Source organism: Cibotium barometz, chromosome 46, assembly GCF_041138505.1.
Source record: "Cibotium barometz isolate CiBa-2024 chromosome 46, ASM4113850v1, whole genome shotgun sequence".
Lineage (NCBI taxonomy): Eukaryota > Viridiplantae > Streptophyta > Polypodiopsida > Cyatheales > Cibotiaceae > Cibotium > Cibotium barometz.
The window spans coordinates 39,401,443-39,545,621 of record NC_141091.1 but is presented as its reverse complement, the minus strand read 5'-3'; the positions used below and the strand labels follow the sequence as shown (position 1 = coordinate 39,545,621).

General features: G+C 43.3%; 2 protein-coding genes across 2 annotated transcripts; one reads left to right on the top strand and one right to left on the bottom strand.

Annotated features, from left to right (window-relative positions):
* Positions 1-51,903: 51,903 nt before the first annotated feature.
* LOC147612206 (uncharacterized) lies at positions 51,904-56,391 on the top strand. Its single transcript, XM_086784275.1, has 12 exons — positions 51,904-51,971; positions 52,061-52,702; positions 52,786-52,891; positions 52,975-53,179; positions 53,273-53,547; positions 53,633-53,959; positions 54,056-54,261; positions 54,826-55,167; positions 55,252-55,315; positions 55,396-55,738; positions 55,827-56,035; positions 56,120-56,391. The coding sequence occupies exons 1-12, from the start codon at positions 51,926-51,928 to the stop codon at positions 56,295-56,297; spliced, it is 2,943 nt and encodes a 980-aa protein (XP_086640401.1). The 5' UTR covers positions 51,904-51,925; the 3' UTR covers positions 56,298-56,391.
* A 25,553-nt stretch (positions 56,392-81,944) lies between these two features.
* On the bottom strand, positions 81,945-126,863 carry LOC147612205 (ABC transporter B family member 29, chloroplastic-like). Its single transcript, XM_086784098.1, has 10 exons — positions 126,064-126,863; positions 84,642-84,728; positions 84,421-84,528; positions 84,062-84,331; positions 83,840-83,923; positions 83,489-83,705; positions 83,316-83,401; positions 82,960-83,147; positions 82,592-82,721; positions 81,945-82,442 (listed from the first exon to the last, which is right to left on the bottom strand). The coding sequence occupies exons 1-10, from the start codon at positions 126,760-126,762 to the stop codon at positions 82,281-82,283; spliced, it is 2,031 nt and encodes a 676-aa protein (XP_086640224.1). The 5' UTR covers positions 126,763-126,863; the 3' UTR covers positions 81,945-82,280.
* Positions 126,864-144,179: the final 17,316 nt, after the last annotated feature.

Sequence of the window (144,179 nt, the reverse complement as noted above, 5' to 3'; positions counted from 1 at the left end):
CCCATAATACACGATTCATCTCTACATCCCAATTTTTGACATGGCTTTCTTTCATTTTAGTCATCATCAGCTTAAATTCACCATTGAACCTTTCATTCAAGCCATTGCATTGAGGGTGATAAGGAGTGGTATACTTGTGGTTGATGTTTAATTTTTTGCATAAGTGTTCAACTACCTCTCCTCAAAATTCAGGACCATTATCTGTTCATACACAAAATCAGCCACTTCCTTACTATCTACTCTCTTCACTGCCTTCACTTTTGCCCATTTTGATAGGTAATCCACCCCGTAGTAAGCATATAACACTTTCCTCTGGCCGTTTTGGGAAGTGGTCCAACTGCATCCACTCCCCAGCTCTCAAAAATGTCATATACCAGCATAATATTTCTCGGCTCCATTTTTAAGATTCTTTTCCCCATTCTCTGGCACTCATGGCAAGACATGCACCAGTGCTGAATATCCTTCTGGATGGACGGCCATACATAACCCTCCAGTAATATCTTCTGCAAGGTGATCTTAAATGCATAATGACCTCCACACGCTCCCTCATGATTTGAAGATAGAATATGATATATTTCTTCCCTCCAGGGAATTCTTCTCAATACCTGATCAGCTTCTTGCATGTATAATTCATCCCCAATCATGACATAATGCTTACTCTTCCTGCTGATAAAATGATACTTTTGGCCTTTTTTGAGCTCTTCAGGCAAGTGACCTGAGAGTAAGTAATCCACCACCTTAGACAGGTATTCCCTCCCTCTGTATAATGGCTCTTCACTTTTTGCAATTACTGGATCCTGATCAATTACCTCCTAGGCTAACTCATGTACAATATGATTGTCCTCCCACCGCACATGTTGAATACTCCATGCTATAAATTGATGCAGCAGCCTCCTAACATCAGCCAGACATCTTTTTAATCTCGGATTCTTACTACTACTAACAGGGAATCTCCTTTTATGTTTAGCTTCTGAATTTTCTGTTTTAGAGCAGTTGTGCAGCCCCTGAAACAATGTTGTGTACTCAACCTCATTATTACTTTCGGCTTCCAGATGTATCCCATTTTTTAGAATCAGCCCGCCTTCCGAATACTGGATTATATAACCCCCAGTAGCCTGATGTATACTCCTCTTATACGAACCATCAAAGAATAAAACATGAGCTCCGGGAATGATAATTTGTTCCTCTTTTTCTATTTTTGAATCCACTTCCTTCACCAGGATCAGGCCTTCCTTATATGTTAGAAGATCTACCAGAGTTGCCTTGTATCTTCTATCAAAAATGAGAAATCATATTCTTGAAGCTCCACTAACCATCGCATCATACCTTTTGAGAGCGAAGTACCATTCATCAGTTGAGGGAGAAGAGTATAGTTTGTCAGAATCACAAATGGTCTCATCAGGAGATATGACCTGAACTTCCTGCAAAGCATACACCAGACTTGACAAAACTAATTCAGCCTCTGTATATTTCCTTTCTACTTCTGTCTTCACCCTACTTGCATAATATACAGGTTTCATATATCTGGACTCATCTCCTCTCTGCATTAAGATTGCTCCAACCACATCCGGACCAAAAGAAGGATTCACATAAAAGACCTAAGAGAAATCTGGGACTTTTACACTGGAAATACCTCCCAATACCTCTTTCACTTTCTCAAACACTTCCTCGCATTTTCTCCATTCCATTGCAATGGTTCTTTCTTCATGGCTTGTTGAAGAGGATAAAGCAATTAAGATATTAAATGAATAAATCTTGTCATATACTTTACCTTCTGGACAAAAGTCTGCAAATAATTACCTGGATGTTGATGGTGCAGATAATAAGATAAGAGCTTTTATTTTCTCTGGATCAGGTTCAATTCCATTTTGAGATATCATATGTCCCAACAGCTTCACTTTTGAACATCCTAAATGACACTTTTTAGGATTCAGCTGTCCACCTGCATCATCCATTTTAGAAAATACTTGCTCCAATTTATTACCATGCTCCTTTTGAGAACTATATACACATATATCATCCAAAAAAGCTCTCACAAAATCATCTGTAAGGTGCAAGTACTCTATCAGTATTCTTCTGATACCATGAAGGTGCATTTTTCAAAACAAATGGTATTACTCGGTAACAAAAGCAACCCCACAGTGTAATGATAGTGGTTTTAGCCTGATCCTTCTCAGCAATTGAGATCTAAAAATACCCAGAGAAGCCATCACATACACTATACCTCTCATACCCAGCCACCCTGTCCAAAATATCATCAATGAATGGCAGAGGATAGTGATTGCTTTTTGTTGCAGCATTTAGAGGTTTGTAATCAATACAGACTCTCCACCCACCTGTATGCTTTGGAGTAATGACCACTGGATTTGCCCAATCTGAGTGATCTACTTGATAAATTAACCCTGCTTTTAATAACTTACTCAACTCCTCTCTCAATACAGGCAATAGCTCTCTATTTATTCTTCTCAGCTTCTGAAACACTGGCTTCACACCCTCTTTCAATACTATAGGCATTGGTTCACATTTGAATCCTCGGATCTCTTCATATGAGGTAATGAACAAATTTGGAAATTTATGTATTACCTTCATATACTCCTCTTTTTCCACTGGTTGTAATCTGGGATTCAGCATACCCTATAGTAACAGCTTCTCTTTCTTTGCACTGGGTGATGGAGGCTACATCAAACTGTCCATATCTTCAAGTCTGCTCTCTTCTTCCTCCTTTAACATCTCTTCAACTTGCATTACATGCTCATTTTCTTCTTTCACTAAAAAATGATACCTGACCCTCATCATCAGAAGTAGAACTTTCTTTCTCAGTTTCACTATCTGTATACTCATCAGCACTTGTTTCTTCAAGCTCACTCTTTATTTCCAGCTTGCTATTCATATTGAACTTCCTGGCTCTTCCTCTCTTATTATGTACAGTTATAGTCTCCCTTCTCCAATTTTGGATGGCACCCACCTGTCTGAGCCAAGGCTTGCCTAAAATCAGTGGATAAGCTCCCAAACTAGCCGGCATAATATGGCAATTTATGCTGCAAATCACACCAAAAGCAGTCACTCACTGGTATAGTTCACAGATGAGAATACAAAATAATGAGGGTCCATTTATAGGTGAGGGAGGTCACTAACTGAGTCCAACTAAGTTCTAGATTTTTTAAGCTTCAGTTTGACTGAATTTGGACAAGATTTGGACCAGTTTGGACAAGATTTTGATTGAATTTGGACAAGATTTGGACTAGTTTAGCTCTCATTTTGATCCAGTTTGATTCAGGAGCATTATCTATTGGTGTACATGCATTTCCCCTTGGCATCATATGGCCATTTTCCTTCCTGCTCTTGGTTTCTAAAACTTGCTCTTTTGACATCTACGATGGCTAGGTGTGTGACCATCTATTGTTCACAGATGGGAATAAAGCTTGTTATACGTTCAAGCTACAGATATAATGAGATATCTCAGTCAAAAATACAAGAACACTTTACACTATGTAGCAAGAGGTTCACTCTACACCCAATAACTTTGGGTGCAGGAACGTATTAAGATTGTATCTCAAACTCTTGTTGATGGGAGCAAGGGATATGTGTTGGATGCAAATGTTCAAGCATTTTATAAGTTTAGGTTGCATATTGTCAACTTGGTAATGCTTGATGAGGAGGAAACTATGAAGAAAGATAACGTGGTGGATTAGGCATCCTCTTTGCATTACACGAGTGTTTTTAATCTTATTCGTGTTCAACCTAGAGGGAGTAGTCTACATGTTACCTTTAAAAGTGTGCATCAAATAGTATCTATTGATGAACTGCATGTGTCCTATGATGGATATATTGCTTTTAAGCTCCCTCCTTTTGGGCGAAATTCTTCAATGCTGGGAATGCAGCATAAACATGATGGTCATGTATGGATAGACTATGTAACTTATAGTAGTGATTGCTTTCTAGGTATAGTATGACTAAGTAGGTGTGCTGGTCACCTATGTTGCTACAATCTAGAGTGCCCGCACATTATGGCCACTTTAGTTGTGAATAAGCCTCACTAGGCTGGGAGAGTGCGGAAGTTTCCTCTAATTGGGAGACTGGGAATAGAGACTGTAACTCTTGTATGTAGACTGGGAATAGAGACTGTAACTCTTGTATGTAGTCAATGTAGACTTCCACCTGAGTGTGTAAAAGCAGTGTCCTGTGGTCATATATTATTGTGTTCCAAAAGATCAAGAGAATTCTACTAGATACGCAATGCATTTGGGTTACCATGACCATCCATGTGCATATCCATGTGCATAGGGAATTAGTAGGGAGTAAAAGAGAATAATTGAAGATAAAGTGTACTCAAATGCAAAGGGGACTCCGCATGCAACACCTAAACAGGTCGAGGTGAGTGTGGCCCAAGAGATGGTCCTTGACATTTTGATTAAAGAACGTGAGGAAAAAGAAGGATATTTTGGTGACAAGGAGCTAAATGACCTACTTAAGGTTGTCACTCAATTGTCGGATAAGAAGAGAATTGAGAGATGTATTCAAGAAGCTAAAGGGAGCAATACCTGAAAGGACTCGAAGCCATTCTGGATTCGAAAAGCAAGATTGGTTACTTATTTTTGCATAGCATTCTTTTCCTAGGGCAGTTGGGTTTCGAACATGCAACCACATGTTTTCAAAATGTCACTCTTGGTCCTGGGAGGTGTAGATTTAGTAAACAGAATGAGACCGGGTGGTAACTTGTAGGAAATGTGGGTGCATTTTGATCACGTGCATCATGGTTGGTCTACAATGGGTGCATTTTGATCACGTGCATCATGTTCATGGTTGGTCTACAATGGGGGCTTTTGTTTACAATCCTTTTCTCAAGGAACTTCTGACCATTGCTACATGTGAATTTAAGGTTGAGGATAGATATGCTCAGAAAGAGTTTTGGAAAAAGTTAAATGGTGTTGTGTGCAAGAATGTGGTTATGGTAAACCTAAGTTCAGGGGTTTTATAATAACTGATGAGGCCGGTGCAAATTGGATTGCAATGCGCTCTATTTATTTTTGTGGGAAGCATAACACAGAAAAAGAATGATCATGTGCTTTCCATTGGGAGCAGAGAATGGTGAATCATACAAAAAAGTGTATCAGACCACCTTTCCATGAGGAACACAAGGTCTTGTGTAGAAAGTGGAAGAATGCAAGCTCAGATGTTGCAGTAGCAAATTGTAAACATGCTTTACAGCAGTGGGGGAGAAATGGATATGTTGTGGAGAGTGAGTTTCCATCGATGGAAACATGGATTGCATGGTGGGAAGTGTGTGCAATGCATTGGAGTTCTTGGTTTTTAACACAAGAGAATGATGGTTTTTTCTTGCCAACCACAAACCTTGCTGAAAATAAGCACTCTAGCATGAGAGAAGATGTTGGTTATAAGAAATAATTATCTTTGTGTATGAGGCTATTGCTATTGCAGAGTGCATATAGTAATGCATACTTGGTGGGTGGTTATACTAGGGCTGGCTTGGGACTGCAAGAAATCAAGGAGTGTTTCCCTTCAAGGAATGGTGGGGCGTCAACAAGGAAAAGGCTAATTGACTTGACCCATAGTGTAATGGCAGAGGCTAATTTGGATTGCCCAAAAGTGGAGCAAGAGAAAAAATCTGTGCAACATAAACGACTTATCGCTGGCATCTCGAGGTGTTGTTCTTGAGAATGATAGCCATAGGCCAGGGCCCAGAGTACATGACTATGATAGTTAATAAAAAAGGACCAGCTATTTCGACTCCTCCAAAATCCATGTTGCCCTCCATTCAAGAGAAGACACTAGTGAAAACACTATGGGGGATAAGACGAACAGAACCTAAGTCTAAAGTTACATGCTTCGGATTTATGCAAGATACAAAGTAGCACTACGGTGCCTTGATTAATCCACAGGGTGGAACATAGCAAGCTCGTGTGCCTGCACCTTGTTTTTGGGGATGACGTACTTACCCGAGACATGATGGTTGTTGAAATGAGTGATGCTAGAGTGCCAAGTCACCTAGCCAAGTTATCCCACATGAGTTATCATAGCTTTGTTGTACTCTCCTAATATAAAAGGGGACCATTTCAAGTAATGCAAAATGTAGCAAGCTCTCAAGCCTCTCTATGAGTACAAGCCTCTCTATGAGTAGGGAGCTTGATCCATGAATTTCAACATGGTATCAGAGCTTCATTTAAGCTCCCCATTAGCTTAGTTTTTACTCATATTAGTATAATGTCTTCATTAATCACTTAATTAGTCACTAATCTTAATCTTATCTTCATTTCCCTTCTTGTGGCCAAACTTGCTCAAGATTTTTCTCCTCAATCTCTCCATCTTTGGCTAAGTCTTTCAAGAGGCATCTCCACAAGCCTAGGAAAACCTACAGCTTAGAGGCCATTCATGCTAATTCGACGTCAGCATCCTGAAAATCATGAATCTGCACTGGTTTTCTACATCATTCTCCGCGTGTAATTCAAATTGGGGCAAGCCCCTTTAGGAGCTTGTTAGAAATAGAAAGAGGAGTCTAAAACTTGAATTTGGTAGCATATTATCCATTGAGTTGGTCACGACAAGTAGAAAACCAGTCATCGTTTTTAGGGCAAATGAGCTTGTTTGTTGGAGTTTGAGCTAAGTTTTTCTACATAGGCCTCTTCTACACTTCAAGCACAATATCCTCATGCAAAAGCCCCCTCAATGGTTGCTTCATTCTCCACTTTTCAGCTTTGTTAATCACACTGATTAACACTTAATCACTGTCCTCACTAGTAGCCATTTTGCAGAAATTGAGTTCAATCAAGGTCAAAATTAAAAAAACTCGAGTGCTATTCCACTGTCTGTGGGAAACTCTTTGTTGCATCAAAATTCATCTCAACCACTTGCATTGCTCAAAATTAAGTGAATTTTCATCGCATTGGGTTTATCTCTAGTTTGCAAATCACTTGTAGAAGGGTTAGACACTGCTTGAGCACTAAAATCAAGGCTCAAGGTAAGACCCCCTTCTAATAGAAGTAGTCTCAAGATTTAATGGTGATGGTTTTTTCACATGGCAAAGCAAGACACTGTACTTGCTTATGCATAAGGGGCTTTGGCACCTTATTGATGAGGATGAAGAAGTGGAGGCTGAGTCACTTCAAAACAACAAAGCATTGGGCCTCATCGCTCAAAATCTTGATGATGATGTGATTAGTCACATTACTGGCATCAAGGATGCCAAGTTGGCATGGTAGGAACTCAACAAGATTTTCGACACCGACTCAAAGAGCTCAAAAGATCAACCTTCTCATGCAGTTCTACAAGCTCGACAAGAAGGAGACCGAGACCATGGCACAACATATTAGTAAATTCAAAGGTATCAAACAACAACTTAGTGCATTAAAAAAAGTCATTGAGGAAGATGAATCTATTGTTGTATTGCTAAAAAGTGTTGACAAAGAACCTGATGAATCAACTGTTGCTACACTTAAAAATGTGTCCAACACTAAACTTCAAGATGTAGAATCATCTCTCCTTGAACAAGAATCCAAATTCAAAGATAAAGAATCATTCAAATCACATTCAAGTGAGCAAGCACTGTATACAAAGGGTGGGAGATTTCAAAGGACAAATCAATCAACATCTCAACTTCCAAGATGCTATCACTGTGGAAAACTTGGCCGCTACCATGCAAATGTAGCAATGCCATGAGGCATTGTGGAGTGTCTGAATATGCATTCATAGATTTTGGGTTGCTATCTACAAACGCATGGAAAATGTTTTTGGTCGCTTGTATTTTGGTCTTGGGAGGAGAATATGTGCAGATTTAACTATTGGAGTTATGTTTTTGGGTTTTTGGTTGGGGTCACACTTTCCGTATCTGCGTAAAATACATGTATATTTGATCTTGTGTTGCTCAATACTATTTTTTGTAGGCCAGTATGTTAAAAATTCATTGTTGGGGGTTTCCTAGTTTTAGGTTTCTTGTTGTCGTCAAGTTTTTTTCTTCAATAGAAGTTAAGATTCACCATTTGAGGTTTCTTGTTGGTCGAGTTTTTTTTCCTATAAAAATTATGGTTGTGGTTAGACAATCCAAAGATGATATATTCATAAAAAAATACTATAAGTGTCTTCATGTTCATTACAAATCATTGCCCCTCCACTCGAAACGTTCTCTCGCTCATTCTCCCTCGCTCGTGAAATGGAGATCCTCCTTCAAGCACTACTATTGGCAATTTTCTCAACCCACACATAACTATGCCATTTCTAAAATGATTTCTTATCTTCTAATAAATCATCAAGTCTAATAAAGATGTTAACATTAAGCAAGATTATCACTAGGGACAAAATTTGATGGGTGTTTTGCTTGTCAAAGGCATTTTTGCCTATCAAAAAAGGTAGAAATTTTATAAGCATGTTAAAAAATATGAAATGTATCAGAATTTGCTTTTCACTATAAAATATAGTGCTCTATACTACGTTTCATTTGATGTAGCATTTCTAAAAAAATTATTTTCATATTTTCTTGTTATATATGCATATGCATATATATTGATACATGTATTACAAAATTATTACATACATTCTTATACTAATATAAATTGTGATCTTATACAGACACACGCACACACGCAACACACACATTATAATAAAATTAAAATGGAGTCTCATTAATTGCGCGTCCATCATAAAAAACTACTACCACCTAATCCCTCTTGCTCGTTTCTCCTCTCCCCTTTATCTCTGCCACTTGTGAGGCTTCTTTATGTTGAGAACCTAGCCCTAACCAAGTCTCCTCACCCTCCCTCCCCTTGCCCAGGTAACCCACTTATTGCTTCCCTTCCACACTCCCTCTTGTTGTCACCCTACAACCTAAGTGGGGGTGCATGGTTGATGTCGTGTGGTGGTGGGTCATGTCGTGTAATAATACATGGGTGGTTCTAGATGTAGGGCTAGGCAAAGCCCCGATATTATGAAAGGCAAGTTCATAAAGCCCCTATATTGTGAAAGGAAAGGTCATAAAGGGTGTTGGTGGTGTAAGCCATAGCAAGGCAGAAAAAAGAGGCTATAATCATGAAAATAATTGGAGTAATTCATGGTGGTTTCATAGGATTTTGTGGGGATATAAGAGTGTGCTAGAAGTGCATGCAAGGGGCTTGAGTTGTGAATAATTGTGAGTGAGCAAAGTTTGTAGAGTAGAAGGGAGGGTCCTGTTTGAAGATTGAGGGTTGTGTTGCAAAGATGGGTTTAGGTGTGTTATTGAGGAGCCCTAATGTAATGTAGAGATCTAGGTGCACATGGGGAATGGGCCTGGGCACTTGGACTTAGGATCATTTACATATATGGGTTAATAGGGTCTTGGGAGATAAAAGGTAGAGGGAACATGGATATTGTACCTTGTTAACCTATGACCTTTACATGTTTTTGGAGCTCTCATGCCCATGCTTCCATGGTGGTACTCCCTTAGAGTGCACATGTGGTACTTCATGTGATGAGTGCATCTTTCTCTTCACTATCCTCATCTTCTTTCCTACATTGGTATATCAGAGCTCTTGAGTTTTGATCTAATTGCATGATTCTCTAATTTTTCCCAAAACTTTTTGACATTTTCATGGATCTATGGCTACAAATTTCTAACCCTAATTGTCAGGCCTTCTCTTGAAGATTCCTATCAATTTCTTTAGAAATACTTGAGAGCTTAGGTAGCTTGAGATATGTCCTAAGATTTCCCCAAATTTTCTACATACTTCTTCATAATTTTTGAATTTTCTTGAATTTCCCTCTTCTTGCACATGAGAAACCCTAGAAATATTGATCAAATGGCTTGATTCTCTTTACATTAGCTATCTAGGGCTTTAGATGCTTGACATTAGGCATGGTAGGCATGCTTTGCACCTTCTAAAAACCCTAAAAATGGGTAGCAATCACTCTACAGGCAATCGGTAAAAAAATTAGATCTCCATGTGTGGAAAGCTCAAAAATTAGATGTCCACCACTGATGTAGAGTATGCCTTCTTTAGAGTATAGAATGGAGTAAACAAGCTATTTTTAGCATCTCCAACACTTCAAATACCTAAAATGCATGTGGCGAAACCCACAACAGCCTGGCAACAAAAATAAGCTTGGGGATCTTTTAAAGATCACCATTATATGCTACCAAGGCTCTCTTTGAAGTGTTTGAAGGCTTCTATCTCATTTTTGGTGGTCATTTCTTGCATTTTCATGGTGAGTAGGGGGCTACAAAGCTGGAAATGGCTATCCACATTGTGTGGACAAAATAGGAGTTGGTAATGTGTACATACGTGTGCATGGCGTGTGTGAAGGTTTTGCTTTTGAGAGCATTGCCAGGTGTACAGAGTAGATGGTTTTGATGTGAGCATGTATAGGCCTGTCCGGACGTGGTCTACTGGAGGTCCACTGGAGATGAAATCAGCTGCTTGGTTGCCTTGGTTGTGTGCGCGTCCCCTTAAATAAGTGGGCACTGAAGGTTGCAATTTAAGAATACGTGGAAGTATAGGGCCAATGTAGACCTTAACATGGTGTGAAAAGGACAGTAGGATTGTGGCCATTTTCCAAGCCCAAAATAAAGAAATAAAATGATAATCAACGTGGCCATAAATAAGAAAGGTTGACGTGGAGGCCTTATGGGCTGCCAGCTGAATATTTGGAAGGTGGCGAAGGCGTGAAGGAAGGGGAGATGGTCACTTCGAGAGAGGACCCGGGGTTAAAAAAAAAGAAAATCGCCTTGCACAGGTGCTGGAGCAGCTTCGAAGATTCGAGGTGTGGCCGCCACCGCCGGGTAGAGTGAAGAGTCCGCCTTGCAAAAGAAGGCTACAGCAGACGGGCGTGTGTGGAGAGTAGCTGGCTGGTGCTCACAAAGACGCCTTGGGTTGAGCTGCAGGGCTCTGGGGAGCAGAGGCATGGAGCCGCCTAGTAAGAGGAGGCCGAGTTGGTGATTGTGCAGCTGCAGCCGTCTGGTGTGAAGGGAGCGCAGCTTTGTGCAGGTGATGAGCTACAGTTGGCCACGCAAGCAGGCAAGAGAGAAGCTGCTGGCATCAAACGTGAAGGGCTGGAGAGTTGAGTCGACAGGTGATAGAGTAGAGAGGTGGTGTAGCTGGGCGCAGCTGGAAGTGCTGGAGAGTTGAGCCGACAGGTGATAGAGTAGAGAGGTGGTGTAGCTGGGCGCAGCCGCCGGAAGTGCTGGAGTAGACAGAGTCGACATAAGAGGAGCTGAAGGCCGTTGTGTAGAGACTGGAGGAAGGCCGCTGTGTTGTTGCTGTGGGGACTCTCAGGCGCGCAGCTGTTGCAAGATAGAGCCAAGGGAAATATTAATGGTTCGTGTGTTCGTGATTGCAGGCAATGATAGGTGAGAGGGCTGCCGACTGTGGAAGGCGACCTTGGCTCATTTTTTTGAAGTAGAGAAACTGGACGTGCTAGGAGGTGTTTGCTGCATGGTCGACGGTGGCTGGATACGTCAGCAACATAGGGCGTCAACGAAAATAAGGAGAGGGAGGGGTGGCGACGACTGGCGCAGGTGATAGCTGGTGGCTCGGGGGGGGTCACTCACAAAAAAATGTGAATATCACGTGCGTTCAACAGAAGCATAATTTTAATTTGTGAAACTTACAGAAATATATTTACATAAGGGTATGATTTAAATTTTTTTCAAAAAAATTTACAGATTCATAAAGAAAAGGGGATATTATATAGATTAAAAAATTCACAAATAAGGGATTTAAAATATAGGCCTTGAACGCACGCGATAGGGATATTTTACATATAGTGACCCCCCCGAGGCTGGTGGCGAAGGACTAGGTTGCCGCCTTTGGAGAGAGAGAAGAGTGGTTGTGTTGCTGCAGTTGCTGGTGGCGACAGAGAAAGAGAAAGTTGGAGGCTGCTGTGGTGATTGCTGGTTTCGACTGTGAAGGAGCCGCCTTGGTGCTGTGGCTTGGACTAGATGTTGGGCTGGGCTGCAGGTGTTCACAGCGATTGGAGGGATGCTTCTCTGGTGAGGTGTGGTTAGCGACCAGAGAGAGGGAGGTTCAGAGGTGCAGCTGTGGTCTTGCTTTAGGAATTGGCAGTGTGCTGGTGGTGTAGGAGAGAGTGGTTTCTCTGGTGAATTATCCTCTTCTGGAGACTCAGGCCCGAGTTGTAAATTCTCTTGATTAGCTGTGGTTGGTGTTTGGTGATGCCAGAGAGTTTTTTTTGTTTCTTTGTTTGTTTGGGTACAACTTGTGACAGCTAGATCTGAAATATAAATCTTGTTCATGCTCTTGGGCCTGGTTTTCTGATGTGTTTATATGTGTGTGTGGAAGTGTGGCACCCTATAAGGGCGTAAACAGCTTTACCGCTTCCGTGCCATCACTTTTTGGTGACTCCACAGAGGAGCAGATTTCCTCTGGTTTGTGAAAGAAGATAGGGGATGTGTGAAGCAAGATTTGGAAAGATGGCTCAAGATTTTCCGGAGTATTGGGGATTGCCACAGGAGAGTGCAATCAGGTTTCTGGAGAAGATGGAATTTACAGCCTTGATGAAAGACAGGGCAACCCCGGAGATGCTTTCTCAGATTTTGACTTATTGCTTGCAGGGTGATGCAAAAACATGGCTACAGATGTTTGTGACTACACACAAGAACATTCATCAATAGGATCCTGAGTACCGTGTAGTCAAAGCTACATTTTTGGCATAGTTTGCTCGAGTGAGGAGTCCAAATGAAGTATGGAAGGAGTTGTGTAACATTCAGCAGAAGGACGGTCAGGATGTGGATCAGTATCTAATAGAGTTTGGTAGACTGTGGAGTCTATGGTGTGAGGCTTTGATTCCTGAAGTACCCCCGCAGATGATAAAGAGAGACTGGTTTGTGGCTGGTCTGGAGCCAACCCTCCGTTTGAAGGTGGAGCTGAAGAACCTGGATAGCTTTGAGGAGGCTGTCAGAGTAGCTCAAGAGAAGGAGTGGAAGGTGAAGCGTCTGAGGCAGATGGGAATACAGGAAGAGCCGAAGAAGTTTATAAAGATGCCAGAGATTGAGAGTATACATCCTGAAAGGGAAGCTGCTGTTGTTCCTGAACAGGAGGACACTTTGAAGAGGGACATATGCATCACAAGCTTCCTGATCTTCTTCTTTCACGGCCAACATCAATCGAACAAAATATTTCTTCAGTCGTAAACCATTCACTCTCCTTTTATGCTTCTTTCCATTCAAATCAGCAAGTTGATAACTCCCATTATCAAATTTTCTCTCAACTTTATACGGACCTTCCCACTTTGTCTGGAATGCAGTATGAAAAGTACTATCCAGCTTGCTATTATACCTGAGAACCAGATCACCCTCTTCAATTTCTTTCTGCTCCACCTTCTCATTCTCTCTCTCTTGTCTTTTCAATTGCATAGCCGCATAGTGATCAAATGCTAGCTCTCTGTCCAATTGGACTGTTTGCAAGGCCAGTAATCTTTCTCTATAACAATTAATAGGCTCATGTCCTTCTTCAACCCAGGAACTTCAAAGCTGGAATTTCCACATCAATAGGCATAAGTGCTTCTTTCCCATAAACTAAATGAAAGGGTGAGAATTGTGTACCAGATTTTATTGCAACCCTGTATACCCATAATACACGATTCATCTCTATATCCCAATTCTTAATATGGCCTTGTGTCATTTTGGTTATCATCAGCTTAAATTCACCATTGAATCTTTCATTCAAGCCATTGCATTGAGGGTGATAAGGAGTGGAGTACTTGTGGTTGAAATTCAATCTTTTGCATAAATGGTCAACTACCTCTCCTCGAAATTCAGGACCATTATCTGATAATATCTCCAGAGGAATACCAAATCTGTAGCATATATGTTCATACACAAAATCAGCCACCTCTTTACTATCCACTCTCTTCACTACCTTCACTTCTGCCTATTTTGATAGGTAATCCACCGCAGTAAGCACATAACACTTTCCTCTGGCCGTCATGGGAAGTGGTCCAACTGCATCTACTCCCCATCTTTCAAAAATGTCATATACCAGCATGATATTTCTCGGCTCCATTTTTAAGATTCTCTTTCCCATTCTCTGGCACTCATGGCAAGACCTGCACCAGTGCTAAATATCCTTCTGGATGGAAGGCCATACATAACCCTCCAATAATACCTTCTGCAAGGTGATCTTAAATGCATAATGACCCCCACATGCTCCCTCATGATTTGAAGATAGAATATAATAAATTTCTTCCCTCCAGGGAATTCTTCTTAATACCTGATCAGCTCCTTGCATGTATAATTCATCCCCAATCATGACATAATACTTACTTTTCCTAATAAAATGATACTTTTGGCCTTTTTTGAGCTCTTCAGGCAAGCGACCTGAGAGTAAGTAATCCTCCACTCTAGACAGGTATTCCCTCCCTCTGTATAATGGCTTTTCGATTTTTGCAATTACTGGATCCTGATTAATTGCCTCCTGAGCCAACTCATGTGCCATATGATTTTCCTCCCGCCGCACATGTTGAATACTCCATGATGTACATTGATGTAGCAGCCTTCTAACATCAGCCAGACATTCTTTTAATCTCGGATTCTTTGCTCACCAGCTACCCAAGACCTGCTTTACTACTAATAGAGAATCTCCCTTTATGATTAGCTTTTGAATTTTTTGTTTTAAAGCAGCCTGCAGCCCTTGAAACAATGCTGTGTATTCAGCCTCATTGTTACTTTCAGCTTCCAGATGTATCCCATCCTTTAGAATCAGCCCGCCTTCTGAATCTTGGATTATATACCCCCCGGTGGCTTGATGTATACTCCTCTTATATGAACCGTCAAAGAATAAAACATGAGCTCTAGGAATGATAATTTGTTCCTCTTTTTCTATCTTTGAATCTACTTCCTTCACCAGTATCGGGTCGTCTTTATATGTTAGAAGATGTGCCAAAGTTGCCTTGCAAGTATCTTCAATCAAAAATGAGAAATCATATTCTTGAAGCTCCACTAACCATCGCATCATACCTTTTGAGAGTGAAGTACCATTCACCAGCTGAGGGAGTAAAGTATAGTTTGTCAGTACCACAAATGGTCTCATCAGGAGATATGACCTGAATTTCCTGCAAGCATACACCAGACTTGACAAAACCAACTCAGCCTCAGTGTATTTCCTCTCTGCTTCTGTCTTCACTCTACTTGCATAATACACAGGCTTCATATATCTGGATTCATCCCCTTTTTGCATTAAGATTGCTCCAACTACATCCGAACCAAAAGATGGATTCACATAAAAGACCTGAGAGAAATCCGGAGCTTTTACACTGGAAATACCTCCCAATACCTCTTTCACTTTCTCAAACACTTCCTCGCATTCTTCATTCCATTGCAATGGTTCTTTCTTCATAGCCTGCTGAAGAGGGTAAAGCAATTGAGACATTAAAGGAACAAATCTTGCCATATATTTTACCTTCTGGATAAAAGTCTGCAGAGCTGCTTGGATGTTGATGGTGCAGATAATAAAACAAGAGCTTTTATCTTCTTTGGATTAGGTTCAATTCCATTCTGAGATATCATATGCCCCAACAGCTTCACCTTTGAATATCCTAAATGACACTTCTTTGGATTTAGCTGTCCACCTGCATCATCCATTTTAGAAAATACTTGCTCCAATTTATTACCATGCTCCTTTTGAGAACTATATACACATATATCATCCAAAAAAGCTCTCACAAAATGATCTGTAAGAGGTGCAAGTACTCTATCAGTGTTCCTCTGATACCACGAGGGTGCATTTTTCAAACCAAATGGTACTACTTGGTAACAGAAGCAACCCCACGGTGTAATGATAGTGGTTTTAGCCTGGTCGTCCTCAGCAATTGAGATCTGAAAATACCCAAAGAAGCCATCGCATACACTATACCTCTCATATCCAGCTACCCTGTCCAAAATATCATCAATGAACGGTAGAGGATAGTGATTGCTTTTTTGTTGCAGCATTCAGAGGCTTGTAATCAATACAGACTCTCCACCCACCTGTATGCTTTGGAGTAAAGACCACTGGATTTGCCCAATCTGAGTGATCTACTGGATAAATTAACCTGCTTTTAACAACTTACTCAACTCCTCTCTTAATACAGGCAATAGCTCTCTATTTATCCTCCTCAGTTTCTGAAACACTGGCCTCACACCCTCTTTCAATACTATAGGCATTGGTTCACATTTGAATCCTCGGATCTCTTCATATGAAGTAATGAACAAATGAGGAAATTTATGTATTACCTTCATATACTCTTCTTTCTCCACTGGCTGTAATCTAGGATTCAACATGCCCTATAACAGCTTCTCTTTCTCTGTACTGGGTGATGGAGGCTGCATTAGACTGTCCATATCTTCAAGTCTGCTCTCTTCTTCCTCCCTTAACTCCTCTTCACATGCTCATTTTCTTCCTTCATTATAAATGATACCTGGCTCTCATCATCAAAAGTAGAACTCTCTTCTTCAGTTTCACTTTCTGTATACTCATCAGCACTTGTTTCTTCAGGCTCACTCTTCATTTCCCGCTTACTACTCATATTGAACTTCCTGGCTCTTCCTCTCTTATTATGTACTGTTATAGTTCCCCTTCTCCAATTTTGGATGGCACCCACCTGTCTGAGCCAAGGTCTACCCAAAATCAGTGGATAAGCTCCCAAACCAGCCGGCATAATATGGCAATTTATGTTGCAAACCACACCAAAAGCAGTCACTGGCACTTCTGTACATATACCCAAACACTTCACTTTTGCATGATTTGGCAAACGGAGTCTAAAATCTGAACTAGCATTCAGCTTTAACCCCAATCTCTCCATACAGGACTGAGTCATTACACTGATTTGTGCACCGCCATCAACATATGCTTCTCCCCAACACTCACACTTCCACACCAAGCATCAACTGATGGACAAATATCAGGAAGGTCTTCCACAGACATCAACTGATGGACAAATATCAGGAAGGTCTTCCACAGACATCAGCTCCATTTCGCCTTGTGTGGGCTCCTGCTCATTTACTTTCCTCGGATTTGCCAATTTCTTCCACTCTCTCTTAAGCTTCGGACACAATCCAAGCAATTGGGCAAAAGGTATATTGGCTACCCTTCCCTTTAAATCTCCCATCAATGTATACTCCTCCTGACCTTGATCAATATGCAAATCTGAAGTTTTATAATGTCTTCTTGGCTTTCTCTTCTTCTTCATCAAATTGGACATGTTTACCTTTCTTAGAAGATGGTTCAGGTTCTGCCATTGTACTTCTCGTCCTCTTTGCCACAAGCATAATCTCTGGAATGGCCTCTACTCCTATCAGGCTGAGAGCTGGTCCCTTTCCTTTATCCTCCCATTTAACTCCACTAGTAGAGGGTTGATTTGGATCTTTTACTTCAACACTATGATCCCCCGATCTATCATTAGTCCTCTGCATTACAGGATACATTCCACCACCTGCTCTGGGCGGTTTGTCACATTGAGGGCTGATATGTCCCCGCTCCCCAGTTCCAGCATTGGACATTGCTTAAATAGTAGCCCTGTCCTCTCCCTGTTCCTCCCATACTCCCTTCACATGTTGACATATTGTCTCTTCTATTATTTGGTGCACCTCGGCTTCTTCCCTTTCCACCTGCTTCCATCTAATTCAAACTTAGAGACTTCATGAGCTCCACTACATCATGTAAGTCAGGAGATTGTGAAAGATATAGAGGAAGATCTGAATATTTCATCCCTATTTGTACAGCTGCTGGACATGAATGTCTCAGCAGAAGTAGGGGGTTGCTAAATATGTGTGGACAAAATAGGAGTTGGTAATGTGTACATACGTGTGCATGGCGTGTGTGAAGGTTTTGCTTTTGAGAGCATTGCCAAGTGTACAGAGTAGATGGTTTTGATGTGAGCATGTACAGGCCTGTCCGGATGCGGTCTACTGGAGGTCCACTGGAGATGAAATCAGCTGCTCGGTTGCCTTGGTTGTGTGCGCGTCCCCTTAAATAAGTGGGCACTGAAGGTTGCAATTCAAGAATACGTGGAAGTATAGGGCCAATGTAGACTTTAACATGGTGTGAAAAGGATAGTTGGATTGTGACCATTTTCCAAGCCCAAAATAAAGAAATAAAATGATAATCAACGTGGCCATAAATAAGAAAGGTTGATGTGGAGGCCTTATAAGCTGCCAGCTCGTTATCTGGAAGGTGGCGAAGGCGTGAAGGAAGGGGAGATGGTCGCTTCGAGAGAGGACCCGGGGTAAAAAAAAAAGAAAATCGCCTTGCGCAGGTGCTGGAGCAGCTTCGAAGATTCGAGGTGTGGCCGCCGGGTAGAGTGAAGAGTCTGCCTTGCAAAAGAAGGCTGCAGCAGACGGGCGTGTGTGGAGAGTAGCTGGCTGGTGCTCAAAGAGCTGCAGGGCTCTGGGGAGCAGAGGCGTGGAGCCGCCTAGTAAGAGGAGGCCGAGTTGGTGATTGTGCAGCTTGCAGCCGTCTGGTGTGAAGGGAGCGCAGCTTTGTGCAGGTGATGAGCTATAGTTGGCCACGCAAGTAGGCAAGAGAGAAGTTGCTGGCATCAAACGTGAAGGGCTGGAGAGTTGAGTCGACAGGTGATAGAGCAGAGAGGTGGTGCAGCTGGGCGCAGCCAGAAGTGCTAGAGTAGACAGAGTCGACGTAAGAGGAGCTGAAGGCCGTTGTGCAGAGACTGAGCTGAAGGCCGCTGTGTTGTTGCTGTGGGGACTCTCAAGCGCAGTTGCAAGATAGAGCCAAGGGAAATATTAATGGTTCGTGTGTTCGTGACTGCAGGCAATGATAGGTGAGAGGGCTGCCGGCTGTGGAAGGCGACCTTGGCTCGTTTTTTTGAAGCAAAGAAACTGGACATGCTAGGAGGTGTTTGCTGCATGGTCGACGGTGGCTGGATACGTCAGCAACAACAGAGGGCATCAACGAAAATAAGGAGAGGGAGGGGTGGCGACTGGCGCAGGTGATAGCTGGTGGCGAAGGACTGGGTTGCCACCTTGGGTTGCCACCTTTGGAGAGAGAGAAGAGTGGTTGTGTTGCTGCAGCTGCTGCTGGCGACAGAGAAAGAGAAAGTTGCTGGCGACAGAGAGAGAAAGTTGGAGGCTACTGTGGTGATTGCTGGTTCCGACTGTGAAGGAGCCGCCTTGGTGCTGTGGCTTGGACTGGATGTTGGGTTGGGCTGCAGGTGTTGACAGCGATTGGAGGGATGCTTCTCTGGTGAGGTGTGGTTAGCGACCAGAGAGAGGGAGGTTCAGAGGTGCAGCTGTGGTCTTGCTTTGGGAACTGACAGTGTGCTGGTGGTGTAGGAGAGAGTGGTTTCTCTGGTGAATTATCCTCTTCTGGAGACTCAGGCCAGAGTTGTAAAGTCTCTTGATTAGCTGTGGTTGGTGTTTGGTGATGCCAGAGAGAATTTTTTGTTTCTTTGTTTGTTTGGGTACAACTTGTGATAGCTAGATCTGAAATATAAATCTTGTTCATGCTCTTGGGCCTGGTTTTCTGGTGTGTTTATATGCGTGTGTGGAAGTGTGGCACCCTATAAGGGCATAAACAGCTTTACCGCTTCCGTGCCATCAACGTTTTTGCTTCTTGAGAAGGCATATTCAATAACCACATCAAACTTCAAGCATTGGTGTTCTTTTTATCATTGGTGAGTGAAACCCTTCATAATTTGCTTGATTTAGGGTTTCATTCATGGTTATGTTCAAGAATGTTGTGATTCCATGAAACCCTAAAATTCATGAAGCATTTGAACATTCTTTCTCTCCATATAAGCACCTAATGGCAATTGAGTGCATTTATAAGAGATTAATGCATGATTAAGGGCTTCTATATGGCATTGGGGGAAGTATTGGCCTATTGCCACACCATTGTGATGGATTTCATGCCTTGTGGGGTTCAATTAATGAGAACTTGAGCAGTGGGCACCACTATATGCTTATGGAATGGAGATAAAGGCCATTAGTCATGCTTAAGGCTTGATTCTAATAACATAAGGCACGTAATATGCTTATGTAAAGAGGCACATGCATTGATGCAATCTATACTTAAATTATGCTTAGTTGGACTGCCTATGCTTATCTTATGCCATGATAAGGGCATAATATGGACACTTGATGTGTTGAGATCATTTAGGATCTATGGAACTATGCCTTGAAGATGGGAAGAGCATGAGTACATGCTAAGAATTGTAAATGATAATGATAATGTAAAGCATGAGTCTTGCCTAAGTTGTAAGTAGCTTCACTCATCTTTTGAAGCTTTACACACAAACCATATACTTACATCTCTTTTTCCTAGAATCTACAATGTGGTGAGGACACCTTTGGTACTAGGTGGAGTGGACAAAGGGGAGTGTGTCTTGAACCTTTTGTGCCATGAGTGCTTTGGTAAAGCAGTATGAAAGAGGAATAGGTACTTGGTGGGAAAGACATGGCCCAAACCCTTGCTCTTGGATTTAAAACTTGAGTAAGGGGATTGGAAGAGCTTGGCAGGGAGATTGGCAAGCTTCAATGTGCTTCTTCATGATGACAATTCAATTCAAGTACATTAGCATTGACATTATGTACATTGACATTGACACTATGGGGCGAATGCATGGGCAAGGAAATGATGAATGCATTGATACAAGCAAGCGAATTGTATGAATATTGAAGTGATTTAGAATTACTTGCATTATGGCAAAGGTAAAGCAAAGTTGCCTATGCATTGAGGCATTGATTCTTGGTATGTGTTAGATCATTATGGGTTGAGATTTGATTGCACATGCCAAAAGGTCATGCCAAATTTTTGTCAGTTTATTCAATGTCAAATGCTATTCTTGGGCCAATATATGCTTATAGACCATGAGCATATCATTGATGGATCAAGCTTTGTACACTTAAGACTTGCGGGTCAATTTTGGCTATATATAGGCTATGCCCTAGGGTCAAGTTCAATCATTATTATTGTGACCTAACTTGAAAATTTAAAAAGTTTTTGATAACCTCCTTTTAGATCTTTCTAACAAACTATTGATTCTTTGAATCAGATTCTGAAAAGGCGGTCAATTTTAAGATTTCCTACCGCACAGTTTTTTGGGATTGTGTGGCCCAGTCATAAATGTTTGGTTCTAATCAAAAAGTGATTACACATCATGAAAGCACGTATCATGATCTTTCCAACAAGCCCAAGCATGCCCTGTTTGAAGATTGTTTGACCGGTCAACTCAAAGCGGTTAACTTTTCCACTTGTCAACTTTGGTCAACAGGGACAATTGACTTTTCAAATATTTTTTCACAAATCCTTGATCTACTTATCAAGGGCATTCCAATGACATAAAGATGATGCAAATCGGGGTTCGCTTGAGTGGTGTACTAGAAAACGGGTGTGCAGCACAAATCACAAAACAAAGAGGTATAGCACACATTCAAAGTGGGATATAGGGTGGCACATGTATTCCTATCTCCATTACGGATATGGAAAACTAAAGCTTATCAAATTTGGAGTCCGTTTGAGAAAATATGGCCTATTTGATGTTTTGGCAACTTTTGACCGCATAGAGTAGAGTGCTAAACCCTAATTCAGTCAAGAGGGTTTAGGGTTGATCAAAAAGAAATCATTGGGCTTCAATCCTCAATCCATAAGATTTACGACAAGCTTTCAATCTTGCTGATTGGACTCCATAGTCACTAGTTGGATCAAATTTTATACCGGAGGCAGAGTTGAGCAATTTTGGGTCTCGTACACTATTTGGGAGTCATGGGTGACTATGATAGTGAGGATTATGAAAGCTATTATGGGGATGAAGACAATTATAGTACCGATGATAGTAGTTGCAATGGAAGTTATACCACAAATAAGTGGACAAATGCAAACCTTGAGGAATAGTTGATAAACTAGAGAGGTATAATAATTCTAAACAATAATTGCTAACATTCAATGAATTTCATATTCATAGAAGCATAAAAGAAATGTGTACAATTGAAAGGCCTTTGGTGTGCAGAGAGAAGAGTGCGATACGATTCGATATGTGTCACGCATGAGAGGGAGGAGTCGGCGAGTGGTGGTATTAATTGGCTTGTGGGAGCATGCAGTGTGTACGCCATCGGGTGGTCAATGTATCACGTCTTGCATGGCAGTCGCCTCTCTAGTAGGCACCTTTGTGAGGATGAAGGGGCGATGGGATGGGGAGATTGGGACACTAAGGCTGAAGAGGAAATGAAGCGAAGAGGTGAGGAGGCTGAGGCAGTCTGTGTTAAAAGAAAGTGTGTCCCTGATTAGCTTAACAAAATGTCTATGTAATCAAGTCAAAGAGAAGGTATCTGAGCCGAGAATTCATCAAAAGCCAAGTAGGTTTATTCTCTATGTGTAGTGTGTTCTTGTTCTATCCAGGAAAACCTCCGTCTTGAAGGGAGAACTAGGTAGATAGCTGTAGGAATCCATCTTGCATGATTGTGTCGTTTTTAAGATTTTCTATCTCGGTAAGGGTTTTTTCAATGTTTTGTTTATCAAAGGGAAATCTATGAGACTGAACTATTTGCCAAGGGCCCTTTGTTCTTTGGTCAAAGGCCAATTTATGTCTTTCCCTTAGACCCTCTTTTTGATGTTAATAAAAGTCTGCAAAACGCCTACTCTGTTTGGATCGAGGTGATATGGTTACCCCCTTGGCTATAAGACCTGCTTCTGCATGATATTGCTCAATCTCTAGGTTTGGTGTTGTTTGTCCCTGGTGATGAGGTAGGAGGAAAACAAGGGAATTATGTATTACATGGAATCCTTCTATTGAAACTTCGAAATCTATTGAAGTTAACTTAGGGCAATTAGGGAAACTAGAACTAAGTCTCAAATTTGGTGCATTCCCTGGAGCTTGCTTCAGGTGTGGGGCTTCTGGGCATATTGCCAAAGACTATCAGACTATGGTGATCTCTAGAGAAGATCCTAAAGAGGAGTATAGGGGAGGAATTGACAAGGAGAAGGATTTGTTGGAGTCGCAAAAAGATGATCCTAAGGGAAAGGAAGTGATGTTAGACTTCGGGGATAATGTGAAGGAAAGAGGGTGGGATAAAGTCAAGTCTAGAGCCAATGTGAGGCAGGGTAAAGCTGAAGCTAGGAAAGCTATGAATAGTAGAAGCTATGAGAATAGGAGGCATGGGAAGGGGGAGAATAAGAATTCCATAATTTTTTCTAACCCCTTTAGTCCACTTCTTGAGAGAGATAATTCCTTGTTGATTGATCAATGCGCTGATAAAGCTAATAGTGAAGCTACAAAAAGGAGCTTAATAATCAGAGGGATTGTGTGGAAGTGGAAATGGTATTGGAAACTCCATTATCATGATGAACCATAAAGAGCTAAAAGGAGGCACCTCTAACGTGAAAGGGATTAAAGATAGAAAGAAGTATAGCATTTTTTGGGATCTAGTGAAGTCATGGGACTTATCTGTTCTAGCTATCCAAGAACATAATCTTTCTGGCAACATTTCAAGGATAAACTATTTTGGGGAATGGGATATATTTTATGGTGGTGTCAAGTTAGGTTGTAGTGGGGTTATGACCATAGTTAAGAGGGATCTTATCCCTAGTATTATAGCTAACCATCCCGAGGGAAGGATTTTGATAGTAGAGACCACTTTTAATGGTCAGAGAATATGGATCATTAATATTTATGGGGCTCATAATCACAAGGTTAGGAGCTGCATGTGGGATTGGATTGCTGGTGTAAATGTACAAGGACCTTGTGTTCTGTTAGGAGACTTCAACATGGTAGAAAGAGTGGTGGACAGATGTGGTGGTAGCACTATTTTAATAGGGAAGGAAAAAGAGAAGTGGGAAGATCTTAGAAGGGGCCTGGGACTTAAAGATAGCTGGTATCTTGGGGATTGGAGAGATAAGCTAGGACACACATATTTTAGTTTGCAATATCTTTCTTCCTCATCGAGAATTGATAGAGTTTTCTTTAGTCAACAAGCTGCCTGGGTGCCTCACACTTTGAGGGTGACTATGGATTATAGCTCTACTTTATTTGATCATCTCCCTTAAATGTGGGGTTGGTCTCACTATGATGGGTCTAGTTTGGACTTATCTCATTATCCCACTAGGAAATTGAGAGTTAATAATTTACTGTTGAAAGACCCTCTCTTTGTGGAATATACTGAAGCAACATAATAACTTGAAAAAAAGGAGAAAGGGAGCTGAGGGCTCTTGGAAATAGTTTGCCACTTCCAATGAGATGCAAGGTGTCATTAGGGCTGTGGGAAAACTGAGAGCTAAGAATAGGGGAGAGTTAAGAAAAAAAATGGTTTGCTCTTCTAGAAGAGTTGCTATTGAAAAGACAAACTGTTGGGCTGTAAGAAGGCCTTCAAATTTGGTTTTATTGGGACAAAGTCTTTAAAGAAGGATTGGTGAAACTTATCCCCAAACAGACTGCTTGCAAAGGTTTGGGCATTGGAGGCCTATCACCTCACTGACTGTGATGTATAAAATCTTAGCTAAGGTGCTTGCTATCAGAATTACCCCTGTCTTGCAAGAGATCACCTCAAGAAAACAACATGGCTTTATTAAAGGCAGATCCATATATGACAACATTTTTGTTGCTTTATTGGGTAGAGATGTGACCATTAAAACCTAGCAGAAATGTATCATGATGCAACTAGATCTTGAGAAAGCATATGATAGAATATAGTGGTATTTCATTGCAAGAGTGATGGAAAGAATGGGGTTTGGTATCATTCTCATCCTCTGATCCTATCACTTGAGCTGGCGTGTAGGGAAGGCAAGATTACTCGCTTAAAACTTAAACATAATGAGCAGCTGGTTATTCAATGCTTAAAACTTATAATGAGCAGCTGGTTATTCAATGCTTTGCTTGATGTTTCTCTTTTATTTTTAAAAGCTGAGAGAAGCAATGTGAGACTGGTCTTGAATATTGTTTAAGAGTTTGCTGATGCCTTAGGTTCTAAATGCAATATCCTAAAATCTAGGATCATAAGTTTGATAGAGGATAATGATTTTAATCTCCAGAGGTGGGGATGTGAGGTAGTGTGACATGAAAAATTGATATCTTTCATTTTCAATTTTGTGCATATTTTGATGGCTTCTCAATGGTAATAAGGTGGAAGCTTGTCCAAGAAGATTGCAGCGCCCACAATAGAATAACGGCATGGTGATACGGTCGCTTGGCGGCTACCCTGATAACATCATTCTATCTTCAAATATAATGGTTTTACTTGATTTAGGGTGCACACATTGTAAATGCCACAAGTATGCTTGATAAATAATTTGGTGTGGTAGATAGGCTAGTGATGTGGAAAATAAAAGTGGGCCTTCATGCTCACATGGATTTTAATTGTATTATTAATATAGTATTCACCATAAGGCTACAAGTTGGGGAGTGTGGAAGGCATGTCGAGAAGTGTGTGTAGGTGCATAATTGGGAAATATTCTTCTAGAATGCCTACATGGAAGAGGAGAATTCTGCCACATGTGTAAGTGGGATCTCCACCTACATGCCACTTAGACTTGGCTATTATCTCATCACACTTTCAAAGTCAAAAAGTCTTCAATTTAATAATCAATAGAAGACTTAGCCTAAGAGGACAATTGATGGTGACATCTACCCTTATGTCACTGAAGGGTTGAAGATTTTTATGTTGTAACTTGTAACAATGGAAGAGAGGGTGATTCTCCACCTATAAAAGGAGCCCTCCTCTCCCTTTCAAATCAAGGAATGAGCCTCCTCAATTGAGCATTTTGTGTCATTGCCATTCTCTTATCTTCAAACACTCTCTTTACATGTGAATGTCTCATTTAGCATTAGCTTCTCATGCTCAGCCCAATTTTGGACCTCTTTGATGATTCATGAAAGGAGTTATTATCTTGGCGTGCCTGTGACTTCTCAAGGTAGCCCTTGCCTTATTGCCACCCTCCTTTGGAGGTACCAATGGTTTTAGTGGTAATGAGCATTTAAAAAGACTTTGGGGACCATAGGTAAATCTTTACGATTGTTCGCTGTGAGCAATGTTAACCCTTACCCTCTAGCTTGAATCATGAAGGAGATGAGAGGCAAGAGGCTATGTGAAAATTGAGGTTTCATGCAAAGAGAGGGAAGTGCAGTTTTTGTGGTCCAATACCCAAATTTCAACCGATAATTACTCATCACTCGGGTATTGGTTTCTAAATTGATCATATGGCTAGGAAACTCTTTATATTTTCTTTCCACTCATATAACTAATTTCTTAATCCTTTACTTCATTGATAATCAAAATTTCTCCCAAAGTTGCTAACTTTTAGGCAAATTTTGGCAGTTTTATAGTCTTGTAGTAAAATGCTCATAACTTTTAGGCAAATTTTGGCAGTTTTATAGTCTTGTAGTAAAATGCTCATAATTTTTCGCTCGATTGCCCGTTTTTGAAAGTTTTTACACAGACGCGAAGCTCTCTTCAAGCTCTACGTACCTGTGTAATAATCTTTTGCATAGTATATATGGATTTAAAACTGTAATTCTCTGTGTATCTCTGTTTTTATAGAATTTTGGCCATTATTTCTTCTTAATAATAATTAATTCCTCCTAATCTCTTATCAAAAGGCAAATCCCATGTGTCTTATCCTCTTATAAGTGATTGCTATATTCTTTTACTTTAATATGTCCTGTCCAAATCACCCAATTCGAACGGATGAACCTTACCACCAACATTCCCCATATGTTTCTGTTCACATAATTCTGAGTCGTCGCGCAGAAGATTTTCTTCCAACAAAGAATTGCCCTCTTGTTTGGAGCTGCAAGACTGGTAGAAATTCTTGCTTTTTTGGAGCCTTTCATCTTTCCTTCCATGAATTATGATCTCACCTTTGATGTGTATATGTTTATCTTAACCTAGGGAGAGAAAGGGAGGTGAGGAGGCTGACAAGTGTGTTTTGATTCTAAGAAGTGACCAAAGTCAAAACCCCAACTTTGTGTCACATCTTTTGGTGGAGACGGCGGGTAGGTTTTACTTAGAATTATTCTATTTTAACCCCAAGGTCCCGCATGATTAAAGAAAATTTATTTTGAAATAAGTAAATTTTCCTTGTTGCTACTCATCTTTTGGTGCAAGATGTTCAACATTCCGGTGTTCCAAGGATCGGAAGGGAGTTATCTCCGAGAGTTTAACCGAGCATGCTGCTTGTGACGAGTTGTTCTATGAAGGAGAGGGCAGAAATACTTCCAGATTTCTTGGAGTGTGTGGCCTTAACTTGGCATGAGGCTTTGCCAGAGGAGTCCAAGAATGATTGGGAAAGGTTGACCAAAGCAATGAAGGAGAGATTTGGGACAGTGAAGTCACCAAATGCTTTACTATTGCAATTGGATTAGATTTTCCAAAAGGAAGGAGAGTCAGTTTTTACCTTTTCAGTGAGGTATGAAGCCTTGTTCATCAAATATCAACAAGCTGCTTTACATGTTGTTGCTTCTTCTTCTTCACCTTCTATGGGAGATTCAAAGAGTTCTTTAGCAAAATGGAGCACCTTAAGATGAGCAAGTTTATCAGGGCTTTGGATCCCCACTTGCATGGAAAAGTTCTTAGCAAAGATCCCACTAATTTTAAAGAGGCTCTTCGTATTGCTTTGAAGAAGGAGGCCACTCTTCATATTGAGTCCACATTCCAATCTTCTCCGAGTGTGCCGAGTAGAGTTAGCCTCAACATCTCAGGTACAAGCTCCATCCTTGGATCATAACATTGTATAACTTATGTGGCAGAATTTGCTGATTTGAAGTTACACTTGGTCAATGCAAGGCCACCCAGGGTTCCACGAGTTGAGGATAAACCTAGGGATAGAAGTAGTGTCACATGCTATGAATGTTAAGAGAAGGGGCACTATCGCAATGAGTGTCCAAAATTGAGGAAAAGAGAGGATAAAAGTTTAGCACTTTTAGAGGAAACATGCTCAGAAGAAGAAGAGGAAACATTGATGCCATTAATGGCAAAAAGGGGTCGTAAAACTAGGAATCAAGAAGAAGAAGAACAAGAAGATAAATTTAAAGAAGAGGAGAAAAATAAGAAGAAGAAGAAGGCGTCTAGGAGAAAAATTGGACAATCTGACTTTCCTCTTGGACAAGGATCTCTTAGTTATGACCTCTTAACAGATCTTAGGGAGAAAATGGCACAAATCACATTTGGGTAGCTTTTGGCACTCTCTTCAAAGCTCCGAAAGGAATGGGGCAAGCTGGCTAGCACAAGGGAATCTAAGAAAAAGAAGAAGAGGGTTAATGGGACTCCTATGGCTCAAAGGTAGATATTGATGTAGGAGATGATGTGCCTGTGTGATTGATGTCATCATTGAGGGGCAAACAATTTCTAATGCATACATTGATGGAGGTGCATCAATCAATGTCATGAGTGAAAAAACAATGAAAGATGCCGATTTAAAGTTGTCTTCTACTAACTCTCCCTATCGCATCAAACTTGCTGATAATACTAGGGTAAAAACCTTAGTAATTGTCAAGAATTTGGGAATGGATGTATGTGGTATTTCTGTGCGTACAACTTTCCAGGTCATTCCTACAAAGCCTAATGCTAGGGCTTACCCATTGATATTGGGTAGGCCATGGCTTCGATAAGTGAACGCAATTTAAAAGTGGGAGACATGTGGTCTTATTCTACAAGGTGAGAATACGAAGGTCCACTACAACATCAAGAGTTGTCGCAAGAAAGTGGTAAGAGGTGAACCTTCAACTTCCAAAAGTTCAGAGTCAGAGTCATCCAATGAAGAGGAGACAAGTGGTAGCTCCGAGGATTCCATCTCAGAAGGGGAGGTGGAGGGAGTTGCATTTGGTCTTTCCCTGGGAAGGGATCGAGGGGATGCTGAAGACAATGGAGCCTTGGAAGGGGAAGCTTCTTCAACCATGTTCAAGAAAGGAGATGTGGACCTCATTAGTCTTCACCAATAGAATGAGCTTCTTCTTGATGAGTCCATGTACTGAAAGGGAGAATTACTTAAAAATGTTAGATGGATTTCCTAACCTTTTTGCAAACAGATTCTCTCACAAGTACACCAAGTTACCCTAGTAGAGCACAAGATTGATCTCAAGCCCCAAAGTAAGCGAGTGGTACAACGGTTAAGGCGTTTGGAAGTAGTGCAAGCAGAGGTGCTTAAGAATGAGGTAACTAATTTGCTTGAAGCTCGATTTATTTTTCTAATAGAGAATTCAGAGTGGATTTTCCCAGTTGTAGTCACTCCCAAAAAGGGTGGAAAATGGCACGTGTGTGTGGACTTTCGCCCTTTGAATACATGCACAAAGAGGGATTATTATCCTCTACCCTTTCAGGATGAGATTTTGGATCAAGTTGCAGGTCATGAGTTGTATTCAGTGTGTGATGGATACTCTAGATACTTTCAAATCCGGATTTGTGAAGAAGATCAAAGGAAAACCTCATTCATGACCCCTTGGGGAGTGTATGCCTATAGGGTGATGCCATTTGGCTTGACCAATGCACCAGCAACTTTTCAACGCTTCATGAGTCAGGTATTTGCACCTTACTTGGGAAAGTTTATAAGGGTCTTTTTGGATGATTTTTGCATTTATTCAAGTCGCATGGATCACTTGGAAAAGTTGAGGTTGGCCTTGCAAAGTATCGATGATGCAAAAGGGTGTCTTAATCTTGGAAAATGCCGCTTGTTGTTGGCACGAAGGAAGGTGGTTCTCTTGGGACATGTTATCTCAAAAGAAGGCATAGAGATGGATCTTGAGAAGGTGCAGGTAATTGTGGCCCTCCCACCATCTACCAATGTACGGGAGGTAAGGAGGATTTTGGGTAAAACAAAGTATTACCAATGCTTTGTTGACATGTTCTCTGAGAAGATGTATCCTATAAATCTATTGACAAAGAAGAATGTTCCAATGGGGGCCCAATCAAATTCAATCTTTTTGTTTACTTAAGGAATACATGAGTCAAAGTCCAATTGTGCAGCCTCCTAGGTGGGGGAGGACTTTTATGTGAACCCAAGTGTCTCATCACATTCAATGGGTGCTATACTCTTGCAAAAGGGAGATCAAGGGCGTATGCAACCAGTGTATTATGCAAGCCGACAACTCGCTGATGCCGAGGAGAGGTATGGTGAAATGGAGAAAGGTGGTTTGTCTCTTGTTTTTGCAATAAAGAAGTTCAGGTCATACTTGTTACCTCGCCCTTTTTTCTTCCTCACATCTCAACCTTCTTTACAATTTTTGGTCCGCAAACCCAATCCTGCAGGAGGGAAGTTTGCAAAGTGGATTTGTGAGCCTCAAGAATTCTCTTTCACTTTTATTACAGAAAATACCACTAGGGCCTCTCTTGCAGATTTGCTTACAAGGAAGGAAGAGGAAGAAGGAACAGGAACAAACGAAGAAGTATATGAAGATTTGGAGACACCACCAACTGCTTTCACTATGCATTTTGATGGAGCCTTTAGCCCTTCTAGGAAATGTGGGGCTGGGGGGATAGTTTTATTTGATCTAGAAGGAAAAGAGGTATGGGCCAAGGGTAGGGAATTTCCAAAGGCTATATCAAATAATGTGGTTGAGTACAATGCATTAATTTGGGGATTAGCATAAAAGATGGAATTAAAGAGGTAGAGGTTAAAGGGGATTTGCAATTGGTCATCTGACAAATGAAAGGAGAATATAAGGTAAGGAGTCCTAATCTCCAAGAATTGTATAAAAGGGCAATGGAATTAAAAGAATCTTTTGAGTTTTGTAAATTTGTGCATGTTAACATGAAGGATAATCAAAAGGCTGATGAATTGGCTACTAAAACCTTGGCTTCTTTCAAATTAGCTACTCTTGCATTAATGGATACAGGTTGGCCTAAGCTCCAAGATGTTCCTGGATTGAATCCTCAACAGAAGCAAAGGCTTACCAGGAAAGCTCATCCTTACACAATTCTAGGGGATGTTCTTAAGATTCTTAGGAGGGTAGTGAGCTTGGAAGAATCTAAAAGGATTATGGAATTATGTCATCACTCATGAATGTTCAGGTCACTTTGCCTCAGCCAGCACAACTCGGAGGATCCTTAACATAGGGTATTATTGGCCTCGACTCAGCAAAGATGTCTATGAGTGGTGCAGAGGCTGTGAAGTATGCCAGGCATATGGGCATAAGTAATTGGTTCCCGAACCCTTAAACCCTATCCCAGCATATGGTCCATTTGAAAGGTGGGGATTAGATTTTGTAGGCCCACTTCCTCGTTTCTCACATGGGAAGTATTACATATTGGTGGCCATAGATTATACAACAAGGTGGGTAGAAGCAAAGGCCATGGTCAATAATAAAGCAGTGGCTATGGCATCCTTTCTTAGGGAATACATATGTGCCCGATTTGAGTATCCATTAGAAATCCTTATGGATGGGGGGAGGTCTTTTAGGAATGACCTGATTGAAGCTTTGGTGCAGAAATTAAAAATAAAGCATGCTATGTCAACTCCCTATTATCCCCAATGTAATGGTTTAGTAGAAAAAACTAATGGATTGCTTTGTGGATCTTTGTCTAAGCTAGTGGATACTATGAAGAGAAAGTGGGATGTGCATTTGCCAAAGGTCCTATGGGCCTATAGGATAACTCACAAACTCTCTCTTGGTTTCACACCTTTTCAGTTAGTTTATGGAATGGAGGCTATTTTGCCAATAGAATTGGAAATCACAAGCCTTCGCTACATGCTTGAATAATGAAGAAGAAACACATGCCCAATGCCTAGTACAACTGGAGACCTTGGATGAGAGGCGACTTCAGGCACTTCAAAATTTAGAGGCTGCACAACAACGGTGCAAGGCAAGGCATGACACTCTCACAAAGGAGAAAAAGAAGCCAAAACTCAAGCAAGGAAGTCATGAGGTATGATGGCCGTGTGGAGAAACGGCTAGATAAGAAGCTTCTTCGACGCTGGGAAGGCCCCTTCAGGATAAAGCAAAAGTTTAAAAATAACACCTATCTTCTAGAGGATGCAAGTGGCCAAGAGGTTCTCGGACATGCCAATGAGTACCGGCTAAAGATATTTTACCCTCGAGCACCATGGCCAGCAGATCCCCAAGACAAGCATGGAGGATCTGCTGGGGGGGAAAGATGTGACATGAAAAATTGATATCTTTCATTTTCAATTTTGTGCATATTTTGATGGTTTCTCAATGGTAATAAGGTGGAAGCTTGTCCAAGAAGATTGCAGTGCCCACAGTGGAATAACAACATGGTGATACGGTGGCTTGGCAGCTACCCTGATAATAGCATTCTATCTTCAAATATAATGGTTTTACTTGATTTAGGGTGCACACATTGTAAATGCCACAAGTATGCTTGATAAATACTTTGGTATGGTAGATCGGCTAGTGATGTGGAAAATAAAAGTGGGCCTTCATGCTCACATGGATTTTAATTGTATTATTAATATAGTATTCACCATAAGGCTATAAGTTGGGGAGTATGGAAGGCATGTGGAGGAGTGTGTGTTGGTGCATAATTGGGAAAGATTCTTCGAGAATGCCTACATGGAAGAGGAGAATTCCGCCATATGTAAGTGGGATCTTCACCTACATGCCACTTAGACTTGGCTATTATCTCATCACACTTTCAAAGTCAAAAAGTCTTCAATTTAATAATCAATAGAAGACTTAGCAAAATGAAAGTGGCATTGGTATCATACATCTGCCCACCCAGCTAGAAGGAGCTTGATGCTACACAGGATGCTTTCTTAATCATCCACTTGGTCTGTGATGATAAGGGAGTTGGTGGAACAGACTGAGGTCTTGGCAAGAGGAAAATGGGGGAACTTAACTTGGATAGACAAAGTGTTTTTAGCTGCTCAACACCATATTGGGGAATATGGGAATTTCCCACAAGTTTGGGACACGTGGTCAAAAGTTGGATTAACCATAACTTGAACACCACTAATCCAAAATGAGCGCTTTATAGCTCTTTAGATTCCATTTTTCAAGCACTTTCCAACGATAGGTCATATGATAGGGTTTTGAGAAACTTACAAACATGTTATCCATGTCCCCTTTTTTAAGTATTCAAAAATGGGAATTGGAAAATTCCCAAATTCACTAATATGGTGTTGCTCCTTTGAAAATTACATGCTTTGATTTTTGTAAAATGCTTTGCAATAGTTGGAAAGAGAATCTGTGCCTTTTGGTTTGGGATGATGGAGGGAGAGCATCTGGAAACTCTATGTATGGTGGCCTCACAAGTTTGACGCTCCTCTTGCATCATTGGATATTGAGGTGGCTAAGTGCCTTAATAACAAAGGTATTAGACACCTAGCTGATTGTTGGGACATGAATACTACTAGATGGAAATAGTTAAATGCATTATCCCTCGAGTTTCAGTCAACCAGAAAAGAGAGAGTCTTGATGATGCAGGTGTTAGAGCTGCTGCTGCTGCAAAAAGTGAGCTATGTTCCACAGCCACAGATATTTCAATCTCTGGATCAAGAATTGGGCATGGTCTAATGGTGTTAAACTGAAGGATGAAAAAACTAAAGACATTTATGCTCTTATGAGGAAGGGAGATTCTAATGCTATGTATTGTAACAAAATATGGAATGTAAAGTGGAGTGTGGTAAGTTGGAAAAAGAGATGGCATGTGCTATGGAATTCTCAAATGCCTAGAAAATTTTAGGTTTTTTTGTGGAAGGTCTGTATGTGGTAACTTCCTATGGGGTATAAGATGCAGAGAAGAAACATGGCAAGTGGTGTATGCCCTAGATGCAGGTCTTCTTCTCTGGAGAGTGGTAAGCATCTATTTTGGGACTGCCTTGCCCTAAGAAGCACTTGGGGCAAAATGACGAGGTGGATACAAAATGGTTTAAACATATAATTTTTTGGGAGGATTGGCTTCTTGGGAAATGGGCAATTAATGATGAATGCAGTGGACTGGTTTTTAACATTATTAGAGCTTGCATCTTATGGAAAATTTAGACCAGCAAAAATAACATTGGTTTTTTGAAGTCTACTTGCACAGGACTGTAGGATTCTGAGTTGATGTATAAATGTATTTCCATGTGTTGGTCCTTCTGTAATGTAAATAAAATCTGGTATGTGGAATTGGATGTGCTGATTCAGAACTTACAGAGGAATGTTTCATACTGATGTCCCCTTTATATTGGCCGAGCTTCTTGCATACTTGGGGTTACTCCCTAATGTGGACTTGCTGGTTGCAGGTTAGATCTGCTGGATTGAGAAGAAAAGGCCCCCTAGATTCGGGCCCAAAACACAGAGATGGTATCGTAAGGAAAAGCAAGTGGATCACACATTTGTGGCTTTTATTGAGAACCCGGTTGGCACAAGACCTACTGTTAAGGTGTGGTCAAAACACGGAGGACTACTGGAGAAACAGTCTCCTTGGGGCTGCACCACTGAGGCTATGATGGAGGCCGCTTGTTTACTGCTAGGATATCAGATTTCTTTGGATCACTCCAGTTTTTTATGTGAGGATGATAGATGGGATTTCCTCTATAAAATTTTGAACGAGATCAAAAAGGAGTAGAGTAGTGTGGATGTGGGATAGTAGAAGTTGTGACAAAGACGGGTATGGGTGTGATATATGTTGTTGATCTTACTTTCAATAGTTAATATATATACTTCATTGTCCCCCAAAAAAAAAAGAAAAGAAAAGAGAAATGTGTACGAGTTTTTATTTTATTTAGGTGGTAAAGAGCTTCCACAAAACGTATACGATGAGATAGATATACGCGCGCGGCTTTTGTTGTTTTAGAAAGGTTTCGGCGGCGGAGGTGGGCGGTCCTGTTGGTGAGGTGAACTTGTCGGGAGCAGGGACGGGGGTGGGTTACGTGTTGTGCAGGGGTGGAGGCGGCGGAGGCGGTTGGAGATGGTAGGAGGGGGTGGTGGCGGCAGCGCTCCAGGAGGTGACTATTTCCACTGGCCAGGAGGTGCGGGTGGTGGGGGCAGCGTAGGTCTACATCGGTGTCCGTGACCGTGAGGTTTACAGGAAGGAGGTGGCGGAGAGGGTTGGAATGGACGTTTTGGTGGAGTACGGGGGGTGGCACACGCAACTGAAAAAAGCTATCCAAGATCTTCTAAGAAATTATTGCGCAAGGCCCCCCCTACAATCAAAGCTACAGTGGAAAGAAATGATTCCAAGCACCTCTTATGATTCTATGGATGATAGTGGACGTCCTTGTCTTACACTGTGCCTTGTAGTGTGATTGACTACATTCTTTCACAAGAAGCACCTTGCACTTATCCATATACTATTTATTATATATGGGTTACCTCATTCATGTAGATGTTACACCAACTTCATCCACTCAAACTCGTCAAAGCTCATCAGCCACACTTCTTAGTATGCTCGATGCTCATAAAGCAAGGTTACACTTAATCATATAAGAGAACCTGCTAAATGATTTTCAAGATCAATCTTGCACTTATAAGTATGTCACAACAAATTGATATAATTCATCAATAATAACACAAATATGGTGTGCTTGTCATCATTATACTCATAAAACTCTAGGTCTTCATGTTGATGGAGTGGGCCATCCTTTTTCTAACTTTTGTTTGTTATTCAGTAGTGTTCGGTGTCAATGGCACTGTAAGCTTGGCATACACGGTCTTCTAATACACTCGAGGGGTTCACTTGAAAATATGTAAGTCTTCTACATGTGATCATTTAGTAGGGATTTTTAAAACCAAAATTTTGAGGAAAATTTATAGAAGTCTACTTCCATAACATGTTTTTAATGGCATTTTGAAAAACAAAACCCGTAAGTTTATAAATAAAAAGGGTTTATTTTTATTGAGTCAAAGATCATAGAAAATGATATTTTTTAATACCCTTTGAATGCACGTTGTATGTAGGTCTTTGTAAAAGTATACCCCCGAGCTAACACGACTATATCTTGATTAAGGATATCTTGATAATGTTAGAGGATCTCTTTTGTGTCCAAAAACTTTAAGTAGGCATTATTTTCAAATTCATACTATTTGTTGATGAAACTTCTTGATGTTAAATTTACACACTTTCATTTTGATAATGCATGATGTCATGATGATGTTTCAAGATGAAAAAAATTAAATTTATTATGATGCCTCATTTTGTTACTGTTCAAAACCTAATAAGAAACTTTGACTTATAATGTTAGTGTATAAGCGATTTAGTAAAGAAAACTTAAGTGACTTTAATATTTTAATTTGGGTGTATTAAATAGAACAAAAAGGTCTATCGTGGAGTGTGACTTTATGAGCTAGCTCAAGTGACTTTAATATTTTAATTTGGGTGTATTAAATAGAACAAAAAGGTCTATCGTGGAGTGTGACTTTATGAGCTAGCTCAATTGTGTTTGCATATTGATTATACTTCCTGTATTGTATGTGATTTTGCAAAGGGATAAATGGAAATATGCTTAGAGAAAAATAAGAATATATCTTACAAAGTACAAATTCTGTTAGATAGGAGGAGAAATAGTTTTTGCTGACGAGCTTCCAAGGAAAAACGATGAGCTTTTCTAGTTTCTCTTTTTGTGTTTGTAAGCCAACTATTTTAACATTTATATTCACCATGTATATTATGTATGCTAATAGTGTGCTAAGAAAAAACTCAATTTAGGAATGATGTATAACTCACACACGAGGATCTTAGGAAGTAGTATCATTTTTTAAATATAATGTTGTTTTTCCATAAGTTCAATACTTTACAACTTTGACATGCTAGATAAACTCATTAGGCATGTTTTGATTGGTTTAAGAATAAACATGGCATATTTTTTTCCAAAACATGTTTTGATTGGTTTGAGAATAAAATCTTTAAGCATGTTTTGATTGGTTTGAGAATAAACATGGCCATATTTGGATGAGTTTTGACCAGTTAAGATCACTTTAGATTCTAAGCCTGAGAGCCTCAATTGTGAAAAATAAGCCAATGTCTGCTTTCTTTTGGCATTTGTGGCTCTGACTCTCAAAACCCAAAGCAACATTAACTTGCACCAGACTCATCCAAATATGGGTTAACATCATTTTGGGTTCTAATGCTAAGAGCCTAAAATCCAAAAAATATGTCTTTTGGTGTTTATGACTCACTCCAAAATCCAAAATAGCCTTAGCTTGTTCCAAACTCATCTAATATGATCATGTTTATACTCAAATTGATTGGAATTGAAATCATCAAATTATACATGCCTTATTAAAAATCATTTTTAACCTTGTAATATTCTTGTATGTAAATTGATAAATCATTCTTGCTTTAAACTTTTGGTGAGCTTAGGCTTTTTCTTTTGCTGCTCTCAAATTCATAATCTTAACTAGCGCAACAATCATTTGAATATGGTCTTGTTTATACTCAATGATGCGACACAAATAGGCCTAGCAAGCCTATCTAGAATGTTGAAATTGTAAAATGTTACACCTATAAATACATTATTCTAAATTATAAGATTGTAATATGATTATGTGTGATGGTTGGCCTCACATGCAAAAAAGCAAGATAGCACTAGTGTAGTCTTTCTTTTGAAATTTGAGGCCAATAGGTCTAATGGCCAAAACGGGGTTAATTTCCTTAAAACTTATCCCCTCTATTAGTCCATCTAGCATATCAAAGTTGCAAATTTTGTATCTACTTTTTCTTTTTCAACGTGAGATTTAAAAAATAAATTTTATAAAAGCTTCTTAAAAATGTCCTTATGTGAATTGCTACATTATTCTTCATGGCCTTTTTTATGTAATCTTAGAACACTATTACTAACCATTAAAAATGTGAAAAATGATGAGATTTGAAACACCATTATTGGTGAAAAAAAGGGAAACTAGAAAAAAAATACATCACATCCAAGAACTAATGTTCTATTGCATAGAGCTAACAAGCTCATGTCAATAGACCAGAATTCAACATACCTCTAACTAGTACATCAAATTCAAGTAGCTATCCTCTTTAAGTAAAAAACATGCTTGTAACACATTGAATTCAAGAAATTTTGATTTTTTTCCAAAGATCGTGTAACTCTTTCTTAAATAAATTCTTTATGGTGGCTAACAGCTTGCCATGTGGTTTGATCAACATGGAAATATGGAGTCAACTAAGGACCTTGTAACACAAAACATAAAAATTTTAATAAACCCACTCTTCACATGGGCGCATATGTCTTTCTCTTGAAGTCAATCCTTTTTTGCTAATAGGGTTTGAGAGTTTAGCTTATCATGATGTGGTTTGACAAAAGTTGAAATATGCGCACACGTGTATTTCTTAAAGTTGATCCTTTTTGGCTAATAGGGTTGGAAAGTTTAGCTTGCCATGATGTGGTTTTCCAAGATGTGGTTTGACAAAAGTTTAAATATGAAGTCAATAAAGGACCATGTAAGAACATAAATAAAATCTAATAAACCCACTCTTCACATGGACACATGTGTCTTTCTTGAAAATATTATTGTTGCATGAGTTGTACACTATTGTGTTTATGATCAAGAATGCCTAAGGTGGTTTGTAAGACTCTTCCCCCTAGTTGTTACCAAAAAGAGGTGTGCCTATTAAAGGGATACACATAAAACAATGTGGTTTTTTATAAGTTTATAGAAACATGAGGTTAAAGTAAAGTTTGTGGACAAACATGTAAAATAAAATGCTGAGTGTGGAAAACCATGGGTGGGATTAAAAATTTATAAACTAACTAAAATTTTCTCATTGAATAAAACCCCCATTAGACTTTCTCATGCTAGATTTATTATTATCTTTAATTTCATGTGGGCCATAAGACACTCAAATTATCTTTACTTTCATATGGGCCACAAGACACTAAAATACAACACAAATAATATTCGAATTCCATGCTCATAAAGGTTTTATACCATAGTTTGTAAGCTTTTGCTGATTATTTGATACTCCAATAATATTAATAAATGATCTTTAGAAAAATAAACCATTACAAAGATCCACCTCTACCATTACTAAAATGCCATTAAAGACTTTCACATTTCTTAGCCTTGCTTATATTTGTTGTTGTTCCTTTTCCATACACTCCTTGTAATCCCTGCCCTAGCTTACATACTTCACATTGTATATAGCAAAAGGCCCATTGTTGTAATGAAATCCAGCCATATAAGGCTTGTACATGTTTTGGGCACCCCATAAGTGTGGGCACGGCCAGGCAAAGCCAACTTGTATATAAGTGACTTGTGGGAGTGTGTAAAGAAACTTTTAATAACATAATCTAAAATTAAGCTCAAACTTGGGATCTCATTCCTTCTTGCATGTCTTATTCCTTTCCTAATTCTTGCATGCTTTTATGTTTATGTTTGTCATTAGCTATGGAGTCTTGTTGAGTTGCTTGCTTGCATGTGTGAGTTCTTGAGTGTAGGTGCTTGAGGTAAGCTTGCTTGATTCTTGCTTGTGATTAACTAGATGTGGATGTGATTGAGAGAGAGAGAGAGAGAGAGAGAGAGAGATGGTGTAAGAAGAGAGGAAGCTTTTTAGCTTTTCTCTCATATAAGAGATTATATATTGGATTGGTATAGCTTGGGGGATTGACTACCCTTGAGGTTTCCATCCCCACGCTCAATCCCCACGCTCAATGTACTTTCACACTCTAAACAGGTTGTACTACTTTGTGAAGATAAAAACAACCTCATTTTTTTGTGCACTCTTTGTAATCCCTACCCTAGCTCACACATTGTATTTGGCGAAAGGCTCATTGTTGTAATGAAAGTTAGCCATATAAGGCTTGTACATGTTTTGGGCACCCTATAAGTGTGGGTAGTCAGGCAAAGCCCACTTGTATATAAGTGACTTATGGGAGTGTTAAAAGGCACTTTTGATAATACAATCTACAATTGATCAATCTCGGAAGCTCCTTCCTTCTTGTATGTCTTGTTCCTTTCCTAATTCTTGCATTCTTTCATGTTGATATTTATCATTCGCTATGGAGTCTTCTTGAGTTTATTGCTTGCATGTGTGAATGCTTGAGTGTGTATGTGCTGGAGGTAAGCTTGCTTGATTCTTACTTGTGAGTAACTAGATGTGGCATGTGATTGAGAGACAGAGATAGAGAGAGAGATGGTGTGAGAAGAGACAAATCTTGACAGCCTCTCCCTCATGATTAGATTATTGAGGTCCAAGCATTGGATTTGTTGATCTTAAGGGCTTGACCACCCGTGAGGTTTCCATTCCCATGTTCATCAATGTGCATTCAATGTTGTACTCCTTGGTGAAGACAAAGCTTGTTGTGAAGCTATACCTTTCCTCCAGTGAAGTGGAAGCATTCTAGACCTAGTGCTGAAGTGAAATGCAAGCATTCTATTGATCTATTATTTGATTTAGTTTTCCCATGAATTGTAAAACTTGTGGTACAATGATTAAGTGGGGAGTTACAGGTGTGTTTGAGTGATTAGGAGTGAGGAATGTGTGATTATATTGAGCATTTCCTAACCCATAACCTTTCTTGTGTTTTTTGTTGTATTTGCTTTTTCGGTTGGGGTGGATGGTCAAGTTGAGCTCCCCCTTACAAGATGGAGGTTAGTGTTGCCATATATATATAGGCAGTGATGTGTGTGAACACACTTAGGACCGTCGGGGCACTTTTTCCCTCTTTAGGAGGTTTTTTCCCCCGGCTTGTATATACGCCCATCCTTCTAGGGCTAACTTATCTTTTGTACATTGACACAATCTAATACAGTGTGTGTTGTGTGCATTCTTGCTTCTTCTTCTCCAAGCTTTGTGTGCTTTCTTGCAACACTAATTCTAACAATTGGTATCAGAGCAGGCATCGGCTTCCCGAGCTACGCCGCCGGCACCCTCCGACTCATGTTCTCCGATTGAGGTGAGCTTTCACAAGCGCTTTGCAGGTCCCTAATCTCTGCAAGTCGGCCCATAGGGCTTTGCGTTCTCAGAAATCGCATCTGAGGTCGTTTCAGGCTCCGTTTTTGCATTTCAAGCTCTGCACAGGTCTTTTCGTTTTGTGCAGAAATTTTGACAGTGCAATTTTTTGCAAAACAGGCATACGTGTTCTATTGTGGACCGTGCTACATAGCACGAGTTGTCTTCTGTTCAGTCTTTGCTTCATTACAGGTAGCTTTTGCATCAGTTTCAGTCAGTGGCCATGGTTGATAATAGCAATGATGTATTTCGTATGTTATCTCTGCTCTGATGACAAATTGGATGGAGACAGCAACTACTCACTTTGGGCATACATGATGCAGCATGTTTTAGTTGCAAAAGGAGTGTGGAACATTGTGCAGGGTATGGATGTACGTCCAGGTTCTATGGATGTAGGATCTGTTGAGGATGTTACAGGTTCTAGCAGCTCTATTATTGCTGCTGTTTTACCCACTACTGAACAAGCTCGTTGGGATGGTAAAGATGCGCAGGATCATGCCTTGATTGCACTTTCTGTCAAACGTAACATCACCCCACATATTCTTCAGCTAAAACAGCAAAACAGGCTTGGGATGTTCTAGCTGGTTGGTATGCAGGTCATAACGAGGCAAAAATCTCTTACCTGCGTAAAGAGCTAGAATCGAAGATTATGCAGGAAGATGATGACATGAATGTTTTTCTTGCTGAGATTAAAGATCTCAAGGAATAGTTGATTTCTGCAGGTGAGATTATTCCTGATCATTCTCTTGTGCAGACTGTTCTTGATGCTTTACCTGAGTCATATCAGACTTTTGCTTCCACATGGAGACTTGTTACTGAGGACAGACCTGATGTTGTCAAGTATGTTAATTTAGTCAACAAGCTCTTGCAAGAAGCGCAGTCCAGGCAAAACACGGCTAGGCAACGTGCAGTTGATCAGGCATTTATTGCTGTCCAGCAGAGAAGAAGTGGTAAGGCATCCCCTTCCACTGTTTCTTCTCCTATTAGTAGGCCTACAACTTCTTCTCCTTCCACAGGTAGCAACAATAAGTCTGAGAAGGCTCTTGATAAAGGCAAGAAAAAGACAAGGTGTAACTATTGTAAGGCAAATGATCATGTCATTAAGAATTGCCCTAAGCTAAAGGCTAAAGAGGCAAAGAAGAAAGAGTCAAATGCAGCCACAATAGCGGATGCTTCTACAAATGCAGATTCTACAAATGTTGTGCAGGATACAGAATGGGCGTTTAGCGTGTATTGCCAGTATGACCCATCTGTACATGATGCATGTTTGGCAATTTCTGTTGACTCTAATGTATGGTATTTTGACAGTGGTGCTACAAAGCACATTACCTCGCATCGTGATATATTCACTTGTCTTGAGGCTGTCTCTAATGGGAATACTGTCACATGTGCCAATAATGCTTTGTATGTGCCAAGGATAAAGAAGAATCTATTGTCTATCTCTGTGCTTGCTAGACTTGGACTTGTAGTCAAATTTGTGGATGACAGATGTACTATTCATGATTTGACTTCTGGTGATACAATTATTGCATCTGGCACCTTGTTTCATGGGCTGTATAGGCTCAATTCTTATGACAAGTGTGTGGAAGATTCAACAAATGCAGTTTCTGATGAAAAGGCAGTTTCAGATGCAAAACTATGGCATGCTCGTTTTGGTCATCTGAACTTTGCTAGTTTGCTGCGTTTGCAGAAATTTGATATGGTTGCTTCATTGCCCCCTCTTGAGGCACCATTGAAACATGTTTGTGAAGGCTGTATTTTGGGCAAAATGCAGCGTTCTACGTTTCCAAAGGATGGTTCTGTGTGGGCCACTCGCAAATTGCAACTTGTACATAGTGATGTATGTAGGCCTATGCAAACTCTGTCATTTGGTAAACACTTGTACTTCGTGACTTTCATTGATGATTACTCAAGGCATGCATGGGTATCCACTGAAGGCAAAGTCCAAAGTGTTTTTGTGCTTCAACAGTTTTTTCTTATGGTTGAAAATGTATCCAATTGTACTGTGGGCACCCTCCGTTCTGATCGAGGGGGGGAGTACTTGTCTAAAGAGTTTGATGCATTTCTGGCTAGTCGTGGGATAAAACACCAATGTACAGTGCCGTATACCCCTCAGCAAAATGGTGTTGCTGAGAGGAAAAACAGGTCACTTATGGAGATGGCACGATGTATGGTCAAGGGCCAAGCTTTGCCACATGCGTTTTGGCTTAAGGCTGTCATGTGTGCTGCATATGTACTCAACAGGTGTCCCACTAAGGCCTTGCAGTCTATTACTCCATAGGAAGCTTGGCATGGCACGAAGCCTTCTATTGTCACTTGCGTGTCTTTGGTTGCTTGGCCTATGCTTTGGTGCCTGTGCAACAATGCAGAAAATTGGATGATAAGGCTGTCAAATGCATTTTTGTTGGTTGCAGTGCTGAGAGCAAGGGTTACAGATTGTATCGTCCACAGTCAAAGCGTATCTTGATTAGTCGAGATGTTGTTTTTGTGGAAGATGCTGTGCAGCCTTTGTTATCATGTACCAAAGAGACACGTGTGAGCTCACGGGATGTATTTGATACATTGTTGCCTCTGTTTACAAGTGGGAATTCAAATGTAAGTCCTAATGAGGCAAATATTCAGCCTATACAGATTTCAAACGACATCATAGATCAACCTATTTCTGATGGAGATTTACAGGATGTAATTTCTGAGGATAGGGCTGAAAATGAGCAGGCTAAAGGTATGCCTAAATGGCTGGTGCAAACCTTGCGTGATAGTAAAATTGATGCACCTATATCTAGTCGTACTTGTTCAAGTTTTCAGCATGCCTCTTATGCATCAGATTGTTATGCTTTGGCTGTGTCTACTAGTATGTGTGAAGAGGAAGAACCTCTTTCATTTGATGAGGCACAAAAATCAGAAAATTGGTTGGCTGCAATGCAAAGTGAATATGATGCTATAATGAAGAATGGTACATGGTCTTTGTGTGATTTGCCTATTGGTAAAAAGGCCATTAGATGTAAGTGGGTTTTTAAGTTGAAACGAAAGCCAGATGGTAGTGTTGATCGCTATAAGGCTAGACTTGTTGGGGTTTGATTTTTTTGCGAGCTTTATTTGGCGAGCTTTTTGGAGATAAGATAGTTTTATGTGAGCTTGTAAGAAAAATGATATATACATGTATATTCTCATACACACCTACCTACCTACCTACCTACCTACCTGCGTGCCTACCTACCTACCTACCTACCTACCTACCTTCCTACATATATACCTACATACATGCATGCATACATACATACATACCTACATACCTACCTTCCTACATATAAACACACATTTTATGTCCAAGAAACTTAAATATAGACACAAAAATACCTATCTATGTACCTTTCTTCCAATGTTTATTTCAACACAAGTAAAAACAAGTATACTTGGCTCATGTTTTCTTACAAAAAGATTGAGTTCACATTTCCTTACAAGAAGATATCTGGTTGGTATAACTCCTTTACCATAGCGTCGCAAGCTACCTACAATAAGACTTTAGAGTACGTGACAGTATACTCCATCCCAAAGCAAGACAAAAATAATATTGGTTCAAATTTTCTTACAAAAAGATTGACTTCACATTTCCTTACAAGCTTAAGTAAGCACAAACATGGAAGGCTTGATTAAAGCTTAAGTAGGCACAAACATGAGAGGCTTGATTAAAGCTTAAGTATAGGCACAAACAGGCTTGATTAAAGCTTAAGTATAAGCACAAACATCCTTGCTTCGAGGACGTGATAGTATATTGTCCACTTCCTCTGGTGATAGTGTCGGTTGATGCTTGATTAAAGCTTAAGTATAAGCACAAACATCCTTGCTTCGAGGACGTGATAGTATATTGTCCACTTCCTCTGGTGATAGTGTCGGTTGATGCATTACCATATCCTCATTCTTATGTAATCCCAAAACTCGCAAGAAGACAAAATAGATATGCTTACATGCAACGTAAGACTTTCCTCTAGATTCTCTTTGCATGAAATCAGGACATGTACACCAAGGTTGTACCTTGATGTGTATAAAATAGTCCTCTCCACTCTCACATGCCAAATGAAAAATAGAGTAGGGGGATGGCTGCATTGCACTCTCATTAAGGACTGTCGCTGTCATGGCCTCGGCACTACCAATCCTCTTTTCTGCTTCTTTGGAAATCCAATGCCTCCACTTGGTTGATCTCTTTGTATTCTGTGTAGCATCATGTGGCCTCTTGTCACTTTCTTTGTTGCCCGCTGCTTGTGTGGACGTTTCTCCCACCCCCGACACAAAAGGTTCTTCATGAGTAACATCTAACTTGAACCCTGCCTTTACTAATTTATCTACCTCTTGGCTGGTTATGTTGGTCCCAACATCCACTTTCCACATATCTGGGTATGATGGCTTGTATATTATGTTTGGATCTACATGCCATGTGTGTGAAACATCTGAAGGACAAAACCACATCATTTGAGCCTTTGGCCCTCCCGGACCAGGATGTCGTCGCTCTGAGTAGAAGCTAGGGGCAACAACTCCAATAGAGCTTCCCTGTATGTATGAGTTGCACTTAAGTCTTCCATCAATACCTCCCAAACATTTGACTTTTGAGTTCAATGGGGTTCGTCTAATGGCCCACATTGTGCGTCCAACGGCCTCTTCCTTTACATGCATTTGTCCTCCGCTCATTGTGCCATAATGTTGTTTAGGCTCTTCATGTCCGACATCTTTGTTTCCTCCAGTCATTGGACTTTTTGGTCCTCCCCTTGAAGCGGGACTTGCTGCACTGTTTGTTCTAGATCTATCTCCAAAACTTACTCTTCTTGCTGTTCCCCGGTTTTGACGATGTCTGCTCTGCATGACATAACCTGGACGATGTGAGCATTGGTCTACTTCCGTTGTCCTCACCCTCTTCCGTTGAATAGTCTCCTTATCTCCATGTAGAGGCCTTGATTCCTCATACATAGGAGTGTTAGCTACTGTTTCATGGACCATGCGAGCCACTTGTGGTGGTGTTAGTCTTGACCTTGCTGCTACCCTGTCCAGCAACTTGCTCAAGCTTGGTCCCTCACCTTTGTGCTTCCCCATCTGATATGCATATTGCTTTGCACTTTGTAGTAAAGCGTTTGCCATATCTGAAATGCACGCATCATACAAGCTAACCTTTTCCTTGTATCCTTCACCAGCAAGCCAACTCCCATGTACACTTTCAGATAAGTTTGTTCGAGGGGTTTGTGCTAAATCCACCGAGCTTAAGACCACCTGCACACAAGAGGTTTCATACAAGAATTCATAAAATTGACTCCAATGCAAATGCATCCATACAACATATCAGTTCTCTATAAAATTTCTCACCCTTGACATGAGGTTGCCCCAATGTGCTATTCGTACTTCCCACCAACTCATCCACGTATCCATCACTGATAGTTTTCCCTCATGAACATGTCCATTTCTCCACCACTCACGAATCTCTTTACTTTTTAAGAAAGCTGACTCCTTATTGGTTGCCAATCTCCATTCTTCACACAAGTCAATATGGTGTTGTCGACTTTCTGCCTTCACGCATTGTTTAGCATGCTTCATCAAACTTTGTTTCCAATGGAATAAGCACGTTCGCTCCCTGTCCTCCATAATGTTGTGCGGACCCCCATTGAAAACGGTCCTAACTGCACACCAATTAGACCCTGCTTCATCAGCCATAAACCCATAGAAGTGTGCGGGTGCATAACCGCATTGCTCCATTGTGCTATTCAGCATTTCCCAAAATAGTACTTGGCTTTTTGTATCCTCCTCCTTCATTTCGCATGTGGCAATTGTCAACAGCTCTTGAACACTATAAGATTTTGGAGATAATTTTTTCAGTCAGCTATCATTCAAGGTAAATGTAAGAAATGAAAAAATTGGAGTTCGTAGTCTCACCTTGGGTCGTAAACATGACAAGCCATTGTTGACCAACCAAAAACTCGATGAGTGTGATCAAACAAAACCCAGGACTTTGACAAGTCACCTCCACTGTCACACCGCATACGATTCACCAAGTCCACGCCTGATGCTGGTCCTCGCAAAGACATCTTAAAGACATAACATTTGTCATCAGGGCCACCTTGTCCTGGGAAACGGCTACCTTGTATAAATGAATAGCGAGATCTTCTCTGTATAAGAAGGATGCTATCAAAGCCCTCTCCTGCTGGCATCAATTTTCTTTTCTCCTGGGATACAATGCGTCTAAACCTAAAAAACATAATTTCATAATAAAGAGAGGACCGAATGTAGAAAAATACTTCCAAATATAATTAAGTTATAGAGTGAATACTCACCTCTGGTTTTCCACAAGAGGACTCAACTCCTCCAAAAAATTGCAGAGCTCATGATCCCCAATACTTGTAGGTAGCTCATCATTTTGATTCATCATGGAGGAAAATAGCATATCCTTCACAATATCCATCTGTATTTTTCGAGGACCAGCACTTCTCTGGGTTTTTAGCACTTGAGAAACAAACATTTTCACGCGCTCCAACATTGACCTTGAAGTTCCTGGCTGAACTGGATGTTCATGCAGCCCAGTGTGGAGCATCATTCTTGTAATAGTTGTGTCACGAGGCATTACGTAATACACAATACATCTACACACTTGCACACAATGTGCAGTTTTGCGACAAAAGTGACAAACTATTTTAGATTTCTCATCCTCTGTCAAAAGTCCAATTGCAATCTTTTTTGTCAGATGTCCATGAAAGAAGGTGTTGTTATACCTTTTATTGTTCAAGTAAAAAGGACAGCTGAGCCTATGGCACTCCAAAGTACCAACACAATAGCTAATACGCACGGTACAACTTACAGACATGTTTGATGTTACTGGACGTGTCCATAGGTGACCATCATATTTTTGCTCCATTCCATCCATATTTCCTATTTTGCCATATGTTGGTGGAAACTCTAGGATGGAATCACCATCATAATGTCTTGGCACCTCCTGGACTTGGATGACTCGAGTAACTTTTTCCAACAATGAACGCAGAAGAGAAGGTTGCTCCTTCTTACGAAGAACCGAAAGTATACTCTCTGAAGCAATACATTCATCTTCAGAGATCTTGTGCTTTGAACCTTTTGGATTGCTTGTGCCTTCACCTGGTTGCAAAATAGTTGCTGAGCCATTCAAGTCACTCTCAGAGGAGGAGCTCGAGATATGAACATGGGTGTTTTGTGTCCCTAATTCTTTATCCACTGAACTCTCCAAATGTCGGACATCTTGGGCAATGTCGTCAGCACTAGAATCAAGACTATCAGCAGCACAAAGAGGACTACAGTGTAGCATATATGTTTTACTTTGAGAAATATCTATGAGGTAGTTTTTATTGCCCTCCATATCATAATGAGCGATGATTTCCTGTAGGCTTCCATCGGTCCTAGTAGCTTTCACTCCCGAAAGGGCGTGCGAAGAAGGCAAAAACCCTTGTAGATATCCGTGACTGACAAGCGTGGTCTGGTGGTGGAGAAGTATTAAAGTTTGAGATTTTTTGCTACTGCCATCAAGCTCCCACTCAAAGGTAACAGTGTGCTCCATAGGGAAGGCAATATGAAGATGCAGAAAGGACAGGAGAGACGAAAATGTGAAACAGAAAGGATAGGAGAGACGAAAATGCAAAATGAAAATATAAAAACGAAGGAACAGGTGGAGCAATCACGATTTGAGAATGATGGAGGTTGAAATGATAAAACAAGGTGGAGCAATCACGATTGAGAATGTAGGTGGTTGAAATGATAAAACAAGGTGGAGCAATCACGATTGAGAATGACCACGATCAAATTTTTTAATAAAAAATATACAAATATATATGTATCTACAAATATATAGAAAAATACACAAAGGTGGTTGAAATGATAAAACAAGGTGGAGCAATCACGATTGAGAATGACCACGATCAAATTTTTTAATAAAAAATATACAAATATATATGTATCTACAAATATATAGAAAAATACACAAATACATACATTTATTGATTCTAAGTGTTATTTTAATAAAAAGCTTATCTCTTTGTAAATACACACACACACATGTTTATATTTATATTATTATATTGTATAAATTCTAGGCTAAGAACCCCGGATGGGGATATATGTAAATACACATACACACATGTTTATATTTATATTATTATATTGTAAAAAGCTTATCTCTTTGTAAATACACACACACACATGTTTATATTTATATTATTATATTGTATAAATTCTAGGCTAATAACCCCGGATGGGGATATATGTAAATACACATACACACATGTTTATATTTAAAAAATATACAAATATATATGTATCTACAAATATATAAAAAAATACACAAATACATACATTTATTAATTCTAAGTGTTATTTTAATAAAAAGCTTATCTCTTTGTAAATACACACACACACATGTTTATATTTATATTATTATATTGTATAAATTCTAGGCTAAGAACCCCGGATGGGGATATATGTAAATACACATACACACATGTTTATATTTATATTATTATATTAATATAGCTTAATACATTTTTAGACATATCTATATGTGTGTGTATATGTATCTATTTTTAGGCTAAGTATGTTTTAGGCCACACACACATATGTGGTGCTTAGTGTAAAGGGTACACGAAGAAAAGAGATATTTAGGGTACATGAAGGATACTTTCAATTCAGCAAGCAGGGAGACGAATGCAAGAGAAGAGGTGAGTTTTTTTTTTCATTTCTCGATTTTTCTCTGTTCTTCTTTTCTGTGCGCCGGCAGCGGCTTCGTTGGAGGTGTACGTTTCGCTTTCGTAGGCGGTGATGCTGTTGAGGAGACGGACAACATGTTTCGTAGGCGGTGATGGTGTTGAGGAGACGGACAACATGTTGAGAAGGCAGCGCTGCCCCGCCTCTCCTCCAGCATGTCCACCTCCCCCGGCAGAGCCGGGGGATCCCCCGGCTCTGCCGGGGGAGGTGGACATGCTGGAGGAGAGGCGGGGCAGCGCTGCGGCCTTGGGACGCCGAATTTGTCAGCCACATCCTGTGTCCAAGCCATGATGCTGTCGGAGATGATACACGTGGCCGGTTTACGCTCATCGACGAGCCTCTGGATGAGCTGCTCCAGGCCTTCTTGCATGACCGAAGTCGTGACGAAGAGGTCGCTGTAGTTTGCAGCCTCGGGAGAGAGCCCGTCCGGGACAATCTCCAGCCGGACGGACGGGTGAGGAGGCTTGATGCGGCCCCTATTGGCCAGCGCTGCCCCGCCTCTCCTCCAGCATGTCACCTCCCCCGGCAGAGCCGGGGGATGGTCTGCGCTAGCGCAGACCATCCCCCGGCTCTGCCGGGGGAGGTGACATGCTGGAGGAGAGGCGGGGCAGCGCCACACTGTCCATCTCATCTCTCGCCTTCTCCATCACATCTGGGTGCTGCAGTAGCTCCGCCATCGTCCACTCACTAGTGATGGATGAGGTATCTGTCCCAGCTGCCACCAAATCCTACAAAAAACCCCCACTGCATCATCATCATGAAGCTTATAACCAAAATGAGGGTGTGAACATGAAGATATTGACAGCTGTAAGTGCAGAGAGTTCATGATGACCCTAACAACAACAAGCATTCATGTCTGTAAATCACTTAGGGCTTACTGTGTAATTAGACTTAATTCAGCACGCATCGCCTCTCCTCCAGCATGTCCACTCCCCCGGCAGAGCCTGGGGATGGTCTGCGCTAGCGCAGACCATCCCCCGGCTCTGCCGGGGGGGTGGAAATGCACGAGGGACCATTGCATTTGGAAGGGTAAGCGTGCCCCATGTAGAAGGTTTAGCTAAAAACTAGATAATGGCCATGCTTTATTGCCTCTCTCGGATGGGTAGGATGATTAGAGTGATTAAAGCATTTATTATCCCCTATTCTCAATTTTTCTACCCTATCTTGGAAAGGACATTGGTGTAAATCTCTCGATCCCATCAAGGCATTCTTCTGGAGAAATAATGTTTATAAGAGGCCAATGCCTTGTGTTAAATGGTCTATATGTTCTAGACTAATAGCACTAAGATGCCTAGGAATCATTGATCCTCAAAAGTAGGTAACTGCAATGATAGCAGGAATGCTTGATGCAGGAATAGATCTGAGCTATCATGTTCAAGGAGGTGGTAACTAGAGGAAATATTATCACGGGGGGTGGAAATGCACGAGCGACCATTGCATTTGGGAGCGTGCAGGGAAGGTTGAAATGCACATTGCCTGGGGTGGAAGCATCAAGATGTACATAGGAAAGGGGAGGTGGGTGGGTTGGCACCTAAAGGAACCTAAATGTTAGGTACCTTATTTTTACCTTTTCCTATAAACATTAAGTACTTTAGTTCTACCAGAACCTTTAGCCATATAATATATACATAGCATAGAGGTCTTGTGAATTTATACACAACATAGAATTTTTTAACTCCCATTCAAATGTTAGATACCTTAGGCTTACCTTTACGTCCATTGAAATGTTAGATACCTTAGGCTTACCTTTACGTCCTTAGGCTTAGCACCTTTACTCCCATTCAAATATAAGATACATTAGGCTTACCTTTACTTCTCCCAATAGGAATAGGAAACTTTAAAGCACAAGCTCACACAACAGAGAGTCGTGTAAGTCCCATTTGAATGGTTCATTTCTTGTACGCATTGCTTGAACATATGGCACAATGAATTTGAGCTCACATTTGGCTATGGATCATCGTAATGATGATGACGAAGAAATGGGCAGACGAGTTCGGGTGCATTTCTCAGTAGAAGTAAGGCTTGCATAATGGTTCTTGCACCTGCACGTCCTTGTACGCTTATATCATGGTCCTCTCGGACGAAACACTGCAATGGGTTTGCATCACTGCCACCATGAACAGCCAATATATATTAGCTCCTTCAATGGCTCTTGTATTAAGCTAGGAAGCTCGGGTTTATTGGTTTCTCCTCAAATGTGCACTCTAACCAGAAGAGCCCATTTTGCAACTCTAACTCTTCAATATAATCCGTGGCTTCACTTCATGTTAATGCATTTCTCTCTCTCCCCACACACACACACACTAGTAGGAGATGTTTGTGTGTGAGGTTGATGTTTTCCTATATACATGAAGTAGGGTTTATGTGTGATTCAGCTCAAACTTTTTGCTACTCATATTCAGGGCAAAAGAAAGGAAGATGGCTCCAAGAAAAGCAGGAAAACAACAGGCAAAGACTAAGAAAGGTATATGATGTGAATAGCCAAGATTCTATTGAGATTGTGTTTTATTGTTTTAGATATGCTTACTTGGGCTTGGTGTGTGTGTCTTACAGACAACAGGGGATACTCACTAAGATCTGGGCGTGTTTGTTTGACTCTTAGCGAGGAAGCTCAATCACGGACACCTTTGTCCTCACATGTATCTCCTGTTAGAGAGGAAACAGAAGCGCATAATTCTCTTGGTCATGAGGAAGAAGTGCTTGTGTTGGAGAACGAAATGAGCTCACCTCCTCCAACTCACACGGAGATTCCTGAATCTAGTACTGGTCAAGGGGAGACCCATAGAAGGCTTCTTGGAAAATCTATTGAATTGGGATTGCTTGGTGATGTATTCACTAAGTTTTTTGTGCAACGCAATTCCTCTACCCCATTGGTCCCTTTATGCAGGTTGATTCCAAATGAATCCATCCGTACAGTTTCTACCCAACTTGAGGTGTTTCGTGATTCTTTTGACTGCCATGGTTATGTCGAAGCATCTCCTCCTTTTTTAGTTTCACTTACACGTCCAGGAAGCTCTATGTATTTCGCGGTCACACAAATAGACTTGCAAGAATGGGGACCAAACTGGGTGGTACAACATGAGAGATTTGAGGATGAAATCAGAGGAACTGAGTGGGAGGATCTCAGTGGTAAGAAGTTTCTTGTATGGGATGGCAATCATCGTGTGAAGGCATGGATGTCTCGAGTGCGCGAAGGTATGTTCTTTTGAATGTCATAGAGTGATTTTATGCAACATTAAAAGTAATATATTGTAATATCTTTATTTTGCTTTCTCTAGCTTGGTCTCATAGCCCCTCACGCCATGTCCGGGTCAAATGTCAATTTTTGGTCGTGGACAAGAAGCAAGAAGGAGAATTGCTATTGGCTTTGCGATCTCAAAATGAGTAAGTGATCTCTCTCTACTTAATTATGGACATTGTGAAGTCATGGTTAAGTTCTTAGCTCATTGTGACTCTTTACAACACAGATTGGTGCGGACTAGTGTTACACCCACATTGTCACATGAGATCTTCATGTTTCAACGATTTGGAATGGCGGACAAATCATCCATATTGGACTACCTTGGTGAAGACGTAAGGAGGTGGGCTTTAATGGAGCTTAGTTTGGAGCGACGAAGTGGAGAGCAATGGTACAATGCTCCAGCTACGATCTTGGCACAGCTTGTGTGGAAGGTAGTGTTTGCATTTCCCATCTTTTATTAATAAATGGATTATCAATGTTTTTTAATCGTGTGAGTGATAATGAGTCCTTTTCGTTATACGTAGACACCGTTTGAAAATGCGGTGAAGCAAGCTATATCATGCATTGATAGACATGCCATGGGGTTGCAAGAATATGAGACAAAATGTGAGAAAGCCAGACGTGGTGTAGAGCAAACATTTCGAGATAGAGCGTACAAGATGCTCATAATTGCAAACCCATCCAATGGTGATGCATTCTTTCAACTCGTATATAACTATGATTGGTCCAAGAAGGGATTGGTTGCTCTGACCAAAGAAAAGCTCTACACAGTCGCCATATCTCGGATTTCAACTCAAAGGTATGTCACATGTCAATAAACCTCTCTTAACATAAACTAACCTTAATATCTAATCTCTTATGGTTTTGGTATGATGCTGAAATAGGAAGACGGAATTGCTTCAAATGCTTATGACCGGGAGGGCAAAGGACAAGGTAATTTCAGAGATGTTTGGGGATAACAAAAAGACGTTGCTGCATATGAAGAAAGAGTTGTATTGGGAAGAGCTAATAGGGGAGGCAGACTCTATTTTGGAGGGTTTATTGGTATATGATGATGTTGTCTACATCCCACCATTTATGCAATGGGTGCAAGAGGAGCGATCGAAACACATACCATGGGCTTTTCATGAGGTGTGGGCAAAGATTGGAAAAGTAAAGGAAGGCCAAAAGCAACCTGAGGTGGAGAATGCCGCAAAGAGGGTTGTCTACAGGTATATATCTTCTAATGCCATTCTATTTTTGCAGAAAATACATATACGCATTAAAAAAAATATTTTAGTACTGTTTGTTTTATTTTGGACATGTAGGTGGGTGCAGCTACTCATTGGCCAAGGTCTAATGGACGAAGAGACGGAAGCAATCAAAGAATGGGTAGATCCAAATTCCTCGGAAACAATGTACCCGAAGGAATGGGTTGAGAGAGGGGTTTCTGATTGGGAATTTAAGAGATGTCCTTGGTGGTTGGACTATCCTCTAAATCATGTGCCTCCAAGTGAGGAGCTCCTAGAAAAAGGTACTTTTTTGCTTCCTACTGAATTGTATGCATGTAAATGTAAATGTATATGTTTATGTAAACCTTCGTACCTATACATATGTAAACTATCCATATGCATATACATATTAGATACATATACATACAGATATATACATATACAAATACATATGTATATACATATGTATATATACATATGCATACATAAATACATACCTACACACATACACTAAATTCCTACATACATACAAAGTTCATGTTACATTTAAGATTTGGCATGTTAGATTTTAAAGAAACATTGTTAAGTTTTGATACATACATACCTACATACATATACATATAAATAGATACATATACCTACATACATATACATAGACACATGCCTACATACATATACATACCTATACATATACATAGATACATACCTACATACATATACATATATATATACATATGCATATACATATACACATACATGTACATATACATATACATAGATACATATACATCTACGTACATATACATATACAAAAAGGTATGGGAATTTTTACCTTTTTACTAATTATCTTGATCTATTTCTTGAAGAATTTAAGAATTGCCAATCTGAGCTTGAAAGAGAGCCCCCAACTCAAGAAGACTCTAGAATACCTTCCCCACAGCCAACAATCTTGACCCAGTCTCCAGTAGTTGGATCCTCGCGCGTGGCCCCAAAACCATCCACACCACTGTCACGAGTGCCACAATCACACCAAGAGCATACATCTACATCATCTCAAGTGCAACGTGAGAGGCGAACAAAGAGACGTCTTGACATTATGCATGATGTTCAAGAGGGAGACCCCACAAATGAAGATCAAGAGAGAGACCCTCCAGAGCATCTTCAAGAGGGGGAGGTGTCAGGACAACGTGACATCATGGACATGACTAGTAAGAGTACTTTCCATTGCAAATTTATTTTGAGAAGTGTGTGCTTTCGAAATGCATCTCATTTTTTATCTTGTTTACTTGCAGGTGAGAGATGTTTTTCACACATATTGCTGGTAGACATCCACACTCTTTCGGAGGGCTCAGATAGGTAAAAGGAAAAATTTCACCATATAATTAGTTTTCCAAGTTCTACTGACCAAAATCAAACATCATAAATCTTTTATGTAGTGTGGAAGAATTCTTGATGAAGATTCCCAAGGCTCTATCTCATAGAGGTGCTCCCTCAGATACAGTGGCTCGCCTCGTATGGGCTGACTTTCCTACAGGTTTACAGGTTGTTGATGTAGATACAGATGGGTGTCCCTCATGGAATCAAGTTTCTTCATCATTGATACGTGCCACACTCAGTTTTGTTGGTTTGTTTGTGGCCGATGAGGGTTGGTTTGTGTGTTTGAGTCTAATGGATCAACTTCCTAAAATATATTCCATGGGAAAGAAAGTTGGATTGGTCATGCATCGAACAATGTCTGTTCATGTGGAATCAAGTTATTTGTATGACAATGGAGAACGGGTAAGTCATAATCTCTGAAATATTTCCCTTTGTGTATACATGTTATGTGGTATGGATATCCAAACATAATGTTTTCTCGTTATGGTAGGTGGATACATTGGCGCTTAGTATGTTCTATCGAGTAAATTGCCATGTCCCTATTATTGATCGTGAGGCTGGGCAAAATGTTTCAAAGAAGTTATTCAATGCTCAACGAAATTTCATTTTTGAGAAGAATAAGAAGCATCCATTCCAACGCACAATGGTCTTGGAGCGCTACATTCGAGGTGGTGCAGAAAGATCTCCTATGTTCTTTAGGTGAGATACTTTTCATTCTGGTCATTTTCATAGCTACTTTTTCAAAATACTTAGATGCACGTTTATGATTGTATTTCATTGTAGGTGGCTAGTGGAGACCTTCTCAAGTGAAGGAGATAGTGTCTTGGACGTTTTTGCGGGATGTGGAGGCTTGGGACGTGCATGCCAAGAGTTAAAAAGGCACTATATGGGGATAGAGAATGACATGGAGGTAGCCAAAGCATGTCTGGGAGATTTCTCATTAGGTCGGGATGACATGTAGAAGAATGCTATAATTAGAATGCTATAATTTGTGGATCAAAAGACTTTGTATTCGAGATTGTCATGGTTTGGAAGTTTAAAGATCGATATATACATTTTTGATCTTTAAAAGATTGTGTTTTATATTTAAGTAAGTAAGAAAGTATGTATGTATGCAATGTATGTATATATGTTAGTGCTGCGTAGGTGGCTCTTGTATATATGTATGTATGTATATGTATATGTATGAGGTGTATGAATTTAGGTAGATATATGTATATATATAATTATATCAATAAGTATGATGTGGATCAAAGACTTTGTAATCGAGATTTTCATGGTTTGGAACTTTACAGATCGATATATATTTTTTTTATCTTTAAAGGATTGTTTTTTATATTTAAGTAAGTAAGAAAGTATGTATGTATGAATGTATGTATATATGTTAGTATGTATGTAGGTAGCTCTTGCATGTATGTATGTATATGTATATTTAAGTAAGTAAGAAAGTATGTATGTATGTATGTATGTATATATGTTAGTATGTATGTAGGTAGCTCTTGCATGTATGTATGTATATGTATATTTTGTATGTGTATATGTATGAGGTGCATGAATTTAGTTACATATATGAATATATGTAATTATATCAATAAGTATGATGTGGATCAAAAGATTGAAATTTATATTGTTGATCTTTCAAAGCTTGTTATTTATATGTAAGTAAGTTCTTGGTCCTTTACAAAGCTCATAGTAAGTTCATGGTCCTTTGCAAAGCTCGGACTCCTTGTTCATTGCTCCAAAAAGCTCGGCAAAAAAAGCTCGCAAAAAAAAATCCCCCGACTTGTTGCAAAGGGTTATGCTCAAGAAAAGGGCATTGATTTTGATGAGACCTTTGCTCCCACTTGTCGTATGACTACCATTCATAGCATTTGTGCATTGGCTGCTCATAATGGTTGGAATGTACAACATCAGTTGGACATAAAGACTATGTTCTTGAATGGAGATTTGCATGAGGAGGTGTATGTATCGCAGCCTCGTGGTTTTGTTCAAAGAGGGCAGGAAAACAAAGTGTGCAGGTTGAAAAAGGCTTTATATGGTTTAAAGCAAGCTCCACGAGCTTGGTATGAAAAGATACATGCATATTTGAATGCACATGGTTTTCAGAATAGTCCAACAGAAAGCACTTTGTATATTAAATGTGTGGGTGATGTACATCTAATCATTGCTCTCTATTTCGATGACATGCTGCTCACAGGACCAAATGAAAGTCATATTACTGATTTTAAGGCTGATTTGAATGCCTCTTTTGAGATGTCAGATTTGGGGCATTTGCATCATTATTTGGGGATACAATTTAAGCAGTGTGATGGAGGTATTGCTTTGTGTCAGACAAAGTATATTGAGACATTGTTGCGGAGATTTGGCCTTGAAGACTGCAAGCCTATTGCTACTCCAATGGAGACAGGTTTGAAGTTGAGTCTTCATGATGCTGGAGATCACTTTGATGTCACACTCTATCAGACAACTGTTGGTTGCCTCATTTATGTATGCATTACGAGGCTGGACATTCAGTTTGTAGTCTCACAGGTGAGCAAGTTTATGCATAGCCCAGGGTCTCAGCATTGGAAGGCAGTTAAACGCATCTTTCGCTACTTGAGTGGCACCATACATCTTGGGTTGTTTTATCCCAAGGGGGGATCGTTGCCGCCAGATTTACATGCTTTTTCGGACTCAGATTGGGCTGGTTGCTATGACACAAGAGTACAAAAAGGTGAAAGTTGTGCTATTAGTAGAAACCTTGCAAGCTATACGATGCGCTAAAAATCTTTTTCTCCCAATCACTTTGGCTTGCTTCTATTATCTTTATGAGTATTGCACATAGTATCTTAGCTTGGCCATACTCTTGGATAATAGTGCAAAATTTTTTTATACAGCATAAGGAGTACTTGTAGTAAGAAGATTATAATCTCATTTATAAAATGTGATTCTCGATCGCTCACTACTAGTTCACTACGAGTGGGCGACCAAAGCAAGTCATCACATTCTCATAAAGAAACTTTTCTTTCCATATAACTCTTCTTTTACCCATTTAGTGGAATAGCTTGTGGTGGCTATGAGGTGACGAACATGTGATCCCTTAACTACTCGGAACAATGGGATCATTGAAATCAATACTCTATTTTTAAAAAGGCTATTAAGATATTATTGGGGTAAGGCATTCGATCCTTATTGTGAACCATGAAAAATCTTTGACACTCTCATCAAACTAACTCAATGACATTACTAAGTGTTGACCACCTTGCTTATAAAACATTATGCAAAGTGGTTTGTATAGCGAAATGTCTTATACCAATTCCTACATGAAATTATTCAAGAATGACTAAGAAATCATGTTCATGCACACATCTTCTAAAGATGTTATCAATGTCAACCCAATTGATGCCACTAATATTCTACATCAAAGAGGAAAGATGTACACACTAAAAGGATGTATGATCATGCTATGAAGTAATGGTGTCGATATCTATGACTTGGATGGGTGCCCCTAATGGTCCGATGGAATATTAATGGAGATTCTTCTTGCTTCAAGAGCATGTCATAGAAAGCTACGATGAATCCCCTTGTGGATGTACTTCTCACACATGCATCATGAGACTATAATATATCCATCTTCTGAAGATGTTATCCATGTCAACCCAATTGATGCCACTAATATTCTACATCAAAGAGGATCGATGGACAAACTAAAAGGATGTATGATCAAGCTATGAAGTAACGATGTCGATATCTATAGCTTGGATGGGCGCCCCTAATGGTCCAATGGAATATTTATGTGTGATTCTTTATGCTTCAAGAGAATGTCATAGAAAGCTAGGATGAATCCCCTTGTGGATGTACTTCTCATGCATGCATCATGAGACTATCATATAAACAATATGCTATTTATGAGCCTTGGGTGCTCAATCAGCCATGTTTAAGTGTGTGTGAACACTTATGGCCTTGTATATAAGTCAGTTTTACTCATGATGCAATACACTCTCCCATTGTTTAATTGAGTCTTACTCTTGCTTCTCTAATTCCATGACAATGGTGGTTGAATCCCAAAGTAGTTCTAATTTTTGATGAGCTAGCTAGGGTACGAAGTGTTTCACTATGCTACATAGGTGTACCCCCCCAGACCTAGAGGGATCCCCACCATGACCCCATGACGCCCCATGTGAAAGTGTGTGGGATGCACATGCACATGCACCGTACCTACACATACACATATCTTTACACAATTACACATTGCATGTGCACACACCTTGCATTCATGTACATGCACACACACTTACACTACACATGCATACCACACACTCTTACACATTGTGCACACCTTTATACCAAGTGGACCCACATTCACATACATCACTATATATAAGTTGTAATTTCTAGACAACCCTTTTACTAGTCCATCTTTCAAGAATGATGCGCCCAAAATGCACCCCTCACATGCACGCTTAATAGGGGCAAAACGTACCCCTCGCATACATACTTGATAGGGTCCTCAAGCTTTAGTAACTCTAACACCATCACTTCCTTTTTAAGGTGTAATAAACTGTCAAACTTCAAGTGAGCAAAGCGGGCATGCCATAGCTCCGTGTTGCTCATAGCACGTGTGGCACAAGAATTATATGCCAATCTCTCATACATCTCCAACTTGTAAAACCCATGGCTTAGAGTACTAGATACTGGTCATGAACTCTACACTTGCCATCAATAAATCTAACCCACTTAGCAATGGCAGAGATTGATAGCAAGTTCTTTTTAATGCCTTGAATATACAAGAATTCTAAGAGTGATTATCCCACCATTTGTAGTACAATAAGCACAACCTTACCAACTCTTCAATAGATATGAGGAGTTTATGCGATTGTGCCTCCTTGAGGAGAAAACTCAAGGGAGGAAAACAAATCATGCTGAGAAGTAATGTGCATGTTAGCACCACTATAGAAATACCATATTAAAAAACTAGACATGCTCATGGATATAAGGGTTATATGTAATATGCAACGAATGCCTAATCATCATGTGCATAGTTTGCTAACTCCTTCTTTTCAGCATTTGGTGTGCTGATGCATCAGCCACAACCATGCTTATCTCTTTCTTCTTATCCTTCTCTAACTTTTTTCTTCATTCATTGATATAATGGCCTTGCTTCTTTGACAATAGTTCCATTTGCCTTTCTTCTTAGGCTTATCACCTTGAGAAATTTTTGGGCTTCCAAAAGCCGTTTGGGTAACCATTGTTGAGAGGGTTGGGCTTGTGGCTGTTTGATTGGTTGTCTCCATTTTTGTGGATTAGGTTTTTTAATGTTGGGATGCTTATTGGAATTAAGCTTTGTGGTAGAAGGAACAAGTACAGGAGTTGACTCGGTTAGGACCTGTTTCCCATTATCGTGGGTTGCAAGAGCTCTAGACCAAGGTAATGTGAGGAGGGAGTTTTCATCAGGCTTCAATAGGTATGTTGGTGATTGAAAATACCATTTTACACATGCCACAACACAATCTACTAAGTGATTGCCGGCATTCACTTGAGCAGTCATCATAGGATTTAGTTTGGGTTTGCCCAGAGATGTCCATGATTCATAGGACTCCACGATTCATATAGGACATAAGATTGTGACTTGTGCCCCACAATGTAGTAATCCTGATTTCATGAGGGATGTGCAGCATGTGGTCATGTGTAACCATAGCCTAGCAGGCTTTACTTCCCACTCTTCCTCATTTTAGATTCTCACAACTCATGCCATGTTGACTTACAACACTTGGCATTTGTATTTGATATTTTCCTCATATTATTTAGCTTCTTTGATAGCTTGTTTTTGCATTTCTCTTTTTAGTTTTAGCCGTTCTTGAGTGGCATGAATGCTTTTCAAATTTTCTAGTTACATCATTAACACCATATAATAAGTAAAAAGGTGTCATGCTAGTAGCTATTTTGTAAGCCGTTCGATACGCCCAAAGAGTAACAGGAAGTTTAAGTTCCTAGTGTGAGTGTGATTCCTCTACAGTCTTGGTCAAGATCGAACAAAGGACCTTATTGGTGCTTTCAGCTTGCACATTTGCTTGTGGATAATAAGGTGATGATTTCCTATGGAGGATCACCATGAACTCATCTAGCAAGAATGCCACTACCTCATTTATGAAATGGGTTCCTCTATCACATATAATTTCTAAGGGATAGCCAAAGCGTGTGATAACATGTTCATACAAAAACTTGGTAGTTGACCTGGCGCATCGACATGCACCGTAGTCCTAGCTTCTGCCCATTTGGTGTAATAGCAAGTGGCTACAATGATATAGTGAGCTTGTGTATAGCAAACTGTTGGATTTATGGGACCTACAAAAGCAATGCCCCAGTTTGGCAAATGGCTATAAGGACATGATAAAGATTAAGAGCATGCAAACTTTGGTTTAAGTCACCAAAAATCTTTGACATACATCACATCTCTTGACAAATTTAGCTACATCACTGAAAAGGGTAAGCCACCACATCCTGACTCATAAAATTTTATGTGAGGTGATTTCTACAAAAAAGTGGCCTCCACAAATGCCTGCATCGGCTTCTTCTAGAACTTCAATTCAATGGTCTTCATGAATGCATAGCCTCAAGATTTCATCTTTGCCTTATTGATACAAATTACCAGCTATAAGTGTATATGGAGATGCTACCTTGATCAACTAACGAGCTTAGTCAAGAGTGATATATTTATTTATTGGGGTAAGCTAGTGGACAAGAAATGAACTATTTCATGGCTCCAGTTTGGTATCATGCTTAAGTGAAATAGCATGCATTAGGTAAATCATCTTCCACTCCCATGGGAAGTTCTCCATTTGGGATTCTAGATAAATGATTAGCTAGAACATGCTGGGAGCCTTTTTTAACTATCACTATAAAATTGAATTCCATAAGAATTAGCAACCATCGAGTGATCCACCTAGTAGCACAAGGATTGTTCACCAATTACAAAAGTTCTTGATGGTCAACAAAATACACAAACATATTGACTAAAAGGTAATGTCTAAACTTCTTCAGTGCATATACCATGGCCAATCTTTCATATTCGATTGTTGTGTAATTTTTTTCTACATAATTGAGTTGCCTGCTTGCATAGCGAACAAAAAAACCCATGTGGTTGGGTGCCCCTGGTTGGGCTAAGATACAACCAATGGAAAAAGCTGACGCATCAATGTGCACATAAAAATTACTTCCCATCTTGGTGGTCTCAAGTATTGGAGCTGAAGACAATGCTATCTTCAACTTCTAGAATGCTGCTTCACATTCTTCAATTCATTCAAAGATAATGAGCAATCTGTATAGTGGTTGAGTGAGATTGCATACATGAAGATAAATCTTCGGTAATATCCACAATGTCCCATGAACCTTTGGACACCCTTGAAGTTAAGGGATATTGGAAGTTCTATGATAACCTTGAGTTTACTTTCATCAATGGATATACCATTCTTGGAAACAATGTGTCCAAGAATTACTCCATGGCATACCATGAGCTGACACTTCTTTGGGTGAGATGCGATATAATCTGTATAGCTCAGATACTTTTTGTAGATAGTCTAGGTGTTCATTTGAGGAATTGACACACAAATCATCCATGAATACTTCTAACCATTTTCTCAGAAGTCCTTTGAAGGCTATACTCATCACTCGTCCATTGGAATGTTGTTGGAGCATTAGTAAGGTCAAAAGGCATGACTCGATAAGCAAAAATGTCCCACTGAGTAGCAAAGGTTATCTTATATTTGTCCTTAGGATCAATCATGACCTGGTCATATCCTAAAAATCCATCAAGAAAACTATGAGATTCTTTGCTTGCTACTCTCTCAAGGACATGCTCCATGAAAGGAAGTGGGAATCTATCCTTTACTGGGCAACGTTGAATTTCTTAAGATCAATGAAAACATTGAGGTTGTCGTTTTTCTTTGTCACCCACAATCGGGGACACTCACTTTGTGTGTTAAATCTCATAGATGAACCCTAAATCCAAAAGTTTTTGAATTTCCTCTTTCATAAGTTGGGCATATTTTGGGTTCATCTCACGTGGCCTTTGTCTAGCTGGCCGTGATTATGCCAAAATGGGGATTGTGTACATAACAAATGAAGGATGCACACCTTTCATGTCAGTATAGGACCATGCAAACACATCATCGTGAAACTCTTTGAGGAGACATATGAAGTCTTTTTCCTCTTTAGGGTTTTGGTTCTTTGCAATGTATACTGGCTTAGGCTGCTCTTCAGGTTTAGCTAGGTCTACCTCTCCTTAGTTTCCGTAGGCCCTTCAAAGACCTCTGTTGGGTTGTCACCAAGAGTCTGTTTCACCTTGTCACTTTTAATGAGCATGTCCGCTTGTGCGCTTTTGCCGCACATGTCGGAGCTGGGGACTTGCCAGGCACCGTATGCAAGCCACGAATGGCTACAAGCATACACCCAGAAACTAGTAAGCTCAAACAGGGAGTAAAGGTGTGTCACTCACTGCTCAGATCGCCGTCGTGAAGGATTCTCACGACGCAATGAAGGAGCCGCCGCCGCCTCTCTACCGCCTCGCCGCCGCGCAGTGCTCGATCGCTCTCTCTCTCTCTCTCTCTCTCTCTCTCTCTCTCTCGCTCTCTCACACACGCAGAGGAGAAGGGGATGGAGAAGATAAGGCAAGAGCACTCCTTGTATTCAACACATTGAGAATGAGAGGTTTTAGGGTTACATTGGACTCTTATATGTGACCTAGCCGTTCACACATGGGCGCCCACACATAGCCGGCCGATCCTAACCCTTATACTGATGACATTCGAGGTGCGCCTCTCATCGGCGATCACCCAATCCCTTTATCCTTTACATGTGGTGCCGACAAGCCCAGCCCATGACTCAGAATACTTAAATTAATTACATGACGTAAAAAGTAATACGTCTCAATGTCCGCCATAGGTTAACATGCCCCCTTTCCTGATCTAGATTCCATCCTTGATCGGAAGCTATGGTATGGTAAACTCGACAGGGTTTGTTGTTGTGGTAGACTGTCTGCAAAACAGGAAAGTAGAGTGAAAGTATGCTGGAATTCAAGAGATATAGAGTGTAATAAAATCAAGCATGTTAAACCACAATGGAAGTTTGCCATGAGAACTTAGTTTAAAAGGTTACATGAATGAGCTAGCGTAGCAAATTAACAAGCATTCCCAAGAATAACTCAAATAAGGTTAAACTCATTAATGATTTACACTAACACGTTAAGCAACTTCAGAAACTAAGTAGTGCTTTGACAAATTCCATGTGGTCATGCATTATAGTTCATGCCATTAGTTGAATAGTAAAAACGAAAGAGAGTGGGTATGGAAGAATTACACCTGTATTTTGGAGATCTCCTTAATTTGATGAGAAATGCTCGCAATTTGATGTAGATATTTATGTGTGAACATTGCGACAGCCTCAGGACTTGAAAGCGAACCCACCTCAAACTTTTTAACCTGTACAATGAACTAACAACAAGCACTATACCTCGAGAGGCACATCAGTGGGAAAAAATAAGCACTCGTTTAAGGACACAAAACTAGAAACAACTTGAAAACACTAACCTACCTACCAGCCACCACACTAATACTGAGGATCAAGGTAAGAGGATGTTGTAGAGTCCTGGCTCTAGCCCTAAGGCTAAGCCTGTATCTGCATCATCCAAATAAATAAAGTCAGTCTTGGTGTAGTGCCATGAGTTTCATCCGTCCATTCATCGTCGTCAGACATATCTTCTTCGTTTTTCCATCCACATAAACTCATCAAGAATGTAACCATGCGAGGATAGTCATCTTGTGGGAAAAGGAAAGTCTTGGGCTATCGGGGATACGTCCTCTACGGAGTAGGGGTCAGTCATGGTCAATAGGCGAATTAGCCATTCTAATTACTCAACATTTCCCTCTCTGGCTAGTACATCTCGGTTTTAATTACAGGATAGCACATGTGAAATATCTGAGAAAGGTACAAATGATACCTCTCACCAAAAGTGGGAGTGGATGAAGTGTGTGATGCTCGTGCATTTGCCATATCTGCGAACACAGATATAGCATCAGTAGGATTATGAAGACAGGTCAATATAGTTCCTAATTGTAGCGGATATTAATGTGCTCTTGCTCTTTTTACTATTTTTTGTTTTTCTTTCTTTTCTTTTTGTGTACGAAGCTATATATATACATCCCCTAGAATTTAGGAATTACATGGTCAGGGGAAAAGGTTAGGGATGAAGCAATAGAATGTCGAACAACGTGAGTACATGCTCCCCCCTTCCTTGGGTAGATCATATTTTTTGCAATGATGTTGCAGCCTCTTGGAACCAATTTGTCTAGCAGCGGGCGGGTCATAGGTGGTGATGTGGTCAGATAGCTTTTTATGACCCTTGTGGCTACATCAAATTGCAGAGATGATAGTGTACGCTCCCATGAATGAACGAAGGAAATGGTTTCTGACAATACTGTTACAAGGGGAGACGTAGACTCATTGGTTACTTTTGGTGTGTCTTGACAAGGGTAGGTGTAGACCGTACTAAAACTTCCATATCAACGTGTGCCTGGCATGAGGAGCTAGAAGCTTCATGTGGCTCCCCCCTTCCTGAGCTAGGTGGTATCGATCAATATCGTTTGGGAATCCAAACTGGCTCTGGAAGAAGTGGTGTGGAGCACTTCGTTACCTTTCCCTTACCACCGTCTTGAATTGTCGTTGGGGTGGCAACATTTGGTTTGCACGATTTTATAGGCGACGTAGAGGGATTCAGCTTATGTTTAGGGACCCAAATCTAGTCATTCCCTTTGTAGTACCATTGGGCTGCTAATAATTTTTTAGGAATCCAACGTGATGTTACGTTGCCTTTTCTCGAGCGGATAGCTGCTTTCCTACTACGAGGCTTCTTGTCTGAATGAGATTGAGCAGTGGAGGTAGCCATTAACGAAGCTTTTGGGACCCATTTGTATGTACTCTTTGGTATAGTAAGCGGAGCCTTGGAGACCACACTGCGTGTTTCCACTCTTGGCGTTGAAGCATTAGAGGGGTGGCAAACAATCAAAGATAGTGATTTTTTGTTATTTAGCGTTTTGTCCAGAGTTGATGGCTTAGGTGCGGGATTTTGAGTGGTCAGACTGAGAGCTGGTTCTTGCATTGTAACTCGCCTGGTTTCCCAATCAATATTGCACTTGGTGGCTAACATCCATTTGCGGCCTAAGTTTACAGTCCTCTCCATGGTACTAGCAGGCATAACCAAAAAGTTTTGAATCACAGTCCCCTTGTCATAGGCAACAGGAGTGTAGAATTTCTAAGACAGTGGTTTTCTTCTTATTGATACCCTTAACTTGGATAGCACTCTTGGATAAAGGTGGTTTTCCAAGTTGACACCACACACCATATGATAGCAAATTGTGTTGAGCTCCCGTATCCAATAATGCATTATATAGCACCTCCCCGTAAGGACTCTGTAGCTCAATTGGGTATCTTAGAGGCGGGTCAGATTCTAGTAAATCCTCCTCTGTCTCCTCAAAAAATGCTTGCATAATCCCCAGGTTGGCTTCTCATTGGCGCTTAACACGCTGCGCTGACGTTCTTTGGCTTCAACTCTCGCTTGTATCTTCTTACGCTCAGCTTGTTCTTTAGCTACCTTCTTCTGATGGATCGCATGTAACTCCTCTTGGCTTAGTGGGTCATAGTATCTTTTGAATTTACTCCCATTGAGGAATCCAATGGTTTCAACTCCGTCGAGAGTCTCCACTCAGATGGTACCTTGCGGGGTAATTTCACATACTCTATACTATCCCTTACCAGCATATTTGAGCTTCTTGTTTTCGTTACGCACTCCATACATCAGGACTTTATCCCCAACTTTGATGTCCTTGTCTTTCAGGTGGGCGATCAAACCATTTTTTCCTTCTATCCTTCTCCACAAGGGCATTGTACACAGCCAATTGTCTTTCTTTGTTTAGCCGCTCAAGGATATACAAACGCTCTACTAAGGGATTACAATTTACCATCCCAACCCTCTTGAGTAGCAACACGAAGACTAGGAATGACAAATTCCCACGGCATGACTACTTCTTGGCCATATACCATCTTGAATGGTGTGCAATTAATAGCCACTTTGTACGCAGTGTGATAGGCCCATAAAGCTGACGTAAGCTTTAGATCCCAATCCGTGTGATGAGCCTCAACAATCTTTGTCAGAACAGAGATTAAGGTCTTGTTAGTACTCTTGGCTTGGCCACTCACTTGCGGATAATACGGAGTAGATTTATAATGGGATATCATGAAATTTTTTGTGAGCTCCTTAATCACTTCATTTATAAAATGCGTACCATTGTCGCTCACAAGTTCAAAAGGACAACCGAAGCGTGTGATTATATTTTCAAAGAGGAATTTAGCTATTGTCCTCGCATCTGCCTTACGTGTCACTTTTGCCTCAGCCCATTTGGTCACATAGTCAGTGGTGGCCACAATAATATAGCGAGATTGTGTGTTGCGGGTCGCTGGGCTAATTGGACCTACAAAGTCTAAACCCCACTTTTCAAATGGTTGGTTTACTTTAATTGGATGTAGGGACATCTGATCTTTCCGCTGGGGTTTCTTGTAGCATTGGCATTCATCACAACCCTTCACAAAAAGTGATGCATCTTGGAACATGGTGGGCCACCAATACCCTGATTGTAAGATTTTTTGCGCAGTTAAGTCTCCTGAGAAGTGACCACCGGCTACGCCCATATGTGCCTCTTGTAAAATATATAGATACTCATCCTCTCGGGCACAACACCTAAGAACGTCATCCTTTCCTCTTTTATAAAGAGTCCTGGCCATCAGGCAATAGGGTTCGCATTCCTTGATCAGCTTTCGAGCCAGATCTTTACGAAGCTTTTTAGGTGGAAAGCCATTAACCAAAAAGTTAACAATCTTCTCACTCCATTCAAGCATTGTCTCCACCATGAACAAGGAAGTGTCAGGTAAGTCATCATCAACTCCCGTAGGAGCTTCACCATTAGGTATGCGAGACAAATGATCAGCCATGACATGTTTTTTGCTAGGTCTCACAACAACAGTGAAATCAAACTCAAGAAGAATCAATAGCCATCGTGTGATTCTTCTTGTGGAGCATGGTTTGTTTACCAGTTACAACAATGCTTGATGATCCACATAGAAAACAAACTTGGTGGCAAGAAGGTAATAATGAAATTTCTTTACTGCATATATCATTGCCAATCCTTCTTGCTCCGTAGTGGTGTAGTTCATTTTAGCATCGTTCAACTGGCGCGACAACTAGCAAAGCTAGTGGGATAGTCTAGTTTATGTTCTCCAGGTTGAGTTAGTACACACCCAATAGCAAAGTTTGATGCATCAATATGCACATGGAAGATTAAATCCCAGTTAGGCATTCGCAAGATTGGAGCACTCGCCAAGGCCTTATTTAATAGCTCATATGCATGGTCACAATCTTCGGTCCAAATAAACTCGATGAGAAGCTTGTACAATGGCCGAGCTATCTCAGCGAGAAGAATAAAATAAACCTTCGATAATAACCAACATGGCCCATAAAGCGTTGGACTCCCTTATAGTTGGTGGGTGGGGGCAATTCCAGAATGACCTTGATTTTACTTTCGTCGGTGGAAATCCCATTTTTGGACACTATATACCCTAGAATAACTTCGTGTTTAACCTAGAATCGGCATTTGAAAGGATTCAATGAGATGCGATATAATCTACATCTTTCAAATATTTTTTCGTAAACACATCAAGTGCTCATCCCAAGAGGAATGAACACAAAGATCATCTAAGAAGGCTTTGCAAAAGTCCCTTAGATATTCCTTAAAGGTTGTGTTTATCAATCATTAGAATGTTGCAGGTGTATTGGTCAAGCCAAAGGCCATGACGCGAAAGGCAAACACTCCAAACTCCGTTATAAAAGTTGTTTTAGCTTGGTCCTCTACTGTAATTGTGATCTAATTATAACCAGAGTACCCGTCTAAAAAGCTATAAGCCTGCAACTCACTCCAAACTCCGTTATAAAAGCTGTTTTAGCTTGGTCCTCTACTGTAATTGTGATCTGATTATAACCAGAGTACCCGTCTAAAAAGCTATAAGCCTCCTTGCCTGCAACTCTTTCAAGCACATGTTCAGAATACGGCAAGGGGTAATGATCTCTTCTGGTGGCTGCATTAACCTTTTTGAGATCAACGCAAACTCTGAGTTTCCCATTTTTCTTTGGTACAATGACTATTGGAGAAACCCATTCTGCGTGCTCAATAGGGTATATGAATCCACATTTTGTAAGCTTTTCAATTTCCTCTTGTACAATCTTTGCATACTTAGGATTCATTGGGTAGGGACGTTACTGGTTTAGCAATGCTAATCATTGGAATTGTGTGTTGCACCACAGAGGGTGGAACACCCTTCATATCATGGTATGTCCAAGCAAATATGTCCTTGAATTCTTTAAGAAGCCTCTTAAGTGTAGCTTCTTCCGTCTTGGTGAGGTCTTGAGAAATAAAAATTGGATTAGACTCCTCACCTGGATCTACTAGTTCTATCTCCTCGACTACCGCCAGGCCATCATAGTAGACACCGCTACTCCCATTGGTAGGCGTTCGTTGGGCTTTTGTGTAGACGACTTTACGTTCCCCCGTGGTAAATAATGTGAAATGCTCGGGTGCGGGGTGTAAGTTTACCGGTTCTTGTTGTGCCAGGCTTTTTCTTTTAATTCCGCATCCTTTTGTTTGCTGAGCTAACTCTCGGTTTTGATGCCTTCTCGCAGTATGACTTAGTTTGGGCTTCTCTTTGATTTCTAATTGGGCGATGTCATCAGGTTGCGGAATACACCACATGACACTTTGAAGGTATTGTCCCCAATTATCCGCTAACTTCCGATGAGCGTCATATGCTCCTACATAACTAATCCATTCTGCAGTGGATCTCTCTTTGTTTATTGTAGTTCGTACATTAGCTCGATAGCGTTGTCGCTTATGTCTCGTCTTCTTCTTACCTCGTTTTTTATTTTTGTTTATATTAGATTCAGACTCTTCTGATCGATCTTCACTTGTGTCCCCCCTCACTCTCTCGGATGAACTGCAAGAGGTTACTGTCCTAGGCCTTGAGCACGTAGCTTTCACACGGGTGAGAATTCGATTCATGCCCCCTATCAAGCTCAAAGTCAGTTTCTTCTTGAGATTTAGACTCGGAGTTGCATTGTGTCACGGGAGTTTGCCACTTTTTTGCCATCAGGAGAGTCAAGTGCATAACACCTATCATGTTTACTGGCACTAATGGTGGCATATCTTGCCCCTCAGGCGTTACCCAACTTGTGCCTCTATTTCCCCATGTGTCTATGGTTGCCGCTAGGTGTACCCAATCCACGTTATCTGACTCAGTCATACCCAGTAGGACATCCATATAAGGAGAATCTTTCCCATCATCAGTCTCTTTTTTGCATGTATAGCAATACTTTAATGGGGTTGAGTGAATAGTGGTATCCGATCGATTATCGATGGTAACCTTGCTTCCTAAAGGATGCGCGCGACCATTCTCAAGATCAACTCAAATGACAAAGTCCTGGAATTGTAAGTAGACATGGTTTTTCGACCAGTCATGCACCATTTGTGCTTCCCTCATGAAGGGGCGTCCTAAGATCATTTGATATGACATAGGATGCTTAGAGAAATCCATTACAATGAAGGTATGTCTTACCTTGTATCCCAGAACCTTGATCTTAAGGTCCCTTAGCATTCCAATAGGTTTAGCTATGGTTCCGTTTGCCATCTTACAAACTATGTTTGTGACTTCTAGGTGAGGTCTTCCCATAGATTCCCAACAGTTTTAGTCACAATGCTTACTCTAGCACCACCATCAAGGATTCCCTTTAGAGTTAATCCCTTGTTGGTAGTAATGGGGAGGGTTGCATTAGATTCGTCACCTTCAAAGTACTGTCCCAACTTGTTAACAAGTATTTCAACGACCGAGTCTTCATCTAGGTTGGCCTGTATATCCAAATGTTCCTCCTCATCTCGAAGCATGTCGGGTCTATCCATATTTGCAAATTGTGGTAACCTCGCCTTCAGTTCTCCATTGAGAAATGCCCGAAGAGCTAAGAATAGCTCAAGATCTCCGTATAACTTGGATATGATCGTGGTTCTAATTTCAAAGGACATGAAATCCATTAGTTTGGACACATTCAACGATACTTTTTGAGATATCGGCCCCCGACTAGGGGCTGGTGAAGATGGAATTGCTTCCTCTTCGATGGGGTCAGGCATTCCCTCACTAAACATTCTTTCAAGCAAGAAGGGTGTCTGCCCACTTCCTGATGTCCTATCCTCACTTTCTTCCCAAATGATACTAGGTATAGCTAACGGTTTATGGCTCCTGTGAGGCTGAACTTGTGTAGGAAACACTATGTCTGGAATTTTGATTCTTCTAGGGTCTGTTGGCTCCAGTGCTCTTTGTGTTTCTTCCACCAAACCCCTTAAGTGTTGCACTCGTTCAATCTCCTCTACTAGGTTTGGGTAAGTTCCAATCTTCTTCTTGAGGGTTTTGGCCCACGTGGCTTGTCTTTGGGAGTCTCAGTCAGTCTGGGTAGCCGAGAGGGCATTAGCTGACTTGGTTGTGGGGCCGGAGGAGTTTCCCTTTGTTTCCCCGGATTTATGTATTCGCTTGATTCTCCTTCATTGAGCTCCCGAGTGGGTTCTTCCCTTAAAGTAGTGGCTTTGGTCCCCATGGTTTCTATTGAATCAGAATCATCTTCAGGATCATTCATATACACGGGGTCGTCTCCTGTGCCTATATTAGTCTTTGAACTAGGCTCGGAGCTTATGGTATTAAGCGATCTCTTCCGTCGCGTTTTCTTTTTCTTTGCTAGTTACTATAGGTGTGCGAGAGAGGCTGGACTGTGACTGAGAGCTAGCGTGAGAATAGATTGGGAGGAACATGATGTAGAGCTCTTTAAAAGAAGAGAGGGTTTCATTAATTGTGGCACATTGGCAAGTTCCCTATGATATGTTGCATCTTGTTCTTGTTTTCTCTAAGAATGAGAAAGACTTGGAGAGAGATTGACTAGGATATAACATTTTTGATGTTATTGTCAGGGAGCACCATTGTGCCTCTATTTTCTTGCTTCTTGATTTGTTTCTCTAGAGCATTCCATAGCCTGTATGTATGTATACATACATACATACATACATACACACACACACACACACACACACACACACACACACATATATAAACATATATACATATATACACAGATATATACATGTATACATACATATATATATATATAGCTAAAGGTATAATTAGGACAATTAGCCAAAAACTAGGGCCAATTGTCCTAGTTTATATATACATGTAGATATAGGTAAAGGTACAATTAGAACTAGGACCTTGTTAGATATACATGTTAGACACTTGGCCAAAACCAGTGCCTTGTTAGAATTCCATGTTAAATGTTGATTTGGACACTTGGGGAAACTGGAGCCTTGTTAGAAATCCATGCTAAAGGTACATTTCAACACTTGGTCAAAACTAGGACCTTTCTCAAAATCCATATTAAAGGTAGATTTACCAAAACTCGGACCTTGTTGGAGATCCATCTTAGAGGTTGACTTGGACACTTGGCCAAAACTAGGCCCTTATTAGAATTCCATGTTACAAGTTAATTTGGACACTCAGTCAAAAGTAGGGCCTTATTAGATATCCATGTTAGAACTTCATTTAGACACTTAGCCAAAATGAGGGCCTTGTTAGAATTCCATGCTAAAGGTTGATTTGGACACTTGGGGCGAAACTCGAGCCTTATTAGAAATCCATGCTAGAGATACATTTGGATACTTGGTCAAAACTAGGGCCTTTCTCGAAATCCATGTTAGAGGTAGATTTACCAAAACTCGGACCTTATCAAAGATCCATCTTAGAGGTTGACTTGGACACTTGGCCAAAACTAGGGCCTTATTAGAATTCCATGTTACAAGTTAATTTGGAAACTTGGTCAAAAGTAGGGCCTTATTAGAATTCCATGTTAAAGGTTGATTTAGACCCTTGGCCAAAACTAGGGCCTTGTTAGAAATCCATGTTAGTTGTTGATTTGGATACTTGACCAAAACTAGAGCCTTGCTAGAAATCCATATTAGCCGTTGATTTGGAAACATATGCAAAATTAGGGCCTTAGAAATCCATGTTGCAGGTAGATTTGGACACTTGACCAAAACTAGGGTGGCATTAAAAATGGCTAGGTTTATAAATTTTGAGGTAGATTTGGACACTTGACCAAAACTAGGGCCCTGGAAGATTTGGACACTTGACCAAAACTAGGGCCCTGGATGATTTGGACACATGGTCAAAACTTTGGAGAGAATTGGCATTGTGGAGGGGGTCTATATGGATGGTTAGGCTTTAAAAAGTAGAGCGTGGTGTGTGTCCATATTAGATATAGATTTGGACACCTAGGTAAATACTAAAGAAGTTGCATTGGATGGAAAAGGATATGTAGAAATGGCTAGTTTCACATGTGATGTTCATGATGCAATTAATAATATATATAGATTTGGACAATTAGCCAGTTCACATGTGATGTGTTCATGAGGGAATTCATAACAGTGCCTGCTACTACCGTCTCCCCTGCCCCTGTGTCACTAGCGCTTGCTTCCCCTCCTATCGCTCAGTGACTGTCCTTGCCCTGCGCGCTAGCCTCCTTCGCCCTCCTTGCCACCTTCATGAACCTTACTGTTTCAAGCCTCATCCTCCACTTGCCCGTCCCTCAGCACTAGCCTTCTTCGTCCTTGTCTTCTTAGCATAGGTGTTTGTGTGGTTGTTCTCCTATTAGCAGGAGTCGGCTTCTCTGGTCCGTACACCCTAAAGAGCTATGCATGGCAACCACTCTATCATCTCTAACTGAGGCTATCATCCCTTACCCATCTTTTTCAGAAGCGAACCTCCACCTCCTCGCATCGACTGTCCACTCCCTAGAGGCCTCCACCTTGGTTTGCAAGATTATGGGTAGCTGCCCGATGCGTGGACAACTCAGGGATCTTTTGCAGGCTAGCCTCTTTGGCCAGTCAGGAAGATCACTCATATTCATCCTCTTGGATGTGGATAATACCAAGTGGAGGTTGATTCACCTGCAACATCGCATAGTATCATCTAGCTAAGCCTTGTTGCACCATGAACCACCTTCTTTGCAAAATGGCAGCACGACTTTGACCCATCATCCAACCCCCTAGCAAGTGTCTCATGTCACCATTTGGCCACCCAACTGGTCCACCCATGCTTTCTCATTATGCATATACATTGGACTAGCATCTACGGCAGTTGTATATGCCAAGGATTGATGCCACTCATTTGACACTATGGACTTGGCTTTCCTTTTGGAACTTGTGCCTATGAGTACATGCCCGGAAATGCCTAGAGGATAGGTGTTCCTTTGGGTCTGGTACCTCGTGTCCTTGCCTAAAACATGTCTATTTTGATATAGTCTCATGAACGGGGATTGTCCATACCAATACTGCATTGCATAGCATCTTTATGTTCTTGCCTGCAAATTGAATTTGCATGTTGTTTTCATGCTTACTTGACTAATGTGTAGTTCAGGGTACGGGGATGCCTGCTCGTAAACCGTATGTGTGAAACTGTGCTGACATGGTTATGTGGCATGTGGCATGTGGCATGTGGTAAGTACTAGTGGTCAAAATCTAGCCTTAGGAATTATCATTAATTTATAAGTGAGTGTATACACACTTCATTAAGTTTTGGGAGACCAAAACTCACTTATAAATTATGACTAGCCTAGTGTTCGTACACACTGATGTCCCGAGGCAAACAAAACTCAATGCCCACTGCCTAGACCTTATCTCCTTTGTACAAATAGAGCATCCATCTATGTGTCGATCCCAACTTGCACCACAAGTCACTTTTCCCTTCTATCTGACACCCAGGGGGACATCTCATCATCTCTCTCTTCCTCCTCTCTCTAGAAGTTGGTGCTCTCTGTCTTGAGGCTCCTTGGTTGTATTTTCTGCACTTTCTCCTTCCAATGCTTGCTAGTGTGTTTTCCAAGCTTCCAAGAGTGTTTCCAAGTGGTATTCACTCTCCTACACACCCCCAATGAGACTGAAATTCAGCAAAATAGTCCTTTCTTTTACTGTAATTTCTTGTCTTTTGGTTGAAAACCCTGATTTTAGCCTTCCTTTCTCAAGTTGAACCATAGGAAAAGCTTTCCCATGGTTCCCTTCATCCTCTTGAAGTCACTGTGAAGACAGATCACTAGAGTTTGAGGTATTTTCTTATCCAAACTAAATTGTCAAAGAAGTATATCAAGATGGCCAATTTCCTCTCTATGTTTCATTTTCACATCTTGCACACCCAAGAAAAGAAGAATGTAGTAGCAAATGCATTGTCACGAAAGCCGTATGTAGCAACTATCTCGGTTGCCTCTCATGAAGACTTGTCTGCCATGCATGATTGGTATCATACGGATGCTGATTTTGCCACTATTTGGGCCAATTTGATGGTTGTTCATGCAAATGTCTCATTGTGATCAAAGAGGGTTATCTTATGAAAGATTGCCTATGTGTGGTGTCCAACATGAGGCAAAAGGTTTTGGATGAGTGCGATGCTCCTCCATATGCTGGTCATAGAGGCATATGTCTACTACGCACATGATTCAGCGGTATTTCTTTTGGCCAAGTATGCGAAAGGACATAGAGGCACATGTACATGCATGTATCACCTATCAAAGGATGAAATTTGATAGACCAAAGGCACTAGGGTTGCTTCAGCCGTTGCCTATTCCCATGCGGCCATGGGAAAGTATTATAATGGATTTCATTATGGACTTACCATGGACCCAACAGGGTAATGATGCTATTTGGACAATTGTGGATAGGTTAGGCAAACAAGCTCACTTCTTGCCAGTCAAGAAGACCATCAAAGATAAGCATATGGTTAAATTATATCTTGCAGAAGTGTTCAAGCATCATGGAATGCTGAAGTCCATTGTGAGGGATAGAGATCCTAGGACTACAAGTCTCTTTTGGTGGACCTTATTTGATAATATAGGCACCAAATTGAACTTCTCATCAGCTTATCACCCTCGTACAAGAAGGCAAAGTGAGGCTGCAAATTCGGTCATGTTGGATCTCTTGAAATGTTATATGACGGATCAAAAGTCTTCTTGGGAGAAGTACTTACCGCTTGTGGGATTTGCATATAACAATGCGATGCATGCATCTACAGAAAAGGCCCCGTTTGAGATTGTTTATGATAAGGTGGTTTTGCCACCTATCCTTCGCACAAAGGATGAGATTTTTGTAGCTGATGAGTATATAAGAGACTTGGATATTGCCTTTGTTCAGTGGATGGCCATTACAAGGTGACAAGAAAAACATAAAAAGATTGCCGACGACAAGCATAGAAGGCAATTTGATGTCAAAGAGAATGATTGGGTATTGCTGAAATTTGAGAAAGCAAGACTTACAAAGAGGCTTGGCAAAGAGAGTGCATACCCTAAGCTTGCAACCAAGTGCTATGGGCTTGATCGAGAAGATCAATGAAGTGGCTTTCAAGTTGGCATTGCCTAGTCATTGCCATATACACAATGCTTTTCATGCGAGTCTCCTTTGCAAGTATGTAGGGCCACAACCCACTAAACTGCCGCTCATTGAGGATCCACAAGAAGTGGATGAGCTTGAGGAGATTTTGTAGCCAGAATAGATTGTTTATCCCTCACAAGGAACACAAGCTTGTTGTCGCAGGCAAAGTTGTCCGGCGTTACCTTGTGAAGTTCAAGAACTATCTTCCCATTGGTGCAAAATGGGTAGATAAAGAGTTCTTTAGAGATTTCCCGCGCTTCTTGAGACATATTTGGATGCTTTTCGGTTGCGGATAATTGTTTAGAAACCAGGAGGGATATCACCATTTGGCCACCCAACTGGTCCACCCGTGCTTTCTCATTATGTATATACATTAAATTGGCATCCATGGCAATTGCATATGCTGGGGATTGATGCCACTCGTGTGATACTATGGACTTGGCTTTCCATTGGGACTTGTGCCTGTGAGTATATGCCTAGAAATGCATAGAGGATTGGTGTTCCATTGGGTCTAGTACCTCGTGTACTTGCCTGGAATACGTCTATTTTGGTATAGTCTCATGAACGAGGATTGTCCATACCAATGATGCATTGCATACCATCTTTATGTGATTGCCTACAAATTGAATTTGCATGCTATATTCATGTTTGCTTGACTAATGTGTAGTTTAGGGTAAGGGGACGCCCACTCGCGAACCGTGCATGTGAAACTACCTGTGACATGGTTATGTGGCATGTGACAAGTGGTTAAGTATTGGTCAAACCCAACCTTAGAAATAAGCAATACTTTATAAGTGAGCATGTACACACTTCATTAAGTTTTGGGTGACCAAAACTCACTTATAAATTATGACCAACTTGTGTTCGCACACACTGCTGTCTCAAGGCAGACAGCCCCCAATGCCCACCGCCCAGACCTCATCTCCTTTGTAACAAAGAGAGCATCCAACCATGTGTCCATCTCAGCTTGCACCACAAGTCACTTTTTCTCTCTATCTGACACCCAGAGGGAACATCTCATCCTCTCTCTAGAAGTTGGCGCCCTCTTTCTTGAGGCTTCTTACCATATCCAAGCTTGTAGTGTGTTTTCCAAGCTTCCAAGAGTGTTTTGAGGATCACAACAGATTGAAGATTTCAACACTCCAGACACTTCCATCACGAAGACTTCCGCTATCATCGACTCTACTTGCAAGTAACAGGAGGGAGGAGCAGGACTTCATGTTCACATACCAGTAGAGTCATCAAAAGAGTGATGGAATCCCCCCCACAACTCCTTCGATTCTAGCTCAGACGCCACGGATTCCCTCTCTTCGCATATGCATTGCCTCTCCGGAGTTTGTTCCTCATATCATCTCTCTTTTGTGCCTCGAAGGAGATCCTACTTTGCAGAGAGTTGAGTACTCTAGCCTCCCAGTATAGTGCTTCATTTGATGTCAGCTAGGGCATCTTGCTAGAGCGTGCCCCTGCCATCAGTCCAGGTAGGCGCCACAAGCAGACCCTCCCTTGGTCCCAGCACAGCTCCTCATCAAGGGGGAGGGAAGGAATCCAGCCCTCAAGATCCAGAGCACCAGGCCCTAGCCCCTGAGAATCCTAGGGTAGGAAAGTGGCAAGCTGCCGGTCTGAGGCGGAACCACGGCACGCCAGCCCAGCGGGCCCAGGAGGATACGGTTATGTAAGAGAACCATTTTGAGCATTTCTCTTAGCAACCCCCGGATGGTGATGCCCCCCCCTCCGGGGCAGTTGTCTTGGACTTCCCAGTCAGAGTTTGCTTTCCTAGCATTAGGAAGGAGTACCTTCCCCTATTCCCAGTGATTGGTAGAATCATCAAGATCCCCCCACAGCTGCTTCAGTTCTAGCTCAAACGGCACGGATTCCGTCTCTTCACATATGCATAGCCTCTCTGGAGTCTATTCTTCATGTCATCTCTCTTCTATGCTTCGAAGGAGATCCTATTTTGCAGGGAGTTGAGTACTCTTCCCTCCCAGGACAGCGCTTCATTTTCTGTCAGATGGGGCATCTTGTTAGAGCAGGCCCCCACCGTTAGTCCAAGAGAGAGCCACCAGTAGTCCCTCCCCTTGGTCCCAGCACACGTCCTCATCAAGGTGGAGGGGGGGAATCCAGCTCTTAGGATCTAGAGCACCAGGGTCCGCCGGCCATCCCCAAGGATCCTAGGTAGGAGAGTGGGAGGCCGCCGGTCCGAGGGCGGAGCAACACCGCTAGGCATGCCAGCCCGACGGGCCCCAGGAGGATACAGTTATGTCAGAGAACCATTTTAAGAATTTATCTCAGTAGCCCCCAGGCGGTGATTCCCCCATGTCTTGGGAACCGGTGCCAGTCCCCCCTTTCTAGAGAACGTTACCTTTGTGTACTTCATCACTCCAGGCCTTTCACTTCTCGGACAGTGGGTGCGATGATCCTCTTTCCCCCCTTGAGTGTGGCTCCAGGGACGGTATGGAGCCCTGAATCCATGTCTAGTGCCATTCACGTGCAGGTGGTAGAGCTCTCCCACCATCTGCAGGACCTATGGATTACTGACATGCTTAGTCATTTTTGGCCGCTAGCATGGATGGAGTTGGGTGGCTCCGGCCACAAGGATTAAGGTAGGGTGTTGGTGTCCTCCAGCCTGGAGGTGCTCGTCTTCATATTTCTTCGTGTCTCAGTGGAAATCCTATAGATACCTTCACTGTGACAGATGGAGTCCATAGTACTCCTACTCTAGGGCCCAGCCTAAGTGGTTCCACATGGAGGGCAGGATTCCTGATTGTGATTACTCACCATCCAAATCCACGCCCAAGACTCTCAGAGTGGAGGGCAGTTCCAACAGTTCAACATCCCACTGTTCTTAAACATGCAGACTGTCTCATGGAACATTCAGGATTTGGGTGGACCATAGTGCTTGAGGCGACGCGGGATCCTCACGGAGGAGCTTCACGGAGGTACTCTTCCTTCAGGAGCACCACCTCTCCTAGGGCCGCACCCACAGATGCAGGAAGATTCTCCAGGGCAGAAGCCACACCTTCTGGTCCCATGCCTTTGGCCCCTCCAGGATCCAGCGCGGGGTATGCATCTGTCTGTGAGCAGCTCTTACCAGCAGTGATTTGACTCAGGCACCATAGTCACAAGGAGAGCGCAGATGGTGATCATTAGGATTGGAGAGGACAGAGAAACATCGCCGCAAGCAGAGCCACGTTTTGGAGCACGGTCCATCATTCCCTCCCACAGGCTGATTTTGGTACACGGGTGGTGATTTTAACATGCTAGAGGCAGCGGAGGACAGACTCAAAGGAGGCACGGACACCGTCTCAAGCCCGGATTACTCAGCTTGGGAGGAGCTGATTTTGGCTTTTGGGGATAGGATCCATGGCACTAACCAAAGTTCGGGCATAGCCCAGGGAGTCTGAGCTTCTCAAGATTAGACATGAGAGGTATTGGCCCCAACCTCTCCAAATTGGACCGTTTTTACATTGATGAGTGGGCTTGTGTGGACGAGGCGGCATGGTTGGCATTCTTGGAGGCACTTCTTTCTCAGATCATGCTCCTGTCATTCTTTCCCGGAGGAACTATGGAGGCAAGACACACTCTCTAGCCCTGAGTGCCTCATTCAGGACTCCGAGATTTGTAGTAGGATTGAGGAGATTTGGGAGAGTCTCGATTTTCATGATGGCTCAGCTGCAGGACCCTGGTAGATGCTTAGAATTGGTGTCACACTCCGAGAAACATACGGTTTTGGAGCATTGGATGCGTTTGTTTATATATTTGATTTCCAGATGAAGCACCAATTTTCTGCAGGAGGCAGCACAGAGCAGACTCACAAAGTTAAGAGCAAGAGAGGAGCATCCGTCGGAGCCTAGCATCCTTCCAGGAGAGTTCCCCAGACAGCTCACGGATTGAGGCCCAGATGGCGGCAGCTTGGGCAGCGCTAAGTTCCATCAAGGAGAGGAGGGTGGAGTACATATATCATGCTAGAGCTTCCTTCTTGACACATGTTGGAGACAGGGTCACTGGATATTTATTTGATCACAAGCCCTCACAGATGGAGGGATGGCATCTGCAGATTGCGTGGCCACGATGGATTTGTTGTCTATGGTCCTCCTCACGTTTGAGCCATTGCCACATATTTTTTTAGATCCCTTCTTTCTGGAGCCCCTCTCTTCGCGCCGGTGATGGATGCGAGGGATCAGGTATGGTGGAACACGAGAGAGGTGGTCCCCCTAACTCTCCAAACCTTCTTGATGACTCCCTTTACTTTTCAGGAGATGGCTGAGGCTCTCCAGGTACTCCCCCAAGGAAAATTCCCTAGGGAGGATGGACTTCCGGCCTCTTTGATTCTTCGTCATTGGGATTTCGTGGAAGGCGGCTTCAAAGCCACTTTCAATGAGATTAAGGCCACAGGCTCGATGCCAAAGAGGTTCATTGAGGGTTTGATCCATTTGATTCCCAAGAAGGATGGAGACAAATTGGAGATTCGACAGTGGAGACCCATCAACCCTAGCCAAATCCATCAGCCGGCGCCTCCCCCCCGACTTAATACATGGCACGCAGACAGGTTTTGCTCACAATTGGAGCATCCTGACAACATCTTCACTTTTTGGGAGGCAAAAACAGCAGCCACTCCTTGATTTTGAGTATCAAATCCTGAATAATACAGGACAAATAAATAATTTTTATTAATATAATAAAAATTAATACAAAGATAATCAGGGAATAATCCAAAATCATGACAACCTGATCAACCCAGGCAGTACACTAGTGATTCATCCAGTGTTCCTTGTACTGGTCTGTACAGTATGTCCACGGGCATTCAAGTGCGGGATGCACATGTTGCACACTAAACATATCATTGATCCTGCTTTTCTTGTACTTGTCTTGATCTCCTGTGAATTATAGTATATGGTTCCATGTGTCCTAGGTCTGTGGGATTCTGCAGGTCTTTCAAGATGCCACCCGGGGGGGGGGGGGGGGGGGGGGGGGGCGGGGGGGGCGGGGCCTTGCGTATGCATATATGGAGATAAATCGAAACCCACATGAATGCAAACCCCTGAATGAATAATCATACAAGAGATATATTTATAGACATAGTATGATTACAAAAAATAGGAGAATCTCTGGGGCCTTCCTCTTGCAAAGGCAGGTCAAAAATTGCCATCCTCATTTTGTTCTCTACATCAACTTGTGTGGTTCTAGAATTATACAAGAGAACATTTTGCTTGTCATTGTGGGCACAAGAAGAAAGTACATGTGAGCAAGCTGTGTTGGGCATATAAAAAAATTAAGGTATTGCTCAAGAGGCGAGCGCATCATAAGTTTTCCAACTACATAAGTGTAGTTAGGCCCACTCCTCTCACCTTTGAGGAGTTCAATCTCTACTTCGAGATGATTTCCTTCCTCCCATATAGTGACGCATAGTGCCCTCCTTGAGCAAGAAGAGATAAATGGGTCCCTTCCTCCAACAGTCGTCCTTCATTCAAAAAAAATATCCTGTCTGCTTTTTGTACAGTCTCAAGTCGGTGAGCTATCACGAAAACCTGTGTAATGCAAAAAACTCAGAAACTTCCCTAAAGCAGCCCCAAACTTTTGGCAATCCAGAAAAATATTGAGATGTGGGTCTCAACTGTTATAACAAAAAAATGGGCAACAACAGTTTTAAAGAATAGGTAGACCTTATTGCACTTACCGTTCGGCCCACCATGCACTGGTCCAAAGCATCCCTCACAAGTGTTTCCGAGATGTTGTCTAGGGATGATGTGGCCTCATCCAATATCAGTATTGCCGACTGCCTGTAAATCGCTCTTGCTATGGCCAGCCTATTGAAGAGTTTTGACAGTTGAATATTAGAGCTCATCAGTAAAAGTTCCATGCAAAGTCAAGGTACTGCTATATGCAGAGAATCCATGAAGAACAGTGAGTTTCAGTGAGGAAATCATTAGGCAAGTACCCTCTACAGATTCAAGACAAGTACCACCATAATGTACATGTTCACTCCAGACACAAAACGGTGCAACCAAGGTCAAATAAGATGTTAAAAAGGATAGAAAAGGTCACCTCTGACGCTGTCCGCCACTTAAGCATGAAGCAGAGTCACTTACTTCTGTATTGTACCCATTTGAAAGCTTGCTGATGAAATAATGAGCATTTGCTAGTGTAGCAGCTTGCTTTACCTTTTCCATGTCATGAGGACCAAACAGCTCTCCGTATGCAATGTTTTCAGCCACAGTCCCTGAGAAAAGTCCCTAAGAACCACAGATGCCATAAATCCTTCCCTTCCTAGAAAACAAGTGCGCGCAAAAGTAATTCCCTTACATAAAGGGAGGCTAAACACAGAGCATAGGAAACCCAAACCATTGACCATCAGCTGATCACTCAAGTTGAAAGTATAAAAGTGTAGAGAAGGTACTCACAACTTCTTGAGGGACAATTGTCACATGTCGCCGCAGTGTCTTCAGGTTCATATCCCTTATGTCATGTCCATCTATTAGTATGCATCCTGCATTGGACATAATATTGAGGGCTAAAAAGCCTCTCTTCTTGGCAAAACCATAAGAGTAGCACCCTGATTATGTATGCTTTGTACCTTCAGTAGGGTCATAAAGACGAAGTAGCAACTTTGCAAGCGTTGACTTCCCCCCTCCAGATGGGCCCACCAATGCAACCGTCTCACCGGCTTGAGCATGGAGTGACACCCTTGTCAACACATTTGGCAGCCCATCATGGTATTGGAATGTGACACCACAAAACTTGACATCACCACTGACATGTGGCAAAACAAAAGCTCCATCTTTTTGCACTACCTAAGATTGAAGAAAACAAGAATAAACATAGTTTTACCCAAACAAACACATACAACATCACTTATTTTCCACCTCTGAATTGGCCATGGAGAGCACATGGCACATGAGTATCAGGGAAAGAAGCTTAAACGTACTTTTTGAAAGGAATAGGTAAGCTCAAAAAGCCGCTCAATAGCCGGCTCACCCTGTTTCAGCTCATTGTATGACTTGCCCACAGCCTGTTACAAAGATGGATCCCATAAATAATACATCATGGTTTCCATAATCTCCATACCTTCATACACTTTCAAACTGCAAACCAAGTTTAATACAAATATAATAGACTGCCACGCTCAAAATGAGATCTCTTGGCAGACCTGAATGGGATCGATGAGAAGCACGAGGGATGTCACGAAAGAAATCAGGTTTGGTCCATCAAAGGATCCACGAGATATATCCCAAGTTGCGATACCAAACAACAAGATTGCCGTTGTTGCGTAAACTGCTGTGATTGCCTCTGGTATGAATGCTTTCATTCTTTTCTTCTTTATCCGTGCTTCGTTGTCTGTCAGAGCTAGCTTCTGGAAACGCCATTGCTCAAACTCTTCTGCTGCATATGCCTTAACTAACGGCATCAATGGAAAAATCTGCAAGTTTTGATAGTATTCATATCAACTCAAAGCACACCAATAAGTCGAGTTGCAAAGGATTCGTAAAGTGTGTTATGTGAGGCCACCTCATTTAGATAGGAGGACAAGCCAGCAATGCTATTCTGCCCTTCTCTTGATATCAATCTCAGTCTCTCACCTAGTACAGCCACAACTACGGACATACACGGAATCACCTGAGCATTAAGTAGATCCCCAACCAATGCACTGCACACTTGTTAGACAAGAAGTTGGCACAAAAAGAATAAAATTTAGCTGCAATCCTTGTGTTGAAAATTTTTAGTCTCACCAATATTGTTACTATTGAAAGGAGAGGGCTCAACAAGATCATGCGAGTGCTCATTGCCACAAGTTGTAATGCACTTGGTATCAATGTCTGTCAAAATAATAAGACAATGCATATGCGCATCAGCTGTTGGATGGTCAATAACTTCTCTTGCATCTTCAATAAACTTTGTTATTGAGACTATACACTTCTTTACTATGAATAAACAAGAAGATAAAGCTGTGTAGCTTCAAATGAATCCCTCCCAAAGAAATATTAAGAGAATGTGAATCAATCTTTAGCTCAGTATTACTTTTGTCTGCTATGCACCCCATTTGCATACAAACCCATTCTAACATCCCACATACTAACTCACTTGTGCAGTTGCAGCCCATCTCAGCTGATTTCCACTGCCTGCACTTTTTAATTGTTACGTACCTAGGTCTAATCCTCAGGATTAGTGGCCAAATCCCGTAGGGTTAGGGGAGCCCTAGGATTAGAAGAAAGCAGGCTGATACGGTCGGCTAAGGTTAATATTAATAAACCAATGTGTGCTGGCTATTTATAACAAGATGGTTATTTATATCAGTAGTGTGGACACTATATAAGTGAAACATGGGTTATTGTTGTCATAACCTCACTATTGGCTAGAGTTTGACCAAGACCCCGGCCATGCACGTGACAAAGCATAGATCGGCATGCTGAAGGGCCTCTATGGGCCAGATTGGCGTGGATTTGTGGGAGTCAGACCTTGGCCCCTGGCGCGGGGGTGGTTCGAAGCATAGAACCTACGGTTGGAGGTTAGCTAGCTTGCACCCCGCTTAGGGGGTTTGTACTAATAATCCTCCTGTATATTACTGAATGAATTGAGTATTTACAATTATTGGCAAAGATCCAAATGACATTTGAGCCTTGAATGGTGTGCCTGTACTAATGCTATGCATGAAGGAATGCTTATTGCCCTCCTCTATGCATTAATAGAAAATAATGATATAGAGGTGTAGGCCCTAAAAACGCACAACGGCGGACAGCTCATAAGTAACATAAAGTGGTAGAAAGGAGCTACCTCTATTGAACCAAGTGTTGTGGTTGCAACTCCTTAGTCTTGGCTCTCTTGCCCTTGGTATTGGCTTTGCATCCCTTGGGCTCTCTTGCCCTTGGTCTTGACTTTGCATCCCTTGTCTCTAAATTAATAGCGAGACCAGACCTCATTTATATAAGGATTTTGATGGCAGGATGTATGCTCGTCAGCCTACCCTTTTAATATCATTAAAAATGTCATTAAACATGTTCATATTGTGCCCATTACTTGTCCCAACCATTGCTGCATGTCTTGCGCACCTCCAGGCACCTATAGGGCTATTGAAATTGCCCCAATCACCACATAATTTGCCTCTAACTTTGCCTAAAAAGCAGCTGCTCTGCAACCGGAAGTGTGTATCTCAGGACGATTAACCGTTAAGTTAATCAAACACACTTAAGCATGAAAGATTAAACTACACAACCACAAGACAATAAATACTGCAATAGGGATCAAAGATGGGTCGACCCCCCCTTATGGTATTTCATTACCAAAAAAGTCTCTCTTGTACAAGCTTGGAACAACTGGAGCTACATCCACCGTCTCATTAGCATCATCCGATTACAATTGAGAGATGGAGACATTAAAAGGAGTGTGTCGCTAAAAGACAACAAGAGATTAATAGCATCACTTGATAGCGAGAAATGAAATGAAATGAAATGATATATTAACGTCTCTAAGAGGCCATAATGGCCTATGAGACCAAAACTGAGAGTACATCTGAAGTTGGTGTCTCATCAAAGAGAACAACTAAATGAGACTAAAAAGTACAATAAACTGATTGTCCTACAGTTATAAGAACAGAACTGTAAGACTCCGAGATGATATTGAGTAGAAAATACTGGAAAATACTGAAAAATGTATATCAGGTAGATCCATGTATGCTGATCAGTTGAAGTGTTTTCCTCTCCTTAGATCAAGTATCTCCGCCATGGGGCTGTCTAGAATACAAAGGTCGTAGAAGCGAGGTAGGTGCCTCCGATGCCGAGCAATAATGAGAGAGAGAGAGAGAGAGAGAGAGAAATGAAATGAAATGAAATGTTATATTAACGTCTTCAAAAGGCCATAATGACCTATGAGACCAAAAGTTACATCATGGTGGATCTGATACAATGTCTGGATAAAAAAACCCAGAAAATGAAAAATAAAGATGATACTACTGGCACCTAGAAAATGAAACTGGAACTGGAATATAGTGAGGGGGGGGGTACGCTATGGAGGTGAGTGGAATATAGTGAGGGGATACAATATCATGTGGGACGGAGGGGTACACTATGGAGGTGCCTCCATCTCATAATATGTGCCGCATCGGACACTGGCGGATCTCCTCAATATCCTCTGTGGTTAGCACCCTGACTGGGTGTCCCGCATGCCTCGCAAGAATAATCCGAATCTGCCGCTGCAACCTCCGTCTATGCTGGGATGCCCTCCTCCGTAGTCGTGGGCGTCTGGACCACCCAAGCTCAATCGCACGATCAATCAGTGTACCCCTGGTGTGGGTGGTATCCATGTCCTGCTGCTGCTGCTGTGGTCCATGTGGCGTAGTGATGGCTGGACTAAAGAAATCTGTAATGTGCCTCTGAGTCTGGCTCTCTGTGCGCCTAAGCAGGCTATCCCTATGTCTCCGCAGCTCAAGCAAGAACAATCCCAAACACCTCTGGTCCTGGTACCCCATGACTCTGGAAAGTGGTCCAAAACCCTCTCTGAATAAACAGTGGAAACGACCACGTATCTCATAGTATGCAGTACAATGGCATATATAATGCAGCTCTGTCTCTGGCTCCCCATGGCATACTCGGCATATCCTGGCCTCAGCTGGTATACCTCTATATCGGCCAATCTCAATCTCAAGCTGGTGTGAGGATGTGCGAATCTGACCAATAGCACATCGTACTGCATGAGACAAGTGTACATCCATGTAACTGGGTCTGATCACAAAACCATCTGCTGTGAGCTGAAGAAAATGCTCTCTGTAGAAAGCCATCTTCGTGCCCAGCTCCTCAGTCGGCTGTATCCATGTCCTCCTAATGTCCAGCTGAACTAAATCCCGACGGATGAGTCTGGTAATCTCTGTCCGTGTGAGAGTGAGAGAGGGTGCCTCCAGAGAATACTGGAAGGGAGGCAATCTGTCCATGCTAAAACCATGTGCCTGGAACCAAGATGTCATCTGTCCATATCAACAAGCCGTGTCTCCCTGTAAAGCTAACTGTCGGGAGGACTCCAGGGTGAGGCGTGCATATCTGTCTCGGGGGAGATCCCACAAGCCATGTATGTAGGAGACTCATCTCGTAAGAGCCTAAGAAAGAAAGAAAGTTGTATTAACGTCTTCAAAAGGCCAAAATGACCTATGAGACCAAAAGGTTACATCATAATCTTGGGTACAAAATAGTAATAAAGAAAGATAACAAAAATCTAGAACTTTAAAATATGATCTATAGGTACATGAGCAGAGAGCTCTCATATCACCCTAATACATCCCTCATGGGCCGTTGTGACATGGTGTTCAAGGTGGTAAAACTGAGCTAGCGTGAGAAGGTCTTGCGCTGATGGGAGATGATGGCCCGGATCTTCCTGTGGTGGCGTGGCCATGGGCGAGGGCCATGGGGTCTGGGGCGTTGAGCTCTGCATAACTCAGTGGCTCTGTCGAGTGTCACACCTCTCGGCCGAGCTCCTACACTAGCTGTGGTCTAGGTATGATCGGTGGATCGGCCCTCGGAGTGCTGGTATGGAAGAAGTCAGTGAGAGCTCTCTGTGCTGGTCCTCGAGCAAGTACAACTGATCTGGATCTCACTAAGGACTCCCTGTGTCTACGGAGCTCTAGAAGAAAAAGTCCCAGGCATCTCTCATCCGGGAAGTCCATGATCTTGGAAAGTGATCCGAACCCAGCTTGGAAGAGGCAGTAGAACCTCCCCCGAATCTCATAGCACACGGGGCATCGGCATATGTAATGGTCCTCTGTCTCGGGCTCTGTGTGACAGAGCTGGCATATCCTGTCCTATGGTGCGGCCGCCCTAGGCCCATATCTGGCAGTCTCCACTCTCAACTGGTGGGACGAGGTGCGGATCTGGCCGATCGCACATCTCACCCCAAAGGATAGGTGTATGTCCATGTAGTGTGGATGGATGATGAACCCATCCTCTGTCAGGCATAGGAGGTGATCTCTGTAGAAGGCCATCTTTGTCCCCAGTGGACGACTAGGTGAACTTCATGTCCTCTGAGTATCCAGTCTGACAATGTTCTTCCTGATAACCCTGTTCCGCTCTGTGCGGCTGAGAGCAAATGACAGGGTCTCTATGCTGTACTGGAGGGGGGGGGGTGCCTCAATCTGCATACCGTGCATGCCAAACCAAGTGCCTACCTGTGCATACCAGCACTTTGTATCTCCCTCAAGTGTCAACTGTCTCGAGGACTCTAGGGCTAGCCGGGGGTATCTATCAAGTGGAAGCTCCCATAGCCTATGCCAGTATGTCACTGTCTGGAATAGAGCCTCTGTCACTATTGATGCAGCCTCCATCTCTGCCCGCACAATCTCATGTGGCACTAATGGTTTACTCCTAATCATGCGTGAGATCATCGCCACTAGGGACCTCTCCATCGGCTTCCACCCATCATATACCTCCTCTGTATTTGTCTCGGCCAGCTCTCTCCTCTGTCTCCTCCTATGGTATAAGCTAGGACCCCAGATGGGGGCACCATACAGTAGTGCAGGTGTAACTAGAGTATCAAATAGCCAAAGCTTCGTCCTCGGCTCCTAAAACTGTATCTGTGAGCACTGCCTCTCTAGCGAGCCAAGGGCTGCATATCCCCTCATCAATCTAGCGTCGGCCGCCTTCCACATCGAGAACTGAGGTCCAGCAAAGGTGATCCCAAGGTATACATACGAGGTAACATACTCCACAGGCTCTCCACTGTATGTAAACTATATTGCAGATCTACTTATCCACTGTGAGGAGGTGTTAAAGATCGTGACCTTGGTCTTTCCAAGGTTCACAATAAGGTCCTGGTCCTCGCAAAAGGCCTGTAATGCATCCAAATGCCTCTGCAGCCCCTCTGGTGAATCAGAAATAAGAACAATATCATTTGCATACAAGAGGATCGGTATCAGGACTCCTGCCAAATGTGCTCCTGGTCCTCCCTGTCTGTCTATGTAATCCGAGATCTCGTCAATGTATAGACCAAATAGAGTAGGAGACAAGGGGCAGCCCTGCTTCACCCCGATAGTGCTGTGTATGATCTCTGAGTCACCTCTTGGAGCCCATACTATGCCTGTGACTCAGAGAGCGTAATGATCCCCCACAGCATCTCTGCTGGCACTCCCATATCCTGCAGTCTCCTCATCAGTCTGGCCCGTGGGACAGTATCAAAAGCTTTGCGGAAATTCACAAAGCAGCGGTATAACCATTGCCCGTGAGCTCTCCCCTCCTCAATGATCCCCCGTAGTGTAAAGATATGATCTAGTGTGGAGTGTCCTCTCCTAAAGCCTGCCTGCCCCGGTGCTCTGAGTTTCTGCTCCTCGGACCATCTACTATGCTCATGCTCCAAAATTGAACCATAAATCTTGGCCAAGGTGTGACCAATCATGATAGTCCTATAGTTGTTGGGGTCCATGGGGTCACCTGCTTTCAAGATAGGTACAATAGTATCCAATGACCAGTTGACGGCGAAGCCTTCACATAAAGCCCTGTTAAACATGTGAACCAGTAAAGGGGCTAGCGTGTCTCTAGCATGGGAGAAATGCTCGGTGAGGAGTCCATCATGATCCTGTGCTCTCTCAGTCTGCATCCTGTCAATAGCATCTCTCACCATGTTGAGGTGAAAGAAGGAAGAGTGTGGGGGACGAGGTTCGGGTGGATGGGGGGGAGGTGGCTGCTCGGGGACATGGTAGAAAGAGGTGGCATAGGTGTGCCAGGTGGTGGGTGAAGTAATCGGAGTTGGAAGGCGATGATCCTGGAAGATCCTCCAGGCCTCCTTACAGTCCCTTCCAAGAAATAGCTGGTATAGCTCCTGCTCAAGCCTTGCTAGGTACGCTCTCTTCTTTCTCCGTGTGAGATGTCGAAAGATCACTCGCGCCTGCTCGTGAGTGGTGGATCCTAGTGCCATCTCCCGATGTAGACGGGCTCGAGTATCACGACATTCCTCGTCGTACCAGCTATTCTGTGGGACAGTCCCTCCTGGTGATGTAGGGGTGGCTCTGGAGTGTGGGAAGGCGGCAGCGGACGTATGGAGGGTGGCTGAGAGGTGTGTAGTAAGCTCATCAAGTGGGATGTGGGGGTCGAGGTCGGAGAGGTCTGCATGGGACCACAACGATCACTGTGTATAAGCTGCAACTTTGCAGTTGCTCTTAGAGCCTGATCACATGGGAAGGAAAACCTATGCATTTTTCCGAAAATACATCCTTCACAAATGTGATCTGGAGGCTTCTCCGTGAGAGGTAGATCTCTAAACATGTTATGTCGCTGCATAAGCATAAGACTACCAAAATTTACATGCCCCATGCGAGCATGCCATAACTCCGCATCAACCATAGCTGGAGTAAGAGTGAATGCATTATAAGCAGACTGATCCACTGGCTGAAATGTATCCAACTGATAAAGTCCATGACATAATGTACCAGTAAGCATCAAGATCAAAGCATTAGCTTTGTCTCTGACCATGCATTTATCATCATCAAAGTGGACTTGCATACCACAATGTGCTAAAGAAGAAATGGACAACAAATTCTTCTTTATCCCTGGTACATATAAGGCATCTGTAAGGCGGAGAATGGAGCCATCAATGGCTGTGAGCTGAATCTCCCCAATGCCACGAACTGGATATGAAGCATTGTTGGCACACTGAACAGTTTTGCCAACAGGGGCAGGGCCAACATGACAAAACAAATCCCTGCGAGATGTGATATGCTTTGAGGCACCACTATCAAAATACCAAGTACATGCATGCTCTGTCATACTGAGTGCCTGTGAAGACCAAGAGGCATCATAGCTGCATGTATAAAAACAGTAATCCTTGTCCTCACAACAAAAGAAGCAGTCTCTGGAGGAGCTTTAGAAGTATCATTAACAGACATCCCAGCTTCCTTTGCCTTCTCTTTGGCAATCCTCTTCCTACATTCAGTGATGTAGTGACCTGGCTTCTTACAGTAATGACATTTGCCCTTCTTCTTGGGCTGTCCATCACCTTTCTTGGTATCCTGAGATGAACCACCATCACCTGAATTCTGATTTGAACTCTTTGGCTGAGTTTTTCCTTTCCCCTTTTGACCTGTAGTAAATGCTTGTTTAGCACTTGTGTTCATATTCATATTCTTCCTCATTTGCTCTTCTTGTAGCAAGAGAGCAACAAGTTCCTGATACTTAAGGGGTTCAACAGCATTCCTCATGCTGAGGTTCAAAGAGGTATGAAAAGCCAAGTAAGATCTTGGCAAAGAGTGCAAGATGGTGGACACAAGCTGTGTCTCAGGAATAATCTCATCCACATTGATGAGTTGCTCTCTCAAATCCTGCAGCTTGTTTAAGTGGCTAGACATATCATCTCCTTCATTCATTTTCTGATTTTCCAGCTCTCTTTTCAAAAATGAGATCCGAGCCTCATTACGAGCAGCATACATCTGCTCCAAAGTCACCCATGCATTCTGTGAAGAGCCAGCTGAACGAATATGAGGTATAATAGACCTCTGTACTGACAATGCAATGAGTGACAAAGCTTGTGCATCCCTGGCATCCCATGTCTTATGAGCATTTGTTCTTTGAACAGGCAATGGCTGCCCTGGAGCCTGTACCTGTTGTCCTCGTCCACGAGCACCCCCTTGGGGAGGAGTCTCTGGAGCCAATAGACCTGGACGTGGTTCATCTCACCACTAACAAAATCCCAAAGACCTTTTGCCACAAGCACATTTTTCAGCATAAAACTCCACAAGGAGTAGTTCGTGCCGTCCAATTTGTCTTCCTTAGACAAATACGTGAATACATCACTCTGCTATTGATTTGCCATTATGCCTATGCACAATGTTGTACCTGTGTATCAAAAAACCAATAGCAAGAACCCTGAAAATAACTGTACTCCACTGAATACAGTTTACCCAAATATGCCTGCACTCTCAATCCTCTGAATGTGCAGATCAATGCACCAATGACTGAGTAGAGCAGCAAAAATGGCTTACACAGTGCCAAAATGCCCCAAAAATGCCCAAATTTACTACACCCAAAACTGTGCAAAAAGCCTGTAGACTTCTTTGCAAGAAAGTCTGCCTGTAGTGCCTGTAGATTTTCACAGAGAAAATAGAAATGCCCAAAAATCAAAATTTGTAATGCTTACCACAGTTGTACTGAGTAGGTTGTGGTACCAAATGAACATATGCAGGTACAGTCCACCAAATGAACAAGTACAGTTGACTGTACTGTGCAGGTACAATCGACTTGTACTGTACGGAACAGAAGGCGACTGCAGACAGATATTCGTAGCAGGTACTGTGCACGTACGTTTACTGTACGGAGCAGGGCGACCAGGTACAGCTGGTACACTTCGTATGTTGGTGCAGTCGACTGTATGCAGGCAGGCAGGTACAGTACGAAGGGCGCTGACAGCTGATAGGTGCAGTCGGCGCTGACAGGTACAGTCGACGCTGATAGGTGCTGTAGACGGCGCAGACAGTGTACGGGCAAGTACCTGTACGGAATACTGCTATCAACGTCTGGTACGGAAGCTGCAAGCTGTAGTGTACCTGCTGAAGGCGACGAACTAGTACGGGCACGTACTGATGTACGGGCTGGACAGGACTTGAAGGCGACAGTGTACAGGCAGGGCAAGGGGCAGGCCTACGAAGCTCTGATACCAAATGAAGGCCTATGCACTGTTAGGGTTAGGGTTTGGAGATGCTACAAACACAGGCGTGGAGAGCAACAGAGAGAGAACACTGTTGGGGTAAAGGCGTTATGCCCACCCTTATAGTGTGTACAAGCCCATAAGTTATAGTACATAGTACACTTAGTACTTTTAATGTACTAAGTGCACTATGTGTACTAGTGCAATATACATGTGTGATAGGGGAGTCACACACTCATGCTTTTCATGAGTTGACTTATCCCCACAACTCTCTCTCTCTCTCTCCCTTGCTTCTCTGTGTATGTCTCCCATGAATGAAATCTAAACCCTAATTTCAGGTTTCTCCCCATCAACTGGTATCAGAGCCATTCGGTGCAAGCAGATTCTTCCCTGGTCCTTTGTTGTTTTCAGGTTCCTTCTTCAGAGTCTCCAGTCAAGAAGCGACCAGACAGGCTGGGCGAGCTTGTGGCACAAGGCAGCATTCACAGGCGGGAGTCAACGATAGGCGGATACACGCAGGCGAACAGGTGCGCAAACGTGTAGCGCTGGGCGTCGACTGGTGCTAAGCGAAGGCAGCGCCTGGCCATTAGCGAAGGTTGGGCGACACCGGCTACCTTCGCTAGTCGAAGCGTGTAATCTTGAAGTGCGAATCCAAGGGGGCATCGGCGTATTCCTGGATTCGACGTTGGGAAGCGTGTAGCACTACACGACGCTGGCGACTAGGCGAAGTTGGTGGCGGGCGTCCATCGAATACTAGGCAGCTGAGCGTGGAGTTCCAGCGCACAGCAGGCGTTGAGGCGTTGGTCCAAAAAGCGTGTAGCGCTGGGCGTGAGACGGCCACTACACAAGCGAAGGCAGGCGTCTGGGCGTTCTACATCCTCCTGCTCTTCTTCGCGTGGCTCATCGCTCTCACTCTTTTCGCTTGCAGCGCCGGCTCCACCTGGTCCATCGTCCATTGGCCTGCCTGCATCAATACAGCAATACAGCAGCATATTCATCACGCCCCCCCTCCTGCAACAGAAATCAACCTGCAAACCTCAAATTCAGCCCGAAAATCAGAAAAGCAGAGGTATTTTGCTTCAATTTTGGGAATTTCTCATCAATTCAATTAATTGAGCAGGTACAGGTGCATAATTGCTCAATTTTTGAGCAAAATTGGCAAAATTGGGTGACATTGGTCACATCCCACGTCAATTGGCAGGAAATCGGTGACATTGGTCACATTTGCAGTCAATTGGCAGTAAATTGGGCATTGAAATTTGGGGCTTTTGATGTAATTGTGCAATTAAGCACTCATACATGCTGTATGATGTGAAAAATCGCACATTTGGGCATATTTGCAGCAAATTGCAGTGCAAATCAAGGGGCTTTTGTGCCGATTTGGTCGATTTGCATGCAGGCAATCGCATTTGATGCTGTGGATAATGTGTTGATGCCTTACAAGCACTCAATGTGCCTGTAAATCAAGGGGCTTTCATGTATTTGATGTATATGTGGCCAGGGGGAAGCATCGTGAACACTCTGGATGCCTTCATGTGCGTCAATGTACCATGCATGATCAGAAATTGATCTCAAATCAAGGGGCTTTTCAAGTTTGTATGCTTGTTGAGCTTGGCAAAGCAGCAGGCAAGACATTTATGCCTTGAATCCTCAAAAAAAATCAGCTTGCAGTCAAGGGGCTTTTGCCCAATCTCTGTTCGGGACTGTTGTATGCAGTGTTCGGGACTGTAAAAGTCTGATTTTCACTCATTTGGACAGCCAGGAGAGCATTTATTGCTATTGTACCTGCTGGTACAGATTTGGCACAGCTTTGTGCATGGTTTGGCATGGCTGTACATTGTTTTGAGTGATCAAAAGGTTCAAATTCAGCTGCTGAAATTGCCGGTACAGGTTTGGTACATCATTGGTGAGCGCTTAGTACTGCTGTACAGTACTTTGGAAGGGCAAAAGAGCACATTTAAGGTGCTGTCCAAAATCTGCAGCAACCAGATTTTGGTGTTTTCATCACAAAAAGTGGGAGAAAAGTTGCATTCTTGCTTCCGCAGTGGGAGATAAAGCTTGGGAGAACATTTGTGAGCACTTTGTGTGCTTTGGGTGCAGTGTTTGCACATCTTGGGTGCAGTGTTTGCACATTTGCAGGGAGTCAGGCATTAAAGGTTGCATTTTGCTATGGCAACCACAGGTGAGAGCTCTTCATTGCTTCACATCAAGAAGCTTGAAGGCTCGCATAACTATGATATTTGGCAAACCCAGTGCTACAATGTGTTGCTCCAGAAAAAGCAGCACAAGCCTATCAAAGAAAGGGGTGTGATGCCCGCTTCTCTTACAGCTGAAGAGTGGGAAGATATGGATGAGCTGGCAAGATCTACTATCATGTTGTCTGTGTCAGACTCATTACTTTTCAGCATTCGCGAAGAGAAGACAGCTTGGGGAATGTGGCAGAGATTGCAGGACTTGTATGCCCAACAAAGTGCCTCAAGCAAAGTGTATTGGTTGAAGAAACTCATAGGCCTTCAGATGAAGGAAGGGGCTTCTATGACAGCCCATTTAAATGAGTTTAATGGTATTGTCAGCCAGGTCATCAATCAAAAGTTGGCAATGGACGATGAGTTCAAAGCCACTTTTTTGTTATGCACTTTGCCAGAGAGTTGGGACACATTTAGGACAGCCACTAGCAATTCGAATGCTATGCTGTCATATGCAGATGTTGAGGGTGCTCTTCTTCAAGAAGAGATGAACAGGAAAAACAACTCTGTTGGCAAGTCAAATGCAATGAATGCACGTGGGAGATCCCAGCAAAGGGGGAAAAGCCAAGAAAGGGGAAGGAGCAAGTCTCGCTCCAAAAAGGATTTGGAATGCCATTATTGTGGCAAGAAGGGACACATCAAAAAGCGTACGTGCACATACGCAGGGAAATGCGTTGCGTACGTGCACATACGCAGGGAAATGCGCACCAAACTTGATCCCAAGTCTCACAAATGCATATTCCTAGGATATGGTGACAGAGGTGAAATGGGGTATAGACTTTGGGATCCCATGAATAGAAAGATCATACGCAGCAATGATGTCATTTTTGATGAAACATGCATGTATAAGGAGCCTGCAAGGCAACAGGAGCCTGGCAGAGTCATCTTTGATGATGATGGACATCATGGACAACAACAAAGGGCTGTAAATCAGCCATTACAGCAGGAAAACCAGCCCTTAAATGGTGCTGAAAATGGTCCAAATGGACAGCCAGATATGGCAGAAAATATCCCTATGGATATACCACAGTTGGAGGATATACCGGGCATGATATTTCAGCCTTATGGCATGGAACAGGAGCCACCAATGGGTGATATGCAGGCTGGACAGCAACCTGCAAATGATGGTCATTGGGTACGGAGGTCCACTAGACCCTCCAGAGCCCCTGACAGGTTTGTTCCAGGGGTTGACTATTTGATGCTTACTGACTGTGGGGAGCCCTCATGTTATAAAGAGGCTTTACAGAGGGCAGACAAGGCTCTATGGGAGCGTGCCATGAAGTCAGAGATGGATTCTCTGCATAAAAATGGAACTTGGAAGTTGGTGCATTTGCCTGCAGGCAAGAAGGTTTTGCCATGTAAATGGGTATACAGGCTCAAAGTTGCATCAGATGCTAAGCCAAGATACAAAGCCAGGTTAGTGGCTAAGGGCTTTAAGCAGGAATATGGTGTGGACTTTGATGAAATCTTCTCTCCAGTGGTCAAAATGACCACACTTAGAGCTGTGTTAGCTTTGGTTGCGCATGATGATCTGGACTTGATTCAGATGGATGTGAAGACTGCTTTTCTTCATGGTGATCTCCATGAGGAGATATATATGCAGCAGCCAGAGGGTTATGCAGTGAGTGGAAAGGAGAAGCTTGTATGCAAGCTGAAAAAGAGTCTTTATGGGCTCAAACAGGCACCAAGAGAATGGTATCATAAATTTGATACATTCATGAAATCACAGAAATTCAGGAGAAGTGACATAGATCACTGCTTGTACACCAAGAAAGCTTTGGATGGCAGTCTCTTGATTCTCATTTTGTATGTTGATGATATGTTGATTGCCGGGAAATCTCGTAAAGAGATGAATGCTTTGAAGCAGAGGCTGCATCAAACCTTTGATATGAAGGATTTGGGTGATGCTAATCACATCTTGGGTATGCGGATACTTCGGGACAGAAATCAGCATGTGTTGTATTTGTCTCAGAAGGAATACATTGGCAAAGTCTTGCAGAGGTTCAATATGGACGGGGGGAAGAAAGCTAGTACTCCTTTGCCTCCATATGTGAAACTCAGTGCTATGGACAGCCCACAGTCAGATAGAGACAGGGCTGATATGGCCAAAATTCCGTATGCTTCAGCTTGTGGCAGTCTCATGTATGCCATGGTTGCTACTAGGCCGGACATTGCATTTGCAGTGGGAGTGGTTTCTAGATACATGGCCAACCCTGGCAAGAAGCATTGGGAAGCAGTGAAAGGTGTCATGAGATACCTGAAGGGCACACAGGATTTGTGCATTTGCTTTGGCAAACAGGATGCATTAGTGCATGGTTACACGGATTCGGATTATGCCGGTCATCCAGATAACCGGAAGTCTACTACCGGTTATGTGTTTACATTCACAAGAGGTGCTGTGTCATGGATATCCAGGATGCAGAAGTGCACTGCCTTATCTACTACAGAGGCCGAGTATATTGCAGCCACAGAGGCTTGCAAGGAGGCATTATGGCTATCTCGGTTAGTGGTTGATTTGGGCTATACAGGGGATATTCCATTGTTGCATTGTGACAGTCAGAGTGCCATCCAGTTGGCAAAGAACCCTGTCTTTCATGCAAAGACGAAGCATGTGGATGTGAAGTATCACTTCATCAGAGAGGTGATAGAGAACAAGCAAATTCAGCTTGTTAAGATTCATACGGATGACAACCCGGCTGATCTGTTGACGAAGAGTTTGCCTCCGGAGTGGTTTGCTCATTGCAGACACTTGATGGGCATTGGATGAGGCCATTTTCAGCCTTGATATGGCCTTGTATATTATCATGTACATGCTGATTTTTCTTTTCCTTTACTTAAGGGCACTTTGCCTTTAAGTGGGAGGTTGTTGGGGTAAAGGCGTTATGCCCACCCTTATAGTGTGTACAAGCCCATAAGTTATAGTACATAGTACACTTAGTACTTTTAATGTACTAAGTGCACTATGTGTACTAGTGCAATATACATGTGTGATAGGGGAGTCACACACTCATGCTTTTCATGAGTTGACTTATCCCCACAACTCTCTCTCTCTCTCTCCCTTGCTTCTCTGTGTATGTCTCCCATGAATGAAATCTAAACCCTAATTTCAGGTTTCTCCCCATCAAACACGACTGCTTGTATTCAGATGATAAAAAATGTGAAGTACAATAGCCACATAATAAGTGACCTAAAGAGATGTGTTCACATGTCCGGCCATAAAATGTGCCGGGTGGACCAAAACACTTATAAACTGCTTATAAGTGAAACTAAGCTAAACTGGGGGAAAAAACCTCCACTAACTGAAGTAAAAAGTGCCCCAGTAATCTACTGATGATCACCAGCACTCCTCTGGGTGCATACATAGCATAAAACCCAACAGCAGCAAGTTGACGCGCAGAAGACCAAGGCAGGCGCCATTTCGTAGAAACCCGTAAGGTAAGTGTATGGGTTTTTTTTTTTTTGAAAAGGCGCTGGTCGGCTGGCCGTTGTGTTCTCTTCCCTTTTTTTTTTTTGATGCGCTCGTCGGCGGCTGGCCGTCGGGTTCTCCTTCTTTTTTTTTTTTGTGTGCGCTGGTCGGCGGCTGGCCGTCGGGTTCTCCTTCTTTTCTTCTTTTTTTTTTGTGTGCGCGCTGGTCGGCGGCGGGTTTCCTTGCGCTGGCGGGTTGCCCTTCGCTGGCGGGTGGCCGTTGGGTGCTGGCTGCCGGCTGCTCACGTGGCTGGTGGAAGCCACGTGTATAGAAGGCTTAATTATAAGCCTTAAGTTATGGGTGTAAAGGTGACGGCCAGCGGATCTGCTCCTGCGAGCTACGCCCATCCCCCCCCTCCCGTCTACCCTCCCCCCGCTGCCCCTTGCCGTCGCCCCCCCCCCCCCCCCCCCCCCCCCCCCCCCCGTCCCCCGCCTCTCCTCCGCTTCTCTCCCCCGCCTCCTCCCCCACCATCTCCCCCCCGCCTTCTCCTCCCCCGCCTCCTTCCTCGCTTCCTCCCCCGCCATCTCTCTCTCCCCCCCCCCGCCTCCTTCCTCGCTTCCTCCCCCGCGCCACCTCTCCCCCGCGCCACCTCTGCCCCGCCATTTCTCCCCCCCCCCCCCCCTCTCCTCCGCTTCGCGACTCTTCCCCCCGCCTACTCCCTCGCCTCCCCCTCCGTCTAGCCCTCCCTCCCACCGCTAGCTCCCCCCCCCCCCCCCCCCCCCCCCCCCCCCGCCTCAGCTCCCCCCCTCCCCCCGCTCCGCCCCCGCTATCCTCGCACCTTCCGCCTCTCCGTTTCCTCGTAGGGCTGTGTCCCTCCCGTTGGTGACCCCGGTTTCTGGCCTTTTCCCTCTGGAGGACTCCATGGAAGCCGCTCCGACTACCCCTGCCGATTCCGGTCTCCGTCTGGAGTTCACAGCTGCAGTTGTTTGTTTCCACAGTGTCCGCTCTTGAGGCCTCCTCCTTGGTCTGCAAGATAGTGGGTAGCCGTCCGATGCGGAGAGAGCTTCGCGACCTTCTGCAAGGCAGCCTCGTTGGCGTGCCTGCCAAGATCGTCAGCGTCGATTTTTTGGGACGTGGCTACTACCAGGTGGATTTTGAGTCCCCCCAGGTGGCTCAGACGGTGCTGGCTCGGAGCCCCATTGCCCTCCGCTCATCCCGGGCGTTCCTGGCGCGATGGACTCACAGTTTCGACCCTGCTTCTGACCCGCTAGCAGGCGCGACAGGTTTCCCCATCACTATCTGCTTTCCTGGACTCCGCAGGGAGTATTTGCCCCTCTTGTCATTCATTGGCAAGGCGTTCGGGCAGGTGGTGGAGACGCCTCAGACAGCGGCCTCAGTGATAGCTCGGGCAGCAGGACCCCGGCCATTCGTGTTGTGGTTCCGACACCGGAGTCCCTCTCGAAGACGATCCTCCTCCCCTGTCTTTCTGGAGGACATCTGATACAGCGCGTGGAGTATTCGGGCCTCCCCGGCCAGTGCTACATCTGGCGGGAGATGGGCCACCTCGCACGCGCTTGTCCCCGCAAGGGGGCTCATCCTTCACGCTCTGCCGCCTCTGGATCCCCTTCAGGAGGCCAGAGGGGTGGTCATCCACCTCAGAGACCGGACATCCCTGGCTCGTCTCAGCAAGCGCCATCATCTAACGAGCAGGCCCCGGCGGAGGATGCCGCGCAGTCCCAGGAGGCTGGCGGACACGCGACCCCGGCTGGCGTACAGGCACCTACCCGCACTTATGCTCCAGTCAGGGATAGGCGGCCAGCAGGTCCCACCCCGATGGACCAGGATTCAGTCTCAGTGCCCGTTGAGGCCGACGGTGGAGCCCCTCACGTGGAGACCCCGCTCCCGCCTCCCCCCACGGGGGACCCCGCCCCCTCCATGGAGCAGATTCCTGAGGATCCCGGGCCGCACTCTGCGACCCCCAGCCCCTCTTCCCTTCACTCGGAGAGCACTCCTTCCTCCCTCCCCTCTCCCCCCCCAGCCCCCCCCTCCCGCCTCCCCCGGCGGCCCCCCTTGACACCTCTCCTCTGGCAGATGCCTCTCCACCCTCTCCTCGATCTCCCCCCTCCTCTCCGCGAGCCTCCATCCCTCCTTCGGCCTCTCCAGGATACTCCTCCAGACCACCCACTGCCCCGGGGCAGCGCAGCTGGGTAGGCCAGAGCTCAGTTCAGCGGCTGTTCCACCGCCACTCCGGGCTGGTGGAGATGGCGATCATAGCTTCGCCCGCCACAGAGTTCTCTCCAGCCTCCCCTGGGGGGCCCCCGCGAGTGATGGGGCTCCCAGTGGATTATGGTTTTTTCAGGTGTCTCTAGCTGGATGCTGGCCCGTTTGAGACACTGGTCGCGCCCTTGCGAGTTTGCGTGGTGTGCCATCCCTCTCGTTCTCCCTCAGTGGTGAGCAGCATGGTGGCCTTCTCCTTTCCTCTCAGTGTTGCCCCAGACACAGCATGGGATTGCAACTCTGTAGAGGAAGTTTTGCGTGATCAGATACTGGAGTTTTCTCACCACTTCAGTGACCTGGGGCTCACGGACCTATTGCAGACCCGATTACACTCAGCCCGCATGAGCTTGTTTGGCATAGGAGATTGGCGGGCAGATCCGGTCCACACCTCAGTTGAGGCGGTGCTACTGATTCTCCTCCACGCCGCCCCGAGGGTGCAGCCTACCTTTCGATACATATATGCAGAGGATTGGTCTCACGCCTAAGCCTTGGACAGGGCGAAGGCGGAGTGGGGCTAGACATAGAGACAGGTCACCCTCTTTTTGGAGAGACTCCGCACCCGGACAAACAGTGACTATTCTCCCTCCAAGCCGGCGCCCAAGACTCACAGAGTGGAGGGCAGCTCATCCGGGCCGGCTGAGAGGGGTGAGCCAGTGGCGGCTGCTTCACTTGCCATAGCTCATCCATGAGGATCCTCTCATGGAACATCCAGGGTCTTGGTGGACCTCGCTGCTACATTGGTCGGGGCAGACTTCGCCAAGAGATCCAGAGGGCTCTCGTTGGAGGACCCATAGATATCCTTTTCATCCAGGAGCACCACCTTTCTGCCGGGCGTACCCGCACCTACGGGAAGATCTTGCTAGGCAGGAGTCACACTTTTTGGTCACCGGCATATGGCTCCCAGGGGAACCAGGGGGGAGTATGCATCTCAGTCAGCGAGCAGCTTCTATCCGAGGTTGTGGATTCTGGCACTCTGGTCCAGGGTCGAGCGCAGTGGATCATCCTTCGGGTTGGGGAAGACCGCATTGGCTTCCTCAACTTCTACGCCCCTAATGGGGCGACCGGGAGAGCTGAGTTCTAGAGCACCATTAGGCAGTCCCTCCCCATGGCAGACCATTTGGTGCCTAGGGGGGGATTGCAACATGCTGGAGGATGCAGAGGACAGGATGGGGAGGAGACCATTCATGGGCCGGAGCTCGCTGCCTGGGAGGAACTAGTGCTGCAGGTGAGAGGCCAGGATCCGTGGACTCTCTCGGAGTTTGGCAGGTTGCAGGGGAGTTTATCTTTCTCGCGCTCGGATAGACGGGCCACAAGAGTTAACCTTTCCCGCCTCGACAGGTTTTACATTGATGAGTGGGCTTGCGATAGAGGTGGCACTGTGGGTATACTTGCAGGCTCCTCGTTTTCAGACCACTTTCCAGTGCTTCTCCAGATCGATGACCCTACGAGAGGAGAGCGAGGCCAGAGCGTCCGGATTCCAGATTGTCTCATAGAGGAGCCCGAGATTGCGACCAGAGTTGAGCAGGTCTGGCAAGAGCTTCAGTTCAGGAGAGGATCGGCAGCCAGCGATCTTGACAGGGGTTTGCAGGAGATCAGTACGATGCTCAGACAGGCTGCCCTGGACCGGCTGGAGGCTTTCAGAGAGCAGGAGAGGAGCCTGCGCAGGAGTCTAGCTTCCCTTCAGAGACTTCAGGAGAGGGAGCCTAGGAGCCCTTGGATTTCAGAGCATATGGAGTCAGCTCGCACAGAGATCAGATCCATCGAGGAGAGGAGGGTGGAGTTCCGATTCCATGCTCGGGCTTCTTTTTGGACACAGGCTGGAGACAAAGTGACTCGAGACTTCTTTGAGGCGACAGGGCCTCGCTTCAGACGAGAGGGTCTCAGGCATCTTCGGCAGGCTGATGGCCAGGTGGTGGTGGATCCCCCCAGGGTTCGGGCGATCGCCCCCACAGATTTTTACAGGGATCTCCTCTCTGCTGAGCCAGCAGATGACAGGGTGAGAGAGGCTCGGGAGGCAGTCTGGAGCTTCACGAGACCGGTTGTGCCGGCCCATTTGCAGCACTCCCTTCTCTCCCCCTTCTCGGATACGGAACTGGAGGAGGCTCTCCAGGCACTTCCTCGGGGCAAATGCCCTGGTGAGGACGGTCTCTCAGTGGCTTTCTTCCAGAGGTACTGGGGTCTCTTGCATAGGGGTTTCAGATTGGCATTCCAGGAGATCATGGAGTCGGGAGACATGCCGGATAGCATGGCAGAGGGGTTGATTCACTTGATCCCTAAAGAGGGAGGAGACAAACTGGAGATTAGACAGTGGAGACCGATCACCTTGCTAGGCACGGCCTACAAGGTCCTAGCTAAGGCGATCAGCAGGCGGCTTCAGCCTCACCTTCCGGACATCATCCACTCCACGCAGACAGGCTTCATCCAGGATAGGAGCATCCTGGATAACATCTTCTCTTTCTGGGAGGCTACGGCTTTGGCTAGATTTCGGCAGGAGGATCTGGCAGTGCTCCTTCTCGACTTCGAGAAGGCATGTGATCGGGTGGACTGGGCCTTCTTGGAAGGCACTATGGAGAGGATGGGCTTCCCCCCTCAGTGGATCCGTGGGGTCTCTGCACTCTACACATCGGCCCATAGCCAGGTGCTGATACAGGGCGTGCGCGGAGAGATGTTCCAGCTCTCGCGCTCGGTGCGGCAGGGGTGCCCCTTGGTGCCCTTTCTTTTTCTTTTTGTGGCGGAGGCCATGAGCACTTTCTTGACGGCACAGGATACAGGTTTGCGGGGCCTCCATCTCCCCATCCGCACCACGGAGGAGCTCCTAGACTCGGAGTTTGCGGGGATGACACTGCTGTCTATCTTCAGGGAGGGGAGGAGAACCTCCGTCGCTTCGCCTCAGCCATGGACAGGTTTTGCAGAGCTTCGGGCGCTTTGATCAACTGGCACAAGTCGTGTGGGTTGTGGGTCAATTCTGTGCCCCCCCCCGACTTGGAGGCCAGTTGACGGGTTTCAATATCTGCCCCCCGGCACTACAGTGCGCTATTTGGGATGCTATGTGGGCATTGACATATCTCCGGAGCAGCAGATAGCCCCCCTTCTTCTGAGCATTCGGAAGAAGCTTCTGTATTGGAGTACCGCTCGTTTATCTCTGGCTGGCCGAGTGGTTGTGGCCAACCAGGTTCTGCTTGCTACCATGTGGTACATCACTTCTTGTTGGGCCTTCTTGCGGGCATGTATTGGCCAGGTGTGCAGAGGCTCATCAGGAACTTTCTTTGGTCCGGTGGCGACGGGCGGCCCGCCAGGGCCAAGGTGGCATGGGCTGTGATCACCCAGCCGAGGGAGAGAGGCGGCCTGGGCATAGTTGATCCTATTTGTCAGAGCCGAGCTTTGCTTGGCAAGTTGGTGGTTCGTGGCCTCCTACCAGGCGCTGAGCCGTGGAAGGAGTTTCTTGTTTCCAGGATTCTCAGCCGCACTCCTTCTCTTAGCGGCCCCTGGACCCCCAGCATCAGGTGGATCTTTACAGAGCAACGATCCAGAGGAGTGGGCCTTGGCTTCGAGGAGCATTTTGCAGCTAGCCTTCTGAGGGCATGGGAGCATCTGAGGCCATCACTCTTCCAGACTCCACCGGGCACCGATGAGGAGCGCCTGAGGCAGCCATTGATCTAGAACCCCTTGATCCGACTTCCCAGTGGTCATATGGTTGGATCGCGATCTCACGTGTCGTGGGGCCCATTGAGCTCCGGCCCAGCCCAGTCCCTAGACGACTGGATATGTTTTCAGCAGCTGCCTCCAGAGGCTCGGAGAGGAGACTCAGCGGGATGAGGGGCAGAGAGTTGATGAGGCAGGACATTGAGGCGGCCATCCCCCGGGAGTGGCGGACTCCAGTACAAGACCCTCCACCTCCACAGTGGATGGGCGTCTTTACTCGGCATGAGATCCTTCTAGCGGTCTGCGGCTCAGCAGAGAGAGTCGCCCCACTCACCTTCGAGGTGGGAGAGGGAGGCCAGCTTCAGAGGACCCGACTAGATTTGGATGAGTTTCAGGGTTGTATCTTTCAGAGGGTGCGGGTGGTCGGCTTTCATCAGAGACAGTGGCATGTAGACCCCTCACCGGCCTCGATAGGGGAGGACTATTCTTGGAGATTATGGGCTTGGGACAGCAGGCCTCTTATTCGCCTTCAGTGGGATCCAGGCGAGTGGCTTTGGCGAGATCCCTACTCGGCCCCTACCAGCCTAGGCACCCCCTTTTTTCAGTACACAGCGAGGCTGGGGCGGCGGATCCAGAGGCACAGGACAGCGGGCACCCCGGCGGCAGCCGAGCATTGGCGGCGACAGGGGCTCTCCCATGCCTTCCTTAGGGACTTCTGGCAGCGCCTTTGGGCCAGCTTCCGGCCCCGGAAGGTGACGCTTTTTCTCTGGCTTACAGCGCATAGAGGACTGGCTGTGGGGGCTTGGCTAGCTTTTGGCAGACACCCAGCGTCCTGCCCTCGGTGCGGCTATGCACAGGAGTCGCAGCGGCACTGCTTATGGGATTGCCCACAGGCACAGCAGGTCTGGCAGCGCGCTCTCAGGATGGTTTTTGCAGGCTCGCCAGGTGAGATGATGGCGACGTGGGGTGCGGTGGCTTGGGCCACGGACAGCGGCCCGGCCCTTGGATACGAGGACGTCCCTGGCAGTGTGACCATCCAGGTCTCTGACAGGGCGATGGCGGTGGTTCTGACGCCAGACTTCTCTTCGGCAGTCTTAGGAGGGGGACGGGCACAGATGGGAGATGATCAGCAGCATGACGGCTTGGCACATATGGAGAGCCCGATGCAGGGAGGCCATAGACCACCAGGCGACTCCATCGGCAGAGGTCATACAGGCCCTCTGGGTGGACATCATTCACACCTCGAGAGGACACTGGGGGAAACTTCAGGGCGACTCGGATCGCATGAGAGGTCGCCGCAAGGCGTTCCTCCGCACTTGGCAGCCTGGCCCTTTCCTCATCGCGAGGGGCGAGGATGTCACTTGGCACTACAGGCCTCCAGTTTGGCTCTTCTCACCTCCCGCATGTACTACTAGGTAGCCCCCCCCAGAGAGCGGCCAGCCACACGGGGGTGGAGCTCCGGTGTTCACTATGTTTATTATCCCTCCTTGTGAGGTGAGCTTTGTAGCCTTATGGCGTTTTCTCATTAACTAATAGAAGGATCGTTTTTCCAAAAAAAAAAAAAAAAGGTGACGACCAGCAAAGCGAAGAGGTACCGCTTCGTATGGGTGCGCCGCTTCGTAGGGGCGCCGCCAGCAAAGCGAAGAGGTGGCAGCAACCACGAATCGGCGACTAGGGCGCTTGGTCAGCAGCTACATGAAACAAGCGAGGGCTCACAGCCTGCAACGCCCGAAGCGAGGAGGGGAGAGCAGTCGATATTCAGCAGCTAGGGGCGCTCAAGGCTGGCAGTTGCTCATAGCGAGGAGGGGGCGCATAGCCTGTAGGGCGAGCAAAGCAAGGAGGAGGATGGTGCGCCAGATCTGCCATTGCTCCATAACTCCCATACCACACACGTGTGGGTTGTCGAGGGGGGAGAACACCGAGTGAAGAGGCTAAGTGGCCCGCAAAACCCACGGGGAAAAAAAGAAATAAATATTTTACATCACCATGGACAAAGCTTTACGCCAAGGCCACCATCGCTCCGCTGCTTCCATACAACACCGAGAAGAGGGGTGGACGAGGAGAGGGTGAGTGCCGCGGAGAGGGTGAGGGTTTCACAACCCACGGGTAGGAAAAAAAAAATTTTGCTCTAATACCACTGTAAAGCTTTTATAGATTTATTAACATGATTAAGACTTAATTAACAAACATTAGACAAATGCTGATAGAAAGATTGAGATGTTTGCATTGAGACAAGGGCCTTTCTTAAATAGAGGCCGAAAGGGTACAAGTGACGAGACACATCCCTGGGAAGGGGTGTGGCTCTTGAGTCAACGGTTATGTCCTTTGGACTTAGAGGTGTGTCTTTTAATGAATAGACATGTCCTTTGATAGTGACCCATGTGTAAGGGTGTGACCCTTCACAGGTGTCCTTTCAGTTAATAAGAGATTAATGAGTAATTAAGGAGAGATTAAGAGAGTTAGTCACAATCGTGACAGAGCGTCTCCAACTCTTGGAGGCAACATCAACAAAACCCACACCTCCAGTTACCCCCGACTTCATCACTCTCTTCTTCCGATGGAACACCAAAGATGAGAGGATGAGGCCAGACGGCGGGAAGAAAAAGCAGATAGACGAGACTATGAGGAAGCCCAACGCAGGATCGACGAAGACCGGCGTCAGGCTGAACTCACTGCTCGGGAGCACCAACGAGAGCTCGATCGAGAGCGCATGTTACTCGAACACCAAAGGGAAAAGGAGGCCATACATCTGAGGTATCAACACCTCTCTTCAGTTTCCCCACCCATAGGTGCCACCAGCCAGCATCCTGCAACATCGACTACCGTCATCCGAACTCAACCAAATTTTAGTAAGTATGATGGTAAGTGTGATCATTTAGCAATTAATCAATTCATTCATCAATTTAATGCTCATTTTCCTTAGCTAGGATTACAGATCCTCAAGATAGAGTCCACGTTGCGGCTCCCCACCTTACGAGCGAGACAGTCACTTGGTGGCAGCATTGGTCTAGTCTTCATACAAATCCGACCACAGGTATCACAGCTTTTCACTGGGATATGTTTGTCCTAAAGACCAGATTTCTCCCTCCACAGTATTTGACTAACCTAGCAGATGAGTTCTATGGATTCAGATAGAACGGATCACCCGTGCTTCAATTTTCCGGCAAGGTTATAACTTTAGCACAACAGTTAGGGTTATCTGAGCAGGCCAAGATGGATCAATTCATTCGTGGATTAGATCCTAACATCCGGTTCACAGTTCGCAACTTTGAACCCAATACTTACCGGGCTTTGACTCTGGCTCAAAATGAAGAAATGAAGATGAACGGAGTTAAGCCTAAGCAGTCGTTGCAGTCTAGTACCAAACCCCAGCAACAGCAACCTACTGCACAGCCAGGGAAAGGTAATGCATCTTCTAAAGATACTAAGAAGAACGGCAGTAATAGCTCTAGTTCAGGGGGAAGAAGGATAAGGACTTCAAGCCTAAGAAAACCCCTGAGGAAAAGGCTAAAGCACGCATCACTAGAGACTATCTTCCTCCAGAGGAGCAGAGGAAATACCAGTCAGAAAACAGATGCTTTTTCTGTCATACCATTGGGCCTGGCAAGAAGGATTACCAAAAATGGCAAGCGGAGAAAGCCTCCAAAGCCCCTTCTTCCACAATTGCCACAGTATCTCCTACTCCTCCAGCCCCGCCTACTACCACAAATGCAGTTCAGCTTTTACCTTCTATGCATCCTATGCCATCTGTGGTATTTGATGCTAAGCAAGAGGGTGAGAGCGACGCTCCACAAAAAAGCCTCATCCGAGCTTATGGCTCTGTCAAGGACCGACAATTTGTAGTCCTATTTGACATGGGTAGTTTTGAGGACGCCATCTCTCCCCAGTTGGCTAACAAAATGAGCTGCACATTAGTGCCATATCATTTGGATGTGGATGGGTTCACACCTGGTCTCCGCACCCACATATCTCACATGTTGTTACTTCTTCTTCATCATCTTCTACAAGGGACTCTAAAAATGCTTTGGCAATGGAGTACCTTAAGATGAGCAAGTTTGTCATGGCTTTGGATCCTAGCTTGCGTGCAAAAGTTCATAGCAAGGATCCTAGTAATTTCAAAGAGGCACTTCGCATTGCTTTGAAAAAGGAGGCTGCCCTTCAAATTGAGGCTGTGCTCCAACCTTCTGTAAGTGTGCCAACTCCACCATCTCGGGTAGAGGTAGGCTCAACATCTCAGGCACCAGCTCCATCCAAAAGGCACAACAGTTTGCCTTTGTAGTTCAAAAGGTCTCATTCCAACGAGATTTCATTCTCTCGCCTCTTCTGGGGTGTGACGTGATCTTAGAAATCCAGTGGTTTCGTCAATATGAGCCTATTCCCGATTGGGGGCAGGACACTTTTATTATCTGTAAAGGTTTTCCTGAGCCCGTCATGATTTGTGGGGATAGAAGCATTCTTGGCATCCCATTGATTTCTCATCTCCAGACCCGACAAGCTATCCGCAAGGGAGCGGAAGGAGCACTGCTTTATGTTCGTGCTCAGACAGCCTCTACCTCATTGGTGGCAGCTATCTCATCTTCATCCCTAGTTCCACAATTAGCAGACCTCCTGGCTAGACATCAGGCCATTATGCTTAGGAACAATCTCCTGCCAAGTCTCCCCCCATCCCATCCTGAGGACCATCATATCGATTTGGTCCATGAATGAGAACCTCCTAGCAGGTTTCCTATCGTCTTTCCAAGACTTTAGAGGGCAAGCTAGAAAAGCAGTTATCTGAGCTTCTCCAAGCTGGATTTGTTCGGCCTTCTTCCTCACCATTTGTTGCACACATCCTATTTGTCCAAAAGAAGAACAAGTCTGCATGCCTTTGTGTAGACTACAGGGCATTCAATAAACTCACCATTAAGAATAAGTTTCCTATGCCAAGGATTGAGTACATTTTGGAGCATTTAGACGGTGCAAAGTTTTTCACTAAGATCGACCTCAAGAGTGGTTAGCATCAGGTCCGCATTTTCGAAGCTGACATTCCAAAAACAGCTTTCCGGATAGAGCGTGGTCACTACGAGTTCGTAGTCATGCCTTTTGGGCTTACCAATGCACCCGCAACCTTCAATAAAATGATGTCCAAGATTTTCACAATCCTCATTGGTAAGTGTGTGTTCATATTTCTTGATGACATACTTGTCTTCTCAGCCACTGCAGAGCAGCATGAGAAAGATGTGGAGAAAGTCTTGCAACTTTTGCGAGATAATGGGCTCTACATAAACGCCAAAAAGTCTATCTTCGGCGTTACAAAGGTTCAATACTTGGACTATATCATCGCTTCCAATGGGATTCGATTGGACCCCTCAAAGGTTCAATACTTGGACTATATCATCGCTTCCAATGGGATTCGATTGGACCCCTCAAAGGTTCAAGAGATCTTGGATTGGGATATCCCTCAGACCACCCAAGAGATCCGTTCTTTCGTAGGTCTCTGCCAAGCCTACAGCACGCATGTTCACCAATTTTCCAACCTTGCAGCACCTCTCACCGACTTGCTCAAGGGGGTGAAGACTCGTAGACAAAAAGTCTCAGTCATAGACAAGGCACTTGATGCATTCTGTGCACTCCAAAAAGCTGCCTCAAAAGCGCCTCTTTTGAAGTTAGCATCTTGGGATAAACCTTTTGAGGTCATTACCGATGCCAACAATATAGCCATAGGTGCAGTTCTCCTACAGGACAATAGACCCATGGCCTACTAAAATAGAAAGTTGGATGTCGCCGAAAAGAATTATTCGGTTTATGACAAAGAGCTTTTGGGTGTGATCACAACGCTCAAACATTGGAAGCCTTTCCTTTATGGACAAGTTTTCACAGTCAAAACAGACCACCAAGCACTCAAGTGGCTTCAAACCATGCCAAGTGCCCAATGGAGTGATCGGCAGGCCAGATGGAGTCAACTCTTCCAACAATTTGGAGGAATGATCGAGTACATCCCTGGTAAGCATAACCCAGTTCGCAGATGCTCTTAGTTGAAAGACCAGCATCCAAGCAATGCAGGAGTTTGCTATTCTCAAAATCACTGGGAAAGACATAGATAGCATGAAAGATGAGTATGTCGACTTCCCTGAGTTTGGTACTCAATACAATTTGGCCCTCACCTCTGAGCCTGGCCATTATTCAGTGCAAAACGGTTGGTTGCTCTACAAGAACCGCCTCTGTGTCATTCGAGAAAAGCGGGCAGCTCTTCTCCATGATGCCCATGACTCCTTAGTTGGAGGACATAGAGGTATCAACAATACTCTCGAAAAATTGGAACGGTCCTTTTATTGGCCAAAAATGAGGCGTGATGTATATTCACATGTTCAAGCCTGTAAGATTTGTCAAAAAGTTAAGGTTCCACATACAAAGAAGGTTGGGTTACGTCAACCTTTCCCTATCCCCAACGGACCTTTCATCGACATTTCTATGGACTTTGTAGAGCCTCTACTAGCATCCACCAGATCCGTAACACTTAGTGTTTTACCATTGTGGATCACTTCAGTAAGTTCTGCATGCTCATCCCATGCAAGCATACGGCCACAGCTGAGGACGTAGGCCGCCTTTTTGTCAAGCATTAGTACCCCATCTGTGGTTTGCCTAGCACCATTACATTAGACAGGGATTCCAAGTTCACCTCGCATTTTTGGAGGGCATTATTCGAGAACTTTGGAACTAAGTTACATTTATCTAGTACATTCCATCCACACACAAGCGGCCAGACATAAATCTATAACCAATTGGCCTTTGATGTTCTCAAGTCATATTGTCATGACTAGCAGTCCAAATGGAAACATTATCTTCCATTGGTCCAAGCCATCTTGAACAATACTTATTCATCTAGTGTCGAACGGACTCCGTATGAGACAGCCTTTGGTCGTCGTTTCTCTTCTCTTTTGACGAGAATGGTGTCTCCATCTCTCGAGGTTAACAAAACGACGAAAGCATTTTCCGAAATCATCATTGAGTCAGTTAAAGACCGCTTGACCAAAGCCCAGGAAGCTTATGGCAGACAGACGAATAAATCTAGGCGAGATGTCCACTTCAAGGCAGGGAATTGGGTCTATTTGCGCATCATGAAAGAGAGATTGAAACAAGTGGGCAAACGCTATCCCAAGCTTTCTTTTCGTAGTTTTGGACCCTTTCCTATAGTTAAAAAGATAAGTGATGTCTCCATGAAGTTAAAGTTGCCTAACATTTGGACGATACATGATGTTTTCCATGTTTCTTGGCTAAAACCATAAGTTGAACCAAAAGTGTTTGATCGTTCAAAGGAACAGCAGCCAGACATGGTAGACGAATCAGAAGTCATTGAGCCTGAGCAGATCCTTCTTCATCATTGGAAGCATGGTTCCGGTCGAAGAATATGTCAATTCTACATGAAGCTCCGAGATCGAGGTACCCACGAAGCCGTTTGGCTAGACAAGGAGTTCTTTCAAGAGTACCCATAGTTGTTGGCGAACTACTTGGAAGCCATGAACCCGCCACAAAGCTAAGCAGAAGGGAATGTCACATGCACTCTGCACCGTAGTGCATGGTGACAAGATGGCTCCTCATCGTCAGTGCAACATTGTACATTATTAGAACCCTTTAGGATTGATATTTATCGTACATTGTGACCCCATTGTAATCCTTAGTCCAAGATATGTCAAGCACGAGCTACGTAGGTCATTCCTCAACCATAGAAGTCCCTTAACCCACTTGGAGAGAATCATTCATGCATATAGATGTCATAGAAGCCTTAGGGTCTGCATCAGTCAATGGTTGCATTTTGCATATCATCCATCCCATAGGCACATAAGACCACATAGACCATGGTAGAAGCATCTGGATATTATTCAGCATTATTCTACATTTTTAGCATATTGTCTAGCATTTTATTATCATTATTTCAGCATTTATCACCTCATATCTAGTCGTGTAGCAGTTATGATGCAGTCGGCCAGCTCTGTAGCCAGCCAACCAGCATCAAACCCATATACATAGCATCACTTGCTCATTCATCATCAATCAGCCACAAGCCTTCAAGCGCTTCATCCTTCAGCACAAGGAGCATTAACGCTTGGACCATTCCGCACATCATCAACAAAACGCAGCATCAATCAGCATTCAGCCCCTTCAGGGTTCAGCGTTTTCAGCATCTACAGAGTTTTCAGCATCCATACACTCATCGTTTTGCTACATCCCTTTCGATGAAGGTAAAACGCATTCATACATTCATTTTCGGCATTCATTCACAGCCTAGAACCAGTCCCAAACAGCCCATATCTCAGCCTCAGATTTGCAGCCTTCCTACATTCCATTGGGAAGAGTGCATAGGCTTGAGATTGGTCATTATTGGTGATTCTACAGTCGTGTGCAGTTCAGCCTGACTCTTGGTCCTCCGAGATCTTACGTTTGGCTTATCGTCAGTCCAAAGTCATTCTCTTCAAAGTAATAAAAGCAAATACTATTCCGGTAACGGGATAGAGGGCCCTTCCGTGGGTAATTCAAGACCCAATCTAGCATACAGTTTCTATCTCTCTCTCTCTAAATCTCTTAAAGTTTGAAGTCCTAAAAGTGGATTGCTAAACTCGCGAAACTCAAGATACAGAAGGCGGTGTGAGACTTGTGTGACAGAATCCTTAATTATGAATACTTCCACTACATGTTACACTTGAATATACACACGGCGCGTGTCTATGGTAGGCGTAACCTGCACCTCTTTGCCCACAAAGGTGGCTTTGTCCTCAATTTGGGTTCCAAGTCCCCTATATCAATGGCCAAACTGGTAGCCGTTTGCATGGAGATGAAGTTATCCGTGGCACAATCATCAAACATTAAGAGAGCGGGCCGATCCTGATTTGCCCCCAAGCTTTGCATACCACCCTTTCATTGGGGATTGAGCCAAAGGATATGAAGTGGAGTCTTCAATTGGACCGGAACGCAATCGGAGCAAAGGCGTATGGAGTACCTCAGTGCTCGAAGCTTAGCAGGAGAGGATGTCATGTGCATCCGTTAATCCCAATGCTTATGGACATGATAGCAAGATCATGGGCAGATTTCGAGGCAAATTTGGGCCTAATTTTGAGGCCCTACAAGTGTTAGGGAAAGTCAATATTAAAGGAGATTTGTATAAAGTGTGTGTAGGGAAAGTCAATGTTAAAGGAGATTTGTATAAAGTGTGTGTTGTGTGGGAACAACCCCTTGTAAAGATATCTATTGTGTAGGTTCCTGTCACGTAGGCTGTAACGCCTGTGACCGACGGCAGACTGGATGGCCAAAGACGTGGCCATCCGGGGTTCAGTGGGAGAGGACGCCCGTGCGTAGTCATGGGCGGCCAGGCTAGTGTGGACGGCAGGCCACACACTATATAGCCTGGGGGATGAGGGGCAATCCTCATTCTTCCTCTATGGCTGGGTGGTGAACCAGAGGCCGTCCCCTAAATGGACAGATAGGGATGAGGAGGTAGCTACCTGGGAACGCCGTAGTGCAATTTCCAAGAGGTTTTCCCATTTTGTTTTCGAGGACGAAAACTCTTCTTAAGGGGGGGGTAATGTCACGTAAGCTGTAACGCCTGTGACCGACGCGGCAGACCGGATGGCCAAAGACGTGGCCATCCGGGGTTCAGTGGGAGAGGACGCCCGTGCGTAATCATGGGCGGCCAGGCTAGTGTCGACGGCGGCAGGCCACACACTATATAGCCTGGGGGATGAGGGGCAATCCTCATTCTTCCTCTATGGCTGGGTGGTGAACCAGAGGCCGTCCCCTCCTGTGGTAGCGCCCGTAGCGGTGTTACAACAGCGATCTAACAGTTCCTTTGTGTGCGGGAACACCCCTTAAGATATTATGTGAGCATGTGACACCTATTGAGGACACTTGACATCATATTTGGCATAAGACATATATGTGGTGGCAGCATATGCTTCAGAATATGTAAAGGGGTTGTCTCCTATAAAACAACTATCATTTTATGTTTAATATAACACATTAAGCAAGATGTAGCCTCTCATGTATTCTCACTCTATTAGATTAGGATTATTATTATCAAATCATTTATGCTTCTTTTTATGGTTTATGCTCGAATCCTAATGTCAATAATTGGTATCAGAGCCTTCCTGTCTAGTTGTGGTAACCCTCTCTTCTCCTGTCAGCACTGCCCAACTCATGTCCTTTGCCATCAGCCCATTAGCCAAACCACGTTCCATCGGCTCAAATTCAGCCCTGTGGTAGTCCATATCTGTACTGCCCACTGTTGGAGGTGGTCATCGATGGATGGCAGTGAGGTGGGTTTGCCTGACCTTGGCACCCAACTTTGCAAGCAAGTCCGACCGGCCCTGACATAGTCACTGGCAGAGGTGAAGAGCCCCGCATTCACACCGTCCTCCTTGGCTAGCAGTGCTCCACCGCCACCCGGCCTGGCCCTATAGGGGGGCAACATATTGGGCGTCATGGCCACTCCCGTCTGTCGGCCCTATCGCCTCCCGTTCGCCATTGCTCTTTTGTGCAATCCTGCAATGTTGTGTCCTTGTAGACATGGCCCTGCTCCCGCCCATTCACTAGTGCTCTTGTGTCGGTCGATCCCATGGATTTGTACACCTATGCCTCCCGTTTGTTGGTGCTCTCCACATGCACACTGTCCTGTCCATATTCACGATCTCGTACTGTACCTGCCAAGCACACAGAGGGCCTGAAAGACAGTCTTGCCTCTCGTGTTTTGGAGGTCTCTTGTCAGTACACTACTTTGCTCTGGAGGTCCTCTCGTAGTTGCTCTGCACACACTGTCAGTCTTGCTGCTAGGGTTATACTCTCTGTGCTCTTCCCCCAATTTGAAGGCTCCTGCTTGTGTGACCTCTCATTGTCTCTCATCTCAGTTCACCAAATTCCTTGTTCTCAGCTTGCCAATCCATCTTCAGGCATTCTAGCTTGCCTTTGTGCTTTTTCAGTGTATTTCTGTCACCAGCCTGGACATTTCCCAGTCTGAAAGGGATCTGGTGGACTCAAGGATGTTTAAATATTTGGAAAGTACAAGCTTTGGGAATGGGGGATTATCCTAGAATACAAAGGACCACACTCCTAAAATTTAGGAGAGTTGCTATTGTTGGCCAGACTCCGATGGAAATTCTGTTCGCGTCATTACATCTGGAATTGAGCAGATACCAAGAGTTGGCAAAGTGCCTATGACAGAATGTCTACCAGTTGGGATATTTTTAGAGGTAAAGATTATGGAAGGACCCATCTCTTAGATTGGGACATGTGGCAAGAAAGTGGACCAAAGTGAGACAAGTGGCCTGACACTTGTTAGAAAAAGGATCAAAGTGAGACAAGTGGCCTCACACTTGTCACTTCAGCTATTGTGTGGCTCTCCACTTGTCATCGTAGCCTTCTCTTGCCATTTTAGCTCATGGGAGGCCCAAATCTATAAATTGGAGCCCTCTCTCTTCATTAATAGAGGCCCTCTTGCTGCACACTAGCCTCTACCACCGTTGAAGGCTTCCCTAATGATGGCTACTCTCTTTCTCTCTCACTTGAAGGCTGCCCATGAAGAATACCGGCTGTTGGGGACTGTTTTGGAGGCTTCCATCGCGAAGAAATACTGAAGGCAAGGGTATTCAATCATTTATTATGATTTCTAGCCATTGTATGTGTTGTACCAGCATTTGTACTTGCTGTACCAGCCACCGTACCGGCTGTACCAGCCACTGTACTTACTGTACCAGCTTTTGTACTTGCTGTACCTGCTGTACCAGCCACCGTACCGGCTGTACCAGCCATTGTACTTGCTGTACCAGCTTCTGTACTTGCTGTACCTGCTGTACCAGCCACCGTACTGGCTGTACCAGCCACTGTACTTGCTGTACCAGCCACTGTACCTGCTGTACCGGCTGAATGGAGAGTTGTACTTGCTGTACTAGCTCTATTGCATGAAGACCCGTGGTTTTTGGGGAAGAATCAGTACCCACACGGAGGTATATGGATTATATTGTTGGCTCGGCATTTCTACAGCCTATGTTCCGGCTTGGTATAGGTCTATGGATTCCTGGACTTCTTTTCTAGGAATTTGGATCCATCCTCAGGTTTATGGATTATGTTTATGGCTCCCTTTTACTGGGATGGATTATTCTTTTTGGCTCCCTTTATTTGGGATACATTGGACTTATGGAACTCATGATTCACATACCCTGTGTAGTGTTCTCTTGTCCTACGTGCTCTCTTGAAGATTGTTTCTACCATGTGAGGGTGGAACAATAGAGAGCAGATGGAAGGGAACATGGGCACTTCAAAGGGTAGTGTGGAGCACAACATACCCTGTGTAGTGTTCTCTTGTCCTACGTGCTCTCTTGAAGATTGTTTCTACCATGTGTGGGTGGAACAATAGAGAGCAGATGGAAGGGAACATGGGCACTTGAGAGGGTAGTGTGAGTTGGTGGCCGAAATGCCTATAAACTATGTGTAGCAGAAATGCATATGGAACACCAGGTTATCTATGCCTGCGAGTGATTGTTTTCAGGACTCCTTGTTTAGCCGCCCTGTGTAGTATTTCTCTTGTCCTAAGTGCTCTTCAAGATGTTGCTACCTTGCTTGGTAGAACATAGAGCCAATGGTAGAGAATATGGGCACTGAAGTCGGGCCGGGCGTCAAGGCAGCTCCTTGGTGATCTACATCGACATACCATTGTTTTCTAAATGCTGAATTTCATATGCATTGGCATGGAGGATTTGGCAATGGATGCCCGTGAAGCTATGTATTGAATTTCTCCAATAGTAATACAATTTACTCAAGGGAGGGGTCGGCCGTTTTGGCTCATTGTGTGTCTCTTGTAAGCCCACCTCTCATCCAAGGTGTGTGGTCAGAGTACCAACACGGAGTGCAAGTGGTAAAGTGGACATGATGGGACTTATGTCTATGCCAAGGGTCATGTGGACCGATGTCTTGTTGGCAGAAGACTTATTTTGTCTCGCCCATTTACTTGGGACATGGATTATGATATCTGGACTTATGGGACTGTTTTGTCTCGCCCATTTACTTGGGACATGGATTATGATATCTGGACTTATGGGACTGTTTTGTCTCGCCCATTTACTTGGGATATGGATTATGATATCTGGACTTATGGGACTGTTTTTGTCTCGCCCATTTATCTTGGGACATGATTTTGATATTGGTATTATGGAGACTTATTTAGTCTCACCCATTTCTTTGGGACATGGATTCTTCAGTTATATTGGATTTTTGAGACTGTCTCGTCTCGCCCAATCGATGTGACATGATTATATCTTGAATATATGGCTTGAAGCTTAAAGTTGCGGACAACTTTTAAGAAGTTGGGGAGGATGTCACCAGCCTGGACATTTCCCAGTCTGAAAGGGATCTGGTGGACTCAAGGATGTTTAAATATTTGGAAAGTACAAGCTTTGGGAATGGGGGATTATCCTAGAATACAAAGGACCACACTCCTAAAATTTAGGAGAGTTGCTATTGTTGGCCAGACTCCGATGGAAATTCTGTTCGCGTCATTACATCTGGAATTGAGCAGATACCAAGAGTTGGCAAAGTGCCTATGACAGAATGTCTACCAGTTGGGATATTTTTAGAGGTAAAGATTATGGAAGGACCCATCTCTTAGATTGGGACATGTGGCAAGAAAGTGGACCAAAGTGAGACAAGTGGCCTGACACTTGTTAGAAAAAGGATCAAAGTGAGACAAGTGGCCTCACACTTGTCACTTCAGCTATTGTGTGGCTCTCCACTTGTCATCGTAGCCTTCTCTTGCCATTTTAGCTCATGGGAGGCCCAAATCTATAAATTGGAGCCCTCTCTCTTCATTAATAGAGGCCCTCTTGCTGCACACTAGCCTCTACCACCGTTGAAGGCTTCCCTAATGATGGCTACTCTCTTTCTCTCTCACTTGAAGGCTGCCCATGAAGAATACCGGCTGTTGGGGACTGTTTTGGAGGCTTCCATCGCGAAGAAATACTGAAGGCAAGGGTATTCAATCATTTATTATGATTTCTAGCCATTGTATGTGTTGTACCAGCATTTGTACTTGCTGTACCAGCCACCGTACCGGCTGTACCAGCCACTGTACTTATTGTACCAGCTTTTCTACTTGCTGTACCTGCTGTACCAGCCACCGTACCGACTGTACCAACCACTGTACTTGCTGTACCAGCTTCTGTACTTGCTGTACCTGCTGTACCAGCCACCGTACTGGCTGTACCAGCCACTGTACTTACTGTACCAGCCACTGTACCTGCTGTACCGGCTGAATGGAGAGTTGTACTTGCTGTACTAGCTCTATTGCATGAAGACCCGTGGTTTTTGGGGAAGAATCAGTACCCACACGGAGGTATATGGATTATATTGTTGGCTCGGCATTTCTACAGCCTATGTTCCGGCTTGGTATAGGTCTATGGATTCCTGGACTTCTTTTCTAGGAATTTGGATCCATCCTCAGGTTTATGGATTATGTTTATGGCTCCCTTTTACTGGGATGGATTATTCTTTTTGGCTCCCTTTATTTGGGATGCATTGGACTTATGGAACTCATGATTCACATACCCTGTGTAGTGTTCTCTTGTCCTACGTGCTCTCTTGAAGATTGTTTCTACCATGTGAGGGTGGAACAATAGAGAGCAGATGGAAGGGAACATGGGCACTTCAAAGGGTAGTGTGGAGCACAACATACCCTGTGTAGTGTTCTCTTGTCCTACGTGCTCTCTTGAAGATTGTTTCTACCATGTGTGGGTGGAACAATAGAGAGCAGATGGAAGGGAACATGGGCACTTGAGAGGGTAGTGTGAGTTGGTGGCCGAAATGCCTATAAACTATGTGTAGCAGAAATGCATATGGAACACCAGGTTATCTATGCCTGCGAGTGATTGTTTTCAGGACTCCTTGTTTAGCCGCCCTGTGTAGTATTTCTCTTGTCCTAAGTGCTCTTCAAGATGTTGCTACCTTGCTTGGTAGAACATAGAGCCAATGGTAGAGAATATGGGCACTGAAGTCGGGCCGGGCGTCAAGGCAGCTCCTTGGTGATCTACATCGACATACCATTGTTTTCTAAATGCTGAATTTCATATGCATTGGCATGGAGGATTTGGCAATGGATGCCCGTGAAGCTATGTATTGAATTTCTCCAATAGTAATACAATTTACTCAAGGGAGGGGTCGGCCGTTTTGGCTCATTGTGTGTCTCTTGTAAGCCCACCTCTCATCCAAGGTGTGTGGTCAGAGTACCAACACGGAGTGCAAGTGGTAAAGTGGACATGACGGGACTTATGTCTATGCCAAGGGTCATGTGGACCGATGTCTTGTTGGCAGAAGACTTATTTTGTCTCGCCCATTTACTTGGGACATGGATTATGATATCTGGACTTATGGGACTGTTTTGTCTCGCCCATTTACTTGGGACATGGATTATGATATCTGGACTTATGGGACTGTTTTGTCTCGCCCATTTACTTGGGATATGGATTATGATATCTGGACTTATGGGACTGTTTTTGTCTCGCCCATTTATCTTGGGACATGATTTTGATATTGGTATTATGGAGACTTATTTAGTCTCACCCATTTCTTTGGGACATGGATTCTTCAGTTATATTGGATTTTTGAGACTGTCTCGTCTCGCCCAATCGATGTGACATGATTATATCTTGAATATATGGCTTGAAGCTTAAAGTTGCGGACAACTTTTAAGAAGTTGGGGAGGATGTCACCAGCCTGGACATTTCCCAGTCTGAAAGGGATCTGGTGGACTCAAGGATGTTTAAATATTTGGAAAGTACAAGCTTTGGGAATGGGGGATTATCCTAGAATACAAAGGACCACACTCCTAAAATTTAGGAGAGTTGCTATTGTTGGCCAGACTCCGATGGAAATTCTGTTCGCGTCATTACATCTGGAATTGAGCAGATACCAAGAGTTGGCAAAGTGCCTATGACAGAATGTCTACCAGTTGGGATATTTTTAGAGGTAAAGATTATGGAAGGACCCATCTCTTAGATTGGGACATGTGGCAAGAAAGTGGACCAAAGTGAGACAAGTGGCCTGACACTTGTTAGAAAAAGGATCAAAGTGAGACAAGTGGCCTCACACTTGTCACTTCAGCTATTGTGTGGCTCTCCACTTGTCATCGTAGCCTTCTCTTGCCATTTTAGCTCATGGGAGGCCCAAATCTATAAATTGGAGCCCTCTCTCTTCATTAATAGAGGCCCTCTTGCTGCACACTAGCCTCTACCACCGTTGAAGGCTTCCCTAATGATGGCTACTCTCTTTCTCTCTCACTTGAAGGCTGCCCATGAAGAATACCGGCTGTTGGGGACTGTTTTGGAGGCTTCCATCGCGAAGAAATACTGAAGGCAAGGGTATTCAATCATTTATTATGATTTCTAGCCATTGTATGTGTTGTACCAGCATTTGTACTTGCTGTACCAGCCACCGTACCGACTGTACCAGCCACTGTACTTACTGTACCAGCTTTTGTACTTGCTGTACCTGCTGTACCAGCCACCGTACCGGCTGTACCAGCCACTGTACTTGCTGTACCAGCTTCTGTACTTGCTGTACCTGCTGTACCAGCCACCGTACTGGCTGTACCAGCCACTGTACTTGCTGTACCAGCCATTGTACCTGCTGTACCGGCTGAATGGAGAGTTGTACTTGCTGTACTAGCTCTATTGCATGAAGACCCGTGGTTTTTGGGGAAGAATCAGTACCCACACGGAGGTATATGGATTATATTGTTGGCTCGGCATTTCTACAGCCTATGTTCCGGCTTGGTTGCCTCGTGTTGGGCTGTGTTATGGCATTTGTATATGGATAATCCGGCATCTCCCGTGGGGAGAGTAAGGCCCTCAAAGCTTGTACATGATATTATTCTCCTTGGGTAATAAAATACTCCAAGGGGGGGGTCGGCCCATTCCGGCCTCTATGCAGTGTCACTCGTGCAAGCTCCATTTGCAGCATTTGTGGATGTTTTGTCCAGCTTTATGTTTTATGCAAAGTGATGATGGATATGTGTTAAGGCTGTGGCCATATTTAAATGTTTTAATATGCATTGATGGTATCAACAAGTGTGTCAAAGGCCCTAGTCCCCCGGGCACCCGCCGCCGCGAGTTTCAATTTCTATAGTAGCCCTACAGGTCTATCCTCTTTGCTTGCAACCTTGAGGTTCCAATCAAGTCAATTTGGTTCTACGGCAGTTCAGTTTGGCTTGGTGGCTCTTGTTTGGCTCCATGGATAGCAAAGCTTACAAAGAAGCAATTTGCTCGTTCCTATCTCCTGCCAGCACAACATAGCAGTCAAGTTTATCACATGGTTCAGTTGCAGTATCGTCTACCTCTACTGCCAACACTCTGAGGTAATGGGAAGTAACATGCTCCAGTTCTATTTTACATCTAGATCTTGTACCTTACCAGTTTGTTGGCTTTGGAATCCTGCCACTCTTGTACACTGATCCTGAATATTCACCTGGAGATCTCATCCTTTATCACTGCTAGCTGTGTAAATGCTTTTGAGGTATGAAGTTGAGCTTCACAGGCTAAGGTTTTATTGGGTTTTTGGCTTATCTAGTACGCTTTTATACTTTGCAAGGGTCAAGTTTGTACACACATTTGCTGCTATCACTCCTTGTAATTTCCCTTTCTTTTGATGGAGCAAGTACAGTCATCCACTTCATCCTCTCCACCCTCATCACTCTTCTATGAAGCTCCAGTTATGGGAGGGATCTCTTCACGGCCTCATCTTCATCGATGGCACATTCAAAGATCAGTGCAAAAGGAAGATTTTGTTTGAGGCTAGTCTTGGAGGGGTTTGACATCCAATAGCTGCCATCACTTTGTTAGGCTATCTTTGGCTCATGCCTCCTTTTCATTGAGGGAGGGATTGTTAGGGAAAATCAATGTTAAAGGAGATTTGTATAAAGTGTGTGTTGTGTGGGAACAACCCCTTGTAAAGATATCTATTGTGTAGGTTCCTTTGTGTGTGGGAACACCCCTTAAGATATTATGTGAGCATGTGACACCTATTTGGCATCATATTGACATAGGACATATGTGGTGGCAGCATATGCTTTAGAATATGTAAAGGGGTTGTCTCCTATAAAAGGACTATCATTTTATGTTTAATATAACACAGTAAGCAAGATGTAGCCTTTCGTGTATTCTCACTCTATTAGATTAGGATTATTATTATCAATAACAAGTGGCCAAATCCTAATGCCAATAACAAGTGCCCGGAACATGTGCCCATGGATGGGACACCTTTTGGGCACAATTTGGAGGCCAAATATGACTTTTTGGACACTATTATGTAGGCCAAAAAGGAGAAACCGACCTAAACACGACTTTCCATCCTATTCCTATATGAAGGAGGTCTAAGGCATGGAAAGGCAAAAATCACATAGATCTCTCAGGCATCTCATTGGTGTTGGCAAGAACCCCTGCATAGGGGCAATGTAACTTCCGGAGGGCCCGGGGGTTTCACAAAACACTTGACCATTAAGTGGCATATGTTTAAGGCTATGGCCAATTTTAATTGCATTAATGGTCAAGTGTTTTGCGAAACCCCCGGGCCCTCTCGAAGTTACATGATCTCACGTATTCGACCACATCATCTTGCATTTTTGGCCAATAGAAGAATCTACTCAATTTTTCAAAGGACCGCTTTTGGCTCCCATGGCCTACCAGTTTGCAATCATGAGCTTCCCACAACAACTTGGCCTTCAAGCTAGGCACTTCATGCACTGATTTTTCCGTGGGCATAGAACAATTCGTCCTTAAAATGATACAACCCCTATGCTAACTACCCTTTGTGCCAATCGTTGAACATTCTTTGTACTACTGCATCCTGTCGGTAGCTGCCCTAATTTTGCCTAAGGAACCACTGTTCACCACGCTAATTGCATTGACTTGTGGCATGCGGCTCAACGCATCTGGTATGACATTCTACTTGCCGGGTTTGTGTATGATGTCTATGTCAAACTCTGCTAAAAGATCCTGCAACCTTGCTTGCTTGTGTGACAACTTCGGTTGAGTCTAGAAGTATTTCAAGGAGATGTTATCGGTGAAGATGTTCGTGTGCTTGTCTTACATGTAGTGGCACCACTTCCTGAGACAGTGAACCACCGCGAACATCTCTTTCTCGTGGGTAGGCCACCGTTGTTCCGCATCTGAGAACTTCTTGGATTCATATGCGATTGGGCGACCATCTTGAAAAAGCACACCACCCAAAGCTCCATCTGAGGCATCGGTATGGATCTCGAATTCCTTGTCGAATTCGGGCAACTTTAGTATAGGCGTGCAACACATGGGTGCCACCATCTTTTCAAATGCGTTGTTCTCTTTGTCTGTCCATCTGAAATCTCTTCGACCCTTTGTGATGTCTGTCAATGGGGCAATGATTTTGGAAAAGTCCTTGATGTGTTTGCAACAAAACTGAGTGAAGCCCACAAACTCACAAACTTCCCTCACATTCTTAGGTACTGCCCATTTGATGACGGCTTCCACCTTGCATGGATCAACTATAATGCCTTTGTTGTTAACAATGAATACAAGGAATTCCGCTTCTGACACTGCGAATTCACACTTTTCTAGTTTGGCATACAACTTGCATTGCCATAACCTCTACAACACCTTATTGGCATGCTCCTTACGTCTGCTAGAGTTTTGCTATACACCAGGAGGTCGTCAATGTAGATAATGAGGAACTCATCAAGATAGTCTTTGAACGCATCATTCATCAAGATACAGAAGGTGGCTGGAGCGTCCGTGAGAACACGAGCCACTCATAGCTACAGTACCTTGTTCTCAATGCGGTTTTCTCAATGTCCCCTTTGGCCATTCGAATCTGATGATAGCCCGAGCGAAGGTCAATACGTGTGAAGTATTGAGCCCCAACTAGTTGATCCATCAAATCCTCCATCACCGGGATGGGGTACTTATTCTTGATGACAATCTTGTTGAGAGCCCTATAATCTGTGCATAACCTAGCTGTGTCATCCTTCTTGGTGACGAAGAGAACAAGTGCCCCATATGGTGATTTGAATGGTTGAATCAACCCTTCGTGCATAAGCTCACCCACCTGTTTTTCAGTTCCTTTAACTTAGTTGCATCTATATATGGTGCTTTGGCCGGTGGAGTATGCCCAGGGAGTAATTCAATCTTGTGATCCACTGTCCTTTGTGGTGGCAATCCTAACAGCAGCTTAGTTGGTAATACATCTTTGTATTTGTCCAAGATCTCCTTGATCTTTGGATCCCCGATCACCACTTGACTTTTACCCTCATTGATGTCCACCTGCATAATGCATAGATGGGCTTGGGCTCCTTGCCTCACATCCCGGTCTGCTTGCTGCACTGTACCAATACCAGTTGGGTGTCATGTCATCCCAAGTTAGTTTTTGCTTGCACACATCCTGACTTTGCCCTGTTGCATTTCCAGGCTTCGTGCTGCGCACATCTTGACCCTGCATAGCTGCACGTTGAGGCCCCTAACTACCCACATCCTGACTTTGCATGGCTGCATTTCTGGGCTTAAGGCTCTCCAAAATCACTCTTTTCCTTGTCACTAATTCCCGGAGTCACTTTGTCTCTGGGTGCCTGCCTTGCTGGCTCACCTGACTTCACTGGAACTTTCTTGGTTGCTAAGCATTAATCATAGACACGCTTCCACAACGCATGTAATAGTAGCCCTCATGGTGAGCCCTCATCTATAAAGGGACCAAAAAAGCTACGAGTGTGAGGCAAGGCACCTGAACTGGAAGACCCTGTCTAGGAAGGACATCCTAAGGACATAGAGTTGAGGAAAGAACCCACCAAACTAAGACACACATGAATGCAATTAATTTGATGCAGCTAATGCCCATGACATTACATGTGGAAAACATTGGTACGCTCAAATAAGCAAGAGAAAAATATTGTCAAACAAAATATGTAGGAAAGACTACGGCAGACTAAATTGCAGATCTCACCTCCAGGAGCGAGTACACAAAGTCCCCAGTGTCTTGCGCCTCTGCAGTGATCCTGTAAGCAATGTCACCCGAAGGCGCGCCGCTTCTGCTCTCAAAATATGCCGCATCATTGCACAGGACACTCTCGAACACACGGCAGCGAATGTCATAGGTCACTCTCAAGGCTACCTCCCACAGCAAAGACTGTTGTAAGAACTTTGCCACAGACCGTGCCGCAAGAAGAACCGCCAGAAATGCACACTTTCTGCCGAGGCTCTGCAGGTCTCCTTTCCCCAGAATGCTGGAGAGCTCGCCGGTCTGGGGTATGAAAAGGATAAGGGTCACCACCGAGACGAGGGTAGATGTCCATGCCTTGAAGATAAGCCGCCATTGGGCCACCAGGAAAGGCCTGATGAGGGGCAAGGTCTGGGTCAAGGGCAGGTGCCAGTGGTGCCCCTCTTCCTCAGCTGCATCTGAGGCTTCTGAAAACTTTTCTTCTGTGTTTTCAGAGGCTACAAAGCAGAAGGCGAGGCCACGTGCAGATGTTGGTAATGTCTTCCTCGTTTCTCTGATTTGCCATTTCTGCTGCCAGCAGAGAGGATGGGGCTTACTTCGTCGCAGCCCCTTCTGCTGTGAAGAGAGGAGAGTGGCATGGCGCGAAGGGAGAACTGTGAGGCGCGCAGGGCAGAATCGTAATTGCGATGGAGAGAGGCGCAGCATGGCTCGGGATTGTCCATAGCAAAGCGTGTAGATGCACTATCAAGGCCTTTGCACGTTACAAGTGTCATCTCTCACTCCCTCTATCTAATTCTCTCTAAATCTAGGTCTCTTTAACCTCTCTCTCTCTTTTTTTTTTCTTTTTTTTTTGACTTTAACCCTCACTAACTCTCTTAGTCTAACTCACCCTCTCACTCTTTCTTTGCATTCTTTCTTAGATGGTTTCACAATGGATATAATCAGTATATCTAATGGCCTCGGAGGATCGAGAAAAGATGGCATTTGTGATAGAATGGGGAGCTTTTGCTTCCAATGTGACACCTTTTGACTTAAAAAAATGCCCCAACCACGTTTCAAGAAATTTTTTATGAATCTTTGGTCAATTTTATGCAAGTCTTCTTGGATGATTTTAGTGTTTTCAGCCTTGTTGTTCTTGGTAAATAAGCCCAAATTAGCTAGAAAATTAGCAAGATGGATGCTAAAATTGCAGGAATTTGATTTCGTTGTTCATAAACCAAGTAACCAGCATGCACTGGAAGATTTATTGTCCAGAATGAAGGCTGGGGGAGCCACTAGATGGGATACCATATCATTTACCGAATGCAAATCTGTTTCAAATATTTGTTCCCCAGATTGGTATGATGAAATTATTGTTTTTCTGGTAGGTTTTCTGAAGGAATAAACTGGGATCACCAGAAGAGATTAGCACTCTTAGACAACAAAACGTTTTTTGTAATTTGCTAGACAATTATACAAAATGGGCATTGATCAGATTATTCATTAATGTGTGTTATCATATAAGCAAGCAATATTAATGGAGATCCATCGAGGTATAAGTGGCAACCATTTTTATGGAAAAGTTATAGGCTGGAAGATCTTTTAAGCAAGATTATGGTGGCCCACAATGTTAAAAGATGCTTGGAAGTTTGCTCGTGGAGTGTGATGTTTTTTAAAGATTGGGCTAGCCAAATGAAACTAATCAGATGCCTCACACTCTCGTATTACCTTTGGATCCCTTTCAAAAATGGGGTCTTGTTGGGCCATTTAAACCTCCTACTCTCACTGGACCAATAACAAGTATATTTTAGTGGTGGCTATTGATTATTGTACCAAATGGGTACAATATTCCTCCTCCTCACTAGACTGGCATCAAGTATATTTTAGTCGCTATGAATATTTGTACCAAATGGGTAGAAGCCACAGCTTTAAGGGATAATAAAGCCAATTAAGTGGCCAAATTTTTGTGTGAGCTAATGACCAAGTTTGGGTGTCTGAGAATTGGTCATCCAAGGCGGCCATTTTCTTAATGTAATAATACAAAAGTTGACCCAACAATACATGATAATTCATAAGAAGTCTACAGTGTACTATCCACATGCCAATGGGCAGGTGGAGTCTTTCAACAAGATCTTGCAAAGAATTATGAAGAAAGTAGTAAATGAGAATTGGACAGATTGGGATCAGAAGCTGCATTCTACTTTATGGGTGTTTTGAACTATTTATAAGTCAAGGCAGATGTCATTTTCCATGGTGTATGGACTGGATGCGGTGATTTCCATGGAATTTGTGGTACTAAGTTTACAAGTGGAAAATACTATCAGATTATCCTAAGAAGAGTCCAAAGCAAATAGACTTTAACAATTACTTGCTCTAGATGAGAAGAAGTTGCAGTTTGCAGAGTATCGAGATGTCTGATGTCATTCAGCATCAAAGAAAGCTTTGGGTCAATCGAAACTCTAAGTAACAAATCTTTGATATTGTTGACCCAATCTTATTGTTTAATTCAAGGATGGGTCCACACCATTCCGTTGGAGGGTGCCGAGCCATTACTTCAGAAAGTTAGGAGGAGATGGGGGGCATTCTTTCTCTCGAAGGGGTCTGGCAAGAAGCACAAGATAGCCAATTATTCCAAGCCCATCAATGGCCTCCATTTTAGATTCATCAATAGAGATGCTCATGTTAACACATAAGACCACTTATATGTTCAAGAGAGCCATGGGTTGGTTTCTTGGCTGTACACAAACAGTTATCATGGGCTACCATATTGTGCAATCAATTGATTGTATAAATAAAGCATTTGAATCTGCAATCTGGAAAAACTAAGATTGTGCCTTATCTTAGTTTGTTGGCCAATGGTGTGATTGCGGACAAACACAAGACAAGAGACTATTCCCCCACAAACTACTGCTTTTGAATTAATCCCTAACCTCCAATTTGTGAAGAAGAAAAATATTGGGACTGGACATGTTAATGAGACTGAGGCAGGGGAAGCACACAAGAAAGCAAAAGCAAAGAAGGTAGAAGAAGCAGCCAAGGCAATAATTGAAACATCGACCCCCAGACACACCACAAAAATCACTGGAGAATGGTCCGAGCAAGCTACTGAAAACCCCTGTGTGATGCCTTCTGAAACCCCCGCGATGCCTTCATCATCTATAGTTTTCCTAAGAAAGTAAGCTTGGACCTAGTGCAATTAGCATGTTCATACATTGTCTAGTGTGCCTCGCTAGAAGGGAGCTCCATGATGACAGATCTAAAGGAGCAAAACCAAGTCCTATAAATTCAGCTCCGAAACACATAAGTTGAGTTGGCACAACTTTTGGCCATCTGGAACCGATTGGCAGCTTTGGAAAATCAAAATCAATCTCTGAAGGCCATGTAACAAGATTTGCGTAGGTGTAATCTACTATAAGGGGAGCTTTTGGATGTACAAAAGAAATATACTGTTATAGAGCTCCGAGCAAATAATGTTTATCAGCAACATTTATTCTCTATGTATTAGATAGAGGAGGATGCTACTCATCACAGGAAGAAAAAGCTCAATTGCATATTATAAGGAGCTAGGGCAATGGAATCAAAAGAAGATTTAGAAGTTTATGAGTTATCACCCATCAAAATGGATGCATATGATGGATACATAGAGAAATTCTATATTTTGCTTCAAGAAACCTGACCGGATGCTTTGATCCTCTAGAATTTGGAAGATGGATTCAATGGATTCAGAGGCCCTAGTGGCGGTGCTGCTGAACAATCTAAAAGTCAAACAAAGACTGCAAGTGGAACTCAGACAACAAGAATAATAATTTCTCAACCATCTTCATTTAATAAGAGTAAAGGGCTTGTAGATAAAACAAAAAATCTAAAGCATTTAAAAGACTTACAGATTGTACATGAGCAAGCTCTAGTTTGTGAAAATATAGTAAAAGAGTTGAGTGATGAGAAGTTAGCTCTAGAAAAATCAAGCAGAGATTATTGAACAACAAAAAAAAAAAAGATGAAGAAATTATTCATCAACAACTCCAAAAGAGGCTTAGATCTTAAAAAGAGCTTGATGCTACTGCCATATCAAGAAGCTAGATGAGTATGAAGACAAAATGAAACTAATGGAAATAGAATTCTTAGAAAGATTAGATAATTTACAAAGTATAAATAATATACTTAAAGAGCAATCAGATTCTAGTACAAAGACATTTCAAACATCTGAAAGATAACTTAAGAAATGTTCCACATATATTCAGAATGCAAATGAACTTCTCTGACAAAATTAGATATACAGTTTCCAGAAGAATGGAATGGCATTCAATTAATTTTTCATCGTTATGGTAGAGGAGAACCATAAGCAACCCCTCTGCTAGATCAACCATGTCCTCGATCTCTATTTCAACACCAGAGAATCCATCCACACCAGAGTTCATCCTGGACACAATATCGTAGAGTCTTTTGACTCTTTGGCCAAGGCAATCAAGAATTCTAGAGAGCTGCTGTGTAGAAGATGCAGAGGAGAACCATAAGCAACCCCTTTGCTAGATCAACCATGTCCTCGATCTCTATTTCAACACCAGAGAATCCATCCAGATCACACCAGAGTTCATCCTCGACACAATATCATAGAGTCTTTTGACTCTTTGGCCAAGGCAATCAAGAATTCTAGAGAGCTGCTGTGTAGAAGATGTAGAAATAGAACCGATTGTTGTTGTTGAAGGCCAACCAACTTTTCAAACTTATCTTAATCCACAAGCTCAAATGTTTTCTTGAACATATCCAGATACACAAGTTATTGATGTTTACTTTTGACACCTACAAGAAAGAACCTGAATATGATTTTTTATTAGGATTTTACTTAGGAAGTTACTCCATCCGAATATGTTATCACTTACCTACAGTATCTGTAGGATTCTCATGTGGGTTCGACCTTTGTTCTTGGGACGAACAACCCTCTAGGTGTGCCAAGTGTTAATCTATAGTATTACTCATACACAATTAAAACCTTAGTCACTTTACTCATTATTTCCACATTTTGATATCAACCAACATACTAAAAATAATATGTGTCTCTTTATATCTTTTCCAATTTCCTTCTTATACGAGTTATCATGTGTTGGGTAAACTTTTGTATTACTCCATTAAGAAAATGGCTGCCTCTGACCAATTCTATTTGACACCTAAGCCTAGTCATATCAGCTTATATAGAAATCTAACCACCACTGAATTGGCTTTATTATCTCTCAAAGCTCTAGGCTCTACTCATTTAGTACAATAATCCATGGCCACTAAAACATACTTGTTGCCGGTCCCCAGTGACCAAGAGGTTTAAATGGCCCAACAAAATCCAGACCCCATTTCTGAAAGGGTTTGAAAGGTAATACGAGAGAGTGAGGCATCCGATTAGCTGCATTCAGCTAGCCCAGTCTTTGACAAACATATGATTAGCCGCATTCATCTAGCTCAGTCTTTGACAAACATCACACTCACGAGCAAACTTCTAAGCATCTTTTAACACCATGGGCCATCATAATCCTACTTGAAAGATCTTCTGACCTATAACTTCTCTAGAAAAATGGCCCCCACTTATACCTTGAACGAGCCTCCATTGATACTGCTTGTTTCTCATGTGACTGCACACATTGATGTGAACAATCTAATCGATGCCCATTTTGTACAATTGCCTAGAAATCACCAAAAATGTTTTGCTGCGGAGTGCTAATCCCTTCTGGTGATCCTGGTTCCTTCCTTGCAGAAAACTACCTCTACCAGAAAATCAAGAATTTTATCATACACCAATCTAGGGAAACAAATATTTGAAATCCGGTAACTAGTATGTTATCCCATCTTGTGGCTCCCCGGCCTCAATTACAAACAAGAAATCTAATAGTGCATGCTGGTTTACTTAGTTTGTGCAAAATGGTGAAATCAAAATCCTACAATATTAGCATTCATCTTGCTAATTTTCTAGCTAAATTGGGCTTATTCACCAAGAACAGTAAGCTCTAGACAACATCCGGCTGGCATAATACACTAGGTGGAGCCATCCATCATCAGATTCTTGCATGAGCACACTCCTCCTGCCACGTTAGATGCATCAACCAACACAAATGGAGCAATAGTTTACATAATCTGTAAATATCTGAAAGGTTGCTAACATTGTACTGTCCAATCATACATAATCTCTTTCTTTGTAAGGAGATACATGGGATTTATTCCACATCTACTAAGTATCTTAGAAACCAATTATGCCACTTGATCTGTCCTAAGAATTGCTCTAATTCTTTGATGTTGTGAGGTGCCCTCAAAGCTTTAATTACTTCCACTTTTTAAGAATTTACTGTAATTCTAACTACGGACACTACATGTCCCAGAAGGATTCCGCTGGCACCACCACAAAGGCGTATTTAGTCGGATTTAGGCTTAAGTGGGTAGAAGGACTTTTTTTAGACACAGAAGATGCTCCACTTTTTATTGAAAACACTAAAATCATCCAAGAATAGTCACATAAAAGTGACCAAATATTCATGAAATATTTCTTGAACCATTCTTTGAAATGTGGCTAGAGCACATTTGAAGCCAAAATTCATCACATTGGAAGTAAAAGCTCCCCATTCTGTCACAAATGTAATATTTTCCTTATCCTTTGGAGCCATCAAAACCTGATTATATCTATTGAAACCATCTAGGAAAGAATGCATTTCATGACCTGCTATAGCATCCAACATTGAATTTGTGAATGGAACTGGGAAAGGATCTGTCTGAGTTGCTGCATATTCAATTTTCTATAATCCACACATACACGTAATTTCCCATTCTTCTTCAAAACTGGTGGCAACCTAGTCACCTTATCCACCATTGGATAAATAAAACCCACCTTTAAGAGTTTATTAATCTCTTCCTTGACTTTCTTTTCATAATTAGAGTTCATGCGATATCTCTACTACTTCACTAGAGCATCATCTTCCTTAAGATTAATATGATGTTGATAAAACTGAGGAGCTACCCCCTTCATATCTTTGTAACTTCAGGCAAACACATCTACATATGGTTTGAATAACTCATGGAGTTTTTTTTAAAAGAAATTGGATCCAGTTGACTACTGATCTGTACCATCTTTGGATTCTTCTCATCTCCCAAATTCATGTCTTCCATATCATCTTCCTTAACATGGTGGGTGTGCTTCATTTTCCTCTCATGTCTTTCCTTCGCTCTACCACTAAAGCCTTAATTTCTTCTGGCATGCCCGCTTCATTCAAGAGGTCAACTTGGAGTACTAGTGATGTATGCAGATCGTGCTAGTTGGGGTATATTGAGATATAATATGGTCCCACATCCACCTCAAACAATGACAGCAAATCCGGATTCTGAGTGAGAAGCTCTTCATCCTCATTAATATCTACCCTCTCTAACCAATTTGGGTCTTTAGCAAAAAATATCGGGAAGACTGGTTTTGTAGCATGTCTCTAGATGCCACTTGTACTTGGACCTTCTTCTTCCAGTTCCGAATTGTAATATGATCCTTTTGTCTAGTTATGCTTATTTTTTGCTTGTCACGGACCAAGGTCTACCCAACAACATCAAGTAAAGTTTGGAGATCTAACATAATAAATGCTACTGGAAAATCACGTCATGTTATCTGAATATCTGTACCTATTGACATTTCACTCTTTGCTAGTCAGCCATTCCGATTTGAAATGGGGCGGCTCCAGCTCTTGATCCATAATTCCCAATCCCCTATGGGTAGCATCCAAAATAATGTTCACTTCTGACTCGCCCCATCAAGGACCACTCTCTTGATGGCCTTACCATGTATATGAACTATAACTTCTAGAGCCCTTGCATCCCAATTCACGATTGGCTGCACCTTGAACACTATTCCTCTTTTGTGTTCTTTTGCTTAACACGTTGTGCGTCAAAGACTTGGTTTGTATCCAAAAGCTTTCAGATCAACTATATTCGGTAATTAGGCACGGGCACATCAACTAAGGTCATAGTGAGCTTCATATGTTTAAGATCTTTCCATAGATCATACTCAGCATTTGGTTTACATTACCCCTAGGCTTCACCTTTGTTTCACTTTTCCTTATTGGCTATCCTCCCCTATTTTACTTTTTTGTGCCGGGTATCCTCCCCCTATTTTCTAAAGCATCCTGCTTCAGCAGGCTGCTTTGGTACTACCAACTTTTCCTTTCGAATGAACACCATCCAGCTGGATTTCCATCACACATACAGTTGGGTATGGTTTTCATGGATGCTCATGTGGATATCGATCTTGATCCATATATGCATGATGGTGGTGATGATCGAGGTCTAGTTGTGCTGATGCTCGAGCTTATGATGATGATGATGCAGTTGTTCTTATTCTTGATGATGCCATTATGGCCCATGATTATCTTCATGATGTTTTTATGCATGACGGGGCTTCGCCTATCCATACTATGGTTTCTTATTCTTGACATGATGGGATTTCTTTATCTTTCCATGCTCTATTAATGGATGTTTAGGCATATGCTTATGGATTATATATTGTAGCTAGAGAGCATGGATTTTTCTATACTATTGGCATGTGGATATTACACATTTATGGTTTGATGTGTTTATATTCTTTGATGCTTACATGGGAGATATATTTCTTGAAGGCCTCCATGTGCTTTGTAGTGCATAGGGAGGAAGGAGCATATTTTTCCTATTATCTTGATTGGTGACACATGTTCTTGATGATGATGATGTGTTCGAGTTAGATCATGATGGTGTGGTGCTCTAGATGATGTTCTAGTAGAGGATCATACTCTTGCTCTTGTACCTATGGTGGATCATTCTAATTTGATGGTGCGCTCTTTGGAGGATGATCCAACCATCCATGCTTTCTTGATATGGTTGCTGTTGTTGCTAAGATTCTATTTGGCATGGTTTTATGTTGTTGGAATATCTACATTGACATATCTAGATGGGGATAGGCTATTCTTGGCCTATGATGCAGATACTCGTCCTTTATATAGATTCTTATATAGCAGTTTTGACATGGATCACTCCATGTGCTTGGAGTGGACATTTGATTCTTGATGCATGGTTCTACATATTTATATTGTATGATATAGCATGGTATCACATGTACATGTTGTGTGCACAACACTGGCATGACCCTATCATGTTCTTGTGAGTCCTCAAATTTTCTATTTGGTCCATTGGGGTGTGCTAGTGTTGCCGTGTGCACACACCCCTATGTTTGCATGTGAATACAGTCTTAGGAATTTAGGCTTTATGACCTAGTTCATGAATGAATGAAGCAAGTTTTCCATGGTAATCATTCTATGTGTGATCTTTACATGTGCATTAGCAATACAACATGTTCTCATCACATTAATGGGTTCTACCTATTACACTCTCTCTCTAGCACCCTTTTTCTCCCTCTAACTCACCCTCTCACTCTAACTCTCACCCTTTCTCTCTCTCTCTCTCTCTCTCTCTCTCTCTCTCTCTCATGCCCAACATGGTGTGAGCTACCTGAAGTCGCCCCTAGGCTATACTTGTGTTTTGTGTGCAACACTGGTGTCCCATTTTGTTCTCTTGTGTGGTGCTACGCTACCTTGTCTATGCCATGTAGCACTTGCATAACCTATCTGTGCCATGTGCATAGGCACCCCATTCTTATTGAAATATACAAGTGAATAGGGTGTGTGCGCGAACAAGCCCTTAGCAAGAGGTTATAAAAGAGAATCTGTTAATGAGAGAGAAGCTGTGAAAAGGTGAGAGGTATCTACTAGGAGAGAATAAAGGGTAGCATGAGAGAATTTAGGATGTGTGGAGATATTCTGGAGGAAGAGGGAGAGAATCAAGCAAAAGAGGTGGAGTGAATCAAGGAGAAATCAGTGGGATTAGATGCTTGGATGTAAACTATATAAATTGAGGCATTGGCCTAATGAGAATTTGCTGGTTTTTTATTATCCATGCCTACATTAAGCTATCAGTTAATTAATTGCTCATTAATCTCATCTTAATCATCATCTAATCTCTTGTTAATGATGTTGATTCTTGCATTTGATCCACCATAACTCATCACATTGCTGCAAATTAAACATGGTATCAGAGCCTAGCTTAGCATCCATCAAATTTATGAGCTCATTATCTTGCTAATCACCCAGTTAATTAGGATTAGGAAAAAATCAAATTTTTAGCTCTTTTTCAATTAGCCTCTATACCCCCAGCTGGTGGAGGGGCTTGATCTCCCTCTTGCCATAACATTAGCCCAAACCCTCTTAGCTAGATTTAGCCAAGCTGCCCATGCTTTAGCTCATCAAGGCGAATCGCGAAACCGCCAAGAGAAGTTGCAGATTTTTGTGAATTTTCAAGCACATGTTTCTGGAAGAAACAGGTTTCTAGAAGAAACAGGTTTAGAAATCTACAGATCTACTCCTCCACAAAAGAAATTGGTCTAATTCCTCTTGGCCTCAGGGGTTTTCAAGGGTGCTCTACATGCTGGTGATGTCAAATTTGTTCATCACATAACAGGGATACAATGGGCAAAAGATGCATGGGATGAACTCAATAATTTATTTGGCACTCAAGCAAAAATTTCAAAGATAAATCTGTTAATGCAATTCTACAAACTACATATGAAGGAAAGTTAACCTTTAATCAAACACCTAAACAAATACAAAAGCATTAAGCAACAACTGGCAACCAATGGCAAGAAGGTAGAAGATGATGAGGCACTAGCAGTGCTTCTGAAGAGTGTGGACAAAGGTGAATATGAAAACATTGTAGCAACCTTAAAAAATGTACTTGAATTGAAGCTGCACGAGATAGAAGGAGCTCTACTAGAGCAAGAGACCAAGGTCAAAGAGAAGAAATGGCTCGACTCAACAGTTGGAGAGGAAAAAGTATTCTTCACCCGAGGAGGATTCTCTCGAGGACGAGGATGAGGAAGAGGCAGAGTAGGAGGAAGGACCTTCACTTGCCACAACTGTGGAAAGCCAGGACACATGGCAAGAGACTGCTACTAAAGCAAACCCAATGGAGAAGGAACGACATCAGCAAACTTCATGGAGGCTCCTAAGGAAGTGGAGTCAGATCATCTTTTTTGAGAGAGAGAGATAGAGAAACCCCACAACCCAATGTAACCTGCCCCAACAGAGTAAAACCACCTCTGAGCCACCGATGATGTAGGCCATGTGGTAGATGTATGTGAGAATTTTAGTCAAGGTCACGGGCACTTGTAATAGCCTTGGACACATAGAGAAAGAGAGTGTCAAAGACTATGAGTTTAGGGACTCAAGGCACCGGTCGCGAACTACCAAGTAAGAGGGAAACTTGGTATAGGGTCCAGGTGTGCTAGGATTATTCACTTGAGGGGAGGTGTTGAAATATACAAGTGAATAGGGTGTGTGCATGAACAATCCCTTAGCAAGAGTCTGTAAAAGAGAATCTGTTAATGAGAGAGAAGTTGTGACAAGGTGAGAGGTATCTACTGGGAGAGAATAAAGGGTAGCATGAGAAGATTTAGGATGTGTGGAGATATTTTGGGAAGAGGTGAAGAGAATCAAGCAAAAGAGGTGGAGTGAATCAAGGAGAGATCAGTGGGATTAGATGCTTGGATGTAAACTCTATAAATTGAGGCATTGGCCTAATGAGAATTTGCTAGTTTTTTATTATCCATGCCTACATTAAGCTATCAGTTAAATCTTATCTTAATCATCGTCTAATCTCTTTGATAATGATGTTGATTCTTGCATTTGATCCACCATAGCTCATCACATTGCTGCAAATTTCATATGGTATCAGAGCCTAGCTTAGAATCCATCAAATTTATGAGCTCATTATCTTGCTAATCACCCAGTTAATTAGGATTAAGAAAAAATCAAATTTTTAGCTCTTTTTCAATTAGCCTCTGTACCCCCAGCTAGTGGAGGGGCTTGATCTCCATTTTGCCATAACATTAGCCCAAACCCTCTTAGCCACATCTAGCCATGCTACCCACGCTTTAGCCCATCAAAGACCAATCACAAAACCGCCAAGAGAAGCTACAAATTTTCACGAATTTTCATGCGCCTGTTTCTGGAAGAAATCTGCAGATCTACTCCTCCACAGAAGAAACTGGTCTAATTCCTCTTGGACCCAGGGGTTTTCAAGGGTTCTCTACATGCTGGTGATGTCAGATTTGTGAAATTCCTCAAGGAGAAGTGGAATCAAGCTCTACATCAAATTTGCAGCGTGACTTTGGTAAAACAGAGATTAAGCATTCAATATTTGGTCAAATCTTGTGTTTCTTGGCTTAATCCTCTACTATACTAACTGCTATTGATGGCTTTGAAAGGAGTTGAGCTCATTTGAACTCTAAGGCCCCAGATCTGACGTCCCTGCATACTCTGTTTTCTACACACAGAACAGAGGATTATTTTGCTAATCAGTGAGATTCATCAGCACTAATCACTATATTTTGGTGCAATTGAGGGTTCAAATTAACCATTGGGTATCTGATACAGATCCCTATAACTTCATATTGAAATTCGGAGATGGTTTGATACTCCAACCATTCAGTACAGATTTGTTACCCTTGGCTTTATGTAATTTCTGGTGAATTTATAATGATAAATCTGTTGTAATCATCACCTAAACACCAGATTGAGTTGTAAAAGGGTAGACACTGCCCTTGAATCTTGAAATTGGATCAAGAGGTAAGACCCCCTTCACATCATCTAATGACCACGGCATAAGAGATAGCCAAATTTAATGGGGAGCAGTTTTATACATGGCAAACAAAAACCATGTATTTGTTCATGAGGAAAAATCTGTGGGGGCTAGTTGAGGGAAGAGATGAATGCCCACAGGTGAGTGGGGAAAATGAGTGGAAGAGCAGGAATGAAAAGCATTAGGACTCATCGCACTCAATTTAAATGATGAAATCATTCATCACATCACAGGGATACAATGGGCAAAATATGCATGGGATGAACTCAATAAATTATTTGGCACTCAAGCAAAAAAAAATCATTTGCTTGATTCTCTCCACCTCTTCCTAGAATATCTCCACACATCCTAAATCTTCTCATACTACCCTTTATTCTCTACCAGTAGATACCTCTCACCTTTTCACAGCTTCTCTCTCATTTACAGATTCTCTTTTACAGCCTCTTGTTGCTAAGGGCTTGTTCCCGCACACACCCTATTCACTTGTATATTTCAACACCTCCCCTCAAGTGAATAATCTTAGCACACCTGGACCCTATACAAAGTTTCCCTCTTACTTATCGACCAATGCCTCAAGTCCCTAAACTCATAGTCCTTGACACTCTCTCTATGTGTCTAAGGCTACTATAAGTTCCCGTGACCTTGACTAAAGTGATCACATATACATCTACCACATGGCCTACGTCATCGGTGGCTCGGAGGTGGTTTCACTCTGTTGTTTGGAGTAGGTTACATTGGGTTGTGGGGTTTCTCTCTCTCTCTCTCAGAAAAGATGATCTGACTCCACTTCCTTAGGAGCCTCCATGAATTTTGCCGATGTCGTTCCTTCTCCACTGGGTTTGCTGTATAGCAGTCTCTTGCCATGTGTCCTGGCTTTCCACAGTTATGGCAAGTGAAGGTCCTTTCTCCTACTCTGCCTCTTCCTTGTCCTTGTCCTCGAGAGAATCCTCCTCGGGTGAAGAATGCTTTTTCCTCTCCAACTGTTGAGTCCAGCCATTTCTTCTCTCTTTGACCTTGGTCTCTTGCTCTAGTAGAGCTCCTTCTATCTCGTGCAGCTTCAATTTCAGGTTTTTTTAAGGTTGCTACAATGTTTTCATATTCACCTTTGTCCACACTCTTTAGAAGCACTGCTAGTGCCTCATCATCTTCTACCTTCTTGCCAATGGCTGTCAGTTGTTGCTTAATGCTTTTGTATTTGTTCAAGTGTGTGATTAAAGATTCACTTTCCTTTATATCCAGTTTGTAGAATTGCATTAACAGATTTATAGTGAATCAAGGAGAGATCAAAGGGATTAGATGTAAACTCTATAAATTGAGGCATTGGCCTAATGAGAATTTGCTAGTTTCATGATTATCCATGCCTACATTAAGCTATCAGTTAATTGCTCACTAATCTCATCTTAATCATCATCTAATCTCTTTGTTAATGACGTTGATTCTTGCATTTGATCCACCATAGCTCATCACATTGCTGCAAATTTAACAATTCTACACTGTACGCATTATGCACATCCCCAACATTATGTGCATTGGTGCTCGGTTTTGCACTGTACACGATGTGTGCATTCATGTCTCTCGCCCAAGGAAACAACATAGTCTTCTCCCTCTCTCTCTCTCTCTCTCTCTCTCTCTCTCTCTCTCTCTCTCTCTCTCTCCTGTTGCCATGTCCAAATCAACGGGGGATACTGGTTGTCTCATTTGGAGAACAATATTGCCAATAAAGAGAGGTACAAATCCTCAACAAGAACTTAGATATATGAATTGACATAGGAGCTTTACACCATCAAGAAGCAGTTGTTGCAACAAGGAGAAAGATAGCAAAGGCCATGGAATTGGAATTATAGGGGGTGTAGGGAAGTCCATGGGATTGGAATTGCAAGCATGCAAGGAAGAGCTCACAACTCTTAAGGAAGAAAAGGATGGTGAGATGAAAGCCATGGATCTGGAAATACAAGGTTAGAGAGAGGAACTCTTGGCCCTCAAGGCAACCAAGGAGAAGGAAGATGGGGGCTGGTCTATGCTCAAGGCTTTCTCCCCCCAATAGATTACATAATTGAAAGAGGCGAATGCCAAGCTCCAAGCGAAGCTGGCTAAAGCAAAGAAAGCACTTGACAAAGGGGTGGAAGAAGTACAAGCCACCACAAGGGTTGTGGTAGCCAAGAAGAAGGCACTAAAAGAAAGGCTCAACTACTTTAAGCTAGGTGGAGGAAGTAGTTGGGTGGCATGGGTGGCAGCAGCCAAGAGAAGGAGGCACTAAAAGAAAGGCTCACAGAGCTACTTTGAGCTGGGTGGAAACATAAACCAATGGATGCAAGATCATGGTGGACATTCTAAGAAGGGCCCTCAATATGAGGGTCACGCGTCTCCAATGGGAGCTTCACCTCAAGAAGACATGGGAAAACTATGTTAAATGATGGGGATAAGTGCGGTTCCAACATACACAAATGATTGGAGGGTGGGCAAGGAGACATCCAAAGAAAAGCCTCTTATTGTGAAGTATTGGGATGCACAAAAAATAGGGATTTCATGTAGAAAAGAAGGGAGCTCAAGAAAGTTATCGAAAGGTGTATCTTGAATATGATAGAGGTGAAGAAAGCCTGAGATGAAGGTACATGGGTAGCCTACAGAGATGGGAGAGTGATCATCCTGAGACCTATGCCCCAAATAGGGGTGTAGGATCTATGGGACCAAAGGAATCTTGGACATGGTGGTATGGAATTACAAGGGCACCTTCTGGTTTAATCTAGGAAGCTTCTCAGAGTTATTTATAGATAGGATGTCATTTTCTACACAGAGACACACTAAAGCTCGGAGAGGGGACTACCAGATATAGTAGGGTATGTATGGGAGTCCTCCTATAGAGGGGAGACACAGACATGTGGGGGAGCCACATGATCTAGAGGAGTAGAAGTACTATTTGGATCACACCTTTCGAGCATACTATCTATGGTCCAAAGGGATGAGGAGGCTAGATACTTGTGGCTGAGACTCCATAGGGAGAATGCCATGGCAATCTACATATCAGTGTTATTTTCTTCCAGACACTTTGAGGTCTTATCCTTAGCATTGTACTGAGAAATCCTAGAGCTTATAACTCAAGGGGAGGTACTACTTGTGGGGGAATTTAATGCCAAGATAAGTAATGAATAGGTCTCTCTTTGACTTTGAGTAGGACATCATCTTATAGGACTTAGACATAGAGGAGATGGAGTATCAAAGGTGTTCTATGGAAGGATGAGGGGGCCACAAAATCTCATGTGAGATTCTTTTTGGAGTTAGGGGTAGCACATGGCCTCATCATTTACAACAGTCTCACTAGATGGCCATCCTATGTGGGGATTGACTTGCTTTCCACACAAATGCGAATTGAGTACCATTGGCACACTAGGTTTGATACCAAATATCCTCACCTTTCACATCCCACCCAAACCCTTGGGGATTGATCATGTTTAACTAACCTTCTCCATAGCCTTCTCCTTCCCAAAGAAGCCCTACCCTAAATCCATGTCACTATACCAAAATCCATTTTGATAATGATGCATCTGTGGTTTGTGGCTACAACCTTTCTATTGCCTCTCAAACATAGACCTCTCAGCCCCCTTATCCCACATCACCTCACAACTTATAGATATTCTCCAAGAAATAGACCAAATCTCCTTCCCAACCACTTGCCACTCCACATCACCTCACACAACTGACAGATATTCTCCAAGAATCAGACCAGATCTCCTTCCCAACCACTTGCCACTCCACATCACCTCACACAACTGACAGATATTCTCCAAGAATCAACCCAAATCTCCTTCCCAAAACCACCTGACAGGGATGGTCACCGAGGGAGCTTGGTGGAGGGAGCGTTTCTTGGCTGCCTCTCTCTCTACTTGAACAATATCTCTCCAACTATTGTCACCACCGCCTAGCCCACCAACCCAGCCCACACCACCCTCTCTCTCCTTCTCCCACCCTTTTCCCTCCCCCTCTCTCTCTTCCCTCCCTTTCCCTCTCCCACCCTCCCTTTCTCACACTCTCTAGGAGAGAGAGTGTGGTGTGGGCTATATCCATCTCTATATCCTCCTCTCTCCTTTTCCCACCTTGCATCTCTCTCTCCCTTTCACTCTCCCACCCTCCCTCTCTCTCCTCTCTCTCCCTCCCTTTCAGTATCCTTCTCTTACCTCTTATGCCCCTTTCCTCTCTCGCTCTCTGTATCCTCCTCTCTCGCTCTCTCTCTCTCTCTCTCTCTCTCTCTCTCTCTCTCTCTCTCTCTCTTATCCATCTCTCTGCTCACTCTCTCTATCCTTCTCTCTACTCTCTCTCTCTCTCTCTCTCTCTCTCTCTCTCTCTATCCTCCCCCTCTCTCTCTCTATCCTCCCTCCTCCCTCCTCTCTCTCTCTCTCTCTATCCTTCTCTTTGCTAACTTTCTCTATCCTTCTCTCTCTCTCTCTCTCTCTCTCTCTCTCTCTCTCTCTCTATCCTTCTCTTTGCTAACTCTCGCTCTATCCTTCTCTTGGCTCTCTCTCTCTCTCTCTCTCTCTCTCTCTCTCTCTCTCTCTCTCTCTCTCCTTCTCTTTGCTAACTCTTCAATCCTTCTCTTTTCTCGCTCTCACCTCCCTCTCTCTCTCTCCCTCTCTCTTTGCTCACTCTTCAATCCTTCTCTTTGCTCACTCTTGCCTCCCTCTCTCATCACTACTCTTTGCTCTCGCTCCCTCTCTCCCTCTCTCTCTCTCTGTCAGCCCTTTTTTTTGCTCACTCTCTCTATCTTCCCTCTCTCTCTCCTTCTCTACCCTTATCTCTCACCCTTCTCTTTGATCACTCTTGCCTCCCTCTCTCTCTCTCCACCCTTCTCTTTGCTCTCGCTCCATGTCTCTCACTCTTTCAGTCCTTTTTTTTTGCTCACTCTCTCTATCTTCCCTCTCATTGTTATTACAAGATATAAAAGGCACACCTTTACAATCATTTCACATGTGGTCACGATTGATTATTACACCTGTTACGAAGCAACGGTAGAGGAACTGGCACTTTGATGTTTGCTAGGAGCACCGAGAACTACTGTCGTGCTACGTCAAGACACTCCTATAAAGCATACATTTTGTAAATGTATGCATCACACAAGTACTTTACATTATCATTACCAATGAGTAATACCATACCTGGCAAATTCACATATTCTGATGGAGAGGTATCAGAGTCATCCTCTTCCTGTATTGACTTTCCTTTTCCCTTCATTGTACCCTTTTTTGGCACTTTTTTCCCTTATCATCATCGTCCTCTTCATCTTCATCATCCCCTTCATCTTTCATAAGAGCTTTACCTTTGCCTTGGACATGTGATTTGTCACGTAGACTTCTAGGCTTCATAATAGAATTCGCCATTTGAAAAGATATAAGAAACAATATTTAAATTTGAAAAGATATAAGAAGCAATATTTAAATTAAAGTGAAATATCTAATTGTATAGTTCATACCATGGTT

Bases quoted from the DNA above. Each gene is read 5' to 3' on its own strand.
- LOC147612206 (XM_086784275.1), top strand. From the start codon at position 51,926: ATGGCTCCAAGAAAAGCAGGAAAACAACAGGCAAAGACTAAGAAAG. The intron at 53,180-53,272 runs GTAGTGTTTGCA...CGTTATACGTAG, and splicing joins TGGCACAGCTTGTGTGGAAG to ACACCGTTTGAAAATGCGGT. The intron at 55,739-55,826 runs GTAAGTCATAAT...TCGTTATGGTAG, and splicing joins TGTATGACAATGGAGAACGG to GTGGATACATTGGCGCTTAG.
- LOC147612205 (XM_086784098.1), bottom strand. From the start codon at position 126,762: ATGCTGCGCCTCTCTCCATCGCAATTACGATTCTGCCCTGCGCGCCTC. The intron at 83,402-83,488 runs GTACAAAGCATA...TGTCCAATGCAG, and splicing joins TCTTTATGACCCTACTGAAG to GATGCATACTAATAGATGGA. The intron at 83,148-83,315 runs GTGAGTACCTTC...TGTGGTTCTTAG, and splicing joins CAATTGTCCCTCAAGAAGTT to GGACTTTTCTCAGGGACTGT.